General features: G+C 43.4%; 1 protein-coding gene and 1 pseudogene across 1 annotated transcript; one reads left to right on the top strand and one right to left on the bottom strand.

Moving 5' to 3' along the window:
* The first annotated feature begins 65875 nt into the window (after nt 1-65875).
* On the top strand, nt 65876-143820 carry CPA6 (carboxypeptidase A6). Its single transcript, XM_054985482.1, has 11 exons — nt 65876-65967; nt 101059-101134; nt 108341-108465; nt 113368-113482; nt 113772-113873; nt 115189-115293; nt 121202-121312; nt 121825-121915; nt 137230-137432; nt 140422-140506; nt 143633-143820. The coding sequence occupies exons 1-11, from the start codon at nt 65876-65878 to the stop codon at nt 143818-143820; spliced, it is 1293 nt and encodes a 430-aa protein (XP_054841457.1).
* On the bottom strand, nt 103828-103940 carry LOC129334134 (U2 spliceosomal RNA; annotated as a pseudogene).
* Nucleotides 143821-144179: the final 359 nt, after the last annotated feature.

Below are 144179 nucleotides of genomic sequence, written 5' to 3'. Positions count from 1 at the left end.
AGGGAGAAATGCCATTGCCCAGGAAATCAGAAGAAACAAAGAAAAACATGTGTTCGTGCTGTATGGCTGGTAAACACTGGCTCTTTCTCCATGTCTTAAAAATCACGCTACACTCACAGAATGCTGGCGGTTTTATGGCACAATTTCTGATGTCAGGAACTGATGATTCCATTTTTGTGGTGCCATGATGTCAGAAATTGCATCATGAAGCCGCCAGCGTTCTGTGAGAGTCATACAATTTTTAAGAATTTTAAGAATGGGGAAACAGCCAATATTACTTGAAAAAAATTTCAGGGAGGGGATTCGGTTTCGTTTTCACGGCCATGTCGGACGCTCCTCTTCGCAGGTCCGAGAGGAAACGTCCGAGCAGCCTGACCGGGTGGCTGATCTGCAAAGATTAGCCCCCAGGACTCCCAGGGAGGGAGTCAGGGTCCGGGACGCTGCGGGAAGAGCCCTCTGGCAAATCGAGGCAGGGGGTAAATTGCCCCTTTTGTCCCCATGGAGGCCGGCAGACGTGCGTGGCACCTTGCATGCTGCCGGGCCACGGAAAACGGCAAAGAACAGGACTAGGCGGAAGCCTGTAAGTAAGCGAATCCCTTCTGTTATTACAAGCGTATGCGAAGGAGTGGTGGGATCTGAAGTTAAGAAGACTCGGATTTCTTCCCCCTCGCTGAGTTTCAGAAGGTTGGCGGTCCCCCCCCCTAAAATGGCAGCGAAAAAGCAGAGTCCCGCTTTGGGCAAGTCAATTTAGGCTGCCCTGCAGGGAAAAGCGGAGTCGCTCGAGGAATTGGTGAAAAGGTTGGTCATCGAAGCCATAAAACCCTTTGTTGACAAGCTGAATGAAACAGATCAAAGGGTGGGCTTAATTGAGAGCGATGTGAAAGCCATTAAGGAAGCAGTGGGGGGGCAGAGAAGTCTGCTCGGGAAAATGTGTCACTCATGAGAGCAACGAACAAGGAGCTAAAGCTGGTGGAAAACCAGCTGATCGGGCTGCAAGTGGAACGAACACAGACTGTTTTGCGTCTCCAGAATGTTAAAGAGGAGGAAAACGAGGATCTAAGGGAGCTGGCCTCAGAATTATTGGCGTCACCCGCGAGGGCAACTAAGGAAGAGGTAAAAAGCGCCATTTTGTAAGTCCGTCGGGCTTCCTCAAAATATGCAATGAAGCGGCAGCTGCCTCGCGAAATTTTTATTGAGTTTTCATCTAGGAAGCTCCGAGACACTATCCTATTTAACTCATATAATGCGGACTTGGACTTTCTGGGAAATAAAGTCAAGATACTGAAGGACGTTCCATTTCTAGTTCGGAAAAGAAGATTTAAGTACAAAAAGCTTGCAGCTCTCCTGAGGGAACGAGGGATAAAGTATAAATGGCTATTTCCGGAAGGAATTTGGTTTAATTATAAAGATCAAGCCTACAAGATAAACTCAGAGGATCAGCTAAGGGATTTTGTGGACAAAAATCAAGAATTCGGGCAAGATACAATGCAAAATGAAGAAGACTCGAAGCCTGAAGGGAGGGGGGAGGCAGTGAGCGTAGTGGCTGTAGCTGCTCAGAGAGAACTGCGTCCGAGGCCCAGGGGGGGGGGAAGAAGAAAATTTAATATGGGTTGTATTTTGTATTTTGCAAGGTCTACCACTCCATCATTACTTTATGAAGGTTTAAATTTTTAACTATGGCAGTATGAAGGGAAAATATTGTAGTGTGGTGTTTATTGTTTGTATGTAACCTCCCCCCCTTTTCCAGCCCTCCTTCCCCTTTTCTTTCTTCTTTCCCTTTTCCCCTTTCCTAGTACTTTTGTAGGGGTTTTTTTGTAGGTTTTTGTTTTAGATATTAAAAATTAAAAAAAAGAAAAAAGAAAAAAGAAAAAAAATTCAGGGAGGGGAGTTCGTATTTCCCAAGCATCTTGGATTTGTGTTTCCATTCCAGAAAATCAAGGTAATTATTCAAAACAGCACTTTCCATGTATATCATCAGCTTGGAAATTTTTATGATGCACATACCCTATAAGTGACTCTAGACAATTAAGAATCTCATACTGAGTATAACAAAATCACTACAAAATGTAGTGAATCAGGCAATTGATCCTAAACTAGTAAATGCTTTGAAAGAAATTACTAAAATTGGGAAAAGGTTGTGTGCTTTTAGACATTGCTGAAAATATTCATGAACTACAGTGAATACTTATATCTCAGCTTTCCCAGAATAACCAGACTGCACATGAGGCACATAAGAAGTCTATTTCTAAAAAGCAGATTTCAAGATGAATACTGTGACATTTCTAAGCTAGGTCTCTCATTCTCCTTCAAAGACAAAGATTAGGAGGAGGGATTTGTGATGGACTTGAAGGGGGTGATGGCACCAAGCTAACTCTTCAGGAATTATTATAGTGACTAAAAAACTTGACCCTTGAACTATAAATTGCAGTATCTGTTTACAATTATCTGTGGATCTGCTTAGGCTGAAATATTCATGGATAAGATCATATCAGTGTATTTATTTCTGCAGTACAGTCAAATAAAACATGCACATTTTCTTTCTCCCTTGCCACTCACTGCAGTGCTTCTGACCTGAACTCTATCATTGTATAATGAGTTCTCCTGGTTATAGGACACTTTATTCATTATCATTTCTTTTTCCTTGACAGGGTTTTGTGAACAGGGCAATGATTTATTTCTGGTACTTGCAAAGCTATACTGACTGAACAACATTATTGTATTGAGTTATAAATAGACATGGATGTATTTCAATAAATACGTTCTTTTTAGACATTATGTTCTAATTTGGCTTTCCAAAGTACACTGCATTTCCTTCTTGCATTTCACCATCAGCTATCATTTTATACTCTGTGCCATGTTTAATATCCCACTTGCTTTCCATCACACCAGACATCATCTTAGGGAGAAATTTGTCCTTGTGCCCGTTCAATCGCAACTCACAGAAACAAGATATTATTTGTTTGCTGTTTAATACATTTATCAATTGCTGTTCAATTTTAAAATGTTCTCAAAGTTACTTAAAATGGGAACATTATTACAAAATACCATTATTATTTTTATATCCGCTAAATGTTCAGGAATACATCACCATCCAAGCCCCCATGGAAGATGTTCTCTGCAGTCTTCGCAGCAGCTTTAGATGGAATGATTGGGAATCTGAATCTCAAGTTCTATTCACGTTACAATAAATGCACATACAATCTGCATAATGTACACTTGATTTTTCTTTATATGCAGGGGAGGACTTGCTGCTTTAGATGCCAAAGAGTTTCCTGGTGGGCTGATGGTCTGATCCCCGCCCAACTCAAACTGGTCCATCCCAGAGTAAAAAAGCCACATTAGCCAAGGGAAAGTCAGCCTACATGGGGAAGGCAGCTCCCAATGCAGGTGAGCCATACATGGGTCATTCTCATGTTATATTCATTGCAGGTGTAGCTAAACATGTGATTAAAACTCTACATTTATCCAGGTACTGGTTCCTATAAGGCGAATGGACATTGGCTCTTTCTGACAAAGAAATGTACACTTGTTCATGCAGGATGTATGTGTGTTCACTGTAACACGTGAATAGGGCTTCAGTGTTTCATAGAGCTTTGGCAAGCATGACGTGCTTTTGTGAAAATGTGCTTGTTTGCTGGCTTTATTCTCCATGGTGAGTTGGGCACTAATCTGTCTAGAAGAGCAGTATATAAACATACTGTGGTTGTTGCTATTGTCCCCCCTCCCCCCCCTCTACAGTGGGCACTTTTAACATGAATTTTAAAAAATCTGTGTTTGCTGGCTTTATTCTCCATGTTGAGTTGGGCACTAATCCATACATTTCTCTAATCTTTTTCAAAGTTCTTAATACCCTCTAGCAGTTGCCACTTCATGTGGCAGCGAAGAGGAAGTGGCATCACATCCAGGAAGTAGTGTCACTTCCGGAAGCGGGAGCACTTCCGTAAGTGACGTCACTTTCTGGAAGTGCCGTCATTGTTTGTTTCCAGTGGCGTGCGTGCACTTTGTGCGCGCACATGGCATGATGGAGAGTTCCACCACCTCTTTTCCCAGAAAAAAAGCCCTATCTCCACTTATAGTAAGTCCTGATTTAAATTGTTAGATGTTAGTTGGCATATTCTGGCCTTTTTGGAAGCATGGCACTAGTATGTTTTAGTTTTTGATTGGTCTTGATGGACTTCTTTTAATTTTGCAAGTTAGTGTTTGTTATGAAATTATGTATCCACATATAGACTTGTTACACTCTTGCTGTATATTTTATATGCTATATTCTGGTCGCTTTTATCTCATTCCTCTCTGGTCGCTGACTGTAATAAAGAAAGATGAGACTATAAATGTATGTGGAAGCAAGTTGTGAAGTAGTGGAAATGACTGTGGAGACTTCTTTTTGTGCAACGAAATGAATCCCAAATAGCAAATCAGCACCCACTAGATGGGCCTTGTGAGTTTGCCAGCAGATTGGTTGATGGAGATAGTGCAGCAGAAAAGACTCTAGGTTTCACACACCCTCAAGAATGTTGTCAAGGGCATGTAAACCAACTACATGATCAGCTATAAAAATCAACATCCAGTATTGAGGAAAGTTCTGCTGTATAACAGAGGTGAGAACTTCCTCCTTAATTCATTTTCATGCTAAAGAGTTGAAGTAGGAGCAGGAGAAATGTGCCGTTATGCATTCAAAATAACACCAGTGACTAGAGAAATTGGCACCTGTTCTCCAATAAGTTTATCTTCACTTTCCACTTTGACATTTAAAATTAAGACTGCCTACAAGTTTGCATGAATTAGTTTTTTAACAGCTTCCTTACTACCTATGAAATAGATTATTTGCCTTTGAAAAAACTTTTTATTTGCTAGCAGCTAAACCACAGCTTTGCTTCGCCATCATTTTCATTTCTTGATTTCTCCAGGTGTTCATAAATATTCTCTTTTGTATCTGTTGCTTTTGTGCCTAAATCAGATACTAGGGGAGTTTCAAATTATGCGCTCATTATCCTTTTGAAGAAGGCACATGAATGCTCTTGAGGAAAGCATACACTTCTATAAACAAGCTGAACACTCATTGATTTTTTAAAAATCCTAAATTTAGATAAGTTGCAGGTGTGAGTGAGGATGATACTTCAAACAAAAGTGTAGAATGCAATTAAAGAGTTTTAATCAGGGATTACCTGGTTTAGACGGATTTACAGGAGAATTTTATAAAATGGTGAGTAACAGCCCCAGAGTTGCAGAGATTATTTAATAAAATTTTAAAGGGTGGGAAAACCTCGGACTCTTGGAGAAATATTGAAATTAGTACAATTCTGAGGCAACAAAGGGATCCGGCGGATCCAGTCTCTTATAGACCTATAACCAAGATTATAAAATTTTTGCAAAGGTATTAGCTAATAGATTGGAAAAATACCTCCCGAGATTAGTGGGAGAGGACCAATATGGATTTGTAAAAGGAAGATATATTGGTCACCCCGTAAGAAATGTGATCAATGCCCTATACCATGCAAATAATAAGAGAAAGATTGCTCTACTGAAATTGGTTGTTTATAAGGCATTTGATTCATTAAATCATGGATATCTTTTTCAGGTATTAAATACAATTGGGTTTGAAGGACCTTTTATGATGGCATTAAAAGAAATTTACAAAGAAGGGAAAGCCCTGATTAAAATTAATGATGGACATACCAGGGAAATATTAATTCAAAGAGGAGTAAAATAGGGATGCCCACTATCTCCAATGCTGTTTGTATTAGCTATGGAGTCTTTGGCAGACAGAATTAGGAAGAGTGTTAGAATCAAAGGCTATAAAGTAGGAAAGGAAGAAATTAAACTAAATTTATTTGCTGATGATGTACTATTAGTATTAGAAAACCCTTTGGAAGCATTGAGAGAGCTTATGATAATTTTAGAAGACTTTAAATCATACTCAGGATTAGGAGTAAATATTAAAAAGTCTGAATTAATGCTTAGCAGGATTGACCAAAAGGAAATAGGTAAATTAACAGGTATGAAAGTAGGAGCAAAAAGGTTGAAATACTTGGAAGTGATAATTACAAAAAATATTTAAAATATGGTAGAGGTAAGTTTCAAATTAACATGGAAAAAATAGTAAAAAGATTAAAACAATGGGAGAAAAAACATTTAAGTATATTGGAGAAGGTAAGGACAGTTAAAATGTTTATAATACCCCAGATGTTATATTTATTTCAGGTACTCCCAGAAGAGATATCTAGGAAGCAATTAATTATGTGGGGCCAAACAATTAAAAAGTGGGTATTTGGTTGTAAGGAAGCCAGACTACCAAGAAAAGTGATTTACTCACCAAAGGAAGATCTAGGGTGGGGCATTCCACAATTGGAAAGATATTATGAAGCTTTCCAATTAAGGATGATATTGGAAATTGATGGTAAAATCTGATAGGCTCCTTTAGAATTTTGAAAATAGATGGTGAATGCCGACCCCCAAATGGTTGCCACAGGGGGCAGAGTCAAATTGAATGCCTCTGTCCTAACACGTCTTCGGAAGAAGGGAAGCCTGAGGGGGGATGGAACCACACACCGACTAAGGAAAGCTCAGGTACTTACCAATCCTGATCCTCCAGATAAAATCCTTTTATTTGAATGAAGGCAGCCAGTAAGCCCTGGCCCTGCCCACTTTCTGAAAAGCTTGGTGGGCACTATGTTGCATAACCCTGGTTTAAATAATTTCCATATATAAACTAAGATTTGACATTTATAATCATATAGCACAATATCTTACTCATCACAGAAAGGCTGAAAAGATACAAACACCATTTATAATCAATTTCTCTTTTAGTACTTCTGGGATATAAAATGCTAGAGATTTCAGAGCCTGAACCAATATCCTGGTGGTCCAAGGCTGGGACCTAGCCTTCTGGGCTACTGTTGACACATATGCTCAGGTGTCAGAGGTCTCATTAACCATGGAAGAGAACAAGAGCACGCAAGTGCAACCCTTGCCCTTGGAATTGGCAGCCAATATTTATTATTATTATTTATTATTTGTCATTTATAGTCTGCCTTTCTCACTGAGACTCAAGGCAGATTACATAGTGTGAGATTAGTACAGTCAGTGTCAAGGACATTTCAATAAACAGTGCCACAGGGTGTATAAATGCAAGCTTACAAAAGTATAACATTAGCAAAAATGTAATACAGTGTTAAAGAAATACTGAAAGCAATTCTAGGGCTGACATGAGACAACATAGACCTACCCAGTAGGGTCATACTTAAAGCAACAGGTAGTACATAGGATGACATACTTAAAGCAACAGGTAGGACATAACAAAGTGATAAAGTCTATGGTCCCTATCTCTTTGAGACCATCTCTCTACAGTACAATCCTCCTATCTTAGTAAAATAGCCCTCTTGAAAGCCCCTTTTGCATTGTTTGCAAAAAGCCAGGAGAGTGGGGGTTCTCCTGAACTCCACAGGCCAGCCATTCCATAGAGTGGGGACCACTACAGAGAAAACACATGTATGTGCTGCTGTTGTTTTCACTCATGTACAGGGTGGCACCTGCAGGAGACCCTGTTCAGATAAGCAAAACTGCCATGGAGAAACACAGGGAGAGAAGCGGTGCCGCGCGTATGCGTAGGCTGTGAAGAGCTTTGTATGTGATAGCCAATACCTTGGTATTGCATGGTAACTGATAAGTAACCAATGGAGTCACTGCAGAATGGGAGCGCTATTCATGTTTCTGCTCACTCCTGATAACAGCCGAGCTGAAGCATTGTGCACTAACTGGAGCTTCCTAGTTAATTTATGCAGGAGACCTATGTATAGTGCGTTACAATAGTTAAGTTTTGAAGTTACCATAGCCAGATCAGCCATGTCGAGGTAGGAAGTCATCTTCCAGGCTAGAGTGAGGTTGTAGAAAGCATTTTTTGTAGCTGCCTTAACTTGCCGGATCTAGTATAACCTGTAGGCTCTTAACTGAGTCTGCAAGGGTCAGATGAACTCCAATGAAAGTGGGGAGTACAATGTCCTTCAAGATCTCTGCCTTCCCAACAAGCATCACTTCCATCTTGTCTAGGTTCAATTTCAATTTGGTCATTTTCAGCTATTTCACTACAGCTGTCAGGCAGCAACCCAAGATTTCTACTGCAAGATTTCTACTCTCCCACATTTAAAAAAATACCATTTTTCTCTCACTTGATCTTATGTATGTGGAAACTTTAGCCTCTGCTCTTTCCAACCAGGCTTTCACAAGAACAGAACACAAGAGGAATGAGCTCTGCTTTTTTTGTTGTCTCCCAAAGCAGCAAGACAGCCTTTTCCTCTTATAGAATATGAAAGTAGTCTTTGTCTCTGCTGCCTGAGAGCGACAGCCTCAAGCTGTACTCAAAAGCCTCTCCTTCTCTCCCTTTCTCTTGTTTATTTCTATTGTGTTTGTTCTTTCATATTGTAAGTTGCTTTGGACCCCAATTGGGCAAAAAAGTAGAATAAAAGTAAATAATTCAAATACATATATTTGGATTAGACACCCTTCTGGGTTCATGTACAGGATGTACTCAGCTTATATTTTATGAGTAATACTTTGAATGTACTGGTATCTATACTAGTATGTATAGCTGGCTTGGCCAACTCTACTACGTCTGGACCCTTTTCAGTCTAGAGTGAGACCCGGTCGCTCCCAGAAACCTTACTTGAGCAGGCAGCAGGAAAGGTACCAATAATAAATAATAGCTTGGCCCAGAGCCTAGCAGCAGCCCTGGAACTTGAAGGGGTAGATCCCTATCCCACCACACACAAAGAAAAATCCAGCTCCAATGCACTCTATCAAAATACCAACAGCAGCTGTCTCTCCCTCTCCAAAGCCAGAGCTGGGAGCACCCCTCCTCCCTGCTCTTTGTTCCCTTGTAATAAATTTGGAGCACCACACTTGAAAGGAATACCTGCTTATCAAGTTAAATTGAGCTTAGATTGGGGTTTCCAGGGCAACAGCTGGAGTTCAGACAAAGTTCAGACAATCCCTGCCTAAGTTGCCAAGGGAATTGATTGCAGGTGCCAGACTGTCTGGCTTGACAAACAGCAACGAACAGCAACAAACCTGTTTGTTTAGAATGGGGCCTAATGAACAGCTTGTTCGCGAACAGCTGATTGGGCTGTTTGTGGCTTTTTTTTTGTTCGTATTGCTGTTCGTGCCCATCTCTAGTCTCCAGTTCAGCAAGCCAGAGTTTTAACTGACCTTCTGACTTGTGATGGACTGTGAATTTCTCTCTATAGTGTTTCCAATGCAGCAAGGAAGGATTTGTAAATCGCTGTCCCATTGACAGACTTAGAGCACTTGGGCAAGAACACATCAAAAAAATTAAACATTGTATGTCATCCTAGTTTAAACAGACAGATTTGTTACACTTTGTTTCAGAAACACCACTGTGTAGAAGTGTGCACCAAGAAAATTTCTGCATCAGTTTTGGTTCAAGGGGTTCCAGAATATTCCCATTTCATTACTATGGCTGGTCCTCCTGACTCAGAACTGATCCTTTTGTTTGTTTCAACTTGGCTGGTCCTCCTGACTCAGAACTGATCCTTTTGTTTGTTTGTTTTTTCCTTTTGGTCCATTGTGCATATGTTGGCCACACATGGGCAAACACATGCTGTTTTTTTTTCAGGGGGTGGGGAAATGAGGCTGTGGGGCAGCTGTTTTCACACTTAACCAAAAACATCTTCAACGATTAGTCTAAACAATGGATCCACTGAATTTTTCATCAAGCACAATAACATACACAAAACAGCAACAATGGACCTGTAGAAGGCAAGTGTAAGTGGGTGCAGCAACTACAGCGGGGCATTCCCAAGTAGGAGCAAAAAACAATCCTGCTTCATGTTCATTTTTTTTTTCTTTTCTTATAATCACAATAATGTATTACCTTTGCATTCTGCTGTTGCATGTTGGTTTAACGTTCCCTTATTCTTTGAAGTTTTATTGAGGGGTGAATCCAAATCCAGGAGATACTAAAACAAATTACAAGACTGCCCATTGAAAAAAATGGGAGAGGCTTGAAGGCCTATGGGATATAATAAGAGCCATGAATGCCAATTAACTTACATTGGCTCCACTGAAACCCATTACAGTACCAAAAAGTTATAATGAAAACATGGAATGGTGTTAAAAACTTGTGCTCTGATGTTGGAATAATGACCCCCAGAGTGGAATGATGATTCCTGGGATCGGCTAAACTGCTCTGGGGCTGGAATGATGATGCCTGAGACCATCATTCCACTACGACGGTTGTTGTTCCAGCCTCAGACTAGCTGGATGCCTCCACTACAAGAAAACTTCAGGACTGTGCTGCTGACCATGACTTTTGCAGGGTAATCAGCGCAGAAGTACATGAAATGTAGTAATTCTTGTATAGTAGCTTTTACATATTCTTGTCTAGTAACTTTTAAACAAAACATTATTTTCTATAAATATTTTTAAATATTCATTACTGGCCAAATTCCTAGTGTGACTTTCACTGATTCAAATGAACCTTCTAAAGATATATGTTTGCGCTCTCTCTCTCTCTCTCTCCCCCCCTCTCTCTCTCTCTCACACACACACACACACACACACACACACATTTATAAATACATCTTACAAACTCATAAATGGAAGTATCCATGTTTCAAAAGAAAGTGTTGCTGTTAGTGGAGTGTATCTACGGGATCCAAACCAATGAGAATACATTCAGTTTCAAAAGGTTGTTATACTATGATGCAGATCACTATACAACTAGATAGAGAAATGCTGCACCAAGTAAAACATACATTAAGCAAACATATGGCTTCAGGTTTGTATCAATACATAGGAAAAAGTACTGAAGCCATCCTCTTTGGTACTGATTTTCATTAATTCTTATGGATATTGGCTCAGTTCTGCATCAACATATAGGCAACATATAGGAAAGGGAACATAAACATCAGTGTGGCTCGGCACTTCTCAACTGAAAACGATAAGTCAATGTCTTGCCTCTGTTAACAGTATCTACATATCATGAGTAAGATCACAAGGTCAAACTGTCCAATGTAATTGGCAGCTTGGTAGGCTTGAGAGTTTTCCTTCAATGGAATTTTAAGAAGTAGTCATGTTTTGTAGATTAGGGGTGACATGCTTTCTTTGAGACACTCTAAAATTTTAAAGCCAATTTTTGTTATTTCTTGTAATGCAATCTAATACAACATTGCTTTTTTTGCTATTGCCTTTTTGCACTACCAAGTCCCATATAGAATTATCTTGTGATTTATGAGACTCTGAACAGCATATGATTTCATGTTGATTTCAATAATAAAGCCATATGGCTTTCATTTCATCGAGACTGAAAATAAATGAAGCACATTCATCACCAACTTCTTTAAATTGTAAATCACTTTTAATCAGACCTGCAGGCCAGTTGTGTATCTTGGTTGCAAAGCTTGCTATGCAAATATTTAATCATGTGCTTTTCCCGGGTAAATATCTCAACCATGGTTAATGTTGAAGTTATAGGCTATTCAGATGTCACAACAACAAAATTAAATGACCATTCAAAAGTAATTCACTGGGGACTTTAAGTCTCCCAGGATTTATCGTAACAGAAACAGTTCAATGTGTTGACATTTCTAATTACTTATTAAAAAGAATCTTTGTAGTACCTTCATACTTTTTTTAGACATGCCCTTGGAGTAGACAGGAACAGAAAGTGCGTAGTATTTTTTTAACTATTAATATATCTAATTCTCAAAATAGCCAAACATCTAGATACTTAAATCCAGAGTTTGGAGCCATGAACTGATGACAGCTATTTCTACAATCCTGAGAAAAGCCCCAGGTTTACAGAAAAACAGTGGGGGGTTAAACCCTCCAGTAATAGAAATTCATGCCCTCTTAGTGGCCTGTTGTGGCCATTGCTAGGCAATCAAAACATTATTGCCAGCCTCAAGCCTTGCGTTCTTTCACTAAAAGGCAGGGGAAGGGGACAGAATCAAGCCACTGCAGCATGCAGGAGCGTGCCGCGGTGCCCAGGAACGTGCTGCACCACCTGGGAGCACGCCCCGAGAGGTGCATTCCACTCCACTAGCCAGGTAAGCAGGAGTGAGGGGTGGAGGGTGAGAGTGAGGGATCCCTGCCCCTGGCAGAGAACTAGCATCCCTAGTCCTAACCTACCTCTAGGATTGCCAGGTGTTCTCTGGCAATTGGCAGTGTTTGGAGAGGTGCTGGTGACTTACCTTTTTGTGTGTGTGCAAAGTGTGAGCATGCTCCACAGCTCCCAGTGATGACATTACTTCTAGTGCATCATTCATCACATCCGGAAATGTCATCACAGGCCATGGGCCTCCTTCATTTCCCAGGCCTTCCTCCTACTTCCAATCAGCTGGAGATTGCTTTCCAGAGGAAGGGATTGCCAGGAGACTGCCTGCCATTGACTGACACCTGGCATCACTACCTACCTCACAGGGTTGTTGTAACCATAAAATGGAGAGAAGAATGATGTAAGCTGCTTTGGGCCCCCATTGTGGAGAAAAGTGGAATATAAATGAAATAAACAATAAATATAGTTGAAGATGGGAGACAGATAAAAGGTGGGTAGGTGGGTGAGTGGGTTAGTTGGAGAGAGAAAAAGGAGGATGGAAAGATGAGGATATGGGGGCTGCATGGAGGAGGAAAAGTTGGAATAGTATGGGGAGGTGAATAGTGTGGGGAGGTGAATAAAGGGGGGGGGATGAAGTGCTCCCTCAAGTTCGTGCAGCCTAGCCTGCCTCACGGGGTTTTTGTAAGGATAAACTTGAGAGAACAATGTGAGCTGCTTTTGGTCTCACTGGGGAGAATGAAAGAGTGTAAATGGAGTAAATAAATAAATTAATGTAAGAACAGGTAATCAGCAGAAAGTCCTGATTTTCATCTTTTGACACTTTCCTTTACCCCATGTTTCTTCATTCTGGTCCCTAAACAAATTTCTGTTTTTGTACTCCTTGAATTTAAATATATTTCAATTCTTCTCCAATGGTTTTTTATAGTCTCCTGGATCCCTAATTGTATTCTCAATGACCAGCTGTGACAATCTGTGATATCCCTTTGTCTCTTTAAAAAAATAATACAAATTGGATTACTTATATGGACAATTAAGTATTGTTTACATTGTTGACCTGAGAAGCAATAAGGAAATTGCCTTTAAACGAAGGTGAAGTAACTGTATTGTTTAAAATCTGCCTTTCTCACTAAGACTCAATGTGCATTACACTGTGTAAATTAATATAAAAAAACAGGATGGAGTATTCTATAAGCAATCTAATAGGATTAGGACAGCAAAAATCTGAAACCAAGCAGAAATCTGAATCAAAGCTGAAACAAAGCATAAATATTAGCAAGATATGTTAAACTATGCAAAAATTATATAGCAGGATAATGTATATAGCAAGAGATATGTACTATATACAGGAGTATAGTCCACAGTCTTTCTTTCTGAAATATTCCATTATAGTGTGGCCCTATTACCCGTGTAAAAATGCTCTGCTTAATAATTCAGTTTTACATAATCTGTGGAATGTCAGGAAAGTAGGAGACTTCCTGCCCTCCTCAGTCAGGCCATTCCATAAGGTGACACCAGCAGAAGGCCCTGCTCAGATGAGCAAAGCTGTTGTGGCAATACAGGGAGAGGTAGCCCTGCAGATGTGAGGGTCCAAGGCCATGAAGTGCTTTATATGTGATGGCCAATGCCTTGAATCAAACCAGGTAACTGGAATACAATCTATACGAATGTTTATTGTATGTATTGTCAGACCCCATGCTGGTGTCATCAGAGCCTGGAGGAGGTGCACCCTCCAGATTAGGTGTAGGGCAGGCCTCAGAATTGTAGGGAGGAAGGGGGTTTACAGCACCCTTGCACCCTTTCTCCCTCTGCTGAGCTGGCTGAGCCTTCTCGCTCACTGGCCATACCACTTCCGTTCCTTTGCACTCTCTTTCTCTCTCTCCGTCCTTCTCCTCCCAGCTACTCCTCACAGGCCTGCCTTTTTTGCCTTCCCCTTTATAGGGTCTTCCTGGGGTATCTCCTGCTCCTTTCCCCAGCCTTCACCCTATCGGGCAACTCCCCCTTATCCCATGGTGTTTGCTGGCCCTCCTGGCCTACCCAGGGCCTTCTTGGGGTTTCTTCTCCCCCCCCTCCAGTCCCTCCCTGGTTCTTGGTGCTGCCACACAGGGTGGGGCTGGCCGGGGCCCACCAATGTGGCCAGCATTCCCCCTCAGCTGGCATCTGAGGCATAGGAGGTGTTGTTGTGGCTCTGCTAGCTGCTCCGGCAGCCACTGCCACTCCTGAGATGGCCCATGTTCAGGTGACTTCTCCTGGCATCCCAGCTCCGTCCATGGGTGTGAGTCCCAGCTCTGGGCCCCCGTTGGGTCAGTACAGAAAGTCCAGAGGGGCTGGGCAGCCATCCTCACACACACACACCCTCTTGGTGCGACCATAGGTGTGGCATGCTCATGTTCAAAGGGTCGAGACATGAAGTCCACATCGATGTGATTGGTCCCTGCCCAGTATCTGATTGAGAACCTGTATGGGAGGAAGGAAAGGTACCAGCGAAATATCTGCGAGTTTTGGTTTATCATCTGGTGGTGATTGGAGGGGCACATCACCAACACAAAGGTGTTATTTGCAAGGTAATACTGTAGGGCCCCCAGGGCCCACTTGACCACCTGGGCTTCCCGCTCCACAGTGGTGTAGTGTTGTTTGGGTGGCAGCAGCTTCTGTCTGAGGAAGAAGATGAGTACCATGGCCCCCTCACATTCCTGTGTCAGGACAGCTCCAAGGCCTGTTTCCAATGCGTCTGTAGCCAGTGTGAAGGGCTGGTCAAAGTCAGGGTTCCACAAAGTGGTGTTCTTTGATAGTGCTGAATGTAGGTTGCAGAATGCCACATCTTGCTCTGTGGTCCACTGGACTTGGTGGGGTGCTCCTTTCTTCAGTCAGTCAGACATGGATGCTACCTTGAAGGCAAAGTATGGGATAAAACCCCAGGAGGAACCGCCAGACCTGCTTCTTGGAGTGAGGGTGTGTGATGTCAGCTATCGAGACCACCATATCTGGGGGATGGTGTCTCCACCATCCACCAACCATGAAGCAAAGTTATTGTAGCTCCCAGAATCCAGTGCAGCTCTTTTGCAGGTTGGCTCTCAGGGCATATGTTGAAACTGGAAGAGCTCCCGTGGGGTCACCTGTATGATGTGGGAGGAGGAGAGGTTGTGCAGAGTTTCACTGTGGATAGGGAGTTGCTTTCAAGGAGCTCTCCAACTCCTCACACCTCTCCTTCCCTCCTGCCCCATGGCAACGCTGAGCCTCTCTTCTGCCTCACTACTGAGAGTGAATGACCTCCCTCCCTGAGCAGGGCCTTACATGTTCTCTTCCAAGGTTCCACATGGATCTTGGCAACCCTAGGCTGAAAGGACTTTAGATGTACGTCTGTGATCAATTCCTAGGACTTTCTCTTTGCACACTGTGCCATTCCACTATTTCTTTTCCTCCACAACATTGTTTCCCCAGTAACCGTACATTTATATCTACAATGGACTTAGTTCTTAAGCAGTTGGCATAAATTTTCTTCTCCATCTTCAAGTCAAATACTATAGAATTCAATGGCATGGTGCTTCTGAGGACAGGTGCAAATGGTTTTAGAGACCACTACATAGATCTTAAACTTGGCCACAATTCATCATCTCTTTGGGGAGACATTTTCCGAAAGCATATCAATGAGCTCTTGTTCTTTGAGTTTTGTTTTGCAAGATGACTCACTCACTACTTGATCCACTTAAATGTTCCTTTGGAACAGAAGTGGTATTTTTAGTCTTGGAACTGTCTGGTGAACGCAACAACTTTTTATAAAATCTTCATAGAAGTGTCCCCCACTCTCTGGTGCCACGTTGAATTTTCTGTTTCAAGGTTTTCTGAAACCACATTTGTAACCTGGAAATCATTTGAATCTTCTGCTGAGCATAACTGTAATTTCATTTTCCAATCCAAATGGTGTTTGTGACCTAGCTGCATGGCAAATCACCAGAAAACAAATAAAGGTTCCTTAGGTCAGCAACATCTCACCCTAGAGATAGTGTCATGTTTATCTATTGATGGTCAGATCCTCAGTGTTTTAGTGCTGCATTGCCCACTCATAGCAGTGGCATTGCTGTTGTACAGTACCTGAAGAATCAGGTTTCAGATGTATTCAAATGAGTAGGATATGCTGTTACATTTACACATTTAATTCATAAATTTGGTTTTGTGTTTTGAATTACACAATATGAATATGGCTACAGATTTCCTGGCCATATTATTTCCAGTATGTCCATATATATGATCCATGAGAGCCAAACTCACTCCTATTCTAAGCTCATTTGACTTGTCTCACGGCTAAAAATTTCCATATTAAGGTTTTCCATGTGTACAAAATAATCAGCTTCATATACTGTGGAGTTGTGAAACTTTGTTTTTTATACACCTCTAAAAATTAGATTGGAAATCAATACGTTGTGGAATGGGTTCGACAAAGCACTTTAAAATGTATTTCTTTGTTTTAAAAAAATTCCTAAAATTAACATGCAGTAAGAATCCATTTTAAGGTTTTCTGTCTTCACTAGGAAAATCCTTCAGCTTTCTCTCGTCCACTTTTCCCGCTCTTGGATTTTGGGGGTAACTTCAGTTGTGTTTACAAATCAGCCTGGGGCTCTGCTCTGAGGCTTCTGTTCATATTAGCATATAGCCATATTCCAAATGTTTTTTTTAAAAAAACTAAACACCACAGTGAATTTATGTTGAGAAATCCTTAATCCTTTCAGTATGTTTGGGGCTGATTTGGCCCCACTGAGACTCCGTCGCTTCTGGTTTTCAACCAGAAGTGCATGTTTGGGAACCCCATAGCATGTGTGCCATTTTGCTGCATGTTCTAGTGGCTCCAGGCATCCTCTCTCCTTCCCCCACACTGGCCAAATGAGCAGGGCTAAAGGTGGGGGAAGCATGGAGCATGTATGATTACAAGTGAATTAGATATTTCCTCACATATTATTTGGGCCTACAAATTCTACTTAAAGAAGCAGCAGCACTTTTTCCAACTGTCTTATGATGCTTTGCTTTGTCCTCCCTACCACGTGTTCCTCCTCCCTGCCTATGCAAAAGGAACTCTGGAATTGGTAATTCTTGATATGATAGGTCCAGGACGCCCAGCAGTTCAGCAGGTTGCTCAGAACCACAAGTGACAAAAAGCACAGATTGGACACTTGTCTGCTTCCCTCAAGTTTTGATGGGAAATGTAGGCAGCTTGGCGGAATGTTGGACAAGTGACAGTTGAAAAGTCCATTGGACAGCAGTCAGAGAGCGAAGCTACGAGACCAGGATGCCTACATTTCCCATCAAAACTTGAGGGAAGCAGACAAGTGTCCAATCTGTGCCTTTTGTCACTTGTGGTTCTGCTCTGCTGCTCTAACACTGCGACCGATTGGCTCCAGAAACTCTCACAACATCTGGACACACAGATACAAGGAAAGCTTCTATAAATGTCCCCCTCAGTCACGATCTACTGTTTAGCCTCAATTTTTTCTCTCATGTTAGTAAAATTGCAGGCTGGGTCAGGCTGCAGTAAAATGTCTCCTCCTCCTCTCTCATGTGGGGGCTCTGAGTGTCTCTCTCCTTCTGGACATTGCTTAGTACTTTGTAATAATAATAATATAATAATTTATTATTACAGCACTTGGCCAGTACGTTAACCATAAAATTTAAGTGCACATTTTACAACCATTTGAAACATGAAGCATATAAGTATATACAATTTAAAAACATAATTTCCTAATATCTATCAAAATTTGTAAAAACCAGGAAGTCAGCATAGTTCTAAGCAAGCAACTGAAATGGAGGCCTAGGCTCTAATGTTAGTACTTTGTAGTTTCACAACCTGACTGATATTAGGGGAGAGGGAATTCGGGGGGTGGGGGAGCCCATTCTGGTTACTGACAGCAATCAGTCTGACGTGTATGGGCTGAAACAAGCTTTAGTTTAATGTGTTCTGCTTTGGTAAAACAAGCAATTTATCACTTCTGATGTGATACATTTCTGTGATACATCACTGACAAGGTATGAAATTGACTTGTCCAGGAAACTCTGAAACTTGAATATCGAAGCAGATTAGGTAACTGGAAAGTAATATCCCCTGCCCAGTAATAATAATACTTTTATTTATTTTTTTAACTGTAACGCTGATATATTGGGGGGCATGTTTTTCTCTTTTATGTTGGATTATGTGTGTGTGTTAGACAAAGAGAACGTCAACCGGGTACAATATATTTAATTATTTTCTAAAATGTATACAACACTGAGTATTCTTTGTTATCAATATCTGCCTAATTTATAATTTATGAAAATAAATCTCTATTTCCATTCATTCCATTTCTAATCCGCCCTCCCCACCAATGGGCTCAGGGCAGGTTACATCAAGCATAAATACAATTAAAACCACATTCAGAACAATCATAAATACAGTATAAAATTTACAGTTTACAATTTCCAAGATGACAGTCCATATCCATAACATCCGGCCTACGTGATGTCATCATGGGAGCGCGTGCGCGCACGCCGCCGCCACCACCGCCAGCCCGATCACTACGGCGGATGGCCTCTGAGCTCTCCCGCTCGGTTGCCTGCGCCGCCACAGATGCCTGCCTGCAGTGGCTGCGCCCGGCTGGGGGTTGTGCTGGCGGCGGCGGTGGTGGTGCGGGAGGGATAGGAGGCTGCTGCTTTGTGGCTTGCGCTCCGACCCCCCGCGCCTCCTCCGGCGCTCCCTCCGGCACCCCGCACCTGAGGCCACCGCCTGCCTGGCCTCTATGGGCGTGCCGGCCCTGGGCCCCAGAATCACTGCCACCCAGGGTCACCAGGTTCCTATACCCTCCTGGCAGGAGACGGGGAACGTGGAACTTACCTTGTGACTTGTGTGTGGTTGCCCATTGGTTAAGATCACCTATGTGCTAGCCTAACTACAGGTACATTTTTAAATAGTAGAACGTACTTGCCCTATCCTGGATGACTCAGACTAGCCCAAGCTCATCAGATCTCAGAAGCTAAACAGGGTCAGTCCTCCTGGTTAGTACTTGGATGGGAGACCACCAAGGAAGTCCAAGGTTGCTATGCAGAGACTAGCATTAGCAAATCTCTTCTGTTTGTCTCTTGCTTTGAAAACAGTATGGAGTTACCATAAATCAGCTGTGACTTGACAGTGTTCACCACCACAGAAGGACTTGGTTGGGGAAGAAAAGAAGTACCCTACTGATGAACATTTACTAACCTTTTGTATAGAACCTATCATTGAAATATCTAGACTGTTTCAGTTATACAGAGACTCATTCAGGAAATCTGTGACCTTTTCTTTCCAATACGTCTCTGAAAATAATTTAACATTTCCCCTGGAGAAAATGTGGCTAATATTTTGCATACTTTCTGATTTGAACTGTAGAACTAGAGTTGCAATTATCTTGGTAGTTTAAAGTTAATTATTTCCACAAAAAAGTACATAAACTTTTTGCCATCATAGCTATTTATAGATTACCATAATTACATTCATGTGATTTTTTTATATTGAAAAAGAATGTGTCACTTTTGTCATTCCATCTTGGCAGAGGTACTAGGAAAAGGGGACAAGAGATGGATCGTTTATGTAATGAGTTGTTTTCTTTTATTAGTCATCTTTCTGGATTTGTACATATCTGTGACCTTCTTATACAAAGATATTTTTTAAGTCATGAAACTTTATTGAGTTACTCATAAAGAGATGAAGAGAACAATCCTAAGCAGATCTACTCGGCCCTCTTTTATTCAGAGGGGTATAGTATTCTTAAGTGTTCTTATGATTTCAGCCCATTTTTCCTAAATTTAGTTAGTGAAGTTGGTGCAGATCTAAATTCTAGATTTAGAGATCTACCAAAATCACTACCTAAATTTTATTTTTGGCATCAGATATTTTCCATCTGGAATGTGAAGCATCAAGAGTGTCACGACTCCCTCCAGCTGTGGCTCAGTGACTCTGACAGAGTCTTCAAGGGAGGAGCCCAAGAAGCCCAGGTTGGTGGCTGAGGAAGACCAGTGGGACTAGGGAGGGCCCAGCACTGCAGAGGCACCTGCTGAGGACAAACCAGCAGCATTAGATACCACACTGCCAGAGGCTGCAAAAGGATCCATGCCACTGACCCATGATTTACCTGTCAGGCCTCCAAGCAAGACTCAAACTTGGGTCTTTATCGCCACAGAACCCTCACTCACTTCACAATGATGACAGAATGCCCTAGCTGAGGCAGCATAAAGGAAGCAAAGTGCCCGGCTAGTTGTGCATATCTTCCCTGTAGATCTAGAGCAGAGTGCTGAGAGTACTTCCTCGCAGGATCCTGGCCAGAACACAGAGCAGCCTCAAGAGCTTCAACACCTGCCAGTAAGTGCAGCTAGCCTGATCAACACCCAGCCAATTAGGCTGAGGCATGAGCAGGCTGCCTTGCTGGATCAACAGGTCCACTAGGCATAAGCCCTGTGCTCCAAGCTCTGGTCTAGCCAGCCAAGCCTGGGGCTTTACTCCAAATTAAGCACCCAAATTGTTTACAAAAATATCTAAATTAAAGTTTAAAATATAATTTTATTAGAATTATTGGCTTATTATAACCTCAGACAATTCCACACATTCTTGAGGCATGCTTTCCCCAGTCTAGTGTATTTATAAAATATACAGCTGATATGCAATAATCAACAGAACTACATGTATTGTATCCTATGAAGGTCATCCTTCCAAGTCACACCATTGGTCTCTCTAGCCCAATACTGTGTACATTGACTGGCAGCAGCTTTCTTGTACAGAATATCTTTCCCATCACCTGCTGTTGGAGATGCCTTAGCTGTAGATGCTAGACATGGAATCTGGGACATTCCTGGCTGCAAAGCTTGTGCTCAGTCATGGTACCATAGCCTATTGCCCTCACCAGGGATCCTCAGCCTTTTTGAGCCTGTGGTGTGGGCAAAATAAAAAATGGCTTCCCTTGGAGGCAGAACCATCCACAAAATAGCCATCGCAGGAAGCAGTGACATATATAGGATTGCCAGCCCCCCCAACCCCCTGGGTGGGAGGTTGGAGGCCCAGCACCTACCTTTTAGCTTCCCTCTCCCATGCACAGGGTGAGCATGCTCCCAGCTCACATGATAATGTCACTTCCAGGAAGTGATATCATCACATGGGTCACGTGCTGTTCTGGGAGCATTCCTGTGCTCCACAGGGGGTTGAGTTGGGCCCAAATTGCCCCAAATCCAGTTGCTGCAGAGTGTGGGAGTGCTGCCACACTCCACAGCAGCCTGATTCAGACCAAATCTCGGCCCAATTCTGGCTGAATCCAGCCTGAATTGGGCCACTATGGCACACAGGAGCACCTTGCACCACCTGGGAGCTCACCCCAGGAAGTGTGTTCCCCCTCCTACTGGCCAGGTAAGTGGGGACAGAGGTGGAGGGTGGGAGCAGTGGGAGACTGATAACCCTAGGCATACATATAATACAGGGTATAGGAGGAATAATTTTAACAAACACATTGGGAAAGAAGTGTGAAAGACAGAATAAATCCAACACTGGTGGCAGCTATTGCTGAAACAATGTTATTTTAATCTGTACAGCCAGTTAGATCTCCAGTAGCTAATCAGGAGGTCTGCTGACCTAGTCCCACCCACTTTCTAAAAACACTTGATGGGCACTTACAAAGGTATTAGCGAGTGCCTGGCCCACACTATACCCAACAATCTTACCCAGCAAATCCCAGGTAGACAAGGGGATTCCAGCATGTACACGGAGAGCCAACCTACAAGTGACGAAGTACACTTGCCTGGCAAATGAACAGATTCACATGTATTCCTCCCTGTTCACTTGCTATTCACTTGCTCTCCACTTGATCAAGTGTAATTTGTCACTTGTAGCTTGGCTCTAAGTTCCATTGCTGGCACTGAAATCTCAAATTTCTGACCTAGAAAAGGATGCACCCTACATGCAAAGCAGAACTGCCCTTTCTATAAAAGCTAATGGAGATGTCCAGACATCCACGAATGCCACCTGTGCATTGCACAGAGCTTGAGTTTCAGGCAATGTGAACTAAGATGATTAAATGTCAGTAAGAACAAACCTCTTTAATCATTTTAAGATACTAACCAGGGCTTTTTGTTATTGTTATTCCAGCAGGTATCTTACACATCTTTCGAACAGACCCTTAACTTCAAATCTATTTAACAGTGTATCTGCAGGGACGGGGAGCATCTTCACCCTCACCAACTCCAGAGAAGCCTCTGTCAGGGGGCAGCCTTGTCCAGGCACTACTGAATAATAATAACAACAGCAGCAGCAGCAACATTCGATTTATATACCGCCCTTCAGGACAACTTAATGCCCACTCAGAGCAGTTTACAGAGTATGTCATTATTACCCCCACAACAAACACCCTGTGAGGTGGGTGGGGCTGAGAGAGCTCCTAGAAGCTGTGACTGACCCAAAGTCACTCAGCTGGCTTCAAGTGGAGAAGTGGGGAATCAAACCCAGTTCTTCAGATTACAGTCCTGCACTCTTAACCACTACACCAAACTGGCAGGCAGATCAACCCGTGGCTGCAGGGAAAGGAACAAGGGTGAGGCACACCTGGCAGTGTACCAGCAGCAGCCTTGGAGCCTTGCAGGCCGAGCACATGACTCATGAGGGAGGGAGGCAGGGCTCAGGCAGCAGACTGCACCTAGCAACAGGTCAGAAAAGAAGAGTGGCAGCAATCAGGGCTCTTTGGGGCTAGCAGGCAGGCTTCTTAAAACCTCAGGGGAGGAAGGGGCAGGAGAAGGGAGGGCCTAGCCAGGGAGGCCATTATCTTTACTCATCAGGGGGCACTCATGAAGAGAGGGTATTGGGGGAGTCCAAGGTCACCCAAGCCCACCAACCCCAAACAATCCTTTATTAGGTCAGCCCAGGGAGGAAGAGACAGACCACTCCTAAGGAGCTTCTGGAGAAAGAAAAAATATGCTGCGATCACCCCTTTCTCTCCAGAGTCTGAGGCCCTGAGAAAAAAGGGTGCCTGGTGCAGGGATAGTTTCAGAAAGGTAGCCGTATTGGCCTGCAGTAGAACAGCAGAATTTGAGTCCAGTGACACCTTAGAGGCCAACAAGATTTCCATCTGAAGAGGGGAGCTTTGATTCTCAAGACGTTATACCCTGAAGTTCTTGTCGGTCTCTAAGGTGCCACTGCACTCAGATCTTGCTGGTGCAGGGGGAGTCTGACACGGCTACTCTAGAAGAATGACTGTTTATTAAGACCGGTATCAAAAATAACACGTCTAATCTTTACCTTCTTTCTATGTGCAACTGGCAGAGCAGCTGTCTTTTATAAATGTAATTGCCACAGAGGGCTGAAATAAAATTTTAAAAAGTGAAGAACCACTTTGAGAGACAAGACATTTCACTGCAACAAAGAGACCAAAAGCAGCAAGTGGGCTCTGCTTGTTGATGCACTGTCATACTTACATGCTATGTTTATTTGAGAGACCCAATTCACAGATAGAGCCCCACACCTCTGGAGCCAGCAATGTAGCTTGGCAAGCAGCACTTTCTTTTTTAAGAATGTAGTATCAGCCAACTACACCCTGATTAATTAATTAAAGTGATTACTGCTACAGCTGGTTTCTCTTTCCTATTGTTGGCTTTGACGGAGAAAGGTGGTTTTTTTAAAAAAAACAAAAACAAAAATAGTGCAACCAAAGTGATGATTGGGTGTTTGGCAGGTGGTTAGCAAACATCCACCAGCAAGATTCATATGATGCTCCATCCTGTAAAAGTGTGTGTGTGTGTGCCTGTGCACGTGCATCCTGCCATTCTTCCAGGGACCTGGGGGGAGCACACACAGGATTATTTACAACAACTTATTCAGGATGAAAAATACTGACATGCCCAGGGCCAGCCAGTGAGCTGTGGGTGAGCAGGGATTTGTATCCTGTTCTAGATAAAATAATCTCAATATTCTCTGTGCCACAAATTGATTCCCAGGCTCATATGATGGCTGGAATATCCTTTATACATCAACGGTTTCTCAAGAGTGAATTTTGCCACAAGGTGACTGCAATAATCACTTCATCATAGGAAACAATACAAATCAGCCCTCAGAGAGAGGAGAGAGTAAAAGGCAAATAAATTAAAGGCATGCAAAAGAAAAGAAAAGCTACCTGTGGAGTTACTTAGCTCCGGTAAATTTACTGCCTGCCTTCATCTCTATAAATCAACCCTGATGCCTTATTCTAACTGTATTTACTCAAAAGTAAGTCCTACTGATTTCAATAGAGCTTATTTCTAAAGATATGTGCTTAGAGTTGCAGAGTGGCATAGGGAAAAATAGCTGTGTGTTCCAGTGAAATTTGTTCTTACAATGCCACTAATTCTCTTTTTAAAATTTCTAATTAATTAAATTGCATATCAGATATGCTTGAAATCATTGGCTGTATTACATGCATCCAATCTGTAACTATTACAACAAAGGTGGTCTGATTTCTAATGAATTGTACTGGGTGTTTGTTTCTAATTCAGTCATGCTAGAATCTACTTGTTCTTCTCGTCCAATAGGTTTTGGAGAATGTCCTACCACATATTTCAACCATTCATATTACAAGAACAAACACATTGAATTCCAATACTTAATAAAGAATTAAGACAAGACTACTGGGCAAGTACACCTCCTAGCTTTCTCAAAACAAAATGATATTCCTGCAGCCAGCCATTTAATTATAGAGCGTTTTAAAATGACACCCTTACTCTTCTAACTCTGATGTACAGGAGCAAACATTACACTGACTAAATACTGCCCCCCAGTGGCTTATCTTTAGAAATGAGATAAGAAGCTCAATTTCAATGTAAATGCTTATTTTATGATCAAAGTAAGAAACACAGCATTTCAGCCCACGTTGAACTGATACAAATAGCACTGCAATAAATGCTGGAAAAGTGTTTACGTGAACTGCTGGATTTTCAGGTAGTAACTGGACTTTTTTATCCAAGCTAGAAAACAACAATTGACAAGAAGAATGCTGTTTTTATCACTAACCACTCTGCTGTTGGGTAACAATGCACTTGTTGGAAGAAATAAATTTGATAATTATTTAAAGGCACATATGTAACCTAGCACCCAGATCTCTTCATTACAATACTGTTTTCTCATCCATCTATCATGCTATTCTGTTTTTTAAAAACCTAGGCCGTTTCCAGACGGCTTACCTGCCTCCGGAACGTCGCACCATGTTGCGGGGAAAACGCGAAATATCGCGTTTTCTCGCGCAAGTTTTGTGTGACATCGCGCGACGTCGCGCAAAACTCGCATGAGAAAACGCGATATTTCGCGTTTTCCCCGCAACATGGCGCGACGTTCCGGAGCCAGGTAAGCCGTCTGGAAACGGCCCTAGATGCAACTGAGGGAGATTTAAGATGAGACCATGTCCTGTAATCAAGAGGGAAGGGAAAGGATTTTGATGAGTGTGGTATAGCTGCGGTTTGAATTAAAACCTGGGAAAATCTCTGCAAAGGAGATTTGAACATGGAGAATACACAGGCCATATGTGTCCAGATTTTCAGCCCGCTGATTTATTAAGAACATGAGAACAGATCTGTTGGGTGGTCCATGTCGCCCAGCATCCTGTTTCACATACTGGACAGCCAGATGCCCCTGAATTCACCTGACTCTACAAGTTCCAGAAGGTTCGTCTGTTGCAGGACCAAAAGGAAGTCCAGTGGCTTTATTACAGCATCTGTTAGAATAGGTAGTTATCCTGACCAACAGAGGGTGCGGCAACAATGGAACTCAAAATGCAGCTTCTGGTCAGAGAGCTAAGGGAGGGATTATAGTTGCAGAGTTGCTTGCAATACAGCCTGAGTCAATGAAGCTCGGCCTGTGTTTGTTTGTTTGTTTGTTTAATTAACCATTAAAACAACATCAGCTTCTATAGTTTAAAATTAATTTCATGTCATGTTATCAGATTTTAAACACACACAAATGGATCAAGACAAGTAAGGTTAAAAGGTCACAATACATGTGGTAAAATTTGACATTTCTATGCAAAGCTCAAAAAGATTCAAGGGGTTTCATCCGCTTTTCTGCTGGTGAAGAAAAAAAAAAGGAGAGGGAGTCCCCTTTGGCCATCGAAAACATGATGCTGGGGATCATGGGACCTGCATGGACAAAAGGGAGCTGTGGTAAGAAGAGGCTGAGACTGCATGAAAAAGCTGCCTGGATCAAGCTCAAGATTAACAATAGTGCTCCTACCCCAATAGGCAGGTCTCCCTTCCTACTACCCCAGAATCTTTCACTGCAGCCCATTTTTTGCTTTGTGTCTCAGTTGATATGATCTTAAACTGGAAGAGTGTTACAACAGCAATAGTCCAGTGGTCTTGCATTACATTTTTATCTCTTTTTAAAAGACCTAATTGTTTATGAAAATTTTAGGGATGGCTATACTCCTGTGGTTTGGATCCTGATTTTTCAGTGATCATATTGAGTATTTGCTAAGCCATTCATTGAAGTTCACTGGGCAGTTGTTCACCTTACACACACAAACAAAATTTATTTTCACACATACATATATGTGCCATTTAGCAAAGAACCATGGTAGATGTATTTTCTCTATGTTAGTGTGTATGTTTCTTTAGCTCCCCTCCCCCATCACTCATACACTGTGTCATTCAAAGATGTCCCTGACATGACATGGCAGGAATGGGTAATATTAAACACTAATACATGTGTGTTTGGTTATCAAATTCATGAACTCATTCACTCCATACATGTGAGACTTCCTGTCTAGGATACATTTTCCCCTTCCATTTTAGGTACACTACCCCCTCTTTCCACTGGTATGGTAGTTCAACTCACTTTTTGTTGGGAATTATTCATTCTGTGTTTTTTTACACACATGTGGGTGGGTGGGTAGGTGGATCTACCCCAGAGCCTACATACGTAGATATGCTATGCCAAGCAAGAAAGATCACTAGGTCAAAGTGCACCATTGTACTCAAACAAAACAAAGGGGAATAAGGGAATGGCCCTGGCATGACCCTTTCATCCATTTGGTGATGACTAATTGGGAAGAAGTAGCACACACACACACAAAATAGCCCACTGCTGCCTTGTCAGTTCCACTGGGTGTAGCCACAAACTCCGCCCCCCCCCTGCCCTGCTTCTAGCTCAGCCACAGCCTCATTTGCATGCCCATGCTGTTCCAGGGCTTCCCTCCACACACTCCCACTCCCAGATCCAGATCAACCTGTTGTACCTGGAGGTCAGGTCTGTCTGTCAATAAGTCTTGGTGATCAAGCAACAAGTACAGCTTAGTAGCAAAAGACCTACTGTGTATCTGCCAAACAGTTCAAAACGAACATGGGATGTTTGCCTTATCAATAAACTAATACTAGGATCAGTTCATCCAATTTGCTGCCATTGAATACAGTAAATTCATCTAGTGAATTCATTTGTGACAAATATCACAGCATCTTGGTACATTTATGTTTCTTCTTACTGTACATTTTAAAATAATTGTAACTGTAAATGTTGCAAACCTCTTTGGGGATACTGGAGATTTAATATGTCATAGGCACCCACAACAGTTGTGCATACACCTTTGCAATTCAGATTTGTTTTTGTTTTGGAAGGAAGACACTGGGTTTCCCCAGGGACAGTTTTAAAAATAGTGAAAACATGTAAAACTGGTTTAGTAACAGACTACAGTGATACAAAATAAATAGGTCTATACTAAGGGCACATATGACTCTTTTGTAATTATACTCCTACTGTAGCTTTGATAAAGTATATTTTTATTTACTTGTATTAAATCCCTTCTCCAGGAAACTCACAAAGGATAGGATTCATTTTCCCTTATGGTGGGGGTTAGGCTGACAGATAATGACTAGCCCAAGTAGCTGGCTCGTTGAAGCTTATGCTTAACAAAAGGATTTGAATCCAGGTTAAGGCTGATTCAAAATTTCTCATTCAAACCCCTCAAGTCTCCTTTTTTTATTTTGCTTTGCCCTTGAGCAAATCAAACACGTTTTTTTAAAAAATTTGCACTGTTTTATAACTTGCTCGATTTTTTTGCCATAAAATATTTGCATGTTTCAACATAATAAGTTGGATCCAACCAGTTTTTCTGCTGGTGAAAAGGGAAAGTGTTCTCTTTGATCATACCAAAGAAGCTGTGCTGAAACTCATGAGAACAGCATAAACAAAAGCCATGAGGGGTGGGGGCTATACTATGGAAGGGGATTCTGTGGAAAAAATGATTCAACCCCACTCAACTAGTGCTTCAATAAATGAACAATACACCTTATCGGGGCTTTTTTTCTGGGAAAAGAGGTGGTGGAACTCAGTGGGTTGTCCTAGGAGAAAATGGTCACATGGCTGGTGGCCCCGCCCCCTGATCTCCAGACAGAGGGGAGATTAGATTGCCCTCCGCACCACATGGCGTGGAGGGCAATATAACTCCCCTCTGTCTGGAGATCAGGGGGCAGGGCCACCAGCCATGTGACCATTTTCAAGAGGTTCCGGAACTCCGTTCCACCGCGTTCCAGCTGAAAAAAAGCCCTGTACCCTATATGTATAAATGGTGTACATTGTTTGTATAAATCAATATATCTAATTCTCAACATGGTCCCATCTGTGCATACTTAAGTCCAGAGACTGGGTACATAATCAGAGAAGATACTTCCTTCTACAAACCTGACAAAAGCCAGCAGAAAAATCGTAGGGGCTGTTAATGTAGAGTATGGGATATCTTAATGATATTGAGTCTGATTAAGGAGTGAATGAAGAGAGTTTATTCAGCAACTACAACTCTGACAGAAAGCTGAGAGAAACAGAACAGACACTAACTGCTTCCCTAAACAAGGAGAGAGGAACTTCTGGGAAGAAGCAGGAAATAGCCTATCTAATTGTCAGATTTGCTGCCCCCTGCAGGTATTCTGTGTCTTCTGCCTTCTCTGTACACAAGACATTGTATTTCCAACAGTTAATACCCTGCCCAATTATAGAAGCACCACTTACAGCTTTAAGAAACAATGCCCTCTCAGTGACTGTTGTGGGGGTTGCAAGGCAACCACAAGCAGAACTGCTATCTTTCAAGGCTTGGTTTCTAAAACTCAAGAGGATAGGGCAGAGCCCTTTCCAGGGCCTCACAGGTTACCTCTGGTCCCCTGTCCCTTGGGGGGAAGATTCATCAGGGACAGACCAGGCAGCAACCACCAGATAACTTCCATGACTCATCTAGTCTGAATAGCAAGCACCTGGTGACTCACATTCAACAGCAGCCACCAACAAAAGATGGCATAGTGTAGTGATAGAGTGTCAGACAATGATCAAATCTCCACTGTGCCATGGATGGGTGATCTCAGGCTACTCATTCCCAGCATAACCCACCTCACGGGGTTGTTGTGCGAATAAAATGGAGGAGAAGAGAATGATACAAGCTGCTTTGGAACCCCTTAGAAAGAAAGGCAAACAAAGCTGAATACTGTTGAGTGGGAAGAAGAAAAGGAAGCAGGAAAAGGGGAGGGAATATGGAGGCTGCCAGGAAGAAGGAAAGAGGGGGAGGAGGATACAGGGGAAAGTGAGAAAAGTCCTCCTGCAAGTCTTTGCAGTTTCCCTGTTTGTACCATATATATTGCATATAAAAACTGTACAAGATGCATGTAACAATATACATTAATATATAAAACTAAGTGCAAAAAGTGGAGAACCAGAGCCAATGACAAAATGTCATTGTGGAGACATTTGTTCATCCTTAACCCAGGTATTCTCAGTTCATCTCAACACATTGTTCACAGTGGCTTGTCTCATTTTACCAGAGACAGCACATAACCAAGCCACCATAGTTAAACAAAAATGCCTGAATGGAATACCAGAGTAATGATTCCTGCATAGAAACAGACAATCAAATTGGCTGGATGGTTAAGGACACCATTCAGTTCTCCATTACTTCTAAAGTGAAGTAAAAAAAAAACCCCAAAGCTTATGTACTGTTGTAGTGAATGAGAAATTCCCCAGAGTTCATTCTTCTCACATTTATTCTGTACAGCCTTTCAAAACCTGTATCTATTTATTTTACTTACCGCAGTCTTTGAATTGGGCTTTTTGTCTACTGCTGATAAAAGAATGAGAACATTCTTATAAACTGAGACTCTAAAATCTGACAGCTTTCTCCATAATGATATATGCTCCTTATAAAAAGGGTAAAAAGGCTGCCCTACTTTTCAAAAGACCTGTGGTGTTGCTCCTTGCAGTGAATTGGCTATTATAAATAACAAGTCAAGATGTTTTATATTCTGAGGAATGTCAGAATAACTCTGCTTTGACTGGCCATAAGAAATGAAACTAATAGGCTATTCAATTTGACTCAAAGCTTCTAAAATCTCACCATAGGGACATTTTCCTCCACCCTGTCTTCTAATAGTTACCTTTATTCATTTTCTTCTCTACAAAATTCTATGACCCAGATCAAGTGAAATTTAGACAAGACTAATATGCAACCCTATCTCCAAGTTATACCATCAAGATTATTTGGATATTTATTTCATTTATATTCTGCCTTTCTCCCTAAGGAGACCCAAAGTAACTAACATCATTCTCCTTTCCTCCATTTTATCCTCACAACAACCCTCTGAGGGAGGTTAGGTTGAGAGACTGTGCCTGGCCGAAGGTCACCTAGCGAGCTTCCATGGCAGAGCGGGGATTTGAACCTGGGTCTCTCAGGTTTTAGAAATGCTTCTAACCTGCCGTTCTTCTCAAAGAGACCCAGGGTGACTTATACGATTGCCAAGTTAAACTATAAATATTCTTAGATTAAAACAAATTAAAACATCACACAGGAGATGACCAGCAAGTCAACAAACAATTTGATTTACATTTTGACCCACATTTTGAGAACCACTGGCTTCTTATCCCCTCTGGATACTGTTAACTGTCAAAAATACATTGTTTTTGACACTAGATGGCAGAGAATTAAAGTATAATGGTTTCAAGAAAGCCATCTTTTTCATGCTGCCAAAATTAGAGATCAGCCTATTAGTAATTTTTGCAGTACAGTGTTGTTTCAGGCATGTGCTTTCATTTTATTATATCTTCAGATTCATGAACAGAATCAAGAGATTTATAAAGAATTTATACTGTAGTTGATTGTAATTTAAACTGAACCAATGCTTAATCATTAATAGTAATGATTTCCTCCATTAAGGGCATGACATTGAAAGGAGATTTCAGCCATGCTTGAATAACTTCATGCACTTTTGAATATTAGTAATGAAGGATAAAAAACAGAACTCAGCTATTCTAAAATGTATATTGTACCTCCTGTAGACTGTACAGTCACACATGGAGAAGAGCTTCACATACTACTCTCCCCTGCAACCATGACAGCAGTTGCCTTGTATCCACCCTTTGCCTGCACCCCCCCCCCCCCATGACTTATCAGATGCCAGCACTCTGTTGAGGGAAGTGCAGGAACCAGAGATCCCCTAAGATAAAGCAGCCACACATGGCCTTAGGCAGCCCTTTCCCAACTGAATACAGCAGCTGGCAGGGTCTGTGTGTGGGAAGGGAATGGGCACCAGTATCTGTGGTCAGCAGGGCCCTTGCTCTGTTTTGTAGCTGAACAAAAGAGAAGTCCAGTGGCTCCAGAAAGACTAGTAACAACAATCGCAGCATGGCTATGTCTGAGTCAGAGCCTGCCTCTCAGACATGCGAAGGGGCAGAACTCACTTGAAGACACAGACTGGAGGGGGGACAAGTGGGGGGCCATGAAGCTAGTCTCATCCACTCAATGACAAACACACGGGGACAAAGTGGCAGGATACTCCATCCATTACTGAACTGCGTGTGCAGCAATGGCAAACAGCACAGATGCTGTGCTGGCCACAGCCATTCCCTTGGGGCCCCAGTAGGGTCTGCAATACCACCCCCCATGGCAGGGGATGGGTCTCCATTTGCAAGGAAACATCTCTGAGGTACATGCTGTAGCCATCCAAATGACACTTACTGATCCTGTGATGAAGCACTCTGTAACTGCAACTGCTCCTTCAGCTGCTGCTTGACCTTCCAGGCAGTCCCATGGTTGCTTGGCTATAGAGCACTCTGGGGCAGCTTTGGGGCACCCTGACACTCTATCCCCTGCCTGGAGGAGGGAGTGCCCTGGCAATAGAGTGTGCTAACAGCCCAGCATAGGGCAGACATCATCCCTGCATCCCTGGAGAAGTGTAAGGAGACCTGGCATACCTGCACTGGTAATAGTGTCAGGTGGGCCTGGCTCAGGTCGCTTCCGTATGCGCACACAGCTAGTCTTGTGTGTGGGAGTCAGCATTGTCAAAGCAGCACCCAAGCTCTTGTGAGAGAAACAGGGAGGCAGGTACAGACTCCTGGGCCAAGGCAACTAGATTCCCACCCCTACTCACCTTTCAGTGCATGGCCATACTTTCAGGTTGAACTTCCAAAGATTTTAGGGTAGCTGTTAAGAGTCTGAAATGAGACATGGTAGCCACAAGCAGTGGACTTCCCCTAGCCTTTGGGCATTAGTGCTACATGGCAGCCCCCTCAGCCCTTTTCCCCCCTCCCCAGTTTGTGCTGCTAAACACATGCAAATATCAGAAATACAGAACTGCTTTTTTCCATATAAGTATCACCAAACATGGGGAAAGGGACTTATAGGTATCATTAAACAAGAGAAATAAGTGGGTACTAGATCAAGCCTGAATTCTCCCTAGAAGCTAAAATGACAAAACTGAGGCTATCACACTTTGGCCACATCATGAGAAGACAAGGTCCTCTGGGAAAGTCAGTAATGCTAGGAAAAGTGGAAGGCAGTAGGAAAAGAGGAAGACTTAAAACAAGATGGCTTGACTAACTAAAAGGAGCTATGTCCTCCAGTTTGTAGAATCTCCCATCCTACCCCTTGGAGAACATAAGCACAGTATGTCATGTCAGTATAACCCCATATGCAAGTGGGGGAAACTGAAAGTGCAACCATGTTTCTGGATGACTACCTGCCATCCAACCAGTGATACTACTGTCTAAACGCTCAGGGCCTTATAGGTGCCACTCTTTTAAATCTGAAGTTCACACCATGTACAGAATGCTTAAGCCTGCATGCCCACTTATTACTGTTCTTGTCTCTCTTTCTGGATTTTTCTAGATAATTGTCCAATAGGGATAGAGACTAGGATAGACCCTGTTCATAATTCATTGCTAACCATCTGTTGAGCCCACAATACTAACAGCTTCAGTGACCAATGTGCACTGTTGCTCTTTTGTACATTTGCCAACTTATTCTAGCCTGGCTCCTGTGCTATTGCAAGCTACTACCACAGATGTAGAGAGCCCCGTGGCACACAGTGGTAAGCTGCAGTACTACCGTCCAAGCTCTGCTCACTTCCTGAGTTTGATCCTGGTGGAAGCCAGGTTCAGTTAGCCTACTTAAGGTTGACTCAGCCTTCCATCCTTCCGATCCTAGTTGAAGCCGGGTTCAGGTAGCCAGCTCAAGGTTGACTCAGCCTTCCATCCTTCTGAGGTCGGTAAAATGAGTACTCAGTTTCCTGGGGGTAAAGTGTAGATGACTGGGGAAGTCGATGGCAAACCGCCCCATAAAAAGTCTGCCAAGTAAACCTTGTGATGTGACGTTTCTCCATGAGTCAGTAATGACTCGGTGCTTGCATACGGGACTACCTTTACCACAGATGTTTCCAGAAGGAGCACCAGTTTCAGGGTATGCATGTAAAAGCATCCCCTGTACACATTTAGAACCTAGATATTGGCTCCCTTGGGACATTTTAAGTGTTTGTATACACAGCTCTGGGTCTAGATTTATATGCCTCCAGAGAGAACCAAAAAGAGAAGAAGCAAATTTTTAAAACAAAGATAGTGATCGCCAAGGAAAAGAAAAACTTCCTTATGCAGCAGACAAGAAAGCAAATCTAGGCGGTTTAGTGGCAAAATACAGGAGCAAGTTTCTAGCATCCAATTATTTTAACCAAAAATAATGAGTTCAGCCCACATGGCTAGTCCAAGGAAATAAGCGAGCCATGGAGCAGAGGAAGGTGTCAAGAGTGCCTCCAAAATGGACCAAAAATGCAGAGGATAGGAGGGATAGGGAGGCAGAAGGGGAAAGGAGTCTTTAGCAAGGAGAGGAGAGGAGAGGAGAATCCAGGAATCCAGAGGGTACTGGAGTGAGCTGGCCAGAGATCACTGAGTGAAGGTCACCTAAGGTCACACAAGCGTTATGCCAGCATTGAGTGTCTCATGGTTGGACCATCCACCATTCTGCAGTATCTTACAGACATTTACATTTAGTTTCAAATAACTATTGTAATGACTGGATAGATAATTCATTTTCAACTCTGTCCCCATATTGATCCTAACAACACAATCATCAGACCTAGTAACACCAGCCATACCATCTCATTCACAGGTTCATTCACTTGTTCATCTTCCAAGGTTATATATGCCATCAAGTGTCAGCAATCCACGCTTTATATCAAACAGGTCAGTCCCTACATAAAAGAATAAATGGACATAAATCTGACAATAAAAATCACAACACTCAAAAGAACAGTTTGAGCACATTTTAAACTTCCAGGACATTTTAATGCTGACCTAAAAGCAGCAGTCCTCAAACAGAGAAGCTTTGGGAGACAATTACAATGTAAGATTGCTGAACTTGAGTTCATTCACAATTTCGGAACAATGGACACACGCGCAGGATTGAATAAGGACACAGGATTCTTATCTCAGTACGGATGTTAATTTTCTGCACTTACTGCCTCTAAGCATGTCTCCTCTGCTCTTATCAAGCTGATTACATTTTGCATTGTACCTTAGCATTCTGACTCCCTTCTTTGCAACAGCCCTCCCACCTTCTGACTGGGGGATGCAAGAGCTCAGAGATCTCTATTTCTACATGTATCTGACAAAGGGAGCTTTACTCTCAGAAGCTCATAACCTGGACATCTGGTTTGAATTCCCCCTCCCCACATGGATTCTTGCTGGGTGACCTTGGGCCATTCACTCTCTCTCAGCCTTACCTACCTCACAGGGAGAGCTAGTTTTGTGTAGTGGTTAAGAGCATGGGACTCTAATCTGGAGAACCGGGTTTGATTCCCCACTCCTCCACTTGAAGCCAGCTGGGTGACCTTGGGTCAGTCACAGCTTCTAGTAGCTTTCTCAGCCCCACCCACCTCACAGGGTGATTGTTGTTATGGGGATAATAATGGCATACTTTGTAAACCACTCTGAGAAGGTGTTAAGTGAAGGGTGGTGCATAGATCAAATATTCTTGTTGTTGTTAAGGTGCTACTGGACTCAAATCTTGCATTTCAGTCAAACTCTGTCATGAAATGTCACTCAAGCTATCAGTTCAAACTGAATCATGATCAGAACTGTTTGCTTCCTCTCTCTAAGGTCATTTTATATTTAATGTACAGTACACTGTAAGCCTGCACAGACAGAAAATTCAGAAGACTACCCTTGAAACGTTGCATTAAAATCTGATGTGGAGTTAAGTGTTCCAAATTTGGAAGAAAAACCAAAGAGGTATGGGGCCAAAAGCAGCAAAAATCGCCTGTACAAAAAAGACCACAGTTAGTGTAATTGTTGGTACATTTTTTGGTGAACTACAGAAATTCAGGCCATACCTGTTTCTGCCCAAAGTGTCTGTATGTTACCCATTTTCCCATAGAGAAAATAGCTCCAGGTTGGGGAGAAGGGCTGATATTGTGAATCTACATATGGAGGAAATGGACGAAGCTGAAGTTGGTTCCCAGTTCCCAGTTCCTTATTTGCAGTTCCTAGTTCCTTATTCGCAAAGCCAAAGAAAAATCTTGGGGGGAAATTTAAAAGCTCTGAACTCCAAAATGAAGTTTGCAGGGGCACATATTATACACCTCCAGATTCAGAAGACTCAGCACTCTAAGTGGATCTATACTGGGTCATCCTACAAAACCCAGATCTTGAGTAAACAGCTTCAAAATAGAACGCCCCCAGAACAATTCAATAAGAAGAAAGGGGCGGCAGCTGCAGCAGAAAAAAACTTTGGATCACCCCAAATCACGCACCCCTGAACTCCAGAGACTGTCCCCTACAAGAGGACATGTGCTAGTACTGATCCAGTCTCTGGTTCTGGACCTAAGGCCTCCTATGTGGCCCAGCTAGAAAAACCTTGTATTAGACATTGCTGTGAATAAGGAAGTGGGGAAGTATGAGCCCTCTGAAACCCAAAACAATCTTTGGATCACCCCAAATCACACACCCCTGAACTCCAGAGACTGTCCCCTACAAGAGGACATGTGCTGGTTCTGATCCAGTCTCTGGTTCTGGACCTAAGGCCTCGAATTTGGCCTGCGTCCAAGAACCTTGTATTAGACATTGCTTTGAATAAGGAAGTCGAGAAAATATAAGCCCCCTGCACCCTAGAACAATCTTTGGATCACCCCAAATCACATACCCCTGAACTCCAGAGACTGTCCCCTACAAAAGGACATGTACTCGTTCTGATCCAGTCTCTGGTTCCAGAGTTGAGGCCTACTATTTCACCTTTCTCTCAGAACCTTGTACTTTACATTGCTGTGAATAAGGAAGTGGGGAAGTAGGAGCCCTCTGAAATCCAAAATAATCTTTGGATCACCCCAAATCACACAATCCTGTACTCCAGAGACTATCCCACACAAGAGGACATGTGCTGGTTCTGATCCAGTCTCTGGTTCTGGAGCTAAGGGCTCGAATGTGGCCTGCCTCCAAGAACCTTGTATTAGACATTGCTTTGAATAAGGAAGTCGAGAAAATATAAGCCCCCTGCACCCTAGAACAATCTTTGGATCACCCCAAATCACACACCCCTGAACTCCAGAGACTGTCCCGTACAAGAGGACATGTGCTGGGTCTTTTCCAGTCTCTAGTTCTGGACCTAAGGCCCCCTATGTTGCCTGCCTGCAAGAACCTTGTATTAGACACTGCTTTGAATAAGAAAGTGGGGGAAATATAAGCCCTCTGCCCCACAAAGTGGTTCTGGAGCTGTGACCTCCTTTTTCGGCTGCCTCCAAGAAGCTTGTATTGGGAACAGTTTCTCTCTCAAAGCAGCCCTGGTCTCGGGTCTGCTCAGATTTGGAGCCAGGACTAGAATGTTAATTTTTATCCCCTTTCCTATTATTCTCAGTCAGATATACTGTAAAACCAGCACATGTCCTTTTGTAGGGGACAGTCTCTGGAGTTCAGGGGTGCGTGAGGGTGATCCAAAGATTATTTTGGGGTGCAGAGGGCTTATATTTTCCCCACTTCCTTATTCAAAGCAATGTCTAATACAAGGTTCTTGGATGCAAGCCAAATAGGATGCCTTAGCTCCAGTACCAGAAACTGGATCAGAACCAGCAGATGTCCTCTTGTAGGAGACAGTCTCTGGAGCACATGTGTAATTTGGAGTGATCCAAAGATTGTTCTGCGGTGCAGAGAGCTCATATTTTCCCCAGTTCCGTATTCACAGCAATGTCTAATACAAGGTCTTAAGTCCAGAACTAGAGACTGGATCAGAACCAGCACATGTCCTCTTGTAGGGGACAGTCTCTGGAGTTCAGTGCTGTTTTGGGTTTCAGAGGGCTTATACTTCCCCACTTCCTTATTCACAGCAATTGTTTTGGGGTTCAGAGGATTTATATTTTCCCCACTTCCTTATGCACAGCAATGTCTAATACAAGGTTCTTGCAGGCAGGCCACATAGGAGGCCTTACTCCAGAACCAGAGACTGGATCAGAACCAGCACATGTCCTCTTGTAGGGGACAGTCTCTGGAGTTCAGAGCTGTGAGATTTGAGGTGATCCAAAGATTATTTGGGGGTGCAGAGGGCTCTTATGTTTCCCAGTTCCTTATTCACAGCAATGTCTTATACAAGGTTCTCGGAGATAGGTGAAATAGTAGGCCTCAGCTCCAGAAGTAGAGACTGGATCAGAAACAGCACATGTCCTCTTGCAGAGGGCAGTCTCTGAAGTTCAGGTCTGTGTGAGTTGAGGTGATCCAAAGATTGTATTGATGCATAGAGGGCTTTTATTTTCCCCAGTTCCTTATTCACAGCAATGTCTGATAGAAGGTTCTGGGAGGCAGGCCAAATAGGAGGTCTCAGCTCCGGAAACAGAGATTGGATCAGCACCAGCACATGTCCTGTTGTGAGGGACAGTCTCTGGAACTCAGGTCTGTTTGATTTGTGGTGATCCAAAGATTATTTGGGGGTGCAGAGGGCTCTTATATTTCTGAGATCCTTATTCACAGCAATGTAAAGTACAAGGTTCTGATAGAAAGGTGAAATAGTAGGCCTCAACTCTGGAACCAGAGACTGGATCAGAACCAGCACATGTCCTTTTGTAGGGGACAGTCTCTGGAGTTCAGGGGTGTGTGATTTGGGGTGATCCAAAGATTATTTTGGGGTGCAGGGGGCTTATATTTTCTCGACTTCCTTATTCAAAGCAATGTCTAATACAAGGTTCTTGGACTGTCGCCCGAAGGCAGCTGGGCCAGACTACGAGACCCTTCCCACTTCAAACCACAAGAAGAGAGAGATCGAGGCTCTGAGAGGAACAAGCCGTTTTATTGAAGCAATAGAATTACACAGGCCTGTGGGTGCCAAAGAGGAACCCAGAGGCTTCCTGAACAAGGATTTTTATAGACTGTAAATCATCACTGATAATTGACAGATTTCAAGCATCCTATCCTCGTCCGCAATTTCCCTCTCCCTTTCCCCATTGGCTGAGGTACTTGGGAGTTACACCTTTCCGGTCTTCGCCTAAAACTCCGCCATAGGCCAAATTCACACTACCTTCGTTCTCGCGGCAGTTTTTCGCTTCCGCAGCACCATTCCTTAATCTGTTCACACGCGTCGTCTCCGAAGCCGTCATTAAATCGGCATGGTGTCGCCACAGCCCATTGCACTTTTGTTGCAGGTTATCTTGTGACGAATAACTGCCCTCTGTTAATTTCCTAGCCTCTCTTGACCCGCCTCCAAATTAAGGAGCAATTCCCTGCCCTGCCTTTGTTCCCACCCCTTTTTAAAAAAATAAAAAAGTACCATGTCGAAATGTCGACATCTCATCATATTACTTTCATTTCAATCTAGCGGACAGACCTCAAATATCAGAGGAACAGTTTAATATGTTTATTAAATTCAGTAATGTTTAGTAATCCTCGTGACACTGCAATCATGGCTCTTGAGACGGACGACACGGACTGTGCCGCCGAGCTAGGCATAGCCGTCAAGTTTCCAAAGACAAAATGAAGCTCTGCCCTGGGATGCTGCTGCAGGTCATCGTGACCGATCACCCATCCCATGCTGATTTCACCCGACAAGCAGGCTGTGAAGTTCCTCGCGTTCATCAGTACCATCAGTACAATTTTAAAGCTGTTCAAATTTTGCTGCCTCCACGGGGATCCAATAACTGACCATTTCAGAGGCTGGACCAAAAATTAACCAATGACAAAAACGTGGGGCCGTTCGGGTTTTTCCCGCCCCTTTACCCGTCTTTTTGAAAGGGGATGTGATCAACGGATTGCGCAGGAGAAGCGCTATTCAAAGGGTGATGTGGACAAACGAGCGAAGAATGTGCAATAACAGATGGAGCAATCATTGCACAAGAAAAGTGGGAGCTAAGGTAGTGTGGAATCGGCCTTAGTTTACACCTCCCATTACTCTGATGGCAAAACCCCCTACTCATATTTGTTTTATACCATACATAGTTTGTCACACATTAGCACACACACACATGTCTGCAAGTCTAACCACAAAGGTCATAGCCCTTGGTGCGTCTGCTACCTTACTTCCTATTTTATATAGCTGAGCGCAAGTATCTGCTACTTACTTCCTATTTTCCATGGCTGAACACAGCTATATTTATCTTGCAAAAACCCACACACCTTTCCTGTTTCAATGAGACAGAAAACAGCTATGTATAAACTTCTTTATAATCTATAGGTAAGAAAAAGGTCATAGCGAGCAAGCAAATGGTTACTTTATCTAACCCCTTGCATATATATAATATAGCCTGAGTTGTAGCTGAACCTGTGAGCAGGGCAGGGGTCTGAGATATATCTAGGGTTTGCAGGCAGAGTGAGGGCCTGAAACAGGAGGGGGGCAATTATGGATTTTCTCTTTTTGGTGCTGGCTTACAGGTTTCCCCCCCTTTGCTCTCCTTCTGGATCAGGCCTCTCTGTGTACCTTCCTGCCTCATTTAAGAGGTTCAGCAGCTGAACTTGTTTGGGCAGAAATGCATTTATAGTCATTAGAGCTGCAAAGGAAATGGAGCTCCCTTTTTGAAGTGGTTGTGCCGGAGTTGCAACCATAGTCATGTTTGAGACAGTACTTTGTATCAATCGAGTTATGCAAGGGATACAGCATGGGAGCAGAATGATTCCAGCTAGGGCTAATGATTTAGGGATTACTTCTGATGCTACCTATGGCCATTGTTCACTCATAAGGGGTTTCTCACACACCCAGCAATTGGAAACATTTAGGGAGGCAGCAATCTGTTTTGTTAACGTTAGAAAGAGATTTCTTCCTGGGACCGGGACAGGTTATTCCAGCCTTAGAACCTGTTGTGGTCACACTATGATGTATTGCTTACCGGTGTGCTGACAAAGAGCTGGGTTTTTTTGGTAACACCGGCCATTAACAGAGGCAACTGTCTGGAATACTCGGAGATTTCAACGGAAGCCATAACAGTGGGAACAGGAATCACAATAAAAAAAAGAAGGCATGAGGATGCTGAGACATGCAAGGACTATCATAAGTGTGGCCATAGTTGCACAACCAGGCAATAAACAGTAGACAAATAATCTCAATGAACAATTCTACGCAGAGATAGAAGATAAACAACAGCATTAAATGCAGTTCTTAGGCACTGGGATCAGGATCCTTTTGGAACAACAGTTTGAGTCCATCAGTAGGATCTCCGTCAACTTGGCGCACTGTCCATTTTTCGTGTGCAGGGACCTTTTTGAGTCACGAGTGGTGGATCCAGGACTTGAATTCCTCGACCTTGGCGGCTGTGTTCCCTCTTTAGAGTTAGCTTTGGCAGACGAAATCCACTTATCAAAATAGTCTGTCAGTTTGGCACTAAAAAACTTAAATGACTTCTCTTTCTGAGGCACTGGACTTCTAAACTTCTTTCTGAAGTAATCAGCACCTAGCCTAAATCTGTCATATACTGCCTCTTTGTATTCAGCATAAAAAACAGGTTTATCTGAGGGAAATGTGTTGTAGATCTCAGCCAATTCCCCTCTAATTAAACTGGCTAAATACTTCATCTATTGAGTCTCTGGTATTCCTCAGTTCTGAGTAGACCTTTCAAAAGTGGATAGGAAATTTTGTGGATCTTCTCCTGACACATACACCATAAAATCTTTTGGGGTAACTCGAGGTAAATCAGCTCTGGGTTCAGAGTTTCCCGCCTTTTTGTCCCCATTCTTAAGTCTCTCCCTTTCTAATTGTAATCTTTCTGCTTTCAAACTAGTTTGTCTTTCCATCTCTTGAACTCTAAGTTCCATTTCAGCTTTCCACTTTTCCCTCTCAAACTGTTTTTGTTCTATTTCTCGAGTTCTAAGTTCTGCTTGAGCGTTCAACTTTTCCTTTTCAATCTGCTTTTGTTCATTCCACTTTTCCCTCTCAAACAGTTTTTGTTCTGTTTCAACGTTCAACTTTTCCCTCAGAAACTCTAAATATTCTGGACTACGGTTGTGCAGAGACTGTCCCCTACAAGAGGACATGTGCTGGTGCTGATCCAGTCTCTGGTTCTGGACCTGAGGCCTCGAATGTGGCCTCCCTCCAAGCACCCTGTATTAGACATGGCTTTGAATAAGGAAGTGGTGAAAATATAAGCCCTCTGAAACCCCAAATAATCTTTGGATCACCCCAAATCACACACCCCTGAACTCCAGAGACTGTCCTCTACAAGAGGACATGTGCTGGTGCTGATCCAGTCTCTGGTTCTGCACCTAAGGCCTCGAATGTGGCCTCCCTCCAAGCACCCTGTATAAGACATGGCTTTGAATAAGCAAGTGGTGAAAACATAAGCCCTCTGAAACCCCAAATAATCTTTGGATCACCCCAAATCACACACCCCTGAACTCCAGAGACTGTCCTCTACAAGAGGACATGTGCTGGTGCTGATCCAGTCTCTGGTTCTGCACCTAAGGCCTCGAATGTGGCACCCCTCCAAGCACCCTGTATAAGACATGGCTTTGAATAAGCAAGTGGTGAAAATATAAGCCCTCTGAAACCCCAAATAATCTTTGGATCACCCCAAATCACACACCCCTGAACTCCAGAGACTGTCCCCTACAAGAGGACATGTGCTGGTGCTGATCCAGTCTCTGGTTCTGCACCTAAGGCCTCGAATGTGGCCTCCCTCCAAGCACCCTGTATAAGACATGGCTTTGAATAAGCAAGTGGTGAAAATATAAGCCCTCTGAAACCCCAAATAATCTTTGGATCACCCCAAATCACACACCCCTGAACTCCAGAGACTGTCCCCTACAAGAGGACATGTGCTGGTGCTGATTCAGTCTCTGGTTCTGGACCTAAGGCCTCGATTTTGTGGCCTGTCTCCAAGCACTCTGTATTAGACATGGCTTTGAATAAGGAAGTGGTGAAAATATAAGCCCTCTGAAACCCAAATAATCTTTGGATCACCCCAAATCACACACCCCTGAACTCTAGAGACTGTCCTCTAAAAGAGGACATGTGCTGGTGCTGATCCAGTCTCTGGTTCTGGACCTAAGGCCTCGAATGTGGCCTCCCTCCAAGCACCCTGTATTAGACATGGCTTTGAATAAGGAAGTGGTGAAAATATAAGCCCTCTGAAACCCAAAACGATCTTTGGATCACCCCAAATCACACACCCCTGAACTCCAGAGACTGTCCCCTACAAGAGGACATGTGCTGGTGCTGATCCATTCTCTGGTTCTAGACCTAAGGCCTCAAATGTGGCCTCCCTCCAAGCACCCTGTATTAGACATGGCTTTGAATAAGGAAGTGGTGAAAATATAAGCTCTCTGAAACCCAAAACAATCTTTGGATCACTCCAAATCACACACCCCTGAACTCCTGAGACTGTCCCCTACAAAAGTGATGGATATAAATTTGAAGAAAAAGGATTTTATATATTACTTTTATATATCACTTATATGCCTTGCACTTTCTTCCTACGCTCAGGAGCCAATGTAGTACTTGTAATGCAACCTGTAAGAATATGACACTTGAAACAAGAAGACCAAGAGAAGTATGCTGAAATTCTGCAAGAACTGAGAACTAATAATATACTGCTTGTTGAGCTGCACTTATAAAATATTATGCATATGTTATATTATTCTATAAGATTCCAATAGGAATCAGTACCAGAGAGCCTTTTGTAGAAAACTGATTTGATGCAGCAAGCTGGTTTTGGTCACCTGTGGCCTATCTTCCTTAAGGCTGAGAAGGAACTGGGGGAAAGGGCACAGAGAAAAAAAACATCCCTTACCAACAGACTTCAGTTATCAGAGGGTATCAAGGCTGCTAGATTGAGACACATTGGCGCTATTGAAAGTATTATGCCCAGAAGAAAGTAGGTAAGAGGTTAGAGGGTGTCCTTCTAAATTGAGGACAAGATAAGGGGATGCAGGATTTGGAATTCCCCCAAGTAGAAGAGCCAACCCAGAATTGCATCTTCAAATCAGAACTAACCCTAGATACTTTATGAGCCAATAAGATAACAAATATTAGAATATTGTAATATTGTTATGATTATCTGAAAGTATTAATTGCTCTACGCTTCTATTGTAAGGGGTTGAACCTTTACACACAAGGAGACTGTCTACTTCTGTGTAAGAAAAAGGGCTCATCCACTGGGTAAATAAAAACCATCTGTTTTACTTCAATTCAAGAAGGACTCCTGGATTTTATTTTAATTTTTATTGTGGTTGGTCAGAAAAGGGAGAACGAACCACAAAGGTGCAAAATTTTGCACGTAACAAGAGGGCATGTGCTGGTGCTGATCCAGTCTCTGGTTCTGGACCTAAGGCCTCGAATGTGGCCTCCCTCCAAGCACCCTGTATTAGACGTGGCTTTGAATACGGAAGTGGTGAAAATATAAGCCCTCTGAAACACAAAACAATCTTTGCATCACTCCAAATCACACAGATCTGAACTTCAGAGACTGTCCCCTACAAGAGGACATGTGCTGGTGCTGATCCATTCTCTGGTTCTGGATGTAAGACCTCGAATGTGGCCTCCCTCCAAGCACCCTGTATTAGACATGGCTTTGAATAAGGAAGTGGTGAAAATATAAGCTCTCTGAAACCCAAAACAATCTTTGGATCACCCCAAATCACACACCCCTGAACTCCAGAGACTGTCCCCTACAAGAGGACATGTGGTGGTGCTGATCCAGTCTCTCGTTCTGGACCTAAGGCCTCGAATGTGGCCTCCCTCCAAGCACCCTGTATTAGACTTGACTTTGAATAAGGAAGTGGTGAAAATATAAGCCCCCTGAAACCCCAAGTTGGCAACTACTGTAAGGAGGTGCTTCAGACACTCAGTTGCCAATACCCAATACCACCATTGTCTCCAATTTAGGTAAAATAGGACATATGGAGTTCAGCTGAAATGGAAGGAGATCTCCAGGTACGGTAATCATAATATGGAGGGTCCTCAGTGTAACTCTCGGAGTTCTCTAGGTGGGTTGGCATCAATTGTCAGGTAGTACCTATGTGGGGTATAATTCCACATAGGCCAGCCTAAGAAGCCTCCATGTCTCGGAGAATGTTAAAACCTGTCATTTGGAGATCAGTTGTAATTTGTGGGGATCTCCAGGAGGGTTGGCAACCACAGTGTCATCAAGCCAGGCGGCCTTAGCATGGACCTGCCTGCTGCCAGAACTGCCACTGTCTCCAAAAGAACCCCAGGAGCAGCGAAGGCTGAGGGTAAGGGCAGAGGCATGGACCAAGCACAGGAGCACATGCCTGGCAGCCCACGGCCTTCCCCCTGCTGAGGAAATGTCAGGAGAGCCAGTACAGGATCTGATCTACTCCTCCTGAGTAGCAGAGATGAGCCAGCTTGGAGAAAGAAGCTTAATGAACCCAGCCTCACCTGTAGGAGAAACTCCCTTTATAAGGCCACAGCTAGCATGGGATTAGCTAGTCACAATTGTGGTATTCTGGACTTGGCTGTTGGTGAGCTCTTTGGCTCTGGCTGCCTGAGCCTTGGTGGGTCACAGTCTTTGATTTGGGAATCTGTTACTTGACCATGGAGTTTGACCTGAGAATCTTTGTCGTTGGCCCTGTTGTCGTCAGAACTTGCCTCCAACCTGGTGAGCAGGATACTTTTAATCCTTCTGTTTCTATTTGTTGCTTTCCATTATACTCTTAGATTATGTTGCTGCTGTTTCTGTGGGTTTGTCATGAAAATATGGTTTAGAGCACATTATACTAAGTGATGCATGTGTATTCTAATGAACTTTGTTTTAGAATTTCATTAGGCTGTCTTGGTTTGGGGCATAAATTGAGCCAAATGTGTAAGTTTGGTTTTCTATAGTGCCTTTAATAAATATGAATCTGCCTTTCGGATCTCTTAGTGTATCTTCACGTTGGAAGGGTAAATATTTTTACTTTACCCTTCCAACATAAATTTTAAATTTCAGGCATGGGAGAGACTGAGCTCTTTCAATGTGCTATCATTCTCTTCAACACCGACACCACACCCTCCGCTTTTCTCCATTTCTCAGCTTCTTCTGGTGGTAGCTAGGATAATTCACCCCATGAAGTAGGTTCAGGTATTTCTGCTGTTCTTAGTGCAGAGGTAGTCAAGTCAAGTTTATTATTACAGTCTGCGACCAGTACATATAAAACCATTTGCAAATCAGTTTAAAAACAGTCGAGACTGGATACTGGGGAAGAACGATGAATAAATATAAGAGTAAAAAAATAAGATCATCATAAATTAGTAGTTTAAGCTGCCTTATGCGATTTACGTTGCTTGTAGACCTGGGCACAGAATCTTGCTACTTGATGTGGTGTCTGGCGATTCCGATCAGACAAAAGATAATCAAGTTTGATTTTATTTGAACTTCCAAGAAATCTTTCTACTAATGGACTGATGGTTTCCCCTCTAATTTTACTATGACTTGGGCAGTTGAAGAAGATGTGCTCCATTGAGTCAATTTCTCTTAGGGGATAGGAGCGAAGCCTAAGAGAGTAATGGACAGCTTTAAACTTTTCTTCCAGGACGGCAGAGGGTAGAGTTGAACTTCTAGCTAAAGCAAATGCCCTTCTGGAGTTACTGGATTCAAGAAAGTAAAAATAGGCTGCAGGAGCGGCAATATATTTAGTAGTATCTGAAGAAATAAAACCTGGTGCTCTAAGAAAATGTTTGTCTTTCAATGTCTGTCACTCTCTGCTTAATGAGTGATTTTGCTCGGTCTAACCCCATGCAAACTTTGAGGGGAAAGACCCAATTTTCCCAGGGATTTCAGAGTCGCCTTTTGCCAATTAGATTGAAATTTGTCTTGGAATAACAGAGGGAGCAGATGTTGCGGGTTTAGACGTCCTTTAGACGTCCTTTAGACGTCCTTTTGAAAATTGAAAGGATGGTGATTCTGGCCTCTACCCTTAACATTCCTGTTTCCAGTCTAACCCATGAGTTAGGCATGCATTTGGGCACTTGTAATAGGGCTCTAAGGAATTTGGACTGCACTCTCTCAAGTTGAGAGAAAGAGGAGGATGGCAGCCCCAAGAATGATCCGTATAGTAATTGGGCCAATGGTTTGGCTTTAAACAATCTGAGTGCAGCCGGTACATACTGCCCTCCTTGTGATTGATAGAATTTCAGTATACCGTGTGCTGTTTTTTCTCCCACATCAGCAATGAAGCTGCTATGTGTTGTTTTGGTACCTGAGGCTTGCAAAACTACACCCAAATATTTGAAGCTGGTAAGTTGTTCTAACTGATGCCCCTGAAGCTCCCATCGTCTGATCTTTGGATTTTTACCGAAAGCCAGGATCTTAGTTTTTTGATAATTAGTTAGAAGGTGTTCAGTATCACAGAATTGGGAGAATTTTTTTAGAGCTCGTTTCAGCCCTATGGGGGTCCTAGAAAGTAATACAGCATCATCTGCCTAGAGCAGTACGTGAATGTGCCTATTTGCTAATTTGGGAAGGTGCAATCCAGGGTCATTCAAAAGGTTTACCAAATTGTTGATGTAGAAGATAAACAGAAAGGGGGCTAGAAGGCACACCTGCCTGTAAGTTTGAATGGGGTCAGTCAAATGCCCAATTTGGCTGCACCTTACTCAGGGCAGTTTGCTTGTGCGTAGCCCCCAAAAGGAACAGCAGTCGCCTATCAGTAGAGGAGGCCTGCAGTTTCCTCCTGCAGTTTCCTTCCTAAGTCTATTTCTAGAGACTGTGTCAAAAGCTGCTTTTAAATCAACAAATGCCCGGTAAAGTGATGCTTGGTCTCCTGTAGCGTATTTCTCTACAAGGTGTTGCATTACTAGGCAGTGATCTATTGTTGACCTGCCAGCTCTAAACCCAGCTTGCTCATCAACAATTATATCCTCCTGTTCTAGCCAGTCTAAACATTTCTCCAGCAGATGTTTTGTAGACAACTTGCTTACAATGCTTAGTAAGCTGATTGGTCTATAATTGGATGGATACTCCTTCTTTCCCTTCTTATGGAAGGGGACTACTATAGCCATTCACCAATCATTGGGGATGTAGCCGGTTTCATCAATATAAGTAAATAGGGAGGCTAGGAAAATTGCCCACCAGTCCTTATTTGTTTTTAGTAATTCTGGAGATATTCCATCAAGCCCAGGGGCTTTTGCATTCTTTAACTGGCTAATATAAGCTTTTACCTCTTCGGCATGAACTGGGGGGCATTTGGCCAGATTTTCTATTGTTAGGGCAGGAGGGGGTTGAATAAGATCATCATACATGTTCTTTCTTACAGCGGGAAACCAGTGATTTATATTTCTTTTTAAAAAATGAAAGAGAACGATAGCATCCTGTCTGGTCTTTTCATCAGCTCTCAGTGCTAACTTATAGGCATAGATTAAAGCATTTTTAGCACAAATACAGCTTTGATCAAACCAAGGTTTAGATGACAAATTGGTCTTGACCAGTTTTCCCTCTCGAGCACCTACCAAAAGTGGCCTTAAGGATTGGACGAGGTCATCATAACTCTTTAAAGGATTTTCAGATTTTGAGGAAACCTTAAAAGCTTGACTATATAGTTGTAGGTTCTAGTGCAGAGGTATTTTTCCCTGCACTTGTTCCTCTGCAGCAAGTATGCTCTGCGCATAGCTACAGCAGAATTTCCCTACTTTCCTCCCTTTTATTGCAGTCATGAAGCTGACTTTCTGCCCATTTCTTTCCACACACAGCAGAATAGCTGTGAAGATTTTAGTGTTTTCCACTCTGCCTCTTCTCTTGGTGTTGCTGGGATACAGTTTGCTCTATGAAGTGGGTTTTTTTCTTCACTCTGGAGGCAGTTTCCCACCTTTTCCCTTTTGTTTTCCTTCTCACTTCTTGCTTGGCTTCCTCAAGTTGCTGAAAAGTTTCTTTTTGTAGCATTGGAAGCTATTTCCCCACCTTTTTCCTGGCTGGCACAACAGAGTGTCTTCTACTCCCACCCCCTTCTCATGTTTGCTGTGAGACAATGAGAGAGAGAATTATGTTGTACTTGAAAAGGAGATACTTTTGTCTGCAGTTACTTAGTTTGTTTGCTTTCTTCTTTTTAGCTGGCTCTCTGGAGAGCTAAAAAGGAGTAGTTTCAGTAAGGATTGTTCCTCTCAAGTTGACTGAGACTTCTGAGATAACTTTGAATCTCCTAGACTATTTTGAGATGCAGCAATGACTGGCAGTATTATCTGAAAGCGGGATGATATAACTCATAAGGTTTGCCTTTTTAGGGAGTTAATGATCTCATATTGCCTATCCAAAGCCATACCATACTGCTGTTATTCAAAGAACAATATACATGAATCGCTAGCATCTTTTTCACCTTAATAATTACTTCAACTGGTCCACTTTGTTGGGGGAAAAGGTTAAAAAATAGCTTTTCTTCAGAGGTGCAGTGGATCTTGAATCAATAGTCAGCACACGAGTTTAGCTTTTAAAATCATTTACTTCTAAAGGAAAAAAAGGTTAACAGGATTGCCTACAAAATAACAAATGCCTGGAGCTACATTCTCACTACTGGTTACAAACAAAGAGCTGTGATAACTGAATGGAGAATCTTCTTCTTCCTCTGTCTTCTTGACCCTGAAAGAAAATCACCTGACCTGTTGACCAATAACAGTTTACAAACACTCTCAAGTTTCCCGGGCTTGCAGATTATTGGCTTTGAGCCGGGTTCCCCTTCCAGGTCAATCTAAACAATAGCATGGTAGGTAAACACATTAACCCCATAATGACTGAATCTCAGACCTTGCAACACTCATATATTCCAACACATTTATGGTACAGGTTTCTCCTATTTGTTTTACATATTGGGAAATGTCTTGTTGGGGTAGTGGTGCTCATTCGAGAGTCTTTCTCCATCAGGCTGCTCCCCTTGCCAAAGATTGCTGGCATTGATTGTCTGGGCCTGGTGTGGGATGCCGAGGAGAGTATAGCCATCTGTCTGGTGTACCGATCGCCCAGCGCACCAGCAGATGCTGTGCCTGGCCTATTAGAGGCGGTGGCTGGCTGGGCCTTGGAGTACCCCAGGCTTCTGGTCTTAGGGGACATCAATGTCCATGCCGATGATGCTACCTCCTCACAGGCCATGGACATGATAGCCTCCATGGCAGCATTAGGACTCTCCCAGTTTGTATCAATGTCCACACATCGAGCAGGACACACAGGATTTGATCTTTGGGTTCGGGATACAGGTGGATCTGGATGAAGCTATAGCAGTGCCATGGTCAGACCACCTCATCCTGAGGGCTTGTCTGGGCACCATGACCCCCTCCTGCTTGGGCGATGAGCTGATTTATGCTCGCCCATGGAGTCAAATGGATCCAATTGAATTGCAGAACGCTCTGCAGGATCCGATGCCCCCTGGTGGCTCATTGGATGAGCTGATAGAGGACTGGAATGCCCGTTTCTCTGAAGCTATTGATGAGATTGCTCTCTCCGCCCCCGAACTAGAGTAGCTCCTTGGTATACTGATGAGCTACGACAAATCAAATGGGAGCTGAGACGGCTAGAGCAAGTGTGGCGGCGACTCCATGATGAAGTGACAAGAACATCTTATAGGACGTTTATGAAGGCCTATGAGATGGCACTGAAAGCTGCAGAGACTACTATGCAGCTTCCACTGCGTCCACTAGTTCTCGCCCAGCACAACTTTCCAGAGTGATTTGGTCTTTAACGTTCCTCACACATGGGACAAATAAAAATGTAAATTCGGTAATAAGCTGTGAGGCTTTTGGAGACTATTTTGCGGATAATATCTTGTCACTCTGCCAGGATCTGTCCACCACAGTTGATGCAGTATGTGTACTGGAGGCCCCTTGGTCGTCCTCAGGGTTGACATTAGATCAATTCAGGCCACTCTCCCAGGAGGAGGTGGGCAGGGTCCTGCATGCTGTGAAACCTACCACGTGCTCACTGGACCCGTGCCCATCATGGCTGGTGAAAAGTGGTGGTGATGGGATTTGGGCACCATTAGCTGACATCATTAATCTTTCTCTGAGTTCTGGTTTTTTTCCAGACTCACTGAAAGAGGCAGTGGTGCGGTCCTTATTAAAGAAACCATCACTGGATCCTGCTGATCCAGCCAATTATCACCCAGTTTCGAATATTCCGTTCCTGGGTAAGGTAATTGAGAGGGCGGTAGCGGAACAGCTGCAGGTATACCTGGGTGATGCCTCTATCCTGGATCTATTCCAGTCCAGCTTCAGGCCTGGCCATGGTACAGAGACGGTTCTGGTTGCCTCACAGATGATCTGCGGCGACACCTGGACCAGAGTGGTTCGGCACTGCTGATACTTTTAGATCTTACAGCAGCATTTGACATGGTCAGTCATAATCTTCTGACCCACTTCCTTGCCGATGTGGGGATTCGTGGAACAGCCCTGCAATGGCTGAACTCCTTCCTTCACAGTCTAGGACAGAGGATGGCACTCGAGGAACAGATGTCTGCTTACCATTCTTTGGTATGTGGCATCCCTCAGGGGGCGATTCTTTCCCCGATGCTATTTAACATTTATATGTGCCCCCTTGCCCGGTTAGCCCGCAGCTTTGGGCTAGGTTGTCACCAGTATGCCGATGACACTCAGCTCTATCTGCTGATGGATGGTGTTATGACCCTTACTTTCTTTAGGGTAGATTTTTCTTTTAATCTATCCCTTAACTCTCTGGGTAGTCTGCTGCCACCAGGAATATTTTATTCCAAGATATTTTATTTAAATTTTCCCTTTGGTAACGTTCCTAAGCGTCAGGCTCCTTCGTGGTTCTATGTGGCCCTGAAGATAGGAATGGGATATAGCAATGACAGCTACACTGGGATATAGCAAAACAAAAATAAACTTTTATTTAGTCAAGAAGCGTATCGGTTTCATAAACGTAGTTCTCGGTTCTTAAAGTTACTTCATTTACTCTCATTCACACAGCTGGCCTCTCTTTCCCTGACTGAGTGTCCTTTCACAAACATGCTCAGTTCAGGTTCCACACAGGTTATATTTCTCTCATAAACACTTCAACATATTCGGGCAGCACACAGCTAGCCTGCTTTCTTCTGACTAAAAATTTTCTCTCTACTCTCAGTCTCAAACTGCATTCACTCCACCCACCCTCTCAGTCCTCAACCAATCATATTGTCAGAAACTGTTTTAACCTAAGTAATGCCATATTTAATCGTGTAGTGTTTAGACTTCTTTCCCTCCAGGCAACACCTGCAAGGAGCCGATTCCATGGGAAAGGATCCTGTCTTATCTGCTGTTCCAGGCAACACCTGCAAGGAGCCAATTCCATGGGAAAGGATCCTGTCTTATCTGCTGTTTCGACCTTGGCCAGCTCAGCGCACCTCTGAGAAGTTTTGCTGTATGAACTTAGGGGGGGGGGCGGCTGGGCTCCGGGAGTGTGAAATGTAACAACCTTTACTCTATGATTCATTCCTAGCAACGCTTTGCTCGGCCAGGATCTCTAATCCTGGAATATGCACATCTGGGCTTGAATGCTGTCTTTCACAATAAACCTTTCAAAATCAAAAGACCTCGTCTTCTTGCAGAAGGGAGCGAAACAGACTATCAAGTCTGGAATGCCATAGCCTGACACATATCACTCACTCATCCATCTCCTTCACCCCCCCCACTCTTCACCTATCTCATCAAGCATTTAAAGATACATGCACACATTTACTTGGAATCATTACAGATGGCCAGTCCGATCTTGCTTTGGATTCCTTGGTCAAGGGTCTTGAGGCTGTGACGGTATGGTTACATCAGAGTCGCCTGAAATTGAATCCCCTGAAGACAGAGGTTTTGTGTCTGGATCATGGGGCAATCGAGCTGGGAACCGGCTCCCAGCCATTGATGGGGTACAATTGAAACCTTCCCTGATGGTGAGGAGTCTGGGTGTGACCTTGGATGCTACACTTTCAATGGAGGCCCAGGTCATGACTGTTGCCAGGTCTGCCTTTTTCCATCTTCGACAGGGCAGGCAACTGGCGCCCTATCTTTCACCACAGGACCTGGCCACAGTAATCCATGCAACAGTCACCTCCAGGCTAGACTACTGCAACTCACTCTATCCTGGACTGCCCTTGGGTCTGACCCGGAAGTTACAGCTGATCCAGAATGCAGCGGCACGCATCCTTACCGGAACGCCCATCCAAGCGCACATTCATCATGTGCTGTGCCAGCTGCACTGGCTTCCAATGGAGTTCCAGATCTGGTTCAAGGTGTTAACCTTGGTATTTAAAGCCCTTCATGGACTGGGACCTCCATACCTGCGGGACCGCCTCTTCCATTACGTCCCCTGCAGGGTGTTGTGCTCTGCAGACAAGCAACTCCTGGTGGTCCCTGGCCCAAAGGACATCCATCTGGCCTCAACCAGGGCGAGGGCTTTTTCTGCCCTGGCCCTGGCCTGGTGGAATGCTCTCCCGCTGGAGATCTGGGCCCTGTGGGACCTGTTACAGTTTTGCAGGGCTTGTAAAACGGAGATGTTCTGCTGGGCCTTTGGCTGAGTGCCAGTGAGTGTCCTTCTTCTTCCATCTAAGACCACCATTTCTTCCGGAGCTGCCCTCAGCCATCTGCCATGCCTGTATACAGACTCCCAATATTTGTTTAAATAGCCTGCTCCTGGGCTATTTTAATCATTTTTTAAAAAATATTATTGATTTTATGTTTCTGTGATTTTAATGTATTTTTTAATGTTGTTAGCCATCCTTAGCCCATCTGTGGGGAGGGCAGGGTATACATCAAATAAATAAATAAATAAATAAAGTTACGGTGAGCTTTTGAGCTGCTTGATGTCTGTGGACAGGACCATTTAGGGGGTGCTCAATAGGTTTTCTCAGTTGCATTTTTTTCAAGAAAGTAATCTGTATAAAACTATGCCCCTCTTGAGGTCTGTGCCTAAGGTGGCTGCCTAGTTGGTCTAATGGTAGCACCGGCCCTGTCTATAGTTATGGCAAACAGAAATGGGGAAAGGGGACAGCCTTGTCTAGTTCCCCTTGCTATATGGATATCTATCGAATGTACATTGTTAGTCCTAACTGTAGCTTTTGGAGAAAGATAAAGAGCATTAATGGCATTTTAGAATTGGTCGCCAAAACCCACTTTTTGAAGTAAAAAGTTTTAGATATGGTATTTCCACTTAATCAAATGCCTTCTCTATATCAAAGGTCAGAAGTAATGCAGGGGTTTTGTATGATACACAGAAATTAATTATAGTTAAAGTGTTACGTGTATTGTCAAAAAGATTCCTTATTGGCATAAAGCCAGTCTGGTCAAGGTGAATGTAGTTGGTTATTTAAATTTAGACAATGTTTTGCCAAATATGCTTGTAAAGATCTTTTGGTCTTGATTCAGTAAGGGTATTGGTTGAGAAGATTTAGTATTTGTAATATCGTTGTCCTTTTTTGGAGTAACTACTATTTCAGCCTCTGACCAAGATAGAGGGATGCTACCTCCTATCATAACAGAGCTGCATGTGGCAGTTAGTGGAGTTGAAAGTAGGTGAATGTATTTCTTTTGTAAAAATTTGGCAGGGAATCCATCCCTGTCTGAAGCTTTGTTATTTTTTTCAAGGATTTGATAGTGACTGTAACATCTTCTGTTGTGACTGGCTGGTCCAGATATTGTTTATGTTTTTGTGGGGTTTTTTTCCAAATTTCCTGTGATGATAAAAAAATTACAATATAATTAGTGTCAGGATTGTCTGATGTACAAATGGTTTGGTAGTATTCAGCAAATACATCAGCTAATTTTACAGAATTAGTTTGAGTTTTTCCTGGGTGCCTTTAATAGCTTGTATAGAATGTGAGGAGGTTTTTCCCTCTAATTTTATGCAAGTAAGTTTATAGATTGGGTGGCCTTTTTTGTGTTCATATTCTAGTTTTCTTATTCTAGATATCTTTTCATTTCTAATGTTTTCTTTTTGCTCTTCATGACAGGAGGCAACGGAGATTAATTTCCCTCTAAGTACCACTTCCATAGCATCCTACACATGGATTTGAGGAATGCCACATAGTTTGTTTCTATTGTTTAATTTCTAAAGAGACTTCAGAAGAAATTTATTTGTTAAATAAAAGTGATTTATTTAGTTTCCAATTTGTTTGATGTCATTTATTCTCAGTGTACATTCTGTCCAAGCATAGTCTGTCCACAACTTGTCACCAATCCTTGATGTAAGAGTTTGACTAATTAATTTAGGAGATAAGAATATGTCATTTAAATATGTAATTTAGAAGATAAGAATATGTAATCAATCCTTGTGTATATATTGTGGATAGAAGAGAAGTATGTATAGTCTGTTACCAGTGGGTTTTGAAGATGTCACTAGATCAATAGATAAAGCCTAAGAGCCATTAATTGATCTTAGCAGCTTAGTAACTGTATTGTTAATTTTAATTGCTTTGACACGATAGGCAGTAAAATTTAAAAGGTCATTCAGAGAGGAGTGATACAAATGTTTACTGCTGACACATTGATTTACCCATGCTGAACGAAAGCAGAATTGAAAGCCAAGAGAATCAAGTGCACTCTACATGAAGACAGCTCGCCAGGTTGTTTTGATCTACAAGCAGCTCTCCACACTGAAAGCAGTGAAAGCAGCTTTCTCAGTAATCATGCTTTGCGGTATTATCCAATACAATTTTTAAAGTTTGTATATGTACACTCACACATTATGCAATGCATTTATATTTTGTATCACTTTCATATTTATCAAAATACTTAATTTCACAGGTCAAGGGCTGGTGTCATGGAAATATAAATAATAATAATAACTGTGCTTATATACCGCTCTTTTACGCATATTAGCACCTCACCCAGAGCAGTGAACAAGTTAGTGTTATTCTTATCCCCACAATGGAACTGGGGCTGAGAGGAGTGGCTGACCCAAGGCCACCTACTGAGCTCATGTCAGTAGTGGGATTCAAACCAGTAGACTGCTGATTATGGTTTAGAACACATACTTAGTGAAACATATGCATTCTAAAAAACGCTGTATGAACTTCACTGTAGTTCTTTTTCTAGTATGGTGTATAACTGGTACTTCTTTATCTTTGACAGCCAATTAAAAATAGTGAACAGTATCAAATACATGTTCTTTAATTGTTAACAGAAACCAAGGATGATCTGGTCATGTAACTTTTCCTGTCATTTTTACTATCCATATCTCTTATCTTGCAGCTGGGCATAGTGGCACTTTTGGCTAGGTAGGATGTCACATGATTGGAAATAGTAAATAGTGGTTTGATATTTATCTATGTTATCATATGAAAAGATGTTAGATTTCTGCATAAAATAATATATAAAAATGGTAATCCAAATAGCAGATCAGGGTTTTGGCCAAAAGAAATCTCATGAAGATCTAGGCAGGAAACTTACCCTTGTAATATGTGCTACGGTAACTTGAATGCATTTCATCGTTAATCTGACTGAGTTAGATTTCATGAAGAAATGTTAGGAAACTTAATTCTTGTTGTCTTCATCTGTTCTATTTTTCTGTTTCATTTAAATGAACATTGATATTTTGATACCTCACTTAATGAAAACAACTAGTGTTTGTTAATGAAAGAAGCCATTAAACTCTTAGGAGGAGTCTGTCTCCTGGTTGGGAGAGTGCAACAAAAACATACATCCCATTTATTTTGTACTGCAAAACAGTTTCTCTAAAACAGAGAAACGTGTTTTCAGTTCTCACTTGAAGGTTTCAAGCTGCTCAGGATTTAAAATAAAACCTTCAACCCATCTCTACCGAGTATTTAATACTTTTTACTTAATGTTTAAAAGTTATGTTTAATATTTATGCCTAATATGATTATAGAAGCAATACTGTTTGAATTATCTATATACTTATTTGAGATGGATTGTTAGTAAATTTACAATTTTATGAAATTTTTACCATTTTATAACATTACAACTTTGTACCACAAAAGTTTTGCTTGTAGAAGAGGTTGACAAAAATAAAATCCCCCAATCCCCCTGGGCAGAGGGCGGAGGGCGGAGGGCTGAAGACGAAGGACAAAGGACAAAGGACAAAGGACAGCTGGGCCCCCGGGGGTCGCGGCTGCGCCGCTCCCCCCGACGCCCCCGCCGTGCAAGCGCCCCCACCGAAACCTGACACCTTTTTTTTAAACAATTCTTGAAACCTGGTACAAGTACAGAATTAAATTAGTACCAACTATTTCACGCTTTGCTACTATTTTTTTCACAAGAGGGACCTCCAAGTTTCTCTTTGATTAACAAATCAGGAAACAGAGATCAACTTAATAATCTCCGACTAATACATATTGCATCTAAGACGGGTCTAAAGGAGAAGCATAAGTTGGAAGAAACTATAGGAAAAATATACCTTGGTTTCTTTACTTTCAATTAGTTTATTTTGTTAAAGATATTAAATTAAAAGTATTAATGAGTAAACAGAAAACTGATTTTGAATAGCTTTGGATACACAAGGATTTGTGCGTAAGGGTCTAATCTCTAAGATCTATAATCTACTACTTCATGCATTAGACACTAAAGGCCCAAGTCCACACTTAAGATGGCAGAAAGAATGCAATATTAATATTTCAGAAAGCGATTGGAAACAAATTTGGAACTCAAGATTATTTAATTCTAAGGCTATTAATACTATGCTTCAATTTTACAAAATTGTTAATTTTTGGTACCTTACATCCCAGAAACTATCTAAAATTTACTCAAAACAGTCCCCTTTATGTTGGAAACAATGTGGGGATATAGGTAGCTATTCACATTGTTGGTGGGAGTGCAAATGTGTTGAAGAATTTTGGAACAAGATCCTAAATCAGATACAGCTTATTACTACATATGAAATACCTCTAAAACCAGAAACTATTTTTTTAGAAATCTGGAATGATCAAAGTATACCTTCCATTAGAAGAGACCTAATTTTCACATTGCTTCAAGCAGCGAAAACCTCATTAGCCCTATACTAGAAATCAAAAGAAATCCCTACGATCAACACGTGGTTTAACAAAATTTGGGATCTACTTTTAACGGAAAAAATCACAGAAAAATTGTATCTCCAAATTAATCCCATGGGTATCTCAGACTTCTATACTAAATGGGAACCTTTTTTAGAATTCCTTTCTAAAAAAGAGCTTTTGTTAACAAAATTGCCCTATCAAGATATCCTAGATATGGAAATGTGGGGTTTGTGGTAGTCTTACCCAGATAAAGTTCTATTTAATATTGCTTTTGCTATAACAACATTGCTAATTTAATGTAAATTAATAACTCATAATATGGTTACAACGAACTGTTTTAAATATCATTCGAAGTTTGTTAAAGTTACGTTTTGTGCGTTATATGTTGTAAATTAATTCAAAATTAATAAAAAATTTAAAAAGAAAAGAAAAAGAAAATGTCTTGGAAAACTAGACTGTCAGATCCATCTTTTGAGGTCAGAATCATTGGTGCGTTCATAGAATATCATACTTATCTACAGAAAGGAGATTATCGAAAGCCCACATCCATTTGGGGACAATTTGCAAGTAAGCTATATGACACATAGGAGGCCTCAGCTCCAAAACTAGAGACTGGATCAGAACCAGCACATGTCCGCTTATAGGGGACAGTCTCTGGAGTTCAGGGGTGTGTGATTTGGGGTTATCCAAAGATTATTTCGGGTTGCAGGGGGCTTATATTTTCACCACTTCCTTATTCAAAGCCATGTCTAATACAGGGTGCTTAGAGACAGTCCACACTTGAGGACTTAGGTCCAGAACCAGAGACTGGATCAGCACCAGCACATGCCCTCTTGTAGGGGACAGTCTCTGGAGTTCAGGGGTGTGTGATTTGGGGTGATCCAAAGATTATTTGGGGTTGCAGGGGGCTTATATTTTCACCACTTCCTTATTCAAATCCGTGTCTAATACAGGGTGCTTAGAGACAGTCCACATTCGAGTACTTCGGTCCACAACCAGAGACTGGATCAGCACCAGACCATGCCCTCTTGTAGGGGACAGTCTCTGGAGTTCAGGGGTGTGTGATTTGGGGTGATCCAAAGATTGTTACGGGTTTCAGAGGGCTTATATTTTCACCACTTCCTTATTCAAAGCCATGTCTAATACAGGGATCTTGGAGGGAGGCCACATTCGAGGACTTATGTCCACAACCAGAGACTGGATCAGCACCAGCACATGTCCTCTTGTAGGGGACAGTCTCTGGAGTTCAGGGGTGTGTGATTTGGGGTGATCCAAAGATTGTTTGGGGTTTCAGAGGGCTTATATTTTCACCACTTCCTTATTCAAATCCATGTCTAATACAGGGTGCTTGGAGGGAGGCCACATTCCAGGACTTAGGTCCAGAACCAGAGACTGGATCAGCACCAGCACATGTCCTCTTGTAGGGGACAGTCTCTGGAGTTCAGGGGTGTGTGATTTGGGGTGATCCAAAGATTGTTTTGCCTTTTAGAGGGCTTATAGTTCCCCACGTCCTTATTCACAGCAATGCCTAAAACAATTTTTTTCCAGGCAGGCCACATAGGAGGCCTTAGGTCCAGAACCAGAGACTGGATCAGCACCAGCACATGTCCCCTTGTAGGGGACAGTCTCTGGAGTTCAGGGGTGTGTGATTTGGGGTGATCCAAAGATTGTTTGGGGTTTCAGAGGGCTTATATTTTCACCACTTGCTTAATCAAAGCCATGTCTTATACAGGGTGCTTGGAGGGAGGCCACATAGGAGGCCTTAGGTCCAGAACCAGAGACTGGATCAGCAACAGCACATGTCCTCTTGTAGGGGACAATCTCTCGAGTTCAGATCTATGTGATTTGGGGTGATCCAAAGTACTTTTCTGCTGCAGCTGCCGCCCCTTTCTTCTTATTGTAATGTTCTGGGGGAATCCTATTTTTAAGCTGTTTACTCAAGATCTGGATTTTGTAGGATGACCCAGTATAGGTCCCCTTAGAGTGCTGAGTCTTATGAATATGGCGGTGTATAATATGTGCCCCTGCAAACTTTATTTTGGAGTTATAGCTTTTCAGTTTTCCCACAATATTTTTCTGTGGCTTTGCGAATAACGAATAAGGAATAAGGAACTGCGAATAATTTGCAAGTAAGCTATATGCCACATAGGAGGCCTCAGCTCCAAAACTAGAGACTGGATCAGAACCAGCAAATGTCCTCTTGTAGAGGACAGTCTCTGGAGTTCAGGGGTGTGTGATTTGGGGTGATCCAAAGATTGTTTTGGCTTTCAGAGGGCTTATATTTTCACTACTTCTTTTTCAAAGCCATGTCTAATACAGGGAGCTTGGAGGGAGGCCACATTCGAGGACTTAGGTCCAGAACCAGAGACTGGATCAGCACCAGCACATGTCCTCTTGTAGGGGACAGTCTCTGGAGTTCAGGGGTGTGTGATTTGGGGTGATCCAAATATTGTTTCGGGTTTCAGAGGGCTTATATTTTCACCACTTCCTTATTCAAAGCCATGTCTAGTACAGGGTGCTTAGAGACAGTCCACATTCAAGGACTTCGGTCCAGAACCAGAGACTGGATCAGCACCAGACCATGCCCTCTTGTAGGGGACAGTCTCTGGAGTTCAGGGGTGTGTGATTTGGGGTGTTCCAAAGATTGTTTGGGGTTTCAGAGGGCTTATATTTTCACCACTTCCTTATTCAAAGCCATGTCTAATACAGGGTGCTTGGAGAGAGGCCACATTCGAGGATTTAGGTCCAGAACCAGAGACTGGATCAGCACCAGCACATGTCCTCTGGTAGGGGACAGTCTCTGGAGTTCACGGGTGTGTGATTTGGAATGATCCAAAGATTATTTGGGGTTTCAGAGGGCTTATATTTTCACCACTTCCTTATTCAAAGCCATGTCTAATACAGGGAGCTTGGAGGGAGGCCACATTCGAGGACTTATGTCCACAACCAGAGACTGGATCAGCACCAGCACATGTCCTCTTGTAGGGGACAGTCTCTGGAGTTCAGGGGTGTGTGATTTGGGGTGATCCAAAGATTGTTTGGGGTTTCAGAGGGCTTATATTTTCACCACTTCCTTATTCAAAGCCATGTCTAATACAGAGTGCTTGGAGGGAGGCCACATTCGAGGCCTTAGGTCCAGAACCAGAGACTGGATCAGCACCAGCACATGTCCTCTTGTAGGGGACAGTCTCTGGAGTTCAGGGGTGTGTGATTTGGGGTGATCCAAAGATTGTTTGGGGTTTCAGAGGGCTTATATTTTCACCACTTCCTTATTCAAAGCCATGTCTAATACAGAGTGCTTGGAGGGAGGCCACATTCGAGGCCTTAGGTCCAGAACCAGAGACTGGATCAGTAACAACACATGTCCTCTTGTAGGGGACAATCTCTCGAGTTCAGATCTATGTGATTTGGGGTGATCCAAAGTATTTTTCTACTGCAGCTGCCGCCCCTTTCGTCTTATTGTAATGTTCTGGGGGAATCCTATTTTTAAGCTGTTTACTCAAGATCTGGGTTTTGTAGAATGACCCAGTATAGGTCCCCTTAGAGTGCTGAGTCTTATGAATATGGAGGTGTATAATATGTGCCCCTGCAAACTTTATTTTGGAGTTATAGCTTTTCAGTTTTCCCACAATATTTTTCTTTCGCTTTGCGAGTTACGAATAAGGAATAAGGAACTGCAAATAAGGAACTGGGAACTGGGAACCAACTTCAGCTTCGTAGGAAATGGTTAAAATTCTCGCCTCTCTGTTGCAGAAACACATTGAATTTCTCCTCCTTCCTCCCAGCTATTCCTGGCTTTAAAAACAGCAGGAGATCCATTCATGAGTCCTCTCATCTAGCAAAGCCTTCACTTGCAAGTTGTTTCCATTGAACTTTGTGAGACTTACATCCAAATAAACAAGCGTAGGAATGGGCTCACATAAAACTCATCCTTCTTGTGTGTCTGTTTTCTTCTTTTAAATGTAATCACACCTCCCACAAGTATCCCAAATTAGCAATCCATTGATCAGCTCAGCATGAATTTTACAGCATGGGAACACATTTTGTCCTGAATTAGTTTGGGCAGATATCCAGATGCCATTGAGAGTCAGCAAATTGTAGTGGTTTGAGAGCTGGACTGGGATCTGAGCCATCCTGGTTCAAATTCCCCCTCCCCACGGGGAATCTTGCTGGGTGACCTTGGGCCATTCACTCTCTCTCAGCCTTTCCTACCTCACAGGGATATTGCTGTGAGGATAAAGTGAAGGAGGGAAGAATGATAGCGTAAGCTGCTTTGGGTCAAATTGGGAAGAAAAGCAGGGTATAAATGTAAAAAAACTGGAGTAAGTGCTCAGAGCTAGTTTAACAGGCATTGTCTGTCTGAAACTTGTGAAGTCAGCTTAGTCTGTTTGTTTGTTTTTCACCAGGTTGCAGCTACTAAATTTATATGAGACACATGAAAAATACACATTTTTTCAGGTTGAGATTAAACACTGCTGGTTAAGTTTTTGCAACACTAAAGAACAAAAGCATAGAGACTTATTTTGTCACACAAGATGTCACTATAAGAATGTATTTTGAGCTGTGTTGGCTGAAAGGTCTCATGGCAAGTCATTCCTCTGACTTCAGAAACACTTTTAGAAGACTCTTTGAGAACCAGCCACAGAATTAGAACTGCATTTGGTGGCTTACCGGTGCCTTTGCCATGCAGCTTATGTTGTTTGCAGACTGTGAAATGCCAAGATGCCACATCCTTTTGTTGATGGAAAACACCCCCTTTTGTTGACCAGATGCCGCCAGCTATTTATTATTGTTGTTTCTCTTCAGGGGCTTTGCAAAGCACGAGCATGTGCTACGGGATTAACCCTGCCGGCACACAGGCACCCTCCCCATGAGGCACTGCCAATTAAACTGTCAAATGTCAGGAGAAAGCAAGAGGTCAGATGGAGGAGTTTTTATTTCCCTACAATCTGTGTCAACCTCTGACTTTAATTGGCCTGAGTGGCACAGAAACCAGAGTCAGGATGCATCTGCAAGGGTTTCAGATCTGTATGTTGGTTTTGCTTTCATAAAATAGAAAACCCATCTAAAGTCATCTAAGTTACAGGTTGGTTGTACATTGATGCACATGAAGAACAAAGCTTGAGTCCAGTGGCACCTTAAAGACCAACAACATTTTCCAGGGTATAAGGTTTCAAGAATCAAACTGCCTTTATCAGTTTGGACTTTAAAGTGTTGGACTTTAAAGTGCTACTGGACTCAACCTTGCTCTTCTACTGCCGGCTATCCATCTGAAACAATTAGTGCACATGTGATCTGTATCACATTTAAGGCACGGAACGGTAAACTGGTATCATTACCAACAAATTACACCATAGTCTGTGTGGGGTCAAGAGAGGATTGTTCATTGTGTAACTCCGTGTCAGCAGTCCCCAATCTTTTTGAGCCTGTGGGCAGTTTTGGAATTCTGACACACCATTGTGGGTGCAGTCCTAGAATTGCTGCTGCAGGAGGAGGAGGGGCCAACTTACCTTCAGTCATACAGTGAAGAACTTTGTGCTGTGGTGGCAGCTGCTGTGAAAGAAATGCACAGCCAATCAGCTCTACGATGGATGGCCAATTAGAATCCTTTCTAGGCAAAAGACCCACTTGGCCCCACCCCCTTTCTAAAAATACTTGGTGGATGCCAGGAAAGGTGTCTGCAGGCCCCATGTTGGGGTTCCTGCTCTATGCTGTACCAGTACCAGCTTCTGAGTTATACTGCACCTCATGATCTTTTTTCTCAGATCTTCTTGCATAACAATAGAATGGAAACAGGAAACACATTGGCAGGCACCATGGCACCCCTGGGTCCTACAATGGGGATAACTGGGTTAGAGCAACAGAATTTAGTGAAGGAAGAAATGAAGTTGAATTCACAGATTGAAAAAAAAACCTCTAAATAAGCAATATTCAAAGTCTCATCTCAAGCAACTAAGAGACTGAATTGTGAACTAAGAAGGCCATGATTCAAATCATGCAGCTGTCGTCATGACTCCCTAGACTGTCTTATGCATGCCACTGTTTCTCAGTTACAGATCCTATCATGCAATATAATAGTCGCCTGTCTTTCAGGACTCAAGTATTACTATGATATTGTCTTTGTAGATTCCAGTTATGTGTGCTTTGAACACTCAAAGAGCCAGGGCTCATTTTGAGGGGGAACGTGCAGGAACGCAGTTCCAGCAGTTCCCCAAAGAGGTCACATGTCAGGTGGCCCCACCCACCTGACTCTCGGCCATTTTGGGCCCATTTCAGCCTGGATTGGGGCCGAAATGGCCCGGATCAGGCCTCTGACTGGTGGTGGATCACTCTCCCACTCAGTAGTGGCCCGATCCTGAACATTTGGGGCCCCTTTTCGGCCATTTTCAGCCCCCTTTTGCCATTTTGGGCTCAATTTCAGCCTTGAATGGCCAGGATTGGATCCAAAACAGCCAGGATAGGTGATGTCAGGGGGTATGGCATATGCAAATCAGTTGTACCAATGACACTTCCAGTGATGTCAAGAGGCATGGCATATGCTAATGAGCTATGCTAATGAGTTCTTCCAGCTCTTTTTCTACGGAATGACCCCTGCAAAGAGCTATATAAACTCTCAGAGCTTAGGATTCTGTTTAGGATTGCACTGTCTAACTATAGAAAGTACCACCAAATACCCTATAGTGGTTCTGAAACAATGAATCTCAGCTTTTGCCTCCCAAATCCAGGTCTGTTAGGAGCTCACAAATTTGGGTTTTGGTTTTTTTTTCTGTGATTATTTCTGTGTGAAAACCTTGTTTCTCCACTTGATTTTACATTTAGATTTAGATTTTACATTTTATGTAAAATGTAAAATTTAGATTTTACATTTTATGCAGTAGGGAAAAGAGACATATATCAGCTACACTCCAGTCTTTGGGCACCTCCAGCCAAAATAAGGTCCCTTTAGAGTCCTGATTAACAATGGAAATCAAGGGGAGATGGGAATGATCCAGATGCACCAATACTAACCCCAAAAAGTAGCCGGATCATTTAGCTACCTCTCTTTTTTTCTCCTGTCATCACCAATCAAAGCACTGGGACAGGAGAATCCATGAATGAAGAATATTTCTTCTCTTGCTCCTTCATACACTTTTCTTCCTTCCTCACACTCATCTGGCTTCTTTAGCAACCCATTTGTCAGCCTGAAGAGTCACAAACAGAGATACATGCAAAGAGAATATTCTTCTTCCTCCCCCTCCAAAAGTTGCAGCCCATCTGGACAGAGGCAGACCCGCTAGGCAGATCAGAGGTGATTGATTAACTGCAGGTTCTGAGGAGCAAAATCAATGTCTGGTTGCCAACAAATCAGGAAGTGTACTTTCCAGACCCCAATGCAGGTAACTTGACAAGTTGACTGCTGAAATAACAGGTGGTTAACAAACTTGTCTTCCTTTCTTTTGTTCCCTAAAGCAACTTCAAAAAAGTCCCAGCAGTTAAGGATGAAGGACCTGCAGCTTCCTTCTGGGTGAGATCCAATGTGTCCACATTGTTACGTTAGAAATGATCTAAATTGGATTTCACAAATGTAAGGAAAACAGGTATTTTTCTCTTGTCTGTTTTTTTTTTAAACCCCTAACTTCAGGGAAACTGACAACTTCATCCCAAACTGTCAAAGTACTTTGAAGATTTTGCTCAAACTGATGAGTGAAAAGTCAAAGTATTTAAAACGTACACCTGAAAAGATTGAGAAGGCTGAAAATACTAACGTCCCCTTTGGCTAAGTACTTGCAGCGAGCTTGTGCTCCCCGGTCTTTCCCGCCCAATTCCTCCAGTATCACTCCTCGTTCAAATTCCAGTCCTCTTCCACTTAATTTTGTCATTGGATTTCCCCGGAGCGGGACTGCAGGCTGATTTTGCAGAGCTCTAGAAACAAGCTGCCGCTTGCTCTGCTCATTCGTCTGGCTTGTCAGCAACAGCTCCTGCTCCCGAAACACCCCCTTTCTCCTCAACTTTCTTTAATCGACTCTTACGAACGACAGCAGAGAAGCAACAGCCCCTCCCACTCGGTCCCCTTCCTCTCAGGAAAAAAACCCATTAGTTTCCTGCTTCTGCTCCTCCCTCCCATCTCCAAATTGCGCTCCCCAGGGCGGCTCTTTTGTACACACAGGCGAGCTAGAGAGACGCAGAGGTGCAACCCGTTGAACTCCATCATGTCTCACGGACTCCGTGCGGAGCTGATGAAACTTCTCAGGAAAGTACCCGCTTTTCTCCCCTTTTGGCTCCTCTTCCATCCGGCTCACAGCTACCTTTACGACAACCGCTACGCCGGGTAAGTCCGCCCGCTCTTTCTTGCTTCACGAGTTTGCAGCTCCCTCGTTTCTACTGAGATTTTGCCCTAATACTTATAGCAAGTATACGACCCTATTTATGGACGTTAATTTATTGTCGAGTATATGTTAAAGTGAATTCACGTTAACATTACAACGCACAGTGCTGAGCTAGAGCTCTCAGAGTGTAGACCTTTTGCCCGTAGTTGGAGCTGCTTTCTAAGCCGAGAAAATAAACTAGGAAATAAGCAGATTATGCTGAAGTGTAATAAGAAAGGAGATATCGGACACTGATTAAAATAAAATGAGCTAATGCGTGACATTTCTAGGAGGAATGAGTATCTAAACTATAATTATTGTGGCAAGAGGAGAACACTCTGAAATTAAAGTTTCAAAAATGGAATGCTAGACCAAGGATTGAACCTAGAATAGAGGTTACCTGGAACAGGGGGATAATGGACTTCACTGTGGACTGGCAATCCATGGTGAATTGACAGCAGGGAGTCCACGTCAGTCCATTTTGTGCAGGGAGAAGGATGTTGTATTCATTCCCAGAAGCCTATGAGAGCTCCTGTGCAGTCCCATTTGCTCCCAGCTTCCTAGCATTTATCTAGTTACTTGCATCAATTTTATTCCCTCCCGCCTTGGCCCTTTAGTTTTGCCATTTTCTATGTAGACTTACTGGCGTTCTTCATGAGTATCTTGCAAGTATATCTCACTGTGCAGGATGGTCCTGGGAGATGATCAGAAGAGAGTGGCATAAGACATAAATGACAGCACCATCTCTAAAACAGGAAAGGATATGAATTTCAGAAGTGTGGCTGTAAGAGAGTTTTACTGTATATCCAATTGGGCTCAAACTGCTGTCCATTCACCACAAGCCATCTTTGGCTGTGTTTAAACTGATTTAATCTACTTTTAAGTTATCTGGATGAGACACAGCCTTTTAAAATACAAATATGCCTTTATATATTGTCTATGTTCGTTTAAGATATGTTTTTAAAATGTACTGTTGTTGCACTCAGTGAACACATCTGTCACTAGCCTAGGGGTTGTTGAATAAACAAGAGAGAACCAACAGCCACAAAAAGAGAAAAGGGTCCCAACAAAGCCAATTACCACCAAGGGCAAGATGCCCTAGGAACCCAATAAATCAATAAATTATTTACTCAAAATATTATTATTTGTGTCTTGCTCACCATGTGAATAAAAGATATACAATCAGTCAAATATTTACAATGTGTACATATACAATTACATAAATACACACATATGTCCCATAATAGCTGCAAAGAGACAATGATAATTCTATAACTTCCTATACAAATTTGCTGGAGTAATGACAGTTCTTGGAATGATTCTTCCTCATGTCCTCACACTCCAAATATGTGGTGATGCCAACAGGATGGTCAGTATAAGGTAAGTGTTCAAAAACAGCAATGTCAGAAGAGCCTGACAATGTCAGCAGGCCTGACAGGTCTGCTGTAAATTAGCGTTGATTGGAATTGGAAAGTTTCTATCTGGAGAGTGTGACTAGGACTATTATGTGCATAGAGGAGGCCAGGATGAAGGGAAACCGAAACGAGCAACTCTAAGCTGGCAGGCTCGTTGCCACCTACCTGGAGATCCAGAGGGATCCTATCAGGCTCTTCTGACATTGCTGTGTTTGAACACTTACCTTACACTGACCATCCTGTTGGCATATGTCCTGTTATGGGACATATGTGTGTATTTATGTAAATGTATATGCACACATTGTAAATATTTGACTGATTGTATATCTTTTATTCACATGGTGAGCAAGACACAAATAATAATATTTTGAGTAAATAATTTATTGATTTATTGGGTTCCTAGGGCATCTTGCCCTTGGTGGTAATAAACAAGAGAGAAAACAGCTTCCCAGAGTCATTTGGGGTAGCAGGAATTTATTTTAAGTTAGAATTATTGTTTGGTTTGAACAACAACTTTGAAGCTGTGGTAGATACTTCTTATTAAAGAAGAATATGCATGGTGCCTCCTTAAATTCTGTTTAATGGAAGAATCCAGAAATCAATATGGTGTGCATTATGATCAAAATAAAACTATTTGTAGGAATAAATTAAAATTTGCTTGCCTTATAACCACTGGAAATAGTCGTCCTTTTTGCAATAGTTTTATTGCAGAATTCATTTGATTCTGTGCTTTACATTCTCCAAGATAAGTGAAGGAAGTAACAAATATATTTCCCTCTTCATTTTTATTAAAGCAGTAAGACCAAGCATGTGAATTCCACAGTCAAAACACAACCATTCATTGAAGTTTAAAAACCATTCCATATGCTTCAGGAAAAGAAAGTACATTGAACTGGTAATATGATATAAAGCATTTCACCTCTAGGTCACAAGCAGTGACAGCACTTAACACATGACAGCTGCTCTATGGTCTGAGTCCAATGGCTAGTTCACAGGTATCCTCCTGTTGAAAAACAAACCCCACAATTTTGACCCTTCCTGGTGATGTTGGAAAGTCCAAGAACTTAACAAACATGGAGAGAAGATTTCTTGGGTTTGTTACAAGTTAACTATGTAGGTGCTGTGGGGACATTAGACCTACAAGTTTGGAAAAGTCTAGTTTTTGTCATTGTAGATTGCAGATAACCATGGAAAGCAATGGCTGCCTGCTGCTATAGAGAAGGTAGCACACTTGATGAGCAAAAATTGCATGTGAATGTTTTTTCAGTCTCCTTCAGGCTTAAGCAAAGCATTCAAGCTGAAATTTTTCATACTACTCTCACAATATGAGGGTGCTTGAGATCTTGAATAAACTTTTTTCAAGCAGCCTTGTAGTTGTTTCTCTTGTCTTGTGCAAAATACAAATCGCTTCCTTCTGGGTTACACTTCCATTGTACTACTGTAAGGGTGTTAAGTTTGTTGCAGCAAAAAATAAACACTTTTGTGGCACCTTAAAGAGCAACAAAATTTTATTATAGCATAAGACTCCTCTTAGTCTTTTCATTATAGAAAATAACATTTTCCCAGTGCTCCGAACAGAAATTGTGGGAACACACAACTTATTTTTATAAATTTACATGCTGCCTTTCTGTCACCATAAGGCAGCTTACAATATGTTAAAAGATAACAATATTAATCATAATAAAAAGTAGCGATTAGTAAAACTGATTAGTTATGGTGATGAGAAAAACAAGAGCATCAAAGTCTCAGCTAATAATGACAAAGACCAAAGGCTTAGTGGGATGTAGTGGTAAGAGTGTCAAGACCCAGGTTCAAACCCCCACTCTGCCATGGAAGCTTGCTGGATGACTTTGAGCCGGTCATATACTCTCAGCCTAACCTACTTCACAGGGTTGTTGTTATAAGAACAAAATAGAGAGAGAAAGATGTACGTCACTTTGGGTCCTCAGTGGAGAGAAAGGCAGGGTACAAATGAAGTAACTAAGTAAATAAAATTATTAATGCAAAGACAGTGTCAGGCAAACTTGGTTTCAGGAAGAATTCCATAGTTGCAATGTGACCGCAGAAAAGCTCCTGACTCCAGTAAAGATACACCTAATTTCTAAAAGTGTGTGTCCTCAGAGTAATGACTTCCAGGATGGTCTCAGCTCAGGCAGACTCATGAAAGAATACTGCCCTGTAGGTACTTTGGGTGTCAGACCTAGTTTTAAAGATCAACACCACAAATTTCAAGTGAAACAGACTTGAGCTCAATGAAGATTTTTGTGCATTGTCCAAATATGATCCCTATGGTAAGTTCTTGGTATCCTGGTTATTGTATTTATTATTCAGCGATTTTGTTTATTTTTGTTTATTTATACCCTGCCTTTCTTTCCAATGGGGACCCAAAACAGTTTACATTGTCTTCTCTTCCAGCAAGTGTGGTCAAGGCTAATGTGATTATTATGCATAGTTATCTCTTTTGGGTAGAGACCTGTAATCTTTGTTAACTAGTGACACAATTCCCAACCCCACTGACCAGCAATTTTGTGAAGTGTTTTATATATATTTTTTCTTTATAGTCCAATGTTGTATTGCATGCTTTAGAAAGTATGAAACCACTAGCAAAGCTATCCCTTCCTACCTGAACCTTTTCATCTTCTTTTATTTGCTTTTATTTTTCATTTCATTTCATTTGTAGCCTATCTTTCTTATTGAGACTTAAGGAAGATTTAAGGGTGTGCACTCCTTTTTTCCATTCCTAGAAACATTTTTTTCCTTTTCAAAAAGCAGCAATATCATGTCCTTTACTGCAAGACTATCTCACAATTTTATGTTGAACAGACATTGTATTATTGCATGAACAGTACAAAAAAAGAAGAACCATTCCTTTCACTAAAAAATAATAATCTGCACAAGTCATCTGTTTTTACTTTTGAAAATATGACCCTAAAATGGTAGTTGACACTATAATTCCACAACCACGCTTACCCATTGCATGCTGACAGCAGTGGTACAATTCTGGAGTAAGTAATTTAAGGAGTAACGCTTGTGGAGCTTATCCTGTAAATATTTGCATTAAGCTTGAACTGGCAAACTAAGACTTTATGACAGGGGCTTCTTTTTAAAAAGTTGACATAGATAAAAATTGATTATTGCAGAAGAACCATACTGTCTATGAACTATTCATAAACGTACTCACAACAAGGATAAAGGTCTCTATCCTTCTGTGTGTTAGTCTGAAGCAACAGTTTATTTTATATAAAACATGTTTGGATTACTGGTTTTGACTAGACAAGGTGGCATACTTTTGCAAGGAACATTATTAATATTTCCTTTTCCAGCAGAAGAGTTGGCAGTAAAGGTTGTTGCAATCAGAGGGGCTTAACTTTATATTAAGTGTTCAATATATTTCATATTAAGTGTTTAAGACTGAATGGAGATATGGGAACAAAGAAGTTTTTCTTTAATTTCTATTTAGTTCTCACTAGCTGAATTCTGAAGATGATCTTACTTTATTTTGTATTGGTACGTTTATTTTTATAAAAATTATTGATTATAACAACATTTAATATTAAGTCTTTAAATAATAAACTGTCCAGGTATTTTAGTGGGAAGAGTTGATTAGTTGTGAGACAACAAAAGGATTTCCTTTTAATGCTTACCGAAAGTGTTCTGCTTCTATATTTCTGCTTTATTGAAAAAGGAAGGTTGCGGAGCTCGTTTTCTGTGATTCTACCATTCCAACATAATGAGACTTATCATAAGAGCAGAGGCTTCCTGAAAACCATGCCTCCCCTAAAAGTTTTGCCTTATACATTAATGCCCTAGTGAAAAAATAATCATGTATAGAGGTGGGCACGAACCGGAAAAATACCGAACCATGTCATTTGTGGTTCGTCCCATTTCACAAACCACAAATTTTCACGAACTCGCCTTGGTTCTGCAGCACTTCTGGGGCTGCAGAAAGCCCACTACCTTCCCTGTTGCTTAGGAAACTGATTGATTGGTGCCAGGCTGTCTGCAGTAATGAACCAAAAATGAACCAAACAAACCATCCTAAAGTTCATGACGGTTTGTTACAAATGGGCTCTGGCGATCCACCGGTTCACAAACTGAACTAGCCAGGTTCATGATGAATTTTGGTTCATATTTCAGTTCGTACCTACCTCTAACCATGTATTTCTCTAGAAAAGGTGGATTGGGAGCTGATGTCTTCCTTGAATTATTATTACTTGTCAGCTATGACTTGAGGGCATTCTCCACCACACATGTCTAAAACAGGATCTGCATCTATGTTTTGGCATAGATTTGCAGCTGATAATTTCTTATTTTACTGAAAGAATGTGCACCTAATCTAAAATGAAGCTGAGGCAGGTAATAAAAGAACCTAGAAGCTGGGGACAAATTACAGATCAAAACTAGAGTGTGCACAGATGCAGCTGTTATTGCATCAAACATTAATGGCTTTTTCCCAAATTAGATACTGCCTGGAGAAATGGGAACAGACAGAACAACTTTTTGAGTGAGCAAAATCCCATCCTGTTTCTTCATTCCATGCTGGTGACGGTGTTCCTATTTTGTTCCCTGGACCCTTATCAGGCTGAGTGACCCTTTGCTTTAACAATGTCTTGAGAGCTCCAGAATTGTGTACTGTCACCATAACAGACTGATACTTCCAATTTACCTTTAACCGTAAACTGAGAAGGCCTATTATTCTTTCAAATTTCAGAAAAAGGTGCCCCCCCCCGCCCCCGACATCAACTGGAGTAAGCATATGCCTCTCCTCTGTGCTTTCAAGTATTCATAGTAAAATGTGTTATAAGATACTTCTGTACTACCTGAATATACGGTGAATATGATTCAAATTTCATTAATATCTTCTGAATGGGTAACTGGACATTTAACTCAATAAGGAAGGAAATCTATTGTATCAGTAGTGTTTGCTTGAATCAAATGAACAGAGTTTATTAGAACTTAGTTTATCCCCCTTGAGTTTTGACAGTTCATGAGGAGGAGGGACTGCAGAAGGAGCCAAGAATGTTTGCTTATCCAGAAAGAAGGCAAGAAGCTTTTCTGTCTGACATCATTGCACAAAGGCAAAATAAGCACAACTGCACTTATTTTGGTTCATGGGACCACTCTTCAAATTTAATGTTTCCAGATATAACCTTAAAGAGTGTTTAAGGTCCAGAACAAGAGTTCCCTTCAGCTGTTCCAAGCCCAAATGTCAGGGTACTAAACCATGGGCAGCCTTGATAGTGGGCTGGTTGAAACGCAAAAGAAATCTGCGGCCAAAGCATGAACAATCCAGCTGGTAGGGGTTCTTAGGCAGCAGATGTAGCAGCCTGGCAGACAAGATCAAGACCAAGACCAAAGCTCAAGTATGGCCTGGAGAATTTTCAAGTCAGAAAACCTGTTCCTTTCCCCCTGCAATTGCTTGACATCTGGGAAGACACTGTAGCTCCAAGAACCTTTTCCGTTTTCATTCAGGATTAGATTATCACCAAAGGCAGCAGATGTTGTCAGTTCTATTCTCAACAATGCCAGTAAATTCTGGCAATGAAAAGAAAGACTCCCAGCTGAATTCTATTTCTATAATAGAGCCAATTTGGTGTAGTGGTTGAAAGTGGCAGAACTCTAATCTGAAGAGCTGGTTTGATTCCTCTCTCCTCCACTTAAAGCCAGCTGGGTGACCTTGGAGCTCTCTCAGAGCTCTCTCAGCCCCATTTACTTCACTGGGTGTCTATGGGGATAATAATGACATTGACTTTGTAAACCACTCTGAGTGTGGCATTATGTTGTCCTGAAGAGTGGTATGTAAGCACAAGGGAAGGTTATTATTACTCAAGGCTTTACAGCATTAATTGCTCAACTTTCCCCAATCCATTTACATTTTAAAATTTCACTGTAAAGTACTCAAATCAATGTCTTCACCTTGAATTCCATATAGGGTTACCAACCTCCAGGTGGTACCTGGAGATCTTCTGGAATTACAACTGATCTCCAGATGATAGAGGTCAGTTCCCTTGAAGAAAATAGCTTATTTGGAGTGTAGACTCTAGGGCATTATACCCTCCTGAAGTTCATCTCCTACTAAACCTCACCTTCCCAGGCTCCACAGTCAAAATCTCAAAGAATGTCACAACCTGGAGCTGGCAACCCTAATTCCAGCACTGTTACATAACTCCCCAAGTTTCCCTAATTATCTTGGAAATATGTGATTAAATTATCTTGGAAATATGTGATTAAATTTAATGAATTGCAAGAATCTAATTCTTAATGACATATTCATTCAAATTAGAAAAACCTTGCTTTTAGACTCTGGCACATCCTTTCTGGGATGCATTTAGTATACTGATTATCCTGAAACGTATTTTGTATCACCAAATATTTTCCTGCTAAAAAACGGTCCAGGTGTAAGACCCCAAGCAGAGCTTTTTCCCCATTTAACGATTGTAGCTACAGTTGAAATACAATTGAAATATCTCATATTCTAATGGATCAAAAGGCAATACAAACTTCAAAGAAAAGGTGAAGAAAAAGCATCAAGTTTCCAGATACTTTTATTGCATGAATTAAAGGACTGAAATTTGGCAGCTTTTCCTACATAATCAAATAGTGCCATACTTACCTTTAAACTGGAAGCTAGGTACCAGATGTTATCCTACAACAAAGGAATTTCAAAGACCAAGCATGCCGGAATAATCAGTGTGTTCATTTTAAGCACTGATCATTTAGGGGTTTAAAAAAATAATAGCAAAGCTACATAAAAATTGACTCATTGTTATCAACATAATATGTTATTTTCCTGTAGCCTGAAGTTTTAACCTGTTTTTGAAATAATATAAGTGAAATTAACTCTTACACAATGATGTATAGAATTGCTATTCGATTTATTATTTTTATTTTTTTAAAATAGTACAGAAACCTAATTCCTTAATCAATGATTATGATATTTTGGAAGAGTCAGCTTTCCAAAATAGCCATAATTTTTATTAAACATCTATTATAAAATTTAAACATTCCAATTCAAAACACATGTTAAATTGAGAACCAAACTAGTTGAGATGCTAGATCTGTGAATGGATTTTGCAAGCATTTTTTAAAAATTGGTAAATAGCAGCTAAGGGATGGATTTAAACTCCAACATAGTCTAAGTTAAGGAGGAATTATTTGTCCCTCCATGCTGTTTTCCCAGCCTCGTAGTCCCCACAAGTCCCTATTTACCCTCATTGAGAAAACATTCAGGCATCCTGTGTGTTTCTCCCTAGAGGACAAATAGGATTAGGGTTGCCAGGTCTTACCCTCCTAGTGGGGGGTGGGGGGTGGGACTCAGTACTCACCTTACTGAAGTACTTCACACACGTGCAAAGTATGCATGCAGCCAATGTGACATCATCACTTCCTGGAGTGACATGAATGTGCTGGCTGTGGAAATACTCCCAAGCTTTTCATGGGGCAAGAATTGTCCCTCATGGGGCCCAAATTGACCCCAAGCACTGTGCAGGAGTACTCCGGCAGCCAGCATGATGATGTCACTCCTGAAAGTGATATTGTCGTGCTCCACTGGGAACGCACCCACTACAGGCATGCCAGGGAGATATTTTGCCTCCTGGGCTCATTCCTCATGCCTTTTCCTCCTGCCAGTCAGCTGAGTGGTGGCAGGGAGTGAAGGTTGAGAGCAGGGTATCCCCTGCCCCTACCAGGGGACTGGCACATCTGAAGTCAGGCTAATGACATAGTGGGAAGACCGTTCTGTATTCCTCCTGATCTGTAGCTCTGATCTGAGGGTTTCTTATAGAGGCTTTAAACAGCAAAAAAGGCTTAGCAGGTCTAATTGTAGACCTTTCTCCATTTGTCTGACCCTAAAATGTATAGACTAAGCACATCTTCTCAAATGAAATTAAGAAGTCACTTTAGTTCCTATACATCTGCTTAATTTAAGCATGAACCTGGCAATATCTCAAACACAGGAAGTAACCAGTTTTAATTTAAATAATAATTCCTGGAAATGTGACTACTGAAACTGAATTTTATTCAATGAACATATGTTTTCCTGAGATAGATACAGTCTGTTTCCACACAGGAGAGGGGTAACCTGCAGTGGAACTCAGGTGGTAGTTTTTAGTCAGACATTCTGGATGTGACTTTCCTCCCACATGTAAGTGTGAGGCATGCCTCAAATGTTACAAAGTCCCCCCCCCGTGCATTCTTGCTGTGCCACCATGAACACCCTCTCACACCTCACTCTCTAAGTCCCCACTGCAGGGGGCTCTCAGGCAGAGCCTCCAGCCACCTCCCTACTTATCTGGAGTCAAGGATGCCCCAGCTGGGGGTTATGTAGGGTGCCCTAGGGAGCTGATTTGCTGTGGGGATGGGGGCTCAGCTGCCACAGAGGGCACATGGAGATAGTCAGCATCCTATGCTCTGCTGGGCCTTTTGGGCAGGGCCAGGTGTGGGAACAACAATCAACCTTTCCCATACAATGGGCACCTATGGGCTACGCTGTTGTTTTTCATGGTGTAACTTTCCACTGCTGCTGGGGGAGCTCCTATACCCAAAATAGCTTAGGAAGCCGCCTAAGTCACACTGGCCCCCTGGCCCACCAGCTCAAGGACTTATGCCCTGGTTATGCCATCTCCCCGTCCCCATGGCCAGGCGCCAGCGGAGGATCTGGGCAGAGTGGCAGCAGGTCGGTACACCAGTGTGGGGAGGGGGTTACACTGGCATAAGTCCAGGATTCGCCAGCTTAACTCCTAGTCAGCTCCCAGGGCACTTTCAGCCCCTCCCCCCCACCCAAGGATTGTGTTGTAAAACAGTTAAAACAATTAAAACATTGGAGCGTTGCACATGAAGGAGGGATCACTGAGGGAATGCCAAACAAAACAAGTATTCACCCACTAGAGTTTGTGTCATGATTGAGACGGCCTTTTCCCCGTTTGCCACCCACCTCATCTCAGAAAGCAGGGGGAACCAAAGCAGGGCTTCTGAAAATGACCACAGTGGTCAAGTAAGTTCATAAGGGAGTAGGCAGTCTTTCAGGTCCATTAGTCCCAAAGCATATATTGTAAGCAGTCGGCCCAGCCTTTGAAGGTCAATACTAACACCTTGAATTCTGTATGGAAACAAGTTGGTAGCCAGTGTAGATGGGCCAAGACAGGAATAATATAGTGCCTACTACCCACACCACAAATAGATAGATACGAAAAACAAAGAGGAACCCACTCTAATGATACCTGACAAGGGTGAATACACTCAAGTAGGGTATACTGTAAATAAACAAATACAGTATAATCAAAACAATATATTAGAGTATGCAACTCTCAAAAACAATCCAGAAATCACTGAAGTAAATACCATAAGTCATATATCAAAATCAAAACTTAAAGCACTTGTGGCAATCACATTACATGTCAAAGCGATGCACACTATAATACAGAGGACATCCAACAGGTAAGTTTCTAATATAAAGTCAAAAATGTCAGTGCTCTATCCAGGTGGAGCTGGTACAGTTGGTACAGGTGGGGTGCAGATGACAGAGCCTACGACGCCCAACATGCAGCGCCGGCTTGATTCCGCCATTTCGTGTCGATCACCTCCTCAGGGGCGAGATATATCTGCCTCAACAATAAATAGTCATAATATCAATTCATGCCGTTCATTACAGTCAATCTCGTTTGTTACAGTCAATCTCAAAATAGTCAAAACAGGTGCATCCGGTGTCCCTACGCGCCTTGTCAGGTACTACCCACACCAGTTGTGTGACATGCTTGCAGCACAATGGGTCCCAAGCTGCTGCTTTTGAGTTTGTGGATTCCTGGATCTGGAAAGGTTGGAGACTGCTGCTTTAGGCCACCAGTTAACTGTAATGAATGCTAATGCTTGCTTTCACTAGAATTGTCATATATAAGACTAAGATTGTAGCATAGATAGAAGCCTAGAGGAAAGTAATTTATCATCCTACTGAAGGATGTTCTCTGGAAAAAAATGTAAGTTAAACTATAATAAACTTCTGGGAAATTGTTTCAGTTGAATAATAAACCTATAAAAGCATGGCATTTAAAATCAGTACAGACTCATATTCTGGTTATTAAAAAATGTGTTGTTTGTTCCTTTAGCTGTCGTTCGGGGAGGAAAGACTCCTGAGTACGTAATGCCATTTGTTGTAACTGCTTCGTCATTTGGTTGCTGATACTGTAAAATTTCCTTCCAGTGGCAATGAAGTGTGGGCTGGGGTAAGGAAAATAGTGCCAATGCAAAAATACATCCTTACCATCTTCATTGGCATGTAAACATGCTTCAACTGTGTTCTTTCCAAAAAGATTGTGCCAAATCAGTTTTGGAAATATTACAATGGGGGAACACTGAAAGTGGAAGGTGAGGGGATGATGCTCTTGTTTGGATGCCAAACTGGAACAAAAACTCCATGTTACTTTTGGTTTTGCTTCTATTGAAAATGTACATTCCTGTACAAGCAAAATTGTATATTTGCGAGATCTCCTTTTAGAGAACTCTGGCTGATAACATTTTTATGAAATAAGAAATTAACAGTGTAAAGGGGGGTGGGCAGGGAGCCTACTAAGTGCCAAGCTTGTGTATCTGCATATGCTGGTGTAAACTGAAGTTGTGCTGGCACAGTGCTCTGTTGGCCCTGTGCTGCACTGCTCCTTCAATGGACTGCTGCCATAAACCTCTGCACTGGCACAGAAAAGGGTGTGGGGGCACTTTGTCAGCTCCCTACACCTCCACAGGTTGGGAACGCTCCCCAAGAAGCATGGCACACCCTTTAGACCCTCATGGTTGCTGCTGACAGCAACCACCCAAACCCTCAACCACCATGCCCCTAATATCACATGCCAACTAGGTCCTGCTGCAGCACCCGCTCCCCCAATGACCAATAGCAGCACCCAGCAGCGAATATTAACCCTGCAGAGTGCAAGAACAGACCAGATGCTAACTTCCATGGTGTGAAGCTATGTCAGTCAGCCATGTGGCCACGAGACTTAACATCTTGCACCATGATCGTGCCTCAACCACACGCACATATGGGCAGGTGGTGCACCACCGGGAAACATCATTACACACCAGCAGAGCAGATAGGTGGGAGCAGTTGCTGCTGAGTAGGACTTTGCAGATCTGTTCTCCCTCCAAGGGGGTGACACTTTCCAAACACAAGGGCCACCCTGTTCCCTCCCCCCAACAGGCATGCTGATCTGCCCGATCTGAGGCACCAGCAAGCCAGTTGGACTGGTGCCCCAGGCATGCATTCATGTCATGAGCCCTGAAGGAAGAAGCTAGGTAGGTCAAACTACCCTACCCCCAAAGGCCAGGGCCGTGCTCACACCTAGCAGCTGCGGCAGAGGGCCTTGAAGTACATAGCACTACCTATGGGCCAGTTTTAGGGTGATTGACACTGGAGGGAATCCCATGACACCTGCAGAGACCTCCAACCACTAAAGTCCAGCTTCAGCCCATTCAAACCTACCTACAATGCACACACCCATGTTCCCATCCAGAAATTCACTCTGCCATCCCAACAGGTACCTGGCCACCTTGTTGATGCCAGCCATGAAGCACCCAGTTGCACCCTCTATGAGGCATCCCTCCTACCCCAGCAAGGTTGACATCTGGATTGACAGATGTGTCCCAGGATCAAGGGCCACCCTTGGCCCAATCAGGTGGTCTCCCTGGGACAACTTGCCTATGCAGGGCCTGGATGTTAGACAGCTGCCTCAACAGATGGCACTCTTCTGCTGGTCTGCGGACCTGGCACCCCATTGCAGACTGTAGGATCTATCCAGGGAAGCTGCGACTGCCTCCTCACCTCTGCATCCCCCCAGCCTCCTCTTACCTAAATCACTCATGCCACATGGCCCCCAAACCTCCCCCAGGGAGGCAGTGGCACCCACACCACTATGGACTACCAGTCATATGCATGCATTTGGCAATGATAATAAACTTTATTCTGAATACCAACATAACAGTTGTAGTATTTATTTATTGTGTATAACCATAGGCCAGGGGTGGGCAAATTGCGGCCCGCGGGCCACATGCAGCCCGCTACAAAGTTTTTTGTGGCCCGCCAAGACAGTCAGAAAAATCCATTTTGAACCGAGATTTCCTTCCCGTGCGTGATATGAAATTAGCACAATAAATAAATTGAATAAAACTACCACTATTTTATTTAATTTATATTTATTGATTTTTATGATACAATTTATACCTTTTCTGAAATGCAAAGTTAACTAATGAATGCAATCATTTTAAAAGGTGTGGCCCTCCGCTAACCTCCGCTCCCACAAAGTGGCCCCCAAGCCAAAACAATTGCCCACCCCTGCCATAGGCCATCACAGGATTACAAAGACCCCATTAAGTAAAATAAAAAGTAAGTAAAATACAATTATGAATGCAATACCAATTTACTGAAACAGGAGGAGAATTCCACTAAAACAGAAGTCAATTAAAACCAGAAATCAATCGATTAATTGCAGGTTTGGGTGACGACCTCTTTCTTTGCTGCATTAGACTTTATCTTCATAGCAAAAAGTGAAACTATAGGAAACATGCATCAATATCAGAGAGCAGAAATGAGATTTTTCTCAGCACCTGTATATAAATTTAGACCAGATAAAATTCACACCAAAAACTTAGATCTGGGATCAGAAAATAAAGGACAAAAAGGATATAATGAGGTAAATCCTCTAGTGTGTGAGATCCACAAATAGAGAGCCAACATGGAAATAGCCCTTTAGCACAGGGACGCAAATGGAAAGAGGAAGTCCAGCCACAAAGAGTCCTTGGCCCCACAGAGGCCAACCATCCTGAAACCACAGCAGCTACAGAGCCCCACGTGACCCCCTCCTGGCAGCTCACCAAGGAGTTGAAGAACCTTCCGATGGCTTCAGTGACATGCTGCAGGTGGACCCTGATCGCCTCCAGGCCGATGGGCATGACATCCCAAGGCAGGCCTGCAACAGCTGCCAGCATCATAGTTAAGTGGCCCTTTATGTCTCCCATGAGGCAGCAGATCTGGTCCACTTCACACTGTGTGGATACTACCATTCGGTTCAGGTGCACTTCCATCCAATGTTGCATAGCCATGGTTACGGCAGCCATGTGGGAAGGTTGGGCCTCTGCCTAGCATGGTACTGCCAAAGTGCACCTTGTTACCCTGGTTGGATCACAGGATGTGGGCAGCTAGTCATACCCCATCAGCCAGGCTGCAGCCCTGTCATGTATTGGCAAGATCTGGAAGTATCACGAGAAAGGTCTAACAAGACAAGCAACAGTCATGGAAACTTACTAACCAATACAACAATAAGTCTTTTTCCAAAATAAGAGATTTATTTCCCCAAAATATTTGGGGGGGTCTGTTGCCAGGGCTTCCAAAGCCAACTTTTCTTCTTGTGTAATATTATTCCACTTTGGATGCGTAGACGTTTCTATTTTATTGATTTCTTTTTCCACCATATTCTCAAAAGTTGCAGTATTGGGACAGTTAATGTTAGGCACAAAGGTTGAATGTAGACATAAGGGTGGTACATCACTTACTTGGGAGTCATCACCAAGGAATCTTTAAAGTTTCAATTGCCATATAAATTTAAACAGGTCAACTCTGGTTGGAAAACCATTATAAAGGGGGATGGGGACGATGGTCCTATCAGACGGTCACTTCTGCTGGTGCCCTTCACATCACCCTTTGATGAACTGTGCATAACTGACAGTCCTCCATGGACTTTTGAGCTCAATGTGCTTGTTTTGAGGATGTATGCCTTAGGATGTATGCCTTGCACTAAGCAATTTATGAAGTGGTGCTTTTCTCCCCATGAAGAGTTGCAACATTGTAACTGATGAATACTAGCACTTTGAACTGACATTTGCAATATTGTTTCTATTGAACACTGACACTTTAAAGGTATAGTACATAGGAATTATGAATGGATGATTTATATCAAGCACTTGCACTTTCTGTACAGTTCTCAAGGTTGTTTGCCTGCATATTATTAATGTTCTGAAGGCAGTACGCTGAGAGTAGAATGTTATTCTTTGGATATAAAAGTACTTACATAGGTATATTTGTGATGTATTCATATGACATATAGGTCCAAAGCATACATTCAAAAAGGTCTCTTGTCCTTGACTACTTAATTTTAGGTCTGATTCCTGTTTGCTGTTTACTACTTTATGAAACACCTGGGAGATTTTGGATTTTCTAAAGTGCTATAAATATGTCCAGCAAAAGTTAGGCACTTTTAAACCCTACTGAAACCAATGGGATCAATATAATATTGATTTGATTGTGCCCTTTGTTAACTTTCATTTCTATTTAAGGTTTCTATTTAACCTTTCCCCATAGCATTTTAATTTTAGTCACCCAATAAGATGTAGCCTGTTGCTCTATTTTCATTCTAGTATAGTGGTTAAAGTGTTGGACTAGAATCTAGGAAATTCAGATTTGAATTCCCCTTCTGCTATGGAAGCTTGCTAGGTGACCTGGGGCCAGTCACACACTGTTAATCTAGCCTACCTCACAGGGTTGTTGTGAAGAGGAGTGAGGAATGATGTAAATCACATTGGGTTCCTATTGAAGGTGGAATATAAATTTTTAAAATATTAAGTGGCATATTCATTAATTAAACAGCACTTTACTTGCTGACTTGAGAACTTGTTGATGAAAAGAAAGGTAAATATTTATAAGTTATATACAACAGAACCATAAGAAGATTAATGCAAATTTCATCTTGGTGAACATGCCTGGAACTTTCTGAGATTTCAGAATATAATAAAAACCTTCAAAAAACCTTGTGTTATAAGAATTTTTGATAGGAATTATTTAGAACATTTTGGCCTCTCCCCAATGGGATTACATTTCTAACAAAATGAAGACAGATATAGATTCGTTTATTTCTTCCCTGTTCAAACAAAGCCTTCTATAGATATTCCACCTGTGGTATGAACTGTAAATCTGCAGCTGAATAACATTTGAGGCAAAATCTTCTTTAACTAATCTTAAATTAATTCAGGCAGGGTGCAGCCAGACAAACCTTTTAAATGAGACCATGTGAGATTCTATCCTGAATGATAAACAGTTGAGTGAGATTTTGCAGGGACTGCACCTATAATTAATTCCACAACAGTGTTGTTAAGCACATGTTATTTCAACCCTCACAAGATGAAAATGTGTTACTTCTGTTGTGCAAAGGAAGGCATTGTAGTAGAAGATCAAAAACTCAACTATCTGAAAAACAGTGTTTTAACTTTTGGACCTGCTTCATACGTGTACAGAATCCTATGCTTCCACACTTCTGAAAGATTAATGCACTATGACCTAGAAATATTCCAAATAAATAATAGAATACAGTAAAAGATGATGCATGCATCAGGATTTGTGTTAAGCTGCACAAAATTATCATTTTTAGTTTTCTGTCTTGTTCAGAATGATCATTCCAGTGGTTTCATCTCAGCAATTCACTGCAAGTCCTGATGCACCTATCTTAATAAAGGGTTCCTCATCTCATTATAATAAAAACCAAAGAAGAGAAAGTAAATTATCCCAAGTAGGAAACTTGAGGTTTTTTTCAGGCATATTCAGTCACTTCACAACTATAACACCAAATAGTGACTCATATGCACAAAGCAACCATCAGAGTGCATCTAAGAGAGAGAAAATTACCCAGAAGCAAAAGTATAATATGGTAACGTGCTAATTACTTTTGCTAGGCTTGAAGTGCTGCTCGGCCACTAGTAATCCTAGATTCTGCTATTTCAGATTGTTGGGACTGTCAGGTAAATTGATGAGAGTGAGTGAGATGGGAGCATGGCATCTAGTGAGGGGTTCTGCATGCACAAACTAAGAAAACATTCTGGAATGAGTTCCCTGCTCTTTCATAAAGGAATTTAGATTTTTTTCTTAAACAACTTGTAGCCTGACCAAGTTAGGCTGGTTTGTTTGGTTCATTTTTCAGTTCATCACTGCAGACAGCCTGGCACTGAGCAATCAGTTTCCTAGGCAACAGGGGATGGATTTCCTGCAGACCTTCTGCTGACCCAGAACTGGTGATTTGCTGGCCCGGAAGTGACATTTTTATGAACCAAAACAAGCTGATTCATGAACTGGGGCAGGTTCGTGGTTCATGAAACATGACAAACCACAAAGCACATGGTTCGTTTTTTTTCTGGTTCATGCCCATCTCTAATTGGGGATATTTGTTAGTTATAGCTAAGCTGCACAGTTAGGAATGCATTGAATCACATGTAGTGAAGCACTCTTCAAGCCAGTACATTGCAATCAATAAAACTTACTTTTATTGAAACTGATTACATTCACTTGCCTTCATGCAGTAGCAGAAGAAAAACATAGAAATCTAATCTAAATAACATTGTGTTCCCTATCACAAGTGGCTAGCTAATCTGGCTGCATATGTGTGAGATTATGGTTATGGGTGTGCCTCTTGACACACTTGCAAGGAGAGCTCTGCAGAAAACTTTCTTCTTGCAAGATCAAGAGGAGAGAGAAAATAAAAGGCACAGAAAGAGAAGGAGTCAGAAGCTTCCAGTGCAGACAAAGAGAGAAATCACACAAGTACACAGTCTGCTTCTAATGTAAAGGTAAAATATCACCCCTGAGTGTCTGGGCATGCTGAGTCACTTCTATTCTAACACCAAGGACTCAAAACTGGTTACAACTTTGGTTAAAACCACAGAAAAATAGATGTTGCAATAAAACAATCAGTGACAACTGACTATAAGAACCCTGCCTGATAAACTAATTTTAAGTGCCTATACATTCATTTTAAAAGCCTGTTAAACAGTTTGGTCTCACAAATCCTGAACAGATGCATCCTGAGTGTAATGAGCAGGCCGTGTCTCATGTGCTCAATATGTTTTAAGTTAAGTTGCCATTCATAAGAATGAGAACACAAAAATACTTTCGCAAGGAATTCCTAGCTGGACACAGCTTTGGTGAATATCATTTGACACTTTTTCTGAATTGTTTGGAAGCAAACATGGATAAGCAAGCACACAACTAAAAAAAGGTTGACATTGAAACCCCATTCATGCAAGCACAAGCACTCACATGCATTGTTAAATTTATCTGGCATCAATGGCAGTCTGGAAATCTGAAGGTAATACAATCCCTGACAAACCCACTTTCCAAACACTATTTGTCTACATTAATAACAAGGTTCATTGATATGATATAAAAGCCATTTTTTAAAAAAAATCCATTTTTGTTCTCTTCAATTTCAACATAATCTTCAAGGCAAAATAACTCAGATTATTTCTGGCACTAAATAGTTTCCCTTAGGGCCCAAAATTTGAAGGAATATTTTCTTCAAACCACAAATTGATATATAATCTTGCGTAATAAGATTATATGTGGGTGGTTTAAATATAAGTATCATAGGGATTGGTCCTAGAGCTATATGCCTGACTCGTGGCTTTGCTAAATTAAGTAGATTTCAACAAGATACTGAAAGCCAGTTCCGGATGTTATCCTTGTGGAGCAAAAAGTAAAGAAAGTCATTGTCCATACTGGACCAGTGCAGCAGTTCTAAAGAAAGTTATATCCTTTTAGATCAAATGAAGTCAACAGGCTTAGAAGGTGTATCTCTGTTTAGAGTTGCACTATAATTTGTTCTTTTATTTCCTTAAATGGCAGATTAACTCATAAACTCATTAACTCAGTATACATCTTTGATTAGAAGTACCTTCAAGAGATAAATAGCAAAAGCTATTAAGCTTGTATTATTGCCAGTTGATGCCGTTACGACTTGTCATGTACTTACTATATACATTTGAGCTTCGCAGAGAGTCTCTTGCACTTTAGAACTTTTTGGCTCTGCTGTTTACAATTTGTGTGTGTGAGTTTGTGTATAAAGAAAGATGCCAATCGAGAGTTATTTAATTTTAAACATTCGTATGCCACCATTCTGCTCAATCAGGGCTCTCAAATTGGTAAACAATGAAATGAAATGAAAAACCAACTTCTGAAAACATTACATATGGCTATAAATCCAACAATTAAAAACAAACAAGAAGAGTCAGACACAACAGGAAAGAATTCATCTGATGGTGGAAGACAATCATCAAGGGGGATAAAAGAATTCCACAGGAAGAAGATCCTTTCAGCCAATGATGTCACTTCCAGTGTGATTTAGAAATTGATCCCAGTGTGATGCCCACTTCCGGGTTGCACTGGAAGTGATGTTGTCATGGGGCCTCAGCAGCATACATGCTAACACACATGAAGACAATGAAGATGAGTGCTCCCCACTATCTCCAACTGCCACAGGTTGCCAGGGGGGACCCAGCAACCCTCTCTTTAATGTATAGAGATACCAGGCTACATGGAATACAGCTTCCTGCAACTGATGAAGATAAGCTCTAATTTTTAAGGTGCCAAAGAGCTCTTATTTTCTGATGCTCTAACAAATGAATGACCCATGTGGAATCTCAGCTGTTTTGTGGAAGAGAAGAGTAATCCTGATGTTTCCCTCCCTCCATTTCCTCAGTCTGTTGTTACCTTGTGAACAGGAGCCATGTTTCAGTTATATTGGGAGGGCGTTGTGAAAATGAGTGAAGTGCTTTTTGTGGCAGCAAACCTGGTCTCTGCTGCTGGGGGCAATGTTGTCCTTATACGTTTAACTGAAAGATATGAAAGCAAGAGCTAAGAATTATTGCCCTTACTCTGTGCTAACTCTGTGTTGGGAACAATATAGTTAGCAGCTTCAGCTAACCGTTTTTCTTGAGGTGAGGGGAGAAGAGAGACCTACAGACAATGAACTATTAAAGATGAGTTAATTTAAAATGAATACATAGGATAATATTAGGATGAGTGGGAGAAGAAGGCACTGCAGTGCAGGGTTGGACCAATAATTGTGCCCGTGATAGATTGCAGTAATGAAACAACAAAACAAAGCATGAAAGCAAAAAATGTGTTAATTGTACTAGTTTTATCACAGTTATAATGCTGACTGTGATATGAGTGGAGACAAACTGATAAGCAAGTCACAGAACAACCCCCCCCACACACACACACACACGCACTTTCTTGATGTGTTTAATCCTTATATATTGCTACCTAGAACTCTAAAGTATTTAGAAATAAAATTGCAAATAAATAAATAAGTATATGTCTAAGATATATGCTATTGCATAAACACAGGCCATTTCCACACATCTTCTCCCCCTCCTGAAAAATAGCGCAGAACTTACAGAACAATGCGCCTTCATGGCATGATTTCCCAACATGGCTTTGCTTTGTGGCGCAATGACATCAAAAACGGGCCACGAAGCAAAGTCATGATGGAAAATCGCGCCATGAAGGCACGTTGTTCTGTAAGTTTAGCACTATTTTTCGGGAGGGGGAGACGTGGAAATGGCCACAGTGGTAATATTTCAGACTTCATGTTGGGATGAAAGATTTCAAGGGAAGACAAGATTCATAGCGAGGTACAAAGATCTGTTTTTGCATTTATTCAATATTTAATTGGGAAATAATAATTGAAATAGCATTTGTGGACCTTACTTTTTATATCTTTCAGTAACTAAAAATGGAGAAGTGTTCCAAGTGGCAGGAGCATGGCTCCCTAACCTCCATAAATAGTCTTCACTTACAGGTGTAAAATACCAAGAAAATCTCCTGACATACTCTTGTAAAGGGAGCATTTTATATAGTCTATTATATAGATAAATCTTGAACTGTTAGCTTTTATGAATGCTAGCAATTTAATTGTATTTACTTCATTTATACACAGACTTTCTCCCCAGTTCTCTTCTTGTCCGCTTTATCCTCACAACAACCCTGGTAGGTAGGTGAGTTTGAGAGGGTATGACGGGTCACCCAGCGAGCTTCCGTAGTAGAGTGGTAATTCGAACCTCAGTTTTCCTATATCCTAGTCTGACACGCTAATCAGTATACCACAGCAGCCCACAGCATGTTTCCTGCATAGTGCTTTAAGAATCCTGAAAGCCAAAATTGCACTTGAAAAAAAGAGACAAATGTGATAAACTTTGCTTTGTGCATAATTAATACACTCCATAAGAGAGCCCCATTTTGGTTGTATTTTCATAATTTATATACGACAAGATTCTGGCTACAAAGATCCCTTCTTAAGTTGTTGGCAGTTTATATACAATCTTTAGTTTATATAAACAAACACCAGGCCTCCCATATAAACCAGCTTTTCAGACTAAACTAGTGCCATGCCAGCAGCCAAAGAAGAAAGTTTTGGCTCACATGCACGTATAACATTTTTCATTTAACTATTAAAAACAAGTGTATCGTTATCTTCTTTGCCACCCAGAGATCAAGGAGGTCATTTTAACTGAATCACTTTTTATGTAAATAAAGTCACAATACTGAAGTGATAAATGAGTGGTCTGAGTTAGCAAAGAGTAATAACAATTTGTATGCCAAAAAACGCAACCTAATTCTTAAGTGCCTTGCAACTTCTGTAAGCATTTGTCACTGTGCAGACTGAATGGTGTTAATTTATGCTTGCTATGCAGAGACACAAAGTGTGAGGCTGTGGAGAATTTGGCATCTGAAATTCAAATCAAGGTTTTCAAATGGTGCAAATTATTTGCTTTTGATGATACCGTTTAACAAGCATTTCATGGGGGGTGTTATTTTTCCTGATGCTATTTCTGTTTTATCTGTTTTAATTGTTAAAATGTTTACATTGTTTTCTCATATTTTAGCAGTTATTTCATTTTGTAAGCCTCCTTGTAGGCTTACTACAAGATGACAGGTGAGATATCAATTAGATAAACCATTTATATACAAGCCTTTATTTGTTGAATATTGCTTTGTAAAATAGTGTCTCTATTCGAGACACCTGAATTGTGAATTAACATGTTTCTGGGTCAGAGACACTTAACCAAGTACATTCATCCTCAAATGAGAAGTACTTTAAGTAATTATTTTTACCTGTCATTGCTAAAGAGTCACCTTTTCCTTTACATTTAATGACTACATTTTAGGCAGAAATTTAATAGGTGCAGCATTTCCTATGACAATACAAACTGAGATGATATTCAGTGTCTGGTGGAACAGAAGTGCAATACCTCTCTAAGAAAGATCTATTCCCAAACTGTCACAGAGGATACGATTGATAGAAAAGCAAAACGGACTTAGAATCATAGAATCATAGAGTTGGAAGGGGCCATACAGACCATCTAGTCCAACCCCCTGCCCAGTGCAGGATCAGCCTAAAGCATCTCTGACAAGTATTCATCCAGCCTCTTCTTGAAAACTGCCAGTGAGGGGGAGCTCACCACCTCCCTAGGCAGCTGATTCCACTTTTGAACTACTCTGACGGTGAAAAAGTTTTTCCTAATATCCAGTCGGTACCTTTGTGCATGTAGTTTTAGCCCATTGCTTCGCGTCCTACCCTCTGCTGCCAACTGGAACAGTTCCCTGCCCTCCTCCAAATGACAGCCTTTCAAATATTTAAAGAGAGCAATCATGTCCCCCCTCAACATCCTCTTCTCCAAACTAAACATTCCCAAGGCCCTCAGCCTTTCCTTGTAGGGCTCAGTCTCCAGACCCCTGATCATCCTCGTCGCTCTCCTCTGCACCCTCTCGATTTTGTCCACATCCTTTTTGAAGTGAGGCCTCCAGAACTGCACACAATACTCCAGGTGTGGCCTGACCAAGGCAGTATAGAGAGGGGCTATGACCTCCTGCGATTTCGATGCTATGGCCCCTTTGATACAACCCAGGATTGAATTAGCCTTTTTTGCCACCGCATCACACTGACTGCTCATATTCAGTTTACAGTCCACTCTTACCCCAAGATCCCTTTCACATATATTACTGCCCAGAAGTGTATCCCCCATCCAGTATTTGTGCTTCCCATTTTTGTGGCCCAGATGTAATACTGTGCACTTGTCTTTGTTGAATTGCATCCTATTCACAGCTGCCCACTTCTCCAGAGTATTCAGGTCTTGTTGAATTTTAATTCTATCTTCTTGGGTGTTTGCTACCCCTCCCAATTTGGTATCATCAGCAAATTTAATGAGCAGCCCTTCCACTCCTTCATCCAGATCATTGATAAAAATATTGAAAAGTACTGGGCCCAAAACCGAGCCCTGAGGCACCCCACTGGACACCTCCCTCCAATCTGATGAAACGCCGTTGACCACCACTCTTTGAGTGCGGTCCTCTAACCAGTTCCCTATCCACTGAACTGTCCTATAGTCTACTCCACAGTCTTCCAGTTTGCCCATCAGAATGTCATGGGGGACCTTATCAAAAGCTTTACTGAAATCCAGATAAATCACGTCAACAGAGTTCCCCCGATCCAGTAAGCTGGTCACTCGATCAAAGAAGGAAACCAGGTTGGTCTGGCAGGATCTGTTAGGAACAAAACCATGCTGACTTCCCCGGATCACTGAGCGGTCCTTCAGATGCTTACAGATTGATCCCTTTAAAATCTGTTCCAATATCTTCCCAGCAACAGAAGTCAGACTGACTGGCCTGTAGTTTCCCGGGTCATCCTTCCTCCCTTTCTTAAAGATTGGGATAACATTCGCTCTTCTCCAATCTTGTGGCACATCCCCAGTCCTCCAGGAGGCCTTGAAGATGATGGACAGGGGTTCGGAAAGTTCTTTCAGCACTCTTGGGTGCACACCATCCGGCCCAGGGGATTTGTATTCACAGTGCAGCCAGATGCCTCTCCACTATCTCTCTGTCAATGTCAATTAGCCACTCAGGTGTCCTGCCACATTTTCTACTATCTCTAGATGTGCCTGAGTTCTTCAGGGAGAAAACAGAGGCAAAAAAGTCATTAAGCCTGTCTGCTTTTTCTCTGTCCTGCATCAGAGTTTCTCCATCTACTCCCAACAGTGGTCCAATTGCCTCTTTTACCTTGCGTTTGCTTCTCACATATCTGTAGAAGTTTTTCTTGTTGTAGCGAGCCCTCCTGGCCAGACCCAGCTCATACGGAGCTTTGGCCTCTCTGATGGCTGATCTGCAGTACCTAGTAACCCTCATATACTCCTCTTTAGAGGTCTGTCCTTCTCTCCATTTCCTGAACATTTCCTTTTTCTCCCTTAGCTTATTCTGGAGCTCTCTGTGCATCCACATTGGTTTCTTGGAGCCCTTACCATGTTTACGTCTTGCTGGGATAGTGAAGGCTTGAGCTTGCAAAAGCTCATGTTTGAGAATGGCCCACCCTTAACTCGCTCCTTTTCCTTCCAGCACACTCCCCCATGGAATGACTCTCATCAAGCCTCTGAGTTCATCGAAGTTGGCCCTACGAAAATCTAACCTACAAGTCTGGCTACGAACTTCCTTGGCTCCCCACAGCAACTGGAATTCAAGAAGGACATGGTCACTTCCCCCTAAGGTCCCCACCACCTTCATCTCATCTACCAGTTCTTCCCTGTTGGTTAATATCAAGTCTAGTATGGCCGAACCCCTTGTAGCTTCCTCCACCTTTTGAAAAAGGAAGTTATCGGCCAGGCAGGTCAGGAAATTGCGTGATTCATGACGCTTTGCTGAGCCTGTCTCCAAGCACACATCAGGGAAGTTGAAGTCACCCAGAATTACAAGGTTCTGATGTCTGGATACTCTGCCAATTTGTTCAAAGAGGGCAGCATCCATTTCTTCTCGCTGGTCAGGTGGTCTGTAGCAGACTCCAACAACAATACCCTTTGTCCTTCCTCCCCTTATTTCTACCCATATGCTTTCCACCGGGCTGTCCGCCCCATTCTCCATAACTTCTTGAAAATCAAGCCCTCTCCTCACATACAACGCCACTCCACCTCCTCTTCTACTCTTCCGGTTTTTCTTGAACAACTCATACCCATCCACTAGCACATTCCAATCATGGGAATCATCCCACCAAGTCTCAGTAATTCCTACTATGTCATAGCCCTCTGTTTGCAATAGAAGCTCAAGCTCTTCTTTCTTATTGCCCATACTTTGGGCATTGGTATATAAACACTTGTAGCCTTGTACCTTTGTTTGACCTTTCCTACCCAGGTGGGTCCCCACTGTGTTCACTTCATCATTGAAGTCGCCATGTCGATCGTCCCCTGCCCCTTGTGGCATCAGTTTAAAGCTCTCCTGATGAAGTTCTCCAGGTTCGTTCCAAACGTTTTCTTCCCTGCCCTTCAGAGGTGAAGCCCATCATGTGCTAGAAGGCCTTCTCTAAGAAAACCTATCCCATGGTCCCAGAACCCAAAGCGCTCCTGCCAGCACCACCATCTCAGCCAGCGATTCACCTCAAGTATGGTCTGCTCCCGGCGTGCTCCTCTTCCTGTGACTGGAAGGATAGAAGAGAATACCACCTGAGCCCCCAATGTCTTCAACTGCCTTCCAAGGGCTTCGTAATCCTCTTCAATTCTTGCAACAGTTGTCCGGCACAGCCGGACTCGGCCCCGGGGGCGGGGGTGCCACCCTCCAGCCGGGAGGAGCGCCCTCCTCCTCCTCCAGGGCCCCCCAACCCCCACCCCCTTACCTGGCCACCGAAGGCCGGCGGCACGACGGCAGCGGCGGCTGGCCGGAGGGCCGGGACGAGGATGCCGGCCACGAAGAGGGGGCTGGCCGCGGCAAAGGAGGAGGCCGAAGCAAAGACGCCAGCCGCGGCCAAAACACCGGCGGCGGCGGCGGGCCGAGCCGCGGCGGCGAGGGGAGCCGCGGCGGCAGCGACTGCAGCAGGGAGACCAGTCACGGCGGGGAAGCCAGCCGCCGTGAAGGGACTGGCTGCGGCGGCGGAGGGGACCGTGGCGAAGACGCTGGCCGCAACGAGGGAGCCAGCACCGGGGCAGCCGGCGCAAACGGCTGCACCTGAGCCCGAGCAGAGGCGGGAACCGGCAGGCGGGGAGGTCCAACGGGATTGGCCCCAGGGGGTGGCAGGCAGGGGGGGGGACGAACCAGGGCTGCTAGGGGGAGCACGGAAAGGTGGGGGATGGCAGGATTGGTGGAGGTGGTGGGGAGGAAACTACAAGAGGGCAGCTCCCAAGGACGCCGAGGAGGAAGTGGCTGGAGCGACTGGTAGCGAGCGGAGAGAGAGAGAGGGCGAACGGACAAGCCAGAGCTCAGCAGGGAGAGACGGTGGAAGCCGGGTGCCTTAAACCCCCACCGCTCACCCATATCTGAGGCCGAGGGAGCCGCCCTCTACGGGGAAGCTACGGCGGAAGGCGGGCGCAGCGCGGGGACTGGAGAGGGCGCTCACAACGTGGTGGAGAATGCAGGCACCAGCCCTGCAGTGAGCCGCCCCCTCCCGCGCATTCCGGCGCCTACGGGCTGGACGAGCGGCCGGTCCCTGCTACGACCACCCACCCTCCAAGTCGACCCCCCCCCCCGGCCGTCAGGCCCCGGCGCCACAGAAGCCGCGGCCATGGACCTGACCCAACTCGGACAGTGGCTCGCCGAGCACCAGGGCCAGCTGTTGAGGGAGGTGGCGCAGCAAAACCGGGAAGCGCAAGCCACCCTGGCGCAACAGCAGAGGGAAACCCAGACCGCTCTAGTGAGGGACCTCCGCCAGGCCATTGAGGCGGGGCGGGCTCCCGGGAACCTGGGGGACGGCGCGCCCGGCCCAGGCGGGCACCCACCGCCCTTCCACCTGGCCAAGTTGGGACCCGAAGATGATGTGGACGCGTACCTGGACGCCTTTGAGCGCACCGCAGAGGCAGCCCAGTGGCCGCGGGGGCAATGGGCCTTCATCGTGGGGCCCTACCTGACCGGGGAGGCCCTAGCCGCCCTCAAAGCCCTCGCCAAAGAAGAGAGTGCCGATTACGACCGCCTCAAAGCAGCCATCCTCGACTGGTATGAGCTCACCCCGGAGACATACCGGCAGAAGTTCCGCGGCCTGACCTACAACCGCACGGACCGGCCGCGCACCCTAGTGGCCTCTCTGAAAGACATGGCTTACAGCTGGTTGCAGCCAACCACCCCGGAGGCCAAGCGAGTCGCTGACCTGGTGGTCCTGGAACAGCTCCTCCAGGTCATCCCCCCCCCGCGCACGAGCCTGGGTGGCCTGCAGCCGGCCAACCGACTTGAAGGAGGCGACAACCCTCTGGGAGAATTTCATGGCGGCTTCCCCCCAAGAGGCCGGGAGCAGTGAGGCGAAGGCGGGGAAACCCACCCCAGCGGGTCCGAGCGACGGAGGCCGAGGTGGGCGGGCCCGCGCTGGGCCGCGGCCCCCAGGGCCTGGGCCCGTCCGGTTGGAGCGTGGCGGCGCACTCGCCGGCCCTAGGGGCCCCAACCCCGGGCCAACCCGTAACCCCGGAAGGGGGGACCCGGCAGGCCCGGGCAAGGAGGACCCCGGGCGGGGGCCGTGCTTCATGTGCGGGCAGTGGGGGCATTGTAAGAGGGACTGCCCCGTTATGGAGTGTGACTGGGGCTGGGACACCACCATGCAAGTGACGTCCCGGGCCCCTCGCCCACCCCCGCTCGTGGCCATGGTAACGCTTGCCGGACAAGGCTGACGGCCCTTCTGGATAGCGGGAGCTCCATTTCCATGGTCCGCTCGCACCTGTTACCCGCGGACCTCCCGGTCATACGCCGGGCCATCATAGCCTGCTTCCACAACCACGTGGAGGAGTGTCCCGTCGTCCGGGTGCCCGTGGAGTACGCCGGGAGTACTCGGCTCACCGAACTCGCCCGCGTCCGGGCTCTGCCCTTTCTGGTCCTCCTAGGCCGGGACGCCGCTCACTTTGCCGAGGCCCTGCGGCCCTGGATCAATGACCCCCCGCCGCCCACGCAGGAGGCGCTGATTGGAGAGGAACGGGGACCGCCCAGCAACCCCGACGAGGGCCCCGACGCCCCGGGCCTGCAAGCCGAGTGGGAGGCCGACCCCCAGTTCGCTGGAGCCCAAACTGCCGACGTCTCCCTAGAGTCCCTGCGGCGCCATGTGGCGGTAAGTGAGGGAGTGACGGTAGACGCCCGACGGGCGGGCCGCTGGCCGCAGATAGTCCAGGAGCGGGGGCTGTGGTTCCGGCTGGTGCGAGGACGGACGGGGGAAGTGTGCCAGCTATTGGTCCCGACGGCCTACCGGCAGAAGGTGTTGGAAGCGGCCCACGACCATCCCTGGGCCGGGCATCAAGGGGCCCAGAAGACAGTCGCCCGAGCCGCCGCGTTGTTCTTCTGGCCGACCTTGTCCAGCGACGCCCGAAGGCACTGTAAGGCCTGTCCCCTTTGCCAGCGGACAGCAGTACGAGGCCCGCCGAGGGCACCCCTCGCCCCTTTGCCGGTGATGCGGGAACCGTTTGAAAGGGTGGGCATGGACTTTGTGGGACCCTTACCCCGCACCGCCCGAGGAGCCCGGTATCTGCTGGTCCTCCTCGACTACGCCACCCGATACCCTGAAGCCATCCCGATGCGTGACATGAAGGCCCCGGGGGTGGCAAGAGCGTTGATCCAGTTCTTCGCCCAGGTGGGGTTACCCCGGGAAATCCTCACCGACTGCGGGAAACCCTTCACGGCTAAGCTCACGAGTCAGCTGTGTCGTACACTGCGTATGCGTCACATATTCACCAGCGTGTACCACCCCCAGACGGATGGCTTGGTGGAACGCTTCAACCAAACGTTGAAGGCCATGCTGAAGAGGGTGGCCCATGAGAAGCCCACACAGTGGGACCTGTTCGTGGACCCCCTGTTGTTCGCCGTCCGTGAGACCCCCCAGGCCTCCCTGGGCTTCTCCCCGTTCGAGCTCCTCTATGGACGGAAGCCGCGGGGGATCCTGGAGCTGGTGGAAGAACAATGGGGTTCCCGGACCCCCACCGAACCACTCCCTGTGCCGGCCTACGTCCAAGACCTCCGGGAGCGGCTGGAGAAGGCCCGCGACGAAGCAGGCCGGAACCTGGAGGCCGCCCAGTCTGCCCAGAAGGCCTACTACGACCGGGGCACCCGCCTCCGGACTTTCCAAGAAGGGGACCGGGTCCTCGTGAACCGCCGGGTGATGGGGCCCTGCCCGGGTGACCCCTGGCAGAGACCTTTCACGGTGACGCGGACCCTCGGGCCCCTGTCGTACGAGGTGCAGTGCGGGGCCCTACGCCGTCACCGCAAGCGACTTCATGTGAATGACCTGAAGGCCTGGCATGAGGGCCCGACCACCAGTGGCTGCGCGCTTTCCGAGGAGCCGTTGGAGCTCCCCGAAGGGGAGCTGCCCTGGTGCCTAGAGGGGGAGGCCGCGCCACTACCCCTGCTGGACGCCGAACTCACGGAGCAACAGCGCCAGCAGCTCCTGCAGGTGATCGGGCGACACCCCGGCGTCTTCTCCCAACGACCCGGGCGCACGGCCGTACTCACGCACCGAATCGACACCCCGCCAGGGGCCGTGGCCCGGGCCCCCTGGCGGCCCCTGCCCCTAAAGCGCTGGGAAGTAGTGACCAAGGAAGTTCAGGACATGCTCCAGCTCGGCGTTATCGAGCCCTCCCGGAGTGCCTGGCGCAGCCCCATCGTTCTCGTGCCCAAGCCTGATGGGTCTGTCAGGTTCTGCGTAGACTACCGTCAGCTGAATGCCCTGGCCAAGTTCGACGCCTACCCGATGCCCAGGGCGGACCTCTTGATAGACCAGCTGGGCGAGGCCCGCTTTATCTCCGCGCTCGACCTCACGAAGGGCTATTGGCAGGTCCCCATGGCCCAGGAGGACAAGGAGAAGACGGCCTTCGCAACCCCCCAAGGGCTCTATCAGTTCCGGGTCATGCCATTCGGCCTGCACGGGGCAGCCGCTACTTTCCAACGACTGGTCGACCAAGCCCTGACCCACTGCCAGCCGTTCGCCCGGGCTTACATCGACGACATTATCGTCTTCAGCGCCGACTGGCCCTCCCACCTCAATCACCTGGACCAGGTTCTCCGGGCACTGTCCGACGCGGGGCTGAAAGCCAACCCAAGGAAAAGCCGCCTGGGCTTCCGCGAGCTCACCTACCTAGGGTACCGGGTGGGGCGGGGAGTGCTCCGGCCCGTGCCCGACAAGGTGACCACCCTGGAACAGACCCCGCGGCCCCGGACCAAGCGGCAGATGAGACGGTTCCTAGGCCTGGTGGGCTACTACGGTAAATTCATCCCCCACTTCGCCACACAGGCCGGCCCGCTCTCTGACTGCTTGAGGAAAGACCAGCCCTCGCAGATCCGGTGGACGCCCGAACGGGAGGAGGCCTTCGGGTCGCTACGGGAGGCCCTATCCCGGGGCCCCGTGCTCCACAACCCGGACTTCTCACAACCCTTCATAGTCCACACGGACGCATCAGCCGTAGGACTCGGCGCCGTGCTGTCTCAGGAAACGGGGGGACAAGAGCGGCCAGTCCTCTTTATCAGCCGTAAGCTGCAGCCCGCCGAGACCCGGTACGCCACCGTGGAAAAGGAGGCCCTGGCTGTCAAGTGGGCCATCGGGGCCCTACAGTTCTACCTGGCGCACAACCCCTTCACCCTTGTCACAGACCACGCCCCCCTCCTGTGGATGGCCCGGATGAAGGAACACAATCCCCGTATCTTATGATGGTATCTCTCACTCCTTCCTTTCAGCTTCACCCTCCGTCACCGACCTGGCCGCCTCCACGGGAATGCGGACTACATGTCCCGAGTGTTCGAGGACCTACCAACCGATCCGCCGCCAACTTCCTGGGGGGGGTGTCCGGCACAGCCGGACTCGGCCCCGGGGGCGGGGGTGCCATCCTCCAGCCGGGAGGAGCGCCCTCCTCCTCCTCCAGGGCCCCCCGACCCCCACCCCCTTACCTGGCCACCGAAGGCCGGCGGCACGACGGCGGCGGCGGCTGGCCGGAGGGCCGGGACGAGGATGCCGGCCACGAAGAGGGGGCTGGCCGCGGCAAAGGAGGAGGCCGAAGCAAAGACGCCAGCCGCGGCCAAAACACCGGCGGCGGCGGCGGGCCGAGCCGCGGCGGCGAGGGGAGCCGCGGCGGCAGCGACCGCAGCAGGGAGACCAGTCACGGCGGGGAAGCCAGCCGCCGTGAAGGGACTGGCTGCGGCGGCGGAGGGGACCGTGGCGAAGACGCTGGCCGCAACGAGGGAGCCAGCACCGGGGCAGCCGGCGCAAACGGCTGCACCTGAGCCCGAGCAGAGGCGGGAACCGGCAGGCGGGGAGGTCCAACGGGATTGGCCCCAGGGGGTGGCAGGCAGGGGGGGGGACGAACCAGGGCTGCTAGGGGGAGCACGGAAAGGTGGGGGATGGCAGGATTGGTGGAGGTGGTGGGGAGGAAACTACAAGAGGGCAGCTCCCAAGGACGCCGAGGAGGAAGTGGCTGGAGCGACTGGTAGCGAGCGGAGAGAGAGAGAGGGCGAACGGACAAGCCAGAGCTCAGCAGGGAGAGACGGTGGAAGCCGGGTGCCTTAAACCCCCACCACTCACCCATATCTGAGGCCGAGGGAGCCGCCCTCTACGGGGAAGCTACGGCGGAAGGCGGGCGCAGCGCGGGGACTGGAGAGGGCGCTCACAACAGTATTCGAAGCCGTGTCGTTCATTCCCACATGAATCAGCACAAACGGGTACTTATCAGCAGGCTTGATGAGTTTTGGCAGCCGGTCGGTAATATCCTGAATTCTGGCTCCCGGCAAGCAACACATCTCTCGGAATAGGGGATCTGGCCCAGAGACATGGCGTTCCATACCCCTGAGCAAGGAGTCCCCGACGACTACCACCTTCCGTTTTTTTCCACTTCCATGAGGCCCCATGTCTTCTGCACTCCCTCTTCCAGATCTTTGCGGTTCTCCTTCCACTGTCACCTCTGTCACCATCCCTAGCACTTCAAAGTGATTCTTGAGCTCAAGTGGACTAGAGCATCTTCTTCGTTGACGCCTTCGGGTTTGTACTGTAGATCTGAGAGGAGGCTCAGAAGGGAGATCGGCTCTTTCCCCTGCTCCTTGACTTTCCTCTTCTTGGCTGTGCAGAGCCCCCAGGCTGTTGTCAATAAAATTGTTTCCCTCCTTGATCTCCTTTCCTCCAGGCTCTGAACCTTTTCTTCCAAAACTCTGACTAGCTTACACTTCTGGCAAGTGAACTCTGTCTTCTCCTCTGGAAGGAAAACAAACATGGCACACTCCATGCAGGTGACTGCGAAGGGGGCTTCAGTAGACATGATTGCCTTCCAAATGTACCTAGAGTACTAGCAGAACCAGTATACTAGCAGAGTTTCAGGTCCCCCAGGCAGATCACCAGGCTCTTCGGCTCGCGCCAAAGGCTCGCGCCTCTGGCGAGGAGGAGCCTTTTGTTTCAAAAGGTGCCTTCCTGCCTAGCCCAGCAGGGCCCCAGGACACTAGGGGGCGGGGCTTGTAACCATGAGCGACAGCAACCAGCTGCAAACAACAGCAATTCACTCAGCCCCCAACAGCCTCACAACAGCAATTCACTCACCCCCCAACAGCCTCACACAGAACTTAACCAGAACCACTCTCTAGCAAGCTACCCAGAACCACTCATCCTCAGCTTCTCACACAGTAGCTAGGAAAGGCAAAAGGCAGAAAGACAACAAACCCTTACCTTCTAGCTTCTGCTCTCCACCATGTGCTCTTGCCTCAGCTCAGCTCAGCTAGGAATAGACTAAAGGGATTTCTCTACAAACCTGAAGGAAGTACCAGGGTTGTGTAAAAATCTGAAATCTAAAAAAATGTCAAAGTGTTAAAAGCCCACAAAATAACAAACAGCACCTGTATCTTCAAGAAAATAATGTCAATCAAATTCTTAATGGTTATTGGGGGTTACTAGGCAACCACAGCAATATTTTCATGACTTTAAAGCCTTGGTATCTTTAAAGCAAAGATGTCAGGTGGGGAGCATGAGTAAACGGGGAGGCCGAAACAGCCCTGAAAAAGGTCCCATCTCCCTACACTGTCATATCCCTTGATGGAGGAGGAGTTTTCATGGACAGGCTCTTCTGGAAACCAGGGTCTCTCAGATACTGAGAGAGGTCCAGGCCACTTCCATTTTTAGCCCCACCCCACCCCACCCCCCAGTATTGCTGCCACCAAGCCCTACACAGCTCCCAACATCTGCTGCATGCCTGGCACTGCTCCCAGTCTCCACTACCACCTGGCCTTGTGTAGTTCCCAGCTTCTCCTGTATCAGGTGTAGCTCCTGGCCTCTGCTGGGCTCAACATAGCTTCTGGCCTTGCTGACGCTAATGGAGGAGGGGATTGTTTTGGAGTGGATTTAACCCAGCTCTATAGATTTTTTCTTTGTTTTCAGATTTTTCTGCAAAACTGGGGCTCTGCCAAGTTTCTGCTTTCTGTCACTGTGGTCTAGTGTTGCCAGGTCCCCTATCCCTTCCAGTGGGCGGGAGACCTGGCACGCCCGTTTCTTGTCTCATTGTGCTTGGTGAGAAGTGTGGGAGCACTCCTGGGCCCTGCTCAATGACATCACTCCTGGGAGTGAGATCTTCATGCTGTAACGGGGGGGTGTCTGGGAAGCCTGTTCCCATGCCTCCCCCCCCCACACTGTCCAAGTGAGTGGGAGGGGCGGGGGGCAGAAGTGAAAGATCCCTGCTCCCAGTGGGGGACCTAGCAGCCCTAGTGTGGTCTCCCAATCCATGGATTTAAGTATCCATAAATGGGGCCACACATCACTTTTAGAATATATGATGATGATGATGCTCAGTGCACTACAGGTGATGTAACCCAGTAATTGGACACACGTTTAAAGTCTATGATGAAAGTATTTTTCTTTCAGTCCTGTTAGTGTATCTCTGCAACTGTATGTATATCATATTTTGGAGATAAGGTCAGAAGTCTAAATCTGAGGCCTTCCATGAATGTGAGATCCAGGCCAAAATGATTCTCCTATGATAGGCTGTGCCAGAAACTTGTTGACCACACAACTTAGCCTGTCCAACAGAAGCAGCCACTACACAAGTCAACCCAACAACAGCCACCGTGCAACTGGGCCCAGCCATTACACAGCACAGCTCAGCAGCCACACAGACTGGCCAGAGTTTTCCCAGGGGGTGGCTGTTGCATAGGGAAGGAGTGAAAGCTGAAGACACAGAGGCAGATAAAGGTAGGTGGGTTGGGGAGTGGGAAGGAGAAAAGGAAGCAGGAAAGGGGGAGAGGCAGGAAAGGGGTTACTGCTCAGAGGCAGGCAGCGGCAAACTGTCTTCTGATGTCTGTTGCCTTGAAAACCCTATGGGGTGGCCATAGGTCAGCTGCAACTTGATGGCACACACATGCAGCAAACAGTGGCATGTTCTGTCACCACAAGACACATCTCACTGATACAAGGGCCTATTATGTCTACCTACTATACGCACCTTAAGTCAAAAGAACACACCTGACCCATGCTGAACAGCATGGTTGGGATACTCCCCACTTCATTTTATTTACTTCAAGGATGTTCTCAGCATCATTTGAACTCAGCAGAAGGATGCTGCAAAGATGATAATGCTGTTAAAGGAGAGCGATGTGGAAATTTCTGTTCCAAGCAGACTGTAATTCATCTGCTTCTTAGGAAGCATGCTACCAAGTAAGCAAAAACTATTTTGTTTTGCCTGTTTCTTCATTGTGCAAAATCAATCATATTGGACAATGGAAATATCTCTTTCTGGCCTTATTATTATGAAACATATATATAGATTTCTGATATATAGCCTTCAGACTTATGCCCACCTCAGGGATATATGTTTATATTAGCATTCAGGATTTTATTCATTGAAAAAGAACCCTTATAGTTTCTTCTCAATGCTCTTTAATAGGGATATGGTGATACGGGTTGTTCCAGAAAATGAAGAAGCAGCAAAGGCTTTCAAGGTCCTTTCTCAACAATTTAAGGTGAGTCTGGTTTTGTCACATTTGGAAGAAAGTAGCATTGCTATTGGACCAGATACAGAATGGCATGATGTAAAGGGCCTTTATGCTATCTCATGAAGTTGCAAGCGCTGAAGATTTTTGTTCTAAAGGGCTTCTGACCAAAGAATTGTAATTGTAATTGGAAGCTTGATGTTTGCAAGACCATCTCTTATCAACAAAGCAAAGAAACAAGAAAAACAAAAATTGACTAATGAATAAAGAACGTTAGGCTCCATTCTTAACATGGGAGGCAAGATGGTTGTAGACAGGGATAGGTTGGGGACAAGAGGAACATTTGTTCTTGGCCTCAGGCTCAAAGGGAAACTCAGATTTAGATATTAAGTTTGTGGTATTTGATGATTTGCAACTTTTTAAATGCAAATCCCTATTAGACCAATATGTGACACATTCTCCTAGCTTAAATTTTTAAAATACTCAAAATATGTTTCAGTGTTTTTGGTGCCTCATTCGGTTTTCATGTGTCACCACTTTTTCTTTATTTTGATGGCTAGGGTTACAAAAGATGGAAGTTGCCCAGGCATCTCTGGCCCTCTGAGAAGGCTTTGTTGTAGAGACATGATTTTGTACCTTGTATACTGACTGGACATAGCATCTTGCTCTGTGCCCGAATGTCAGCTCCTTATTTTTACACAGAATTTATAAGCACTAGAGGTGGGAAAAACCCAGGAAAAACCCACAGGCCGTCGGGCCATGGTCAGTCACATTTCACAGACCATGGACCACGAAATTTTCACGGACCTGTGCAGGTTCACAGACCGGTTCGTCGGTTCATGCCCGCCAGTCAGCTGGAGCAAGGGGGGATTTAAATGTTAACGCCCTCCTGGTGCCTCTTGCCAGCAACACCAGAAGCACTTTAGCCCCCTCTTCTTGCTCCAGCTGAATGGCTGGCCCACCAGTCAGCTGGAGCAAGCAGGTATTTAAATGTTAAAGCCCTCCCGAAGTCGCTTGCAAGCAACACTGGGAGCACTTTAAACCGCCCCCCCCCTTGCTCCAGCATTAAATGTTAAAGAGCTCCCACTGCTAATTGCCAGCAACCCGGGAGCGCTTTAAACCCCACCCCCCCACCCCCCATGTCTGGATTCACAGACAACAGACCAACGAACCAGCCAAAAAGTTGTGAAGTCCATGGAAAACTTTGAACTGGCTTGGTCCATGTGAAATTTTGGTCCATTTTACAGTCCATGCCCACCTCTAATAACCACACAATAATTAATTTGTAATAAAAACACTTTAACCAGCCAGCTAAAAACAATATTTTAAAGTTGAGAGAAGGGGATCATGATGGAGCTCCTGGAGAGGGAGTTTCATAATCTAGCTGCCACCTCTGAAAAGTCACTGTCTTATATAACTATATATCACAATGATGGGAGAAGGAACATGATGACAAAAGATAACCTAAGTGTCTGGGTTTGCTCATATGGGAGACAGCAATCTTTGAGCTACTCAGATTGTATAGGACTTTAAAGATCAAAACCTACCATTCTGAGCCTGGAACCAACTGGGAGACTCTAGCATCAGCATTACTTTTATGACTTCCATTACTAGCAACAATATATACTTATTTACAAGATTTTTAGCCAGACCGGCCCTCATAGGACCACCAAGGCAGCCAACAACAAAAAATTCACCTTAAAAACCATTAAAATCAGAATGCAAATACATTGTTAAAACAGTTTAAAACCAGAGCTTAAAATGAAAAGATAAAAACAACAGTTAAAACGTTGAGGGGGAGGAGTGGTGATTGTGGAAATCCTAAGTGAAATAAAAAAGTCTTTACCCACTGGTGGAAGATGGCAAGAGAAGCGGACAGGAGAGAGTTAGAGTCTTGGTGCCACAACTGAGAAGGCCCTCTTCCAGGTTGCCACCCACCTCATCTCGGAAGGCAGAGGCATCCGAAGCAGGGGTCATTTTCACACATCTCAGCATAGCACTAAACTCATGGAACGAGGGAGTCTTCATGGTGCAATTTCAGACTTAATCACTCCACAAAAATGGAATCGTGGCACGATGATGTCAGAAATTGCGCCATGAAGACACCCTCATTCCATGAGTTTAGTGCTATGCCGAGATGTGTGAAACAACCCGGGCCTCTGAAGATGACTGCCATGATTGGGGGGTCTATAAGGGAGTAGGAGGTCCTACAGGTATGTTGGTCTCAAACCAATAATGGCTTTAAATGACAGCTCCAGTACCTTGAATCATGCCCAGAAACAAATTGTAAGCCAGCATAAATGAGCTAAGACTCTCTCTCTCTCTCTCTCTCTCTCTCTCTCTCTCTCTCTCTCTCTCTCTCTCTCTCTCTCTCTCTCCCTGCCTCCAGTGCCTCCAAATACCATACAAAACAGTCACACATTTCTTCCTTTTCAAATCTATCAGCACAGCAACAAGCAGATGTACTAAATAACCAAAGGATAGCAATAATATATGAATTACTTTAATTATATGTGGCTTTAAAGCAGCCTTCAAGGTATATTTGAGACAAGAATGCAGACATGTTTTCAGAAGCACTTTCTGAGTATTTCTGGCTTACATTGTAAATATAAATTACCTATCACTAACGCTCTTTTTCTCAGGGGGAAAAAAGCAAATAAATTTCACATCAATTTAATAAAACCGAGATCCTTTTCAAGAGTGAACTTGCTTATATCTAAACAAGAGGGAGCTGTAAAAATTTATGAAAATGTTTATTATAATCAGTTGGTTCCATATTTAGCCCATAATTTTTCTGATACTACACTTGATCTTAGCCAAAAGGCTGAGAAGCAGTAAGGGAGCCGCATGCCTAATGCCTGGAGCCAGTAGAGGCCTGTATCAAAGCAGCCCCCTTCCTCTGGGGGATAGCCCCGCTAGCGCAATTGCCCCCAAACCACCTGGCCCCCTCTGGACCCTGCAAATCTGACCCCTCCATCACAATCTGCACGCGTAATTGAGTCTGTGATTGAGGCCCTGCTGCAACAAGAAGTGCTGGCCATGCAGGAAAGCAAAGAGATATTTTAGCACTAAAGAGAATACTTTTAAAAATTAAAATATTTGAAATTTAAAAAAAGTTTTTCTGATATTTTCCCCCCACAAAGCCCATTAATTTAATTACTGCTTGAATTGTGGTAGCCTCATATATTACATGGAAAGTGATTTTTTTTCTTGTTAAGAAAAATTCCCCTACAATTCCCCTATAATACAATATTTCAGACAAGTGCATAGTTTTAGAACTGAATCTGCTTTAAAATAGAAAACATGTGGTGCTAAAAACTGTTACAAGAAAAAGAATGTAATGTAGTGGTTAGCTTGCTGGACTAGAATCTGGGGGACCCAGATATGAATCCTTACTGTGCCATGACATCTTTCAGGGTGATCTTGGGCCAATCCTGTTTTCTCTCTCAGCTTAACCTACCTCACAAGGCTGTTGTTCTGGTAAGACCAAAGAAGGATGTAATAAGCCATTTCTGGTCCTCATTGGGGAGAAAATTAGGTAATGTGTATCTAAATAAATACAACATAAAGAAAGATATCCCACTTTTTCACCCCTTACTTACATGGCTAATTTCAGCGCAGTTCTTTCTTTCTTTATTTATTTATTTATTCAATTTATATACCGCCCATCCCAGGGGCTCTGGGCGGTGAACAGTTAAAATTGATAAAAACAAAAACTAAAATCAATATACAAATAATAAAACAAATTAACAAGGTGCAGTGGTGGGGAGAACCTTCCCCACCCCAAAGGTGGGAGGCCGACATGGCACCGCCCCCTTCAATCACCAAATGCCTGGCGGAACAGCTCTGTCTTACAGGCCCGGCGGAACGATAATATGTCCCGCTGGGCCCGGGTTTCCATTGACAGAGCGTTCCACCAGGCTGGGGCCAGGACTGAAAAAGCCCTGGCCCTGGTTGAAGCGAGGCGGGCTTCCTTAGGGCCGGGGACCACAAGTAAATATTTATTCGCTGATCGGAGCGATCTCCGGGGAACGTACAGGGAGAGGCGGTCCCGAAGATATGCCGGTCCCAACCCACTCAGGGCTTTAAAGGTAAGAACCAACACTTTGAACCTGATTCGGAATTCAACTGGAAGCCAGTGCAGCTGGCGCAGGACAGGTGTGATGTGTGACTGGTAAGGTATACCAGTCAGGACCCGTGCCGCCGCATTCTGGACCAGTTGTAGTTTCCGGATCAGGCCCAGGGGTAGCCCAGCGTAGAGTGAGTTACAGTAATCTAGCCTGGAGGTGACCGTTGCATGGATCACTGTAGCCAGGTCCTGGGGCGTCAGGTAGGGGGCAAGTTGCCTGATCTGACGAAGATGGAAAAATGTAGACTTGGCAACCGCCGTGACCTGGGCCTCCATCGATAGGGAGGCATCCAGGAACACACCCAGACTCTTTACCACTGGCAAAGTTGCCAGTGGTGTCCCATCCAGGGCAGGGAGCTGGATCCCAACATCTGGCAGCCCCCGTCCCAGCTGCAGGACCTCCGTCTTCACTGGGTTCAATTTCAGCCTGCTCTGTTTCAACCATGCCGTCACAGCCTCCAAAGCTCTGGCCAGATTGTCTGGGGCCGTGTCTGGCCGGCCGTCCATCAACAGAAAAAGTTGGGTGTCATCCGCGTATTGATGACAACCCAGCCCAAACCTCCGCACCAACTGGGCGAGGGGGCGCATATAGATGTTAAATAACATTGGGGAGAGTATCGCCCCTTGGGGAACCCCGCACACCAAAGGGTGACGGGCCGATAGATCTCCCCCGAGCGCCACCCTCTGTCCCCGACCCTGGAGAAAGGAGACCAGCCACTGTAAGACTGTCCCCCTAATCCCCACGTCGGCAAGGCGGCTGGCCAACAAATCATAGTCAACCGTGTCAAACGCTGCTGTGAGATCAAGTAACACAAGCAGCGCTGACCCGCCTCGATCCAGATGCCTGCGAAGGTCGTCTGTGAGGGCAACCAAGGCTGTCTCCGTCCCATGGCCAGGACGGAAGCCAGACTGGAATGGGTCCAGGACTAGAGCATCATTCAGGAATTCCTGCAGTTGTACCGCCACCGCCCGCTCAATCACCTTGCCCAGGAACGGGAGGTTCGACACTGGGCGGTAACTGGACGGGTCGGTGGGGTCCAAAGATGGTTTTTTCAGGAGGGGCCGCACTACCGCCTCCTTTAACACTCCTGGAAAAACCCCAGAGCTCAGGGAGATGTTAACAATGGCCTCCAGATGGTCCCGTAGCCCCTCTGAGCTGGCCTTCACCAGCCAGGATGGGCAGGGGTCCAGAGGACAGGTGGTTGGCCTCATCCCCTGCAGGATCCTGTCAACATCGTCCTGAGAGAGCAGGCTGAAATGGTCTAATACGGACCCAGAAGACGGCCAAGGGGTCTCCAGTTCCCTTACTGTATCAACAGTGGGTGGCAGGCCACGGCGAAGGGACAAGATTTTACCCGCAAAATAGCTCACAAAAGCCTCGCAGCCAATAGTTGAATTAAGAATTTGGTGGTCTCCCTGAGAGAGGGAGACCAAGGACCGAACTGTTTGAAATAATTGAGCCGGGCGTGAGCTAGCGGATGCAATGGAAGCAGCAAAGAAATCCCTCTTTGCTGCTTTCACTGCCACCTCATAGGCTTTCATAAACGTCCTATAAGATGTTCTTGCCTCTTCGTCGCGCCCCCGCCTCCACACTCGCTCTAGTCGTCTCAGAGACCGCTTCATCTGGCGAAGCTCCTCGGTAAACCAAGGAGCGACCCGTTTGCGGGCTCGGAGAGGACGGCAGGGGGCAATAGCGTCGATGGCTTTGGAAAGACGGCCATGCCAATCATCCACCAGCTCATCTAACGTACTGCCAGGGGGCATCGGATCCCACAGAGCCGGCTGGAAACCAATTGGATCTATAAGCCTCCGCGGGCGAGCGTAAATCCGCTCACCGCCCACCCGGGAAAGGAGTGGCATGCTCAGACGAGCCTTCAGAACAAAGTGATCTGACCATGGCACTGCATCATAGGCATCCAGGACCACCATCATCCCTGCCCCCAAAATCAAATCCAGCGTGTGACCTGCTTGATGCGTGGGAGCCGAAACAAACTGGGAGAGTCCTAGGGCCGCCATGGAGGACACCAGGTCAATGGCCTGCATGGAGGCATCGTCATCAGCATGGACGTTGAAATCCCCGAGAACCAAAAGTTTCGGGAATTCCAAGGCCCAGCTGGCCACCGCCTCCAAGAGACCAGACAGGGAAGATGCAGGTGCAGTAGGCGGTCGGTACACCACGCATATTGCCAACCTCTCCTCGGCGTCCAACACTAGGCCCACACAATCAATGCCAGTAATTTTTGGGGTGGGGAGTGGTCTGAAGGAGAAAGACTCCCGAATGAGCAAAGCCACGCCTCCCCCCCGACCACTTGTCCGGGACTGGTGGAGGACCGTATAACCTGGGGGGGCTAGTTCTTTCAAAGCGACCGTCTCGCCCTCCCTCACCCATGTCTCGGTCACGCAAGCCAGGTCCACATTCAATGCTGCAAGATAATCTTGCAGCGTTTTGGTCTTATTATTTATGGACCTGGCATTGCACAGCGCCAGTGTCGGAGAGTGGTTTAATATCCTAGCCCCACAACAGGTATATCTTGGGATGGGACGCAGATTGGAAGGGCACCGAGCCCTACCATGTCTCAATGCCCTTCCCTTCCATAATCTGCTCCCACCACCATACCTCCCGCGTCCCCGGATCACTGGGATCCCCGACCCCAAGCCGGCCTCCTCACCAATGAACATAGTGCTAACCCACCACCCTCACAAAATCAACAGCCCACCAACTATCACAGACTAAGCTATCAAACATACACAAAAAATGTTAAGAGGAAGAATGGGTTAAAAGTATTCCCCTTCAGACAAATCTTAGACATTAACAGGGCAATCCTAAGAAGAGTTACTCCAGTCTAAGTCCACTGAAATCAATGGTCTTAGACTGGAGTAGCTCTGTTTAGGATTGCACTGTAAGAATGATGTTCTGAAACTCGGCTTCTGAGCATTCCTCTGGACACTATGAGTATTCATATGTTATTCACTAATAATTCGGGGATAATAGGTGCTGGGATTATTAAAGTACATAAATACAAGATAACCTTTAAAATATTAATCTCATGGATGTTTCCAATCTAGACTGAATAAATATGAATTACAGGTTGGTTCCTGCACTACAGGTGGATCTGTGGCAGCCAGGCAGCATCTCCTACATATCCAAGGATGCATTTGCTGATGTACGTGTATCAAGGAATACTTCACAAATTCTTCTGCCTTGCCTACAACAAGCAAACATTCAATATACGTAAGCAGAAGTTTTAATTTATGAATCTAGCTGGTGGGTTGTACCATGGGTTTATAACAGTTATATTCCTTTAAAATACATATGCACATATTGTTTATTTCGGTCCCTTTTTAATTGATAGCTTGAGAATACCTAGACTTTGCACAAAATTGTTACTTGAATGGAAGCATGGAAGAGCTCTTACTGGCAGACAGTTTAATTAAATAGTCTCCTTTAGAATGGAGACTCATGTCTCCTCAGTGCACACAGACCTAGTCCATTTGTTGGATAAATGGTAATTATTGCCACTGGTTCTACTGCCTGCTTAATTTGTTCTTGTTCTGAACATTCAAGTATGCTTTAGATGCAAGCACCCACATGCTTTTAAATTATAGACTGGAATACAGTAATCAGACTCCTGTCACCAAGAAGGATAACATAAAACACGTTTCCATTATAGTCAATTCATCTGTTTCTCTCTTTACTTTGTAGGATTTGCACTGTGTCATTCCACATAACTATGTTTTTAAACAATGTGGAATATCTTAAAGCGTTAGCCAGGTTTTTTTTATGGGAGGCAAAAAATAACTTGTATGTCACATAGGGCACGTAGTCACATAAATAAACTTACCTTATTCAGAATTTTAATTTTGGAGATGAACTTGAACACCCATGCCATTCATGTGCCTGCAGCTACTCTTTCAAAATATGACAGATTATTTTAAATAGATCATATAATGCAACATTCTGAATGTGCTTTTTTTACTTGAATCAATTTTATTTATTTATACCCCACCTTTACACATGGTTCAAGGCAGCTTATAATAATAGTTAAAATGAAAATACAACAAGCCTCGTCTCTTCCTCCTCCCCCCCTTAAAAATGCCTACCATTCACCCCTCCCCCTCAAAATCCCTGACAAACAAAGCCTTGCAGCACCTCCTGTAGCGCCAAACCATTTCATTAACTCCAATGCAAATGGAAATAGGCTACGTGCAAAGTGTTCTTAAGAGAAAGCAGCTCAAGCTTTGATCTCATAAGAACATAAGAGAAGCCATGTTGGATCAGGCCAATGGCCCATCCAGTCCAACACGCTGTGTCACACAGTGGCCAAAAACCAGGTGTCCTCAGGAGGTCTGCCAGTGGGGAAGGGACACTAGAAGCCCTCCCACTAAGAATACAGAGCATCACTGCCCTAGACAGAGAGTTCCATCAATACCTTGTGGCTAATAGCCACTGATGGACCTCTGCTCCATACGTTTATCCAATCCCCTCTTGAAGCTGTCTATGCTTGAAGCTGCCACCACCACCTGAGGCAGTGAATTCCATGTGTTAATCACCCTTTGGGTGAAGAAGTACTTCCTTTTATCCATTCTAACCCAACTGCTCAGCAATTTCATTGAGTGCCCACGAGTTCTTGTATTGTGAGAAGGGGAGAAAAATACTTCTTTACCTTCTCTATCCCATGCATAATCTTGTAAACCTCTATCATGTCACTCCTCAGTCGTCATGTCTCCAAGCTAAAGAGCCCCGACTTTAACCTTTCTTCATAGGGGAAGTGTTCCATCCCTTTAATCATTCTAGTTGCCATTTTCTGCACTTTTTCCAGTGCTATAATATTTTTTTGAGGTGTGGTGACCAGAATTGTACACAGTATTCCAAATGAGGCTGTACCATTGATTTACACAGGGGCATTATGATACTAGCTGATTTGTTTTCAATTCCCTTCCTAATAATCCCCAGCATAGCGTTGGCCTTTTTTATTGCTGTCGCAAACTGTATCGACATTTTCAGTGAGTTATCCACCACGACTCCAAGATCTCTCTCTTGGTCAGTCTCCGCCAGTTTGGACCCCATCATTGTGTATTTATATTTGGGATTTTTGGCCCCAATGTGCATAACTTTGCACTTGGCTATGTTGAACCTCATTTGCCATGTTGACGCCCACTCGCCCAGCCTTGACAGATCCCTTTGGAGTGCCTCACAATCCTCCCTGGTTCTCACCACCCTGAACAATTTAGTGCCGTAGCCACTTCACAGCTTACTCCCAACTCCAAATCATTAATGAACAAAAAAAGCACCGGACCCAATACTGAGCCCTGCGGTACCCCACTGCTTACCACTTTCCACTGTGAATATTGCCCATTTATACTCACTCTCTGTTTCCTATTCATTAGCCAGTTTTTGAACCATGAGAGGACTTGTCCTTTTACCCCATGACTATTGAGCTTACTTAGCAGTCTTTGATGAGGAACTTTATCAAAAGCTTTCTGGAAGTCCAGGTAGACAACATCTATTGGTTCCTCCTTGTCCACATGCTTGTTCACTCCCTCAAAGAACTCTAACAGGTTCGTGAGACAAGATCTTCCCTTACAGAACCCATGCTGAGTCTTCCTCAATCTCAGACGCCTAGAAGGCATCTACTGCGCCTGTAACAAATGCTGCCCTTATGTATTCAAACTTCTCTCTTATCTCTGACTGTTAAGGAAAATGGTTATTTTTAAAGATGAAAAATATAACTTGCAAGCTTTTAACAAGACTCTTCTTAATGTTTCTTTGGGAGTATTTATTTGTTTCAAGCATTATAGGAAAATACAGCAAAATATTTAAGAGTGGTCTTGATTGTAAATAAAATTATTTATTTTGGAAATTTCTATCCCATACTACTCACCCCATGCTGGCTCTTGAGGCTTCTTACAAGATATTGTATATAATTACAACATAAAAATTAATAAAAATGACCAGCAAGTACAAATCCAAAATGCCTGGCTAAATAAATTAAGAATCAAAAGCTTAAAACCAGGTGAAATTCTGCAATGAGGCTGCCATGATTGAGAAGCCCTCCCCATTTTATTGCTTATTGAGGTAACATCATTCATACATTATATCTTAGTTGAAAAATAAAAATTCTACAGTAGTGAATAGATACAAGGGGAGGGATTCATAAAATATTGTTTGGGAAATTGGGGCGGTATGGTAATAGGGCTGCAAAAAGTGACCATTTCTGTGCCTACTATACAGCTCTCCAAGACCCAACCTGTTCTCAAGAGCAGACTCTACTGCTGCAATTTTTAAGCATCTCAGTACAAACGTGAAGACTAGAAACTCACTATTGATTCCTACAATCCCCTTACATTAAGCTGAACCCTGTGATTCCGTTCTGCTAAGCCTTTCTCTGATGATGACAGACTTCATCTGATAGAAATTCCGTCTAACTGTCTGGGTCCAAAGGAAAATCCAAAACCAAAAAAGTATAATGTATTTTATTAAGACTGCAAAATGATACAGAATAGTGTGTAAACCTTCAGGTTCTACAGCACTCTGCATCAGGCTGGATGTCAACATGCAAAAACAGGAAGGGAAAATAATTCAGGCCATGACCTTGACAGTCTTTTGTGTGCTGCTGTTTAGAATATTATGCAAACTTAGGAGGTGCTAGAATGATGTCAGCTTTCACACCTGGGCCTTGTGGGGAGAAGGATAAAGTTGGTATCACATACATTTTTGTTTCTGATGGAGGAAACCTTGATGGAAGGGAAGTCATCCTATTCAGCCATTCATTTAAAAATAAAAGCTGTGGTATTGACAGATTGGTTCGATCCTGGGCTGGATGATAATGTCTGTTGTTTATTGTAGAAGAGCAGCTATACAGTAAGTGAAGATCACTGCAGGCAACAATTTCTTGCTCATTTCAATAACTTCTGAGTAGACATTTAATAAAGCAAATGCTCACTGCAAATTTGTGTATTTGGCACCACAGTCTCTCGACTCTGGCACCCACATAGCTGTCTGCATCACAATATCATAATGTTGTGCTTTCTAAAATTGCGCAGTTGTCACTGTTTATATATCTCATCATAAACAGCAATGCACGAGTGTTGGGATTAAATTATTGGCAATAATAGCTAGATTTAGTACTTGAGGAGAGAAATTAGATGTTACTGAGTTAAAGCTCACTTGCTTTTTTCATTTAAAAAAAAGATAGTTCAAAATATGTTTTCACAGTTAAGAAAAATAATTTCCTACCATTAGTACTATAAGAGAGGAAAGGTGGCATGGTATAGCCTGATCTCATCAGATATCAGAAGCTAAGCAGGGTTGGTACTTGGATGGATAACCCGCCCTGAGGGTGCCCCAAAGGAAGACTCTGCAGAGAAAGGCACTGGCATACCACCTCTGCTTCTCACTTTCCTTGAAAGCCCCTTGCTGGTGTCACCTTAAGTCAATTATGACTTGACTGTTCACGTACACACAGTACTATAACCCTTCTTAGAAATGTGGTTGCAAAACAGGATGCAGCAATAAAACTAAGAATACCCAACTCTTTCATATGAACATACTCTAAATACAAATGGACCAGCAGGATTTGAGTCCAGTGCCTCCTGAGAGACCAACAAGAGTTTCAAGGTATAAGGTTTCGAGAGTCAAAGCTCTATTCTTCAGATACTAATAGGAAACTCCTTGGGTATGACTCAAGAGAGCTTATACCCTGAAAATTTTTTTGGTCTCTAAGGTGATACTGGACTCAAATCCTACTGTTCTACTGCAGACAAATGCAGTTACCTACATGAAACTAAATAGAGATAATAAATCAGAATATCCTTTTTAACAATGGCTGATTTGTTTACATTATGTTCTTTTATTCACTTAAGAACAAGCTTCCAGCGTTTTTCCAAGTACTGTTATATTTCAAATCAACAGGCTTCCTTGACAGTATGTTACAATGTACCAGAATGTTCACATAACCAACTCAAGCAAGTTTGTTCCACTAATATAAAAAGGATCTAACCCTTTTCAGAACAATGCTACTTTAGGCAGGGAAGCTGTGTTAAAACAAGATGACAGAATAAGATTTTTTTTTCTGTATCTATGAACTATTTACTATGTGTTGTATTTATTCAAGTTGATTTCTTTTGAATGCAGAGTCCTTATATCTGATCTACAAAAAACAGTTGAAAAACAAAGCAGTTTGAGGCTATCCAGAAATCGTAGATCATTACCAGGATACAGCTATGAAATATATCATTCATTGGAAGAAGTATGTAACACTCAGATGCTTCCTTGTATGTTTGCAAGTGTTCGTTTGTTCCCAGGAATAAAAAGGTGCCTGCAAAATAGCAAATTTATATTGCTGTTTTGATGAGAACCTTGGAAAAAAGGCTTTAAACACAAATAGTGGAACTATGAAAAATTGCCTAAGGTCTTTCTTGCTTCTGACATAGTGTGTTAATATTTTATTAGTATTTATATTGTATTTCATGTTTGATTCATGAATATTTCTGCTAAAAGAAAATTATTAAAATTTCCTTTTCTTTTTTAAATTTCAGATTCAAAGTTGGATGTACCATCTGAATAAAACTCATTCAGATCTTGTTCACATGTTCTCTGTTGGGAAGTCATATGAAGGAAGGCCACTTTTTGTGCTAAAGGTAAAGTTTACTTAATATATTGTTAGTTAGATCAACAGGAATTGTGAAAGGTCAGGGGGCTGCCTGCCTAGAAACAAGCTTAAAAATACAGTCCTGTCTATGATAGAAAAATACTAAATCAACATCTATTTCTTTAAGTACTATCATGTATCTTTCCATAGGCTGGAGAGGACTCCTTAGGCTGGAGGGTGTTCCTCCATGACACTGTGCCCAGCATCCAAAGAACTGGGAAACTACGTAGTTCCTAAAGTGGCTTTAAACTTCTCTCCATTCCAACAGCAACTCCCATGCTGCATAGCAAACTGTTTTAGGAACTGAGGGAATTTCAAAGCCAGTGATATGACAAATGATTGTCATCAGGGTTATGCAATTTGGTATTCCCAAGCTGACTATATACCCGAATAATACCTTTTTGGTATTATTCTGGTATGTCTGGATATATCAGGCATATTCAGATAAACCAGTATATTCATTTCCCAATAATCCAGATATATTTGGGAATGTCCAGGGTTCACATTTTAAAAGTGGCGGCAGCTTGTTTTCTCCAGGCTTCCGAGGCAACAAGAGGAGGGAGGCAGCATTACTGTCCATATGTGTGTTTGTGTGTCAGTGTTTCTTGCTTGCCATTGCCAGGTCTGGGTTTGCTGCCTTTACTGTCTTGCTAGGTTGGATGCTAAGATTCTCTGGTTTGGTGTTGGCTCTGCTGAGGTTCACTGATTTGGCATTGGTTCTGTTGGGCTTTGTTGGTTGTGTTTGTAATGGAAGGCTTTTTGTCATGGGTTGCTGTTGTGTGTTTAACTAAGGCTTTCTAAGTCCTGGAGAAAGCCTTGGATTCTTCCCCCATAAGAAACAATGGGGAGTGGATGGGGCAGCTTGTTCAGGGGCCTGTATAATTGGATCCTTCTGTACAATTCACTTAAAACTTGGGGGGGGGGTGTCTTTAGTGGAAAGGCAGGACTAGGTCCCCTGGAATATTGGTGTAGTTTGTTTGAAAAATGGCTCCTCTAGCCCCCTGAAAAGATCCAAGCTGAATATATTTGGAATTCCAAATCAAATCCAAATGCTAATACTATACCAATTTTTTGACCCAAATATTGGGAATATTGAATATATATGGTATTCTGGGTACCTGACTCTAAAAAAAAAACCCTGATTTTTTTTTTTTAGTGCACACTCTTAATTATCAAGTGTTCAAGGGCAAAAAGTAGGGGGAAATTCTACTGGGTTACCACAAGCCCTTTGTATGATCCTAAGCAGCTCCTTGCATCCTGACTTAACATTTCTTATCCTTACATATGCATATTTGCTGCTGCAGCTAGGCAAAAGATCACGGGTTTACAAGAAAGCTGTCTGGATGGACTGTGGAATCCATGCAAGAGAATGGATTGGCCCAGCCTTTTGCCAGTGGTTTGTGAAAGAAGTAAGTATTTACTTCACAACAGTATTTCAAGCTTAAGAAACTTTCTCTCCAATATACAGGTCATTCTTCCAGGACAGAAATACTCTCCATTTCGGTGTCCATTTGTAATAGTTCACTAGAGCTTAAGCATTTTTATTGGTCAGCAGCAAGCTGAAGTTGAAATGCTCTCAAATCTCACAGTCTTTTGAGAAAGTAATACCAATAGCAGTAGTGCCGGTAAATCTGCTGTCACTTACATAGATAAGACTGAAATGGACCCATTCATCCCATGGTACAACACAGTTCCACTGTCATAGTGGCTGGCTGATTTCTTGACCCAGTACTTCTTGGTGATATTTGGATTAAAGACAAATCAGAGAGAGCGGTATACTGCAGAGACTGCAAAAGCATAAATTACTCTCAATTCTGAATCCCTTTTTTTAATGTGCTGGCTTGCAGGTGGGGGAATAGACAGACACTAATAAAAATGTTTGCTTTTCTGCCTGCAAATTTTCCACAAAATTCTCTTTTCTAAGCAACATTTATTTAATTTATTGTGCCTACATAGTTTTCTGAATTAGTTTCTAAAATTAGGATAATGGAGGACAGGTCTACCAATGTTTATTACTTATAGGTGGGAAGTGCTAGGATATTCTTCTACAGAAGAACTTCAAAGAGAGAATCCAGTGAGAAATTGCTGAATTAACATTCATTCAGAAGCTTAATGCTATCTCTCATCCAGGTCTCAATAAGGATCTAGCATTTCTCACTCACTATAGATGCTAATTTCTTGGCACATCTCACCCCTTACAGATGTTAATTAGTTCAACCACATCACTATACTTTTCTACTTGGATCTGCATATTGTGCATCTGCATATCATGGTTTACCATGCACTAGACCTAACTGAGGTGAATGTTACTTTGCTGAATTGTCTGGAGTAGCCATGTCCACTCTGCATGGATTTATTTACTCTTTTCATTGGACATTGTTATAAATCTCCTTCCATACATACACACAACTTTCTGTTGCCTGCAGCTTTGAGTACAAATATTTTTTGTGTAATGAACACTTCATGCATCTGATGCATGATGTGTTGATGCATGATACATGATTCGTCTGTCTCATGAAAGCTTATGCTGGAACAAATTTTGTTAGTATTTGAGGAAAAACTGGACTTCAGTTTTGTCCTGCTGCTACTAACTCATACCTATCTGGAATTATCATGTAAAATGAAATGATAGTTTAGGTGGACCTTTAGTTTGTTATTGCATGACAGGTCTTAAATTCTTAACAAAGGAGGTAACTATGCTGCACAGAAGTTCTAGCATCCTATCCTGAGACTTAAGTGTTGACCAAAGGAAAAGTCCATGAGTTTACTGTACAGATTGGACCCTTATGCATTCCTATTCCTATTCTTGTGTTTGATTGGGCCCCATATGTACTTTTATCTTGCCAGATGTTACTGGTTTCCAGTACTGTGCCTTAGCACAAGCTGCCTTGTAGGTATACACAATGTACATTTTTCTAAATAATGGAAACTATTGAGAGGACCTTAGAAGGTCTAAATGCAAGTACCCAAATCTTTCAGATGCTATTGTCTTGATTCATTACTTGTCCCCATGGTGTTGAGTATCTGTAGCATTTATCATTTATCCTTGACTCTGGAGAATCAAGACAATTATGAACAGAAGCAGATTACTGGCTGTTGTGGAGTTTGTCCTGGTAAAACTTTCTTGGAGAAATATGCAGTGAATGGATTTTGTTACATGGAAAATCTGGAACATTTAAATGATAATATTGTTCTAAATCTGATTTAGTAAAGACAATCTAAGAGAGCGGAGATGTGGCTTAATTAGATTGTATTTCCTAGACCCATTTGTTTTAATGGTCAAATAGGTTAGTGTACCTTTACTGATTATGTACTATTCATTGCAGGTAGTGAAACAGATCCCATATGTTAATCTTAAGTGTGCTGTGTGTGGAAGTTTCTAGTGAAAGAGATGGGGAGGAGGTGGACTGCCTTTTACACTTCTTGTCAATCAATAGATTATTCTGCAAGTTCTTAAAAGACAAGAATGTAATACCAGGCTATCACCACACAGAGGCATAATGCACACTCTTTTGTAACTAGCTATAGAAATTGCGCATGATTTTCTGTGTCTTTGAGGCCACTGTTTTAAAAATTATTTAACATGATATAAATTCAGTGGGTCCATTATGCTTTGTTTTTAGTTCCAGCTGTCATAAATTTTGGGATAAAAAATGGAATTTAATTCAGAATAACCAACACAGATAGTTGCATGAGACAACAAACATAATGGTGGGGGTAAAGATTATCACTACAGCCCCTTGTGAAGTGCAGAGGAAATTTTCCAGTGGCAATCACCAGACCTGATTCCTGCGTTATTATTAATCAGCAGAACATAGATACTTCTGAATTCATTAAGGTTTTAACTAACAAATGGAAATTGTTCGAAGGTAAAATATACAAAGCCATACACAGCCAATCCCACATTTTTTATTCAAGTTTTATGTTCAGATCCATAATATTGTCTGAAGCTTGTTAACAATGGTAATAATGTAACCACACATTTGAGAATACTGCAACTGTACGAGTGAGGATAATATCTTCTCTTTCTGGTAGAATCATTGCCCTCTCTCCTGCAGAGAAGCAGCAGAATTAAAGTCCGTGTGTTGATTTTATTGATTGAAGTTACTATACAAGTGACAACTAATATGTTCAAGCTGATTAGTATTTGATAATTATGTTTAAATTTCTTACGGTAAATGCAGTTAGATAACTATGAACATGATGTTCATTTGTAAGAAATGCTGTATTTGCTGGCACTACTGATGCAAAAGCTTTATACTGAAATCCAGCAAAATATAAAGTAGATTGCTTACAGTGCAATCTTTAAAGAACCCATTGACTTCAGTGGATTACAGCACAAACCTGAGAGGGGGAGCCGAACGCACTCAGGGAGCCAACTAAGAATTACACTGGCATATCCTGGACTTATGCCCGTGTAAACCACCCCGCCATGGCTGCACCCTGCTGCAGTGCTGCTCTGCTCCTCCACCACTGCTTGGGCACGGCAGCTGAACACCAGTGAAAGTGCAGCATATGTCCCTGCCACAGTGGCCAAGGAGTTGGGTTGGGAGGCGGGGCACAAGTTAGTTGGCTCCCTAAGTCATTTCAGGCCTGGGAACACCCCACCATGGAAAGTTACTCTATGAAAAAGGTGTAACCCATAGGCACCCATTCTACGGGAAAACCCCAAATGCTGGTGGGGTTGCCAGGAGAGCAGCGGGGCAGATGCTCTCAGCAGCAGCCACGCCACGCCTTGCTGGACTCGGCCACTGGGGCGACTCTCCTGCCAAAGTCCTTAGGGTGAGAATGATCAGCACCACAGTTATGTCCACGGATGACTGCTGTAACGGGCCTCAGGATTGTAAAGGTGTAACTCTGTTTAAGAGTTCATAGCTAATTAGTTCTGCAAGCTGTTTTCAAAAATAGGGTGCAGTACTGAAAAATATGAGGAGGAGGGAAAGTTCCTCTGAAACTTCCTCTGTGTCTTTATATCCCGGTCAGAATGTGGGAGGTGTATTGCAAAGAAGTAAAATAGGATGTAAAGGTACAATGTGAAATATAATTAGCTTGATTAGAGCAGGGGAGGAAATGTAAATTGGCATCTATAGTGAGATGTTCTGAATTTGTGAATGAACTCAATTTCAGCAATCTCAGAACAATGGACCTCAAATTTAAAACAATGAACAAGGGAGCTTGACTCTCCAAAGCTAATACCCAGGAAATCTCGTTGGTCTTTAAGGTGCTACTGGACTTCTACCATTGTTCATCGACAGTAGGGCAACACAGCTGTCTACCTGAAATTACTACTGTGTAATGTGTGAAGCAATCTTGGAAGCTAAACAGGGATTGGACCAGAGGTAGCATTTCTGGCTTGGGACTTTTTGACCACAGCATCACCACTGAACAAGTTGCCTGCTTATCCACTAGACCATACTCTGAGGAAGAGTATGCTCACTGCCTGTTGCAATACAATAAAATAATAGAACTTTATTGCTCTGGGATTGGACCTGAGGCAGCATTTATGGTCAGGTCCTTTTTAACAATATTACTACCACAGTGGTGCTGCCCCTCTGTATGGAGCTCTGGCCACTAGTTCAGGGAATATTTTGGTTGGATGGAGAACTGTGTGTTTCTGTATTATAGCATTGGGGATGATAAGTGCTCTTGAGAATGTGGCAATGTTGAGAACATGGCAAAAATTTTAATGTTGGGGGATACTGGAACTGTGGCAAAAATTCTGATCAACATTTGAACTTCCCTTGTTCAAATGCCCATTTGTTGTTGAGTTGGTCCTCTTGATTGCCTGAAAGATTTGCTTGTAAGCAGTATTGCCAGGCCCGCACTTCTGTATCTGTACAGATGCTGTATTCAGCATCAATAAGTGCTCATCACATATGCCTGGTTACTGTTCTCCAAATCACAATGGGATGTCTCTTTTAAAAGCACTTAAGTTAGGTTTTGAGTACTATTTTTGTACCTATGTAATAAGCAACATTCCTCCCCCACCCCGCCCCGTGTGTGTATCTTTGTGGCTAAGAAAACTTTAATCAGTATCAAGTTCCTATTCGCAGAGCTACATTCCCCCAAACTAATACAATAAGGGTGCAGCGTTCCAGGGGGGTCTGTGCTTTCACCATATCTTTTTAACATGTGAGGCTGCTGAGTGAAATTTTTTGAAGTCTGTGGGTTATAGTACTGCGATGCTCTATGCAAAGACAACTTGAAAGCTTCTATTGGCATAAAATGGGGCATCTTTTGGCTGGAGAGAGTTGATTTTCACAGTTTATACCAATTTTTTTCTTATTCTCTGTGTTTATTGTTTATTATGTTATGGTGTATAGTTTATATTTTAAATAAAGAAAAATTTAGAAGTGAAATATCTTCACTGGTTGCTTTTCTGTCATACTCAACTCAAGTAGCTGAATTAAAGCCCTTCATGACCTGGGACCTCTAATTAAAGGACCACCTCTCCCTGTATACAACTGTGTGCCACACAACTGCATATTTTTGCTCTCCCATCCTTCAGGGAAGTTTTTCAGCCCATTCATATATCTTTTTACCCGTAGACTAAATAGTTTTCTGCTAAAGGCCAGGAGTCTATTTGTCTTGCCAGCCTTTTGGAAAGCATGAAAGAAGGATTTGTTGAAGAGGACTTCTGGTTAAAATTACAGTAGATGGAGTTCTCATGGTTTGTTTTATTGTAGTCATACCCAGTTATAATGGGCTTTTCAATTGTTTGCTGTAATTTGTTTCTAGTTGACTGTTTTTATGTAGTGGTATTATTTATGTGAGCTTCTTTGCCCCCTCCTTTTGGGAGGAAAGTAGAATACAAGTTGTTAATAAATAAACCAGAGTTCTTTGAATAGGATCTCCCACAATTTTTAAAGATAATTATCAGAGGTTACTTTGCAAACAAAAGAATTGCTGAGGAAAGGAGTGCTTTACCCTTCCCTCTCATGCATTTGCCTTAATTTTAATAGTCCCCTAAAGGTATAATCAGATTAGGTACAAGAGTATTACCTGTCTTTTCATCCAACCGAGTTGATATTTTAATTGTGGAAATGGCATGGAAAGAAAAAGGCTAAGTAGTTTCTTCTATAGTGTCTTTTCCTTCAAAGATACATCTCAGATCCTCCTTTTGCTATTCCTGTTTTAATTCAATCTACTGACATCTGATGGAGCAGGAGGACAAAGCAGCTTGAACCACATTGAGGGTAAACCCACAAAGTCTTTAGATAATAACTTACTGGAGATACAAACAGTGTATATAGTCATGTGAATAGCACAAAATCTTTTAAAGATTTTTAAATACTTCTTTTTTATGTTAATTCCCAGGTTCTCCAGACGTATCAAACTGACCCAGCCATGAAAAGAATGCTAAATCAACTATATTTCTACATAATGCCTGTTTTTAATGTGGATGGATACCAGTTTAGCTGGACCCAAGTAAGTAATTAAAGTATTAGTGTGCTTTAAGTGAAGATTTATATAACTCACAGTGGAATCCTAAGAACGTTTTTGGGAGTAAGTCCCATTGAATAGACTTTAGTAGGATCTAAGTAGACCTGCTTAGGATGGTACTGCTATAGTGCCAGCCTAAGTAGAGTCTATTAGACTAAGTAGGCTTACAAAGGTGTAATGCAGCTTAAGTTGGCATTGTAAGAGAGTAATCCTAAGGAGGTATACTAATCAGTTCTATTCAATGAGGCTTACTCCCCAGAAAGTGTTTTTGGGATTGTACTGCTAGTTCAATATTTTAGGGGTGTGTGTGTGTGTGTGTGTGTGTGTGTGTGTGTGTGTGTGTGTGTGTGTGTGTGTGAGAGAGAGAGAGAGAGAGAGAGAGAGAGAGAGAGAGAGAGAGACTTAATGGAATATATTTAGAAGGATCCATTTAATGTTTGTGATGCTGTCTTACTTCCCTGTATGTTGTTTTTCATTCTCTAAAAAATTATGTCTAGGATCGATTTTGGAGAAAAACAAGATCAAAGAATTCAAGGTTCCACTGCCATGGTGTAGATGCTAATCGTAACTGGAAAGTGAAATGGTGTGGTAAGTCTAGAAATAGCCTGAATTTGAATAGTATGCAGTGTAACCACTTTATTATCCAGAGAACTGAATAGCTGTGAAATTATAGAGAATGTGGCCTGGAGATATGATTATTCCAGTGGAATTATGCCACAATTAGGAATATATCTTTTTGTTTGGTTTCACTTTTGCGGGTTCCTCCCCCCACTTTCTGCCTCTCATTAGCTGGCTGTGGTTTATTCTACCATCTGCCACTTGGCCTCTGTTCCCTTTGAGGCTGTCACTATGGGGGCTTCACAGGATAAATATAATAAAAGAGGTCTCCCATATTTGAAAACAGCAGCAGTTCTTATACAATAATAAATTCCAATTTTCATACAAGTAAATAATATAAAAATGATGTGCATGACAAATTGCATGTCATGAGCCTTTTCAGTATAGTGCTATAGTATCCCTAGCACTATATAGTACTGCTACGACTATAGTACTATGCATATTTGCCCCCAGACTCACCTTGCCCACTGAAGAACTCTGAAGTTTGACTAGTGCCATGAGTTCCACACCCTGGATGTGACTCAGGGCAACACAATATTTATATTATGACCGAAATAAACTAATAAGCAGACCCAGCTTCTTCCTTGCTGCTGCCACATTATTTATTTATTTAGAACATTTTTATGCCACATCATCAGCATTCTGCTCAAGTCTAGCTTCCAAGGAAAAGCACTGTAAAAATCATCATAAGTTACCAATACCAAAATAAAATAAGCAGTGTTAAAAACAAGTCACAAGGGACATAAAAACAGCATAAAGATATCCATAAAACCTCAGATCAGCGCCAGATCACAAAAGAGTTAAAAAGATGAAACCCCTCAGTAAAAACTCTGGATGAACATAAATGTTTTGGCCTGGTGCCAGGCAAGATTCAAAGAGAAGCGTATTCCCAATCAAAGTGCCACTGCTGAAAAAGCCATGTTTTGGGTTGCCACTTGCCACCTGTCTTACCTTTGAAAGCCAGGCACAGAGAGCTGGACTTGGGAGGCAAATCTTAACTGGCAGGCTAAACAACATGAGAGGAGGCAGTCCTTCAGGTATCCTTGTCCCAAGCCAATTAAGGCCTTAAAGGAAAGAACCAGCATTTTGAATTGTGTCTGGAAACAGCTGGGAAGAGATGAACAGCCAGTGCAAATCTTTCACTACCGGGTTGATACATCACAGGAGTGATATCCAAACCCTGACATACTAGCCCCTGACAATAGCCTGGCCACCACATTTTGGACCTCTTCAAGTTTCTGGACCATTTTCAAAGGCACCCCCATAGAGAAGCCCCAAAGGCAGCCTCATTACAGTATTCTAACCCGAATATAACAGAACAAGGAAAACCATGGTCAGGTCATGTTTTTTGAGGAATAGCCATACCTAGCATTTCAGCCAAACCTAATAAAATGTCTGATAATGGCCTGTTGTTTTATATTGTTATATTATTTTAATTTTAAGCCACCTCAAGCAGAAAAGGTGACATAGGAATATAAATAAATAAATAGTGCTATATGCCACAGAGGAGTCCTGAACCTCCACCCATAGGCCTACATCCATTAGCACTCCCAAGCTATGCATTTCTTCCTTTAGGAAGAATGCAACTCCTTCCACAATAGGCTGACTGACTCCACAACTTTCCAGCAGTTTCTCCATTGACCAACAGCATGTCAGTCTAGTCTAGGTTCAGCTTCAGTTTATTGGCCCTCATCCATCCAGTTAGCTCTTTCAGGACGTCCACAAACTCACTTGACTCAGCTGTTCAGGAGAAGTAGAGCTGAGTATCACCCACGGCACCTCATTCCAAATCCCCAAATGATCTCTCGCAGCCGCTTAATGTAAATGTTAAACAGCATGGTGTGGAAAACTGTGTATTGAATGTACTTTGTTTCTGGCCTGCTTTGTTTATTTGATCCTCCATTGCAAAAAGCAGAAAACATTTTAGCAAATATATTTTTAATCCTAAAAGCGCAACCTTTTTAAATCTAAAGAATAAATTCATGTCTGGGATTTTTTTAAAAAACAAATGTATTACTTTTAAATATATATTGGGTGGATTGGTCATTAAGGCCACCAGGTAAAGTCCCAGTGGGGCAATGACTTCGGGACTCTGCCCCCTGCCAAGAACTGGGAGGAGTGGAGGAAAGCTGGGCAGGCCCTTTCTGCCTCCATCCTCCCTTGGAGGGCAGGGCTATTTTTTCCTCCCAGTCCACCTATGTTGCTTTTATTTATTTATTTATTTATTTATTTATTTATTTATTTATTCAATTTATATACCGCCCATCCCCAGGGGCTCTGGGCGGTGAACAGTTAAAATCGATAAAAACAAAAACTAAAATCAATATACAAATAATAAAACAAATTAACAAGGTGCAGTGGTGGGGAGAACCTTCCCCACCCCAAAGGTGGGAGGCCGACATGGCTCCGCCCCCCGTTTCCAATTTCCAATTTCCAATCCAAGTATTAAGAAATGTTCAGTCAGTTTTACCTATCACACCATCAGTAAACAAGTTTATACTGCTCTACCCAGATGGTATTCCTTTGTTTCCAAAAGGACTGGGCAGGGGGCGGGGGTGGGGGAGAGAAAACTATTGTTCTTTTAGATGAAAATAACTTCTCAGAAACTAAGGGCTGCAGTATATTTGCCCAAAGATAAACAACAAACCACCAAGAATGACAGAATTAGAATTAGAATACAGAAATCATTTGCTCTCATATTACCTCTCTCTCTTTTTTTTTTTATAAATTTTTATTTTTAATTACTAACCGCAAAGACTACAAAAAGGGAAAAAGGGAACAGGGGGAAAGGGAAGAAACAACATATAAAAACACACACTACATCTACAAGTATTACATTCCCTTCATAATACAATTATTTAAAGTTAAACTTTCTAATATGCTATTAGGTTGGTAGATCTTATAAAGTACGAACTACAGTCAGGATCAGGTCTTCTCCCCCCCCCCCCCCGCGTCTCGGTCGCAGCTCTCTCTGAACAGCTACAGTAGCTGCGCTCACTCACTCCTCCCCATTCCCCCCTTCAGATCCTAAATCTTCTCCTTGCTGAAACTCTTGATGATTAAACACAAAGTCCCTCAGCTGTGCTTCTGATGTTATCTTGTAGGCTTGGTCTTTATAACTGATGCCTTCCGGAAATAACCATTTGTATTTTATTTCACGCTTCCTCAGAAGAGCTGCAAACCTTTTATATTTGAATCTTCTTTTCCGAGCTAAAAATGGAACGTCCTTCAATATCTTAACCTTGTTACCCAGAAAGTCCAAGTCCACATTGTACGAATTATATAAGATGGTGTCCCGAGTCTTCTTAGATGAAAAATCAATAATAATCTCGCGAGGCAGCTGACGCTTTGTTGCATATTTTGAAGATGTCCGGCGGACTTCCAGAATATCGCTTTTTAACTCTTCTTTAGTTGCCTTTGCGGATGACGCCAAAAGTTCCGACACCAAATCCTTTAAGTTTTCACTTTCCTCCTGCTTCACATTCTGAAGATGCAATACCATCTGAGCACAATCCACTTGTAACCCTATCAATTGATTCTCCAAAAGCTTTACTTCTTTGTTTGTTGCTTTCATGAGTACTGCGTTTTCCCGAGCAGACTGCTCTGCCCCAGACGCTACGTCTTTAATGGTTTTCACTTCGTTCTCAACTGAGCCAACCCTTTGACCAATTTCATTTAGCTTATCAACAAAGGGCTTCATAGCTTCAACGACCGACCGTTTAACCACCTCTTCAAGAGACTCTCCTATCCCCTGCAAAGCAGCCGAAACAGATTTGCCCACAGCAGGGCTCTACTTTTTCGTCGCCATCTTAGGGGGGGGGAGTCCGCCAACTAAGTCCCAAAACTCAATGAAGGGGAAGATATCCGAACCTTCTTAGCTTCAACTCCCACCAATCCTTTGCATGCGCTTAGAATAACAGAAGGGATTCGCTTACTTTCAGGTTTTCACCTTAGATCTGCTTGTTGCCGTTCTCCAAGGCCCGGCAGCACGCGATGTGCTGCGCAAGTCTGCCGGCCTCCGTAGGAGCAAACGGGCAATTTACCCCCTGCATCGACTTCAGGGGGCTCTTCCCGCAGCGCCCCGGACCCTGACCCCCTCACTGGGAGTACTGGGGGTTAACCCTCGCAGGCCAACCACCCGGTCAGGCTGCTCGGGCGCTTCCTCCCGGACCTGCGGAGAGGAGCGTCTGACATGGCCGGGAAAACGAAACTGAATCCTTATATTGCCTCTCTCAATGAGACAGAAATGAATAGGGAAATCATAGATCTGTTCAAAAGACCTTCACTCTGTTTTCTTGTGGAGATGGCTTGCTTCCATTTCTAGCATTCAGGCCTTGAAATTCATAACAGGTGCCTGAAGGAATCTATGCTTTGAGCACAAACCCAATTTTTGAATTTTATCTGTATAGCATTCAGCCTTGCTAGATTGTTTCTTTATGGGGAGAGAGGGAGAGAGACCCATTCTTCACTTGCTGTTATCTCAGTGGAAAAAAACAACCTCACCAAGCTAGTTTTACCTCCACCATGGAAACTTGCATTCTTCTCCTTCATAATGCAATATTGGTAGCAATATTTATGAAACAGAAAAAGCTGTTTAAAATAAATATTGAAGAAACTGCAATGTTTAGTTGATACCTTTATCTGGTATTGGTAGTAGCAAGACTCTGTTATCAGGAGAATGTCAACCATGAAGCCTAAATTACCTGAAACTTCATTTGTTGTGCTTTGGCATCAAGAACTTTATCTCATCTTGAAGCTGCTGTATCAAGGACTGCTTAATCACCTGTTTGTAATAGTAAAAAGTGACAATGCCTTCTTGGCCATAATTCAAAAGTCAGTGAGGGTAAACAATACTTGTAGTTTTGGCTTTATCTCATTAACAATATAAAGCAGTACTTCATCAGAGGACTCTGTCCTGTATTTATTTGTTTATTTACTTTTTACCCGCCTTTCTCACTGAGAGCCAAGCTACAAGTGATGCCTGACACAGGTTGGACACTTGTCAGCTTACTTCAAGTTTTGATGGGAAATGTAGGCGTCCTGGTCCTGGCTCTCCATTTAATTGAAGTTTACAGAAACCCTACATACACACACCCAGCAAAGGGGAAGGGGGGCGCCCAGCGAGAGCCCAACACCTGCACTCCCCTCCCAACCGCATGTTCTCCCTCCCATAGACTGCCCCTCTGTAAACTTCAATTAAATGGAGAGCCAAGCTGCAAGTCCAGGACACCTACATTTCCCATCAAAGCTTGAGGGAAGCTGACAAGTGTCCAACCTGTGTCAGGTGTCACTTGTAGCTTGGCTCTGAGATGCAAGGCAAATTACAAAATAAAAATCAATGCAGTCATACAGTATAAAACATCCAATGAACTATGTAATTGGACTACTCAAGTTGCTTCTTTAGCTGCTGTACTCTTGCATTCCCAATAACTGCAATCATAGTTTGTGCTGACATGTAGATCAGTGGATGAACACATACATGCACATTCTGTAAATTATTATTTTGAGTATACCTGTGGTCTTTGAGGTACTGGATAGTTCTCAGACACATGGATGCCTAGTCACAGTCCAAGATATTTAACATAGAGTTTCTCAGTTTTGTCCTTTGAGCATATGGTACACACTGTTGCCGAAAGAAAGAATTTGGAAAATTTGTTACGAGTCTTTTATCACTTGATGAGTATAATGTGGGCCATCAGCTTTGCCTCTGTGGTTGGACTGCAAAGTTATTCTTTCAGGGGTTGTGTTCAATGTGTTCTCGGTCCTTGCTAAAAATGTTGCATGAATTCTGTACTTTGCAATGTCTTAAGTCATTTAGACCTGAAGTATAATAATGGCATCAGTAATAGACATGGTCACGAATGGGGGGGGGGGAACCTGAACACCCTGTTCAATGTTTGGTGCCATCCACGAACAATGAACATGGATGAACTTGAACTGTTCTTGGATATGTTCCTTGTTCGTGGGGGCCAGAACCACCCCCACCCCAACCCCTCCCACTTAGCCTCCCCTCCACATAAACTCACTTACCTGGCCCTTTAAAGATCCCTTTAAACTATCAGCTGGCAGGCAGCAGGGGGGAATTCCCTCTGCCGACTGCCAGCTGATAGTTTAAAGGGCCAGGAGAGCAGTTGCACAGCCAGGCTCCCTGCCCAGTGCTAGAGAGGTGGGGAGATTCTCCCCATCCCTCTCGCACCTGGGAGAATCTTCCCAATGTCCAATACCCACCAAATTTGCAGGGGATATAGTCATCAGTGTCCTCTGAAGACACCCCCCCCCCCCGCAGTTTCAGAGAGATTGCACCCTGGAAAAGCATGATCCATGGCTCTCCCCCTTCAGTCCTCACTGTCCTCTGAAGAACCCCCCAGTTTCAGAGAGATTGCACCCTGGGAATGGCATGATCCATGGCTCTCCCCCTTTAGTCCTCAATGTCCTCTGAAGACCTCCCCCCCAGTTTCAGAGAGATTGCACCCCAGAAAAGGCATGATCCATGTGCCCCCCTTTGCTGTCATTTTCTGTTCACAGTGGCAAAAACGGAACTGCCTGTTTGAAGGCAGCTACTTTGAGGGGTTACAAACTGACCTTCCCAATGTCCAATACCCACCAAATTTGCAGGGGACATAATCCTCACAGTCCTCTGAAGACCCCCCCCCCAAGTTTCAGAGAGATTGCACCCCGGGAAAGGTATGATCCATGTGTCCCCCTTTGTTGTCATTTTCTGTTCACAGTGGCAAAAACGGGACTCTCTGGTGGAAACTACTTTGAGGGGTAACTTACAAATTGACCTTCCCAATGTCCAATACCCACCAAATTTGCAGGTGACATAGTCCTCACTGTCCTCCGAAGACCCCCCCCCCCCAAGTTCCAGAGAGATTGCAGCCTGGGAAAGGCATGATCCATGGCTCTCCCCCTTTAGTCCCCACTGTCCTTTGAAGACCCGCTAAGTTTCAGAGAGATTGCACCCCAAGAAAGGCATGATGCATGGGTCCTTCCCTTTGTTGTCATTTTCTCTTCACAGTGGCAAAAACGGGACTCTTTGCTGGAAGTACTTTGAAGGGTTAAAGCCAGAAGGCAAGCCAGAAGGAGTTCAGACAGAGTTCAGTCCCTCCCTCCGGTTGCCAAGGGGATTGATTGCAGCAGGCACCACACTGTCTGGCTTGCCAAAGGGCTGCTGAAGGCAATGAACAAGGCTTTTAATGACAACCTGTTCGTTTAGGATGGGGCCTCACGAACAGCTTGCTCGCGACCAGCAGATTGGGCATTCCGTGGGTTTTTTCTGTTTGTAATGCTGTTCATGCCCATGTCTAATCAGTAACATGTTTGTACAACTTCAAGGCTTGTAAGAGCCTGTTATGTATTTAAGAATATCACTCACATCTCCTCCATCTTTTTCCCATGAGCATGCTACTCCTTTTCCCTTAGGAAGATACCACAAGTTACTTTGCAGGATGCTGAATCACTGTCTTCAACTGAAAAACAATTGCTATTATTCTAATAGACTGAAACTAATGAAGAGCAGTGCCATGTATTCCAAAAAGATGTTACAAACAGTTGAATAAGATAGAATGATTGTGTAAAATACATCTGACTATTTTTTAATCCTTTTGGATTCCACTGTTGGACACCTTTGAGGAGCTGTGGCTCAGTGGTAGATCATCTGCTTCTGGCATGCAGAAGGTCACAGGTTCATTCCCTGGCATTTCTAGTTAAGGATCAGGTAGTAGGTGTTGTGAAATGATCTCTACCTGAAATCCTGGAGAGCTACTGCCAGTTTGAGTAGACACTACTGACCATGAGGGATCAATAGTCTGATTCGATGTGTGTTTATTTGTGTTTATGTTGCATTCATAAGTCTTATGTGTGTTTATGTTGCATTCATAAGTATTTGAGAGAAGAGCATTTTAATGGGTCGGTCAATGCTGTGTGGGTGGAAGGGACTAATTTATTTTATTTATTTATTTTATCGTATTTATATTCCACCCTCCCCACAAGCAGGCTCAGGGCAGATAACAACATTAAAACATTTCATTAAACATTAAACATAAAACATTAAAAACATTGTATAAAGATATTAAAAATAGCAGCACTCTTTTCTTGGTGGCGGCAATATCGTTGATTACAGTGCAATTGAACATGGCAGCAGCTTCAGAACAGTGGTGGGAAGCTCTCATAGGGAGGGGAGTAGATGTTATATCCTCCAGCCAGTGGAGGCCCAGCCTCAGCCATAAGCCTGGCAGAACAACTCTGTCTTACAGGCCCGGCGGAAAGATAGTAGATCCTGCCGGGCCCTGGTCTCGGTAGACAGAGTGTTCCACCAGGTAGGAGCTAGGACTGAGAAAGCTCTTGCTCTAGTCGAGGCCAGGTGGGCCTCCTTGGAGCCAGGGACTGATAGCAATTTCTTTTCTCCTGATCGGAGAGTCCTCTGGGGAATATACAAGGAGAGACAGTCCCTCAGGTACGCTGGCCCCAGTCCGCACAGGGCTTTATAGGTCAATACCAAAACCTTGAACCTGATCCAATACTCCACTGGCAACCAATGCAGCTCGCGTAATATTGGTGTAATATGCACCTTTTTTGGTGCTTTCATACTGATGCGTGCCGCTGCATTTTGCACCAGCTGTAATCTTCAGGTCAGGCACAAAGGTAGGCCCGCGTAGAGCGAGTTACAGTAATACTACCTAGAAATGACTGTTGCCTGGATCACTGTAGTTAAGTCACAGGTAGACAGGTAAGGGACAAGTTGTCTGGTCTGCTGCAGGTGGAAAAAAGAAGACCTGACAATCGCTGTGACCTGTGCCTCCATATCAGCCAGGGCTACATCCAGACATTACTGGATATTACACTATCTATTGATTGGTTGATTTTACTTCATTTTTAGCCTCTTTTTATTGCTATGACTCAAAGCAGGTGAAAAAATATTTTAAAAATTCTATCAGACAGCACAAGACATCCAATAACCAGTGCAGCATGACCAGGAGTACAGAACTGGAAAATGTTAGTTTGTCCCAATGATATACCACAGAGGGCTACTAAAGGCTAGGCTACTGCCTCATATATGCCAAAGAAGACAGTACAGATATGATTTCAGTGTGAAAGCCACTGTGAAGTCTGTACATGTATACTCTGTTTTTCTTCTTCCATTCTAGGGGAAAACAGTATATAGAGGTTTCTTTCAGTTTTGTATTCTTGCAGGAGGAGATAAGAGCCCTGTGGGGCAGCACTGTTATTTCTTGTACATCTTTTGGTTTGTTGTGATAGTAACTCTTGACATTTGACAGTAGCTGACATTTACTGTATTTTGTTTCATCCCAATTCTTTCTAAACTTGGAAAACATTTCTGTTGGAGCAATGTTATATAAAAAAGTAATGTTAAGAGAAATCTAGTTGTGTATGTCAACTAGTTTCCTGTTCTGAAATTTGTATTTGTGTGTGGTTTACTTTTTTCATTGTAGATATGATGCTGGAAATTGAAATGCCCTGTGGTCCTAATGGTTTGAGATACCTGATTGGAATCCAAACTGCTGCTGTCAGAACAGCTGATAAACCAATCAATGTTTAAAATAAATATATATGATTTTAGTTGTCAGTCAGTCATAGATCTCAGAAAAACAAGGCCAATTTTGTTAGACACTCAAAGAAAACAACTAGTTTATGGTAGAATAAATGGTAAGATCGATACAAACACGATTGTTTTCTTTCTGTTTGAAGAATTCCTTCCTTGCCTTTTGAATCTTAGCAAAGTGAGGGCCAAATACAGGCTACACAATAAAAACTTAATCATGCTGTACCATTTAGGGGGGAGTATTATATTGACTTTGCAATTGCAACTACAGTTGAAAATCTACATCATGTTTTGCAGCTTCCAACCTGTGCTTTAGCAAGAAAGCCAGATGTGATGCAACATAATCCCTGCTTAGGTCATGATTGCCATCTGTCAGTTGTAGCAGAATGGCCTTGGGCTAGGGTAATCTCTTTCTATACCCTTCCTTTTTCAGCCAGGTTCAATGTATCTTGCAGCTTCATCTCCTGCTAACCTCCCAAATTTAGCAGTAGCACTACGAAAGCAAAAATCAACAGCACCATAAGCACAAGATATTAGGTATTTCCATATTCAGGAGTGCCCATTACTTGCCACGTTATTACACTATGAGAGATTCAGCACTGTCTCACAAGACAATTTTGTAACATTTGGCTAGATTTCTCAATTTGACCTAATTCAGATCTTATCCAGAACTACATGCACAGTTTGATCACTGTAGTGGTATAAACCATTTTGTAAAGGTTTATAATTGTGGTTAGAATTCAAATGATTATAGAAGATAAATAACTTATTTAAATTATTGGACTGTTTGCATGTTCAAAAAGGGTTACAATAAAACAGCAAACAAAACCATAAAACGCAGTAAAAATTAATGCAATGGTCTCAACCATAAAATTGTAAAAACAACAAATTAAAAATACTAGAAGGCATAAAAAGATAGTGTATAAGAGATAAAATAGCAGCTGGGAAGCAGCAGAAAATAGAACAGTAAGACCAGTAACATGATGGAGTATTAAAAGTATATGGGATAAAAAAATGAGTGAATTAATATAACACAAAAAAATCTGGGCAAATATTAATGTTTTCACCTGGGGCCAAAAAGATAACAAACTGGTGCCAGGAAAACTTTTGTGAGGAGGCCATTCTGTTACCAGGAATGGGCCTCCTTGCGAGTTAGTGGGGGGATTAGCGGCAAGGAAGAAGGCTATGCAAGAGGGGTAACAATGAGATATCTCCACCAGTATTTACAAGGTCCCTTCCCCAAGTAGGCAAATGAGATGGTGATCTTGAATAAAATGAACACACATGCACACACAAGAGATTAACAACAACAACAACAACAACAACATTTGATTTATATACCACCCTTCAGGACAACTTAACACCCACTCAGAGCAGTTTACAAAATATGCTATTATTATCCCCACTACAAACACCCTGTGAGGTGGATGAGGCTGAGAGAGTGCCAAGAAACTGTGATTGACCCAAGGTCATCTAGCTGGCTTCAAGTGGAGAAGTGGGGAATCAAACCCAGTTCTCCAGATTAGAGTCCTGTGCTCTTGTTCGCAAACACACAAGATGCCTAGGAAAAACAGTAGTGAAAGTGGAATAGATCTGAGGGATTTCAGGGTGATAATTACCCATCTGAAGAGCAGAGAAGTCCATGTAGGAAGAGCTTTAAACATCCAGCATTCTCAGCCAGGAGAGAGAGTCTTAGGGAAAGTGACCCTAAAGGAGAAGTGCTTGGATCCAGAAAGCATGTACAGCTGGAATGGGGCAACAGCCCTGGTTCTTAGAGGGCAAAACGTGTACTGAGGCTGGGGAGTCCCCTCAGCCATTGGAACAAAGACCGTAAAGGTCATTTCCTGGTAATTACAAGGTTGATTACCTTGATTACTTGCTGCCGGGGTGTGTGAAAGGAAATGCAAAGTCTCTCCTGCTGCATCACAAAGGGACAGTGTGCTAATGAATCTCCCCAGAGCTGAGTTGATTAATTTAGATAGGGACAGCATCATCCCAGGAACAAATTATAAACTTATCATTGCTGATTGATTGCTCCTCAGTCTTGGGGTGGGGGTTTCATCATGGAAGGAGGGTATTGGAATGTGCTAAGAGGGGTGACTCAACAAGACCCTGTCTTAACACAGCTCACACCCGTAGTTGGGAAGGCAGTAAATACAATCACCACGGTCACTCTGCATTTGCATGGATGTCCTATTCATGCTTGATCTCCTGGGAGGGACTCAGCAATGCTCACTGCCTAGTTGGCTAGAATTCCCCCTGATGCGGATCAGGCTGCATGATTTTTATATCACAGGCAGCTATCAATATGGTGGAGGCTGGGCCAAATACTTACAGTTCCACAAAAGAGACACTGCAACTGAAAAAATTCTCTCTCTAGTAACCACTCACCTTGCTTCAGAAAATGGGGGGCATACAAAGTTGGGCTGGAGATGCTTTGAGAAGAGAAATCATGACTAGACATGGGCACGAACCGCATTACGAACGCAAAAAAACCCACAAACTGCCTGATCATCTGTTCGCGATCCAGCAGTTCGTGAGTGTCCAAGGCCAATGAACCAGCATTCATAGAAGCCCGGTTCGTTGCATCCATCCGCAGTTCATGAAGCCAGACAGTCAGGCACCATCAATCAATTCCCTTGGAAATGGAGCCGGGGGAATGCCTGAACTCTGTCTGCACTCCTTCTGTCGCCCTGGAAACCCAAATTGAAGCCCAGCTTACCTTGATCGGCAGGTCTTCCTTCCAACCATGGAGCTGCAAAGTGGTTACAACTTGGGAGAAGACACCCGGGGGAGGGATGGGGGTGTTCTTTAGCCATGGGCACTCCAATCTCATCCCTGCAAACCCTTCAAGTACACCCCTTGTACACTGGGCCAACGTCAACTGGTGGCTCTAATTATATCAAGTGCGAGTTTCCTGGGGGCCTCGGATCAGAGAGGGTATAACTCCAAGATCCCTATTGCAATCTTGAACAAACTGGGGTGCTGACTGGAGGAGAGCCTGCTAAACACTCCCTGTGAATATGGGCTCTCTAAGTCCAACGGGGGCTGTTCTGACCCCCATGAACCCCGAACAGGTTCATCAAAGGGAAATGTTCATTGTAGTTTGTTAGTTTGGTTTCGTCAGTGGCACCGAACCACAAACCGTGGGTTAGTTATTTTTTTTTGGTTCATGCCCATGTGTCTAATCATGGCCATGGTGAATCACAAAAAAAGGCCCTGTCTGTGGTATCCACCTGTCCTACTTCAGAAAGTAGGGGCACACAGGAGGGACTCTGATACTGACCTCCATTGATGGATAGGTTGAAGTGCCTACATGTTTCCTTAATATTCATGCACAAGATTCAATTCTACTTACCTTTCTACTGATTATCTCCTAAAATGCATAGCCACTATAAATGTTGAGTGTGTTCAGGGGGTATTTGAACCCTAACTGCAGTACACTGAAAGTACTTCCCAGAAATATCTTAAATATACAGGGGTTCCTTGGTAGACATGCCCAGCTTAATCAGTTGACAAGTGAATGTGGATGATTTCCTGAGTAGAAAGGCAGAAAACAACTAGGTTATAGCATTTGAGAAGACATTAAACAGGGTGTTCTTGTGAGTTAGATGAACTGGCAACTCTTGCACCATCTGCCCTAACCTCATCCACAACATGCCAAGTGTACCCATGCAAATAGATCTTTGCAGACCTTTGCGGGTTAGAATGAAGAGAAATCTTCATGTCTCAAATTACAAATAGCATTGTCAGAGTTTTTCCTCTGCTAAGTGCTCTTTGGTTATTTGTTAGCTATTGACCTAATTATCTAATCCCACTATCATTCATATTATTAAGGAGCATCGTCACAAGCACCTGTTTTTGTTTGCTTAATGTTTAAAAAACCAGTGTTCAATAAAGCCCTTTGGCAGCTGCAATGCAATACTCTAGATGTTGTTGCTTTGCAGAATTATTAAATTATCTTCCTTTTATTATCTTCGGCAGGCCAGGCAGCTTGCCCCTTATTTGTCTCCCCGTGACATGACTACAGTGGTCCAAGCAATGGTCACCTCTAGGTTGGATTACTGTAACGCGCTCTACGCTGGGCTTCCCATGGGCCTGATCCGGCGGCTACAGCTGGTACAGAATGCAGCAGCGCGGGTCATTGCTGGAGCACCGGTGTGGGAGCATATTACACCGGTGCTACGCCGGCTGCATTGGCTGCCAGTGGAGTACCGAATCAGGTTCAAGGTTTTGGTGTTAACCTACAAAGCCCTACGCGGACTGGGACCGACGTATCTGAGGGACCGTCTCTCACCATATGAGCCCCGGAGGACTCTCTGCTCTGGCGGAAAACATCTTTTAAGTGTCCCTGGCCCTAGGGAGGCCCGCCTGGCGTCGACCAGGGCCAGGGCCTTTTCAGTCCTGGCCCCGACCTGGTGGAATGCTCTGTCTTGTGAGACAAGGGCCCGGCAAGATTTGCTTGCATTTCACCGGGCCTGTAAGACAGAGCTATTCCGCCAGGCATATGGCTAACGCCGGGCAGTGCCCGCCTCCCCCCCGTGAAGGGGGGGTTAAACCATCACCCCTATGCAAACACAGAAGCTTATATGAACCACTATGCAGCATGAATTGTTATATTTAATGTTTTTAAATGTTTTTAAATGTATTATTTAATGTTTTTAAATGTTTTTAAACATGTTTGTATTTGTTATCCGCCCTGAGCCTGCGAAAGCGGGGAGGGCGGAATATAAATATAATAAATTAAATTAAATTAAATTAAATTATAAATATTACTATGATAATGACCTGCTGGTTATACAGACTTTATATAAAACTAAACCAAAGTGAATAACCATGCAATCTTAAGCAGAGATTCTTAGAAGTATGTAGCTCTGCTTAGGATCGCATTATTAGATCTCCAGCTTTTACTCTTAAACCCGGTTTCAGAAACCACTTACAGTGCAATCCTATGCAGAGTTGCTCCAGTCTAGATTCCTTGATTTCAGTGTAGCATAGGATCAGACTGTCTTGTGTTCCCATAGTTTAATGAGTTACAAGAAGGAAACCCTGGGAAATACTCACATACACCACAATATTTCATTTAATTCTAAAGGTAAAGGTGCAAGCACCAAGTCATCACTGACCCATGGGGAGGGACATCGCATCATGACGTTTTCTTGGCAGACTTTTTGTTATGGGGTGGTTTGCCATTGCCTTCCCCAGTCATCTACACTTTACCCCCAGGAAACTAGGTACTCATTTTACCGACCTCAGAAGGATGGAAGGCTGAGTCAATGTTGAACCCGGCTTCCACCAGGATCGAACTCAGGCTGTGAGCAGAGCTTGGGCTGCAGTACTGCAGCTTACCACTCTGCTCCATGGGGCTCATAATTAAATTCTATGGGTTTCAATTATGCTTTTAAATTAAACAGCTATATTGGAGGGTAGCAAGGTCTGAGCTGCATGGAACTTGTTTTCCAAGTGATACAAAATCATGTGCAACTCAAATGTGCTATTGTATCCAACCAACAAGATAGGCACAATTAAACTAACATTTTGGATCCTTTCCATTTCTTTTTCTGAATAAGATTATTTTTGTTGGACTTAAACTATAAATATGTTGACAGAAAAGAGGCATTGGCACGATATCTCTAGTTGCCTTCTTAGCTTGTGCCCATGCACATTTTAAATTTCAATGCATTTTTAGGCCTGTTCATATTCATATTTCTTTCCAATGTAGATGAAGGTGCTTCCATTCATCCCTGTGATGGCACATACTGTGGTCCTTTCCCTGAATCTGAGCCTGAGGTGAAGGCTGTAGCTCACTTTCTTCGCAAACACCGGAAACAAATAAAAGCCTACCTCTCCTTCCATGCGTATGCCCAGATGTTACTGTATCCATACTCTTACAAGTATGCAACCATTCCAAATTTCAGTTGTGTGGTAAGTATAGGAGCTCTATGGATTCTTATATGCTATTTCTGAGCTTCTGATCTAGAGAACATCTCAGTGAGCTACCTTCAATATGTTTGAACCTCCTGAAAGTTCTTTCTAGGAGTTAAAATTTCCATATTGCTGTGCAGGGTGAGAGAATTTTTGAAACTGAACCTACCTCAGATGTTTCATGCCTAATCACAACCATCACAGGTGACAGAATCTTGACACCTGATAAATCTTGTAATTATAACAACGCAACAGTCTCTTCCAAATGTTGCTTGCTGTTTATTTAATGGGCCAAAAACACCAGAGAAATTAATGGGGTTTGGGAACCTTGTCGAAATATATAGTCAACTTCTGACATAAAAGGTTGTTTTTAGGAGATGAGAAAATGAAGAGTTGCATTTATGACATTTATGCCACGCAACTGTGCCAGATGACCTTTGCTGCCACAAATTCACAACACAGGTGCAAAATTTGCTAGAAGAGGTGATGTGTTGAGAGAAGGACCACAGAGCTGATGGGCTAATTGGCATCAAGTGTGCATTTTAAGAGGAAAGAACACAGAGCTATGGCCCTCTGTGGACATTTCTCAAAGAACAGGGCATGGCAATGGAGGACATTGAGAAAGGTTACAAGAGAAGAAGAGAAGCTGCACAGATAAACATCCAGCTCCAAAGGACAACACAGTTGCAAAGAAAAGAGAGGCAGCTTTACTCAAGCCTCCTGTAATCATACAGGATGCTGTTTCAGCTTACTGTGGAGCAAACTGCATGAACTGCAAGGCAAAATCCTAAAGCAGTTCCATTTTCCTCCCTTGTAACTGACTGCACAAGCACCAGCCCCTCAGATTTATTTTGCATGTTGAGACTAGGCAGCAGGTGAAAGCTTTTCGATGGACCTCAGTATTCAGAAAGCAGGGGACATTCTACATAAATTGACTGTTTAATAATTCCTGAGCTCCAGCCAAACAGGTTTCTGTCCAGTTTCCTAGCCAGAACCATGCTGCAAGTCACTTGAATTACTACGTTAAATTATTTAGGGCTCTGAAACCAGAGACAGGAGATGCAACTCCCCACATTAAGTTTGATCTTAGTTTTCCACTGAAGTTACTGTATATGGTGCAAACATGTTTGTTATTCCAGTCTTTGAGGGTAAAGTCTATCATTTTATTTATTTAGATATATATTTACAATAACTATCATCATAGGATCTGCGGTGAAATTAACATTTTCATGAAGGGGATAGGGCTACCTTTTTCATAAAAAGGATAACCAGTGCAGGATAGATCCATGAAGGAATCCACAGCAAAGATGAGCCCAGAAGAAAACTTTCAATAAAATGTGGCATGTTGATTAATTGAAGTTGTCTGAATTTCACATGAAAGCATACACACCTAGGCCAGCCCTTCATCAGCCACTTACCCACATCCAGAAAACGCCATTCATGACAGATATTGACCAACAGTACTGAGTGCACAAAAGTTAGTGGCCCTTCATAATACATCTTGATTAACAGATGTAAAACTGCAGATACATCCTCATTTAGAAGTCTAGGATCACTCTCCTTATAAGAATGCAACAGTGCTTATACAGACTTCTTTTGAGGAATAAAAGAACACAGAAGAATATAAACTATGGAAATCAAAATAGCCATGGGGTGTCCCCCCCCCATTTTCATGCTGTCTACAATTACGTATGCTGCTGGACAGGTTGACCAGTTTTGTAACCATTCCAAGTGCCCCCCAGGTGTACTCTTCAAGGTATCTCCATCCTTTTGACTGGCCACCTAATACAAATTGCCCTTCTTCTTCCCAGCATGATACAACTCTTCATAGTTGAACATATTCGTAATTGCCACAGCTAGATCTGTAGGATATTGGGAGCTCAGCTCATTTAGCCTCATTCTACTTCATCTCTCATTTAGTTTATAATATACAAAACCAGAATTGCAATGGTTCCCTTGTGCATATCACAGTAATTAAATCACTTGAAAATGCAATGCTTAACATGGATTGGCCATTGTAGCTGCTAAATGTAATTTAAGAGTGTTTCTTTATAGTGAATGGTTCTTATTAATGTAATTCTATATCATTTTCATATCTTGGACAGAAACAATTTAAGTTATTGGGAATCTTCTAAATTCCAGTAAGCTAACATAATGAGTGTTTAAATACTCCCAGGCCTATGAATCTGGAAGTGAAAACAGATAGACATGGGGTACAATGGTGCTCTTTGTGTACATCTTAAAATATCCTCAACTGTAAATAGGTTCTGTATAGTTTGATATACCACCAATGAAGTATTGTGATCAATTTGTTTCCAGCTTGTTAGGACATATTCATTTCTTCAAGGGTTTGTTGATTTTATTGCTTTGGGCAACTTGATTTGGGCAACCCTAATCTTTACAACTTGAGAGCAGTAAAAAAAATTTTAAAAATCAGTAAAATACTCAGTAAAATTAGTAAAAATCAGTAAATACAATGAGTATACTCTGGGTATAATGCTAATAATGAGAACGCTACATGTAATTGAGGGATGTTAAGTAATCAGAAGGGGGTGTGAAATTCCATGGACAGTAAGATCCTCTTTCATTCCAACCAAGACTGGGATTGATAGAATGTCTCCTGGAAGAGGATTCTCATGGATCCACACTGGATTTGTGAGAGACTGACTGTGCCCCTCATTAGTGTTAAGTAGTTGTAGTTGCTGCTGTTATTGTTAAGGAATCTCTGTAACATGTTAGGAGATGCTGCAGAACCCTAACATCCTCTCCCTGCTGGTAGCAGACATATGATTGTATGCAAGGCTCACTGCATGATTATTTGTTGAACAGTTTATTCGTATTGATTTAGAGAGTCTCTAAAGGGAGAATAATTTCATAAGGTTTTAGAAATTCTGCCCAAGTCATTGCATGCTACCTAAAATTTCAGTTGAACTATGATAATTACTGTAAATTTTGTTTGGGTTTTGTGGTTTTTTTGTTCCCCTCCCAGGAATCTGCAGCTTTTAATGCTGTAAATGCCTTGCAGTCAGTTTATGGAATAAGATACCGATATGGCCCTGCTTCCAGTACTCTGTGTAAGTTTCTAGTTTCTTTCTTCATGTACTATGTTGGTGTTGGCTCTGCTTTAATGAAACAAGGAAACAATTTCCAGGAGAACTTTGTTCAATCTGATATGATGAGAGGCAAAAAAAAAAGAAATTTGCTGCTATAAGGGTTGCAAGTTTGCATGTAAGTAGGCTGCTGAATTTATATTTGTTAGGAGCAAGCTGGGAAGGAAATAATTCAATGCCCTGTTCACCAGTGGAACACTGTGCCTGATTTATTGGATTTATTGGGTCCTGCCAATGACTGTGGTTGAAGTTAAGCAACTTCATTATGTGTAGTAATGCAACCCAGACCTTCCTCACATGGTAAAATTAATCCAGTGGATTCTAATGAGAGCCAGTTTGGTGTAGTGGTTAAGAGTGCAGGAACCGGGTTTGATTCCCCACTCCTCCACTTGAAGCCAGCTGGGTGACCTTGGGTCAGTCCACAGCTTCTAGGAGCTCTGTCAGCCCCACCCACCTCAAAGGGTGGTTGTTGTTGTGGGGATAATAATGACATACTTTGTAAACTGCTCTGAGTGGGTGTTAAGTTGTCCTGAAGGGTGATATATAAATCGAATGTTAGTATTATGATTATAATGTTAAAACAAGAGTACAACATTTGCAGGAAACGTAAGAGATCATACCAGTGGTCCATCTAGTCCAGTTCACAAAATGGCCAACCACTGGCCACTCCAGGTTAACCCTGGAACAACAACAGACATCACATGGAGGCCAAAGACTTTCCTCACACTGCCTTTTAGCACTAGCATTCAGAGGTCTAATTCAAACAGAACAGTACTGGAGAAAGAACTAGTTTGTGAAATATGAGAACTTTTAAAACATATCAAGAAATAATTTAGTGAGTTAATCCTTGAGATTATTCACAGAACATTATTTAGACTAAATCCACAGATAGGGATCTGTATTCAGATACACATCTGGATTTGCATCAGTTATATGCACAAAAGACTGCTTCCATGAACGACTCTCTGTTGTTGGATTGGGAATAATTCTTGTAATGATTTATTTCTGAGTTTTGTCACATTTTTTTTAGACAATATTAATGTTTCAAGTGTTCATTCAGGCTGTGGGCTGTGTTCTTTTTCTCCAGGTTGAGAACACAATCATTTTGAAGATAATAATAAAACAAAATTAAGTCCCATTAATGTAAAAGTATTTTATAGAATATTATGTTCTTCTCAGAAGAGTAATGGATGTTTAAAGTCTGGGTTTTAAATAACTGTCAGAGTCTGAATGGAACTCTTCTGCAAGTTTTAAAGACAAAAATTCAGTAGCTTTGTAAAGTAAGGCATATATTTTTTCAAAACTTTGTTTAAACAATGAACATATGAATATTTTCTTTGCTTGGAATGAAGATGGGAAGAAGCATACTGATAATGGTTTTCTTCATTATATATATGGCCCAGGCTAGCCTGATCTTGTCAGATCTTGGAAGCTAATCAGGACTGACCCTGGTTAGTAATTTTATAGGAAACCACTAAGGAATTCAGCCTGTAATAATTACACATTTTCTGACCATGATATGCGATATTATACATAATTGCCAAGTTTGGTGTAGTGGTTAAGAGCAGCAGGACTCTAATCTGGAGAACCAGGTTTGATTCCCTACTCCTCCACTTGAATAACAACAACAACATTTGATTGTGATTGACCCAAGGTCACCCAGCTGGCTTCAAGTGGAAGAGTGGGGAATCAAACCCAGTTCTCCAGATTAGAGTCCAAGCACTCTTAATCACTACACCAGACTGGCTCTCTGATTGACCTTTGGTCAGTCACAGCTCTTCCAGAGTTCTCTGAGCCCCACCCACCTCACAAGGTGATTATTATGGAAATGATAATAACATACTTTATAAACCACTCTGAGTGGGTATTAAGTTGTCCTGAAGGGCAGTATATAAATCGAATGTTGTTTGTTGTTGTTGTTATAAAATAATTAAAATACTGAAAATATATTAATATATTTGATAAGAGAGTACAGCAAGAGTGTTCAATGGGTAGTTGGCCTCTTAGTCAAGAATCGTGGATCTTCTTTTATCCTTTAATATAGCATTGAATGCTCATCTGTACCATGTGACTCAGGTTGCTATTCAGGACACTGTGCCAGGCCACGGAAGAGAACCGTATTGAAGTTGTGCAGCAGCAATGAAATTCTGTGAAAGTCATGCATGTCTGTCTAAAGATATTATAACATTATTTACGGGGGGGGGGGTGGCTTTTATTGCTTTTAACATTTGGACCTTGCGTTACAAATTTAACTTCCTTACACAACAAAAAAAGTAGAAACCATTGTGAAACAAGAAAACAGAGAATGTCAAACATACTCCATTGTGTTATATTTAGATCCTCTCCTGAATTAAAATCAGTTACTTCCAGTTTGAGCCACAGGACCAACAGAAGTAGTTGGTAGCTTTTAGTATGGCCATTTTCACACATCTTTAAAATAGTGGGATATTCTTTGATACTCATGGAAGGCTGCACGGCTTCCTCGCACAATTTTTGACACCATCCATTTACACATCGGAGGCAGGCAGCCACGAAAGCACCATCATCACAGATGGCGTAAAAATAATGCAAGGAAGCCAACAGCCTTCCATGAGTATTGTATCGCACTATTTTTAATACATGTAAAAATGGCCTATGCTAGGAACTCATAATGATGCCAAATGTATAAGTGCAGCAGTGTGCAGCACAGCTATCAAGCAACTCATAAATAGATACAGACAGGATGGCAATCTGAGGGCATTTTAACTAGATAGAACCAACTGTGCCTGCACAAACCAGCTCTGGTAGTTAGCTATTAGAACAGAGTTTCAGCCTACACTCAGCACAGCAAGATTGTCCCATCTCTCTTGACTCACAAGCAATGCTACTGTAGTGTACCCACATTGTTGCACTACATAACATACATCTGTACATCTGGAGTGTCTCTCAAAACTGATTTTAGCTGTAATTAAGATTCATCCTTGGGATGGTTGTTTCTCTGTAGCTTCTCTTGAGTCAAGGACATTTTGCTTCTTGGGTCATACTTGGAAACAACTATGTATTACTATCGTTTCATATACATCATGTATTAACCCTTTGTCTTTTTCCTAGATGTAAGTTCTGGCAGTTCTATGGACTGGGCTTACAAAAATGGCATCCCATATGCTTTTGCATTTGAGCTGCGTGATACCGGCCATTTTGGGTTTCTGTTACCTGAGACCCTAATCAAGCCAACTTGTACAGAGACCATGCTAGCTGTTAAAAACATAACAATGCATCTGCTACAAAAGTGTCACTAAGGTACATCAAAACAGTTAAAAAATATTAATTTCTCATTATTTCAAGTGTTTTATTTTTTAGATAATGTCAAGTCACTGAACAGATGTGACATCATTCTGGTGGGAGCTCATAGAAAAAACGTGTCACTCATTATATGCTAAAAGGAAGTTGTATCTATTCAGGCTGCGTGACTCCTGGCATTGTACCATATAAGTGCAGAAATCAGAACAGGGCTTGAAAACACATGGGAGATGCCTGTTGAAATTGCAGGAGCTAAGTTATGTGGAGAGAGCAGAGGAACAAACAAAATTTATAGTGGTCTGAGAGTATGACTTAATGCTTTAATCCAGTTTTTTTCTCCAGTTCATGGCTAGTAGAA

This window comes from Eublepharis macularius, chromosome 7 (assembly GCF_028583425.1).
Source record: "Eublepharis macularius isolate TG4126 chromosome 7, MPM_Emac_v1.0, whole genome shotgun sequence".
Classification (NCBI taxonomy): Eukaryota; Metazoa; Chordata; class Lepidosauria; order Squamata; family Eublepharidae; genus Eublepharis; species Eublepharis macularius.
This window is presented reverse-complemented; position numbering and strand designations above follow the sequence as displayed.

Coding starts and splice junctions, on each gene's coding strand:
- CPA6 (XM_054985482.1), top strand. CDS start 65,876: ATGAAACTTCTCAGGAAAGTACCCGCTTTTCTCCCCTTTTGGCTCCTC. Junction 115,294..121,201: donor GCCAGTGGTTTGTGAAAGAA/GTAAGTATTTAC, acceptor GTTAATTCCCAG/GTTCTCCAGACGTATCAAAC. Junction 140,507..143,632: donor CCCTGCTTCCAGTACTCTGT/GTAAGTTTCTAG, acceptor TCTTTTTCCTAG/ATGTAAGTTCTGGCAGTTCT.